We start from the raw sequence: 144,179 nt of genomic DNA, 5'->3' as shown, positions 1-144,179 counted from the left end.
TTTTCTATAGGTTCTGCCCAAACCCCTGATATCTCTACTCAACACAACACATCAAATGTAACTTCCTGTTTTCTACAGGTTCTGCACACCCCCCAGCTCCCCATCGACATCTACACCCCCCAGCTCCCATCACTGTCTACATAAACAGACAATCTGAGAGGAGAACGTTGTTACCCGTACCCGTCTAAAGACCACACCCCCGTTGTTACCCGTACCCGTCTAAAGGCCCCCACCTCTGTTGCTACCCGTCTAAAGGCCCCCACCTCTGTTGCTACCCGTCTAAAGGCCCCCACCTCTGTTGCTACCCGTCTAAAGGCCCCCACCTCTGTTGCTACCCGTCTAAAGGCCCCCACCTCTGTTGCTACCCGTCTAAAGGCCCCCACCTCTGTTGCTACCCGTCTAAAGGCCCCCACCTCTGTTGCTACCCGTCTAAAGGCCCCCACCTCTGTTGCTACCCGTCTAAAGGCCCCCACCTCTGTTGCTACCCGTCTAAAGGCCCCCACCTCTGTTGCTACCCGTCTAAAGGCCCCCACCTCTGTTGCTACCCGTCTAAAGGCCCCCACCTCTGTTGCTACCCGTCTAAAGGCCCCCACCTCTGTTGTTACCTGTACATGTTTGAAGGCTCTCTTGGCAGAGGGCTTGGAGTAGTCAAACAGTTTGAGGGTGTAGTCACGTGACCCAGACGCCAGGATCTGTTCCGTGGGGTGGAATGCCAGACACGTGACCTCATCCACGTGGTCGTACAGTGTTCTGATCACAGGGTGGTTCTCCATGTTCTGCTGGGCTGTCTCATTCATCATCACCTAGAACACACAGGAACATTAATGTTCTGATCACCTAGGTCTTATTACAGCACACCGTTCTTAGTAGACAAATACAGGTAGGTCTCTATCATAGTGTTGCATGGTATACCAAAACCTCTGTACCCTCCCGTGATACAAAAAACAAAAGTTTCGGTGCCAGAATTTGTTACATTCGGTCTGTCAAATGTCTCGAGAGGCTCAAGTCTGTCTATCAGAGTAGCCCCTTTATAAAACGAAGTGCAGAGCCTTCTCCACTTCCTCATTCATCACCATCTGTCTGGCTGCATTATCTCCCCACTCATGTTGCACACAAGTTAACCTACTTGAATAATGTAACACGGCAGGTAAAGATGTTCAAACTGTTCGCAAAACAATGTCCATACAGGCTACAACACTTTACAATTCAAGAACATACCACTATCTCCCAAGTTTAAATGTAGGCTAACTTTCCTTGCTAGTTGACAGCTGAATTCACCACCCTAGTACACCGTTTGTGATATGAAACCATAAGGCAATATATGCTGATTTCATTATATGTTCTCAGATTTACCATTCAAATAAATTATTACCATTGTTGTTTTGTGGTTAGATTGGTAAAAACAAAATCAAATTGATTGTATAATTGATTCAACTAATGCATACATGGCTGTCTAAAATGTTTTTCATACAAATGTAATGATATTGAAGTCAAAAGATGGCCACTGATTGATCAGAGCAGTAGCTGAGTTTCGGTCTGGATCAAGTGCCATTCTGTGACTTTGGCTAATAGGCCTTTTTTTGTGGCATCGCGTATTGTGATACTCAACCTGGCATTGCGTATTGTGATACTCAACCTGGCATCGTGTATTGTGATACTCAACCTGGCATCGCGTATTGTGATACTCAACCTGGCATCGCGTATTGTGATACTCAACCTGGCATCGCGTATTGTGATACTCAACCTGGCATTGCGTATTGTGATACTCAACCTGGCATCGCGTATTGTGATACTCAACCTGGCATCGCGTATTGTGATACTCAACCTGGCATCGCGTATTGTGATACTCAACCTGGCATCGCGTATTGTGATACTCAACCTGGCATCGCGTATTGTGATACTCAACCTGGCATCGCGTATTGTGATACTCAACCTGGCATCGCGTATTGTGATACTCAACCTGGTATCGCGACAACACTACCCTCTCGGTTTCATCCTCGATCACTTCTGTTTAGTTACTAGTGAATACAACCAAGGCTCTGGTCAAAAGTAGTGCACTACACAGGGAATAAGCTACAATGTCAGCCCTCTGTCTCACCTCTATGGGCATGGCACTCTTGGCCAGCATACGTTCTGTGTCCAGGACTTTGATGGAGGCGTCTGCAGAGCCCGTAGCAATGAGCTGCCCGTCCCGGCTGTAGGTGGCCACGCGACAGGGACCCTTATGAGACGTCACGTAACAAGTCTCGTACTCAGACGCCTCGGGGGACATGGACTGGACGTCAGCGTCAAACTCCAGGTCGATGCCAACGCCTGGTGCCACTGTGTCAGACCGCCCGATGGCATACTGCACCGCACTGTCATCATTCTCCATGCCTGGAGAGAGGAGGTTGGATGGAGAGATACAGTTTTACAACCGATCAAACTGCAGACATTGAGCTATCTTGTGCACCACAGTCATCATTCTCCTTGCCTGGGGGTGAATGGAGCAATACAGTTGATTAAAACAGTGACAACACTACAGACATTTAGCCAGCAAACTACACTGTCGCCATTCGCTATGTCTTGGGAGGACGGGATGGATGAAACAGTGGAGCAGTATAGTTCCAAAACAACCACACTGCAGACATGTAGTTAGTATTCTCCTACGAGCTAGTCCACTACCCACTCACCTATCTTGGCCAGCTGCATGAGGTTCTCAGAGGGCGACACGACGCTCTGTGGCTTCACCTCCGTGATGAGGTTGTTGGCGATGTTGGTGTAACCGTCATACAGCAACTGGCTGATGATCAGCCGGTACAGGTGCTGTCGGTCCCGCAGCGTCGGTTTGGGACGGTACATCTCCGCTCAGGCTTCTTCAACGAACTTGGCTGAAATCGATCAAAACATGGTCATCATTATTTGCTACAAATCAAAAACGATTTTATTATGGACTTTTAACTTCTATAACTTCAACTAGCTAGCAAAGAAAGCTCAACTATCATGCGAATAGTATGAAAGCCCACTGGCTGGTTAAGTAACTAACGTTAGCATACCAACGGGACCTACAATGCAAGATAGCTGCTGTAGCTAGCTACGACAAAACCATTCGTAACATTCACATTACAAACATAAATCGTAGACCGTACAAACTGTTAACAAGCACCTTATGTTTGCAATAATAACCAACCGAGTTTAGGGAAGTAAAATCAAATAACGTTAAATGAAAATGCATTGATTGAACTTATCTACTGCTAGCTAGCTAGCCCAACATTGTGCAAGCAACGACTGCACCAAACGGGTTAAAAACTTGGTTTAATTGGTTGCGATCATGTATAACACAACAAGAATATCAAGAAAATGTATCAAACTTAAAGAAACGTTAGCTACATACATAAAACCTTTCAAATGTTGCAAAAATACCTTTGCCTTGGTTCAAGGGACGCTTGGGGTTACAAAGCATGCGCTGCGTAACTGCGTCACTTGCATCACGTGTCACATCTTTGCGTCGGTACGTAACGGGGCGTGGGTTTTGACCACAGAATTGACAATGAATAGAACGTACTTAGAAGCTCTTACCCTGGCTGGTAAACAAACGGGTACACTCAAAATGGCTGCCTGGTAATGTGTCGCAATCATTTCCATGGTATGGTTTGGAATGTTCTCTCAACTGATGTTGGATTTACCTGGTAATGTAGAATGTTCATTCAAAGGATGCTAACTGATGGCTCATGCAATGACATTTTTGTTTTATTTAATATAAATTGTGTTAACTCAACAAATCACACAGCACAGATTGAAGAGTGCATTTCCTGCTTTTACTTTCTGGCATGGGTACACTCAAAATGGCTGCCAGTCCACCCATTATGCCATCACTGACTTGAATGGAGATGGCCTTTCTATTCATTCTTATTTCTGTTTTTGCTGTGCTCCAAACAACTGGCAAAAAAAACAAAAAAACATCAGCCATTCATCAGCCATCTCCAACTGGGAAAAATAGTTTTGAACTGTCATCCAACTTGGAGTTCCAAGTCAGAAACTCTGGCATCTTTCTAGCGCACCGACTTTCCGACCTGAAGTTCACTGACGTCATGATTTGACCTCAGGTTTCTTTCAGAGTTCCCAGTTGTCTTGAAAGCACCATTTGTTCCCGAGCTTCCCCAGGTAACACGAATGTCTGGCCCACATTTGGCCTGATTCCGGCATGCCAGATCTAAATCTGCTGGCCTGGGTCTGGCAGCCGGATCCGGCCCGAGTCCGAAATGAATGACGGTACAGACTAGGCCCGATCTGGCAGCCTAAACGGAGACAGAATTGGCCCAGCAATGGCCCAAATTCACTCGATTCTACCACTAAAAAAAGATTTATATTAAATGTAAGTAGTAATATTTCTATTAAATGTAAGTAGTAATATTTTATTAAATGTAAGTAGTAATATTTATATTAAATGTAAGTAGTAATATTTTATTAAATGTAAGTAGTAATATTTATATTACATGCAAGTAGTAATATTTTATTAAATGTAAATAGTAATATTTTTAAATGTAAGTAGTAATATTTATATTAAATGTAAGTAGTAATATTTTATTACATTTAAGTAGTAATATTTTATTAAATGTAAATAGTAATATTTTATTAAATGTAAGTAGTAATATTTGTATTAAATGTAGGTAGTAATATTGCAGCTATCAACTGAACTATAAATGAACATAAACATAAAAAATAAATTCTCATTTTAAAACTTTTACTTAAATAGATGGAATTGACTTTGTGTGGGTGTCATCCCTCCACAGGCAACATCTGTGTACAGTAGCATGGATGTATCCAAATAAATGTCACTAGAAAACAGCTCAATCAAATGCAAATGCAGCTACTTAGAATAAAATCAATATGCAGAGTTGACACGACTATGTTAGCCATAGTTGACTAGATATCTAGCAAGGGATCAGAACATTGCCAGCCTGCCTAGCAATCAAATAAATAGAATGAACAACAAGTCCACTTCTCTAGCAACTTAACCGATACAACTAACAACGAGGTATAGTGGAATGATGAAATAGTATACACATTTACTGGTAAAAATGTGTGATTGTTTTCTTTGGAAAAGGTGGTATAAGTTGGATAAACCCCTCCGTTCTGTACATTATCTTGAACTAATAAACACGGCACCAAGTACAAAGTCGTCCATTATTTCCAGATAATGTACAAAGCGTCAGTGTTTATCTCTTACATGTATGTGTGTATGTAAATGCATCTACAGTTGAAGTCAGAAGTTTACATACACTTAGGTTGGAGTCATTAAATCTCGTTTTTCAACCACTCCACATATTTCTTGTTAATAACAAACTATAGTTTTGGCAAGTCGGTTTGGACATCTACTTTGTGCATGACACAAGTAATATACCCCGAAAATGTTTACAGACAGATTATTTAATTTATAATTCACTGTATCACAATTCCAGTGGGTCAGAAGTTTACGTACACTAAGTTGACTGTGCCTTTAAACAGCTTGGAAAATTCCATAAAATTATGTCAGAGGCACTGAGTTTGAAGGTAGGCCTTGAAAAACATTCACAGGTACACCTCCAATTGACTCAAATTATGTCAATTAGCCTATCAGATGCTTCTAAAGCCATGACATAATTTTATGGAATTTTCCAAGCTGTTTAAAGGCACAGTCAACTCATGGGAAAATCAAAAGACCTCAGAAAAAATTGTAGACCTCCACAAGTCTGGTTCATCCTTGGGAGCATTTTCCAAACGCCTAAAGGAACCATGTTCATCTGTACAAACAATAGTATGCAAGTATAAACACCATGGGACCACGCAGCCGTCATACTGCTCAGGAGGGAGACGTGTTCTGTCTCCTAGAGATTAACGTACTTTGGTGCGGAAAGTGCAAATCAATCACAGAACAGCAGCAAAGGACCTTGTGAAGATGCTGAATGAAACCGGTACAAAAGTATCTAAATCCACAGTAAAACGAGTCCTATATCGACATAACCTGAAAGGCTGCTCAGCAAGGAAGAAGCCACTGCTCCAAAACCGCCATATAAAAGCCAGACTACGGTTTGCAACTGCACATGGGGACAAAGATAGTACTTTTTGGAGAAATGTATTCTGGTCTGATGAAACAAAAATAGAACTGTTTGGCCATATTGACCATTGTTATGTTTGGAGGAAAAAGGGGGAGGCTTGCAAGCCAAAGAACACCATCCCAATCGTGAAGCACGGGGGTGGCAGCATCATGTTGTGGGGGTGCTTTTTTAACCGATGTGAAATGGCTAGCTAGTTAGCGGTGGTGCGCGCTAATAGCTTTTCAATCGGTGACGTCACTTGCTCTGAGACCTTGAAGTAGTAGTTCCCCTTGCTCTGCAAGGGCTGCGGCTTTTGTGGAGTGATGGGTAGCGATACTTCGTGGGTACCTGGTTCGTGCCCAGGTAGGGGCAAGGAGAGGGACAGAAGTTATACTGTTACATTGATGCTGTTGACCCGGATCACTGGTTGCTGTGGAAAAGGAGGAGGTCAAAAGGGGGGTGAGTGTAACCGATGTGAAATGGCTAGCTAGTTAGCGGTGGTGCACGCTAATAGCGTTTCAATCGGTGACGTCACGATGCTTCCAGGGTGGCTGTTGTTTAACAACTACTTCAAGGTCTCAGAGCAAGTGACATCACCGATTGAAACACTATTAGCGCGCACCACCGCTAAGTAGCTAGCCATTTCACATCGTTTACAAAAGCCCCCCCAACAGAAGCACAGCTGGTTCGAGCCAGGGTCGGTGCGAGGGAACGGAAGGTATACTGTTATGCTTTTCTGCAGAAGGGACTGGTGCACTTCACAAAACAGTGGCATCATGAGGCAGGAAAATTATGTGGATATATTGAAGCAACATCTCAAGACATCAGTCAGGAAGTTAAAGCTTGGTCGCAAATGGGTCTTCCAAGTGGACAATGACCCCAAGCATACTTCCAAAGTTGTGGCAAAATGTCTTAAAGACAACAATGTCAAGGTATTGGAGTGGCCATCACAAAGCCCTGGCCTCAATCCTATAGAACATTTGTGGGCAGAACTGAAAAAGCGTGTGAGAGCAAGGAGGCCTACAAACCTGACTCAGTTACACCAGCTCTGTCAGGAGGAATGGGCCAAAATTCACCCAATTTATTGTGGGAAGCTTGTGGAAGCCTACCCAAAACGTTTGACCCAAGTTAAACAATCTAAAGGCAATTCTACTAAATACTAATTGAGTGTATGTAAACCTCTGACCCACTGGGAATGTGATGAAAGAAATGAAAGCTGAAATAAATCATTCTCTCTACTATTATGACATTTCACATTCTTAAAATAAAGTGGTGATCCTAACTGGCCTAAAACAGGGAATTTTTACTAGGATTAAATGTCAGGAATTGTGAAAAACTGAGTTTAAATGTATTTGGCTAAGATATGTAAACTTCGGACTTCAACTGTATGTAAATAAGGTATTTCTGTTTTTAACTTGTATTTCATTTGCAAAAATGTATAAAAACATGTTTTCGCTTCGTTATTATTGTGTATTGTGTGTAGATTGATGAGAACATTTTATTTATTTATTCCATTTCAGAATAAGGCTGTAACGTAACAAAATGTGCAAAAAGTGAAGGGGTCTGAACACTTTTGAAATGAACTGTAAATATGTGCCTGTTGTAGTGCCACCATGTGGTCAATCTGAATGTGTTTGAATATGTTGAGTCTTGACAGGGTTTGGAACACGTGTACCAAGTCTGGTTACAATACAAATACCAGTGTCTGGTTTATATGCATTTATGTACCACACCCACATGAATGTTTATTGGTCAGTTGTTTGGCATACTAGTCTGGGTAAATATTGCATTGAAAGACCTTGGTCCAAAGATGCCGTAGATGCCATAAATAAAGTTTAATCCGAATAGGGCAAATAGAAATAATGTGGTGACCCTAACTGACCTAACACAGGGAATTGTTGTGAGGATTAAATGTCAGGAATTGTGATAAACTGAGTTTAAATGTATTTGGCTAAGGTATGTAAACTTCCGACTTCAACTGTATACTGTACATATGAAAGTGGCCAATGATATCAAGTCTGTAGGTAGGCAGCCGCCTCTCTGTGCTAGTGGTGGCTGTTTAACAATCTGATAGCCTTGAGATAGAAAAACAGCTTCCATCTCTCTGTCCCTGCTTTGATGCACCTGTACAGTCTTCACCTTATGGATGGTAGTGGGGTGAACAGACAGTGGCTCGGGTGGTTATTGTCCTTGATGATCTTGTTTGCCTTTGTGACATCGGGAGCTGTAGGTTTCCTGGAGGGCAGGTAGTTTGCCCCCTGGTTGTGCAGACCGCACCACCCTCTGGAGAGCACTGCGGTTGTGGGTGGTGCAGTTGCCGTACTAGGTGGGGATACAGCCCGACAGGATGCTCTCGATTATGCATCTGTAAAAGTTAGTGGGGATTTTAGGAGCCAAGCAAAATGTATTCAGCCTCCTGAGGTTAAATACTCTTGCGCTTTCTTAACCACACTGTCTGTGTGAGTGGACCATTTCAGTTTGTCTGTGATATGTACGCAGAGGAACTTGTGGGACCCCAGTGTTGAGGATCAGCGGAGTGGAGATGTTGTTTCCTACCTTCACCACCTGGGGGCGGCCCGTCAGCAATTCCAAGATCCAGTTGCCCAAGGTGGGGTCGAGACCCAGGGACTCAAGCTTAATGATGAGTTTGGAGGGTACTATGGTGTTGAATGCTGAGCTGTAGTCAATGAACAGCATTCTTTCATAGGTATTACTTTTGTCCAGATGGGTTAGAGCAGTGTAATTGCGATTGCATTGTCTGTGGACCTATTGGGGTGGTAAGCAAATGGGAGTGGGTTTAGGGTGTCAGGTAGGGTGGAGGTGAGATGATCCTTGACTAGTCTCTCAAAGCACTTCATGATGACAGAAGTGAGTGCTACGTGGCCGTAGTCAATTAGTTAAGTTACCTTTGCCTTCTTGGGAACAGGAACAATGGTGGACATGTTGAAGCAAGTGGGGACAGCAGACTGGGATAGGGATTGATTGAATATGTTCGTAAACACACCAGCCAGCTGGTCTGTGTATGCTCTGAGGACGCGGCTAGGGATGCTGTCTGAGCCAGCAGCCTTGAGACGGTTAACACGTTTAAATGTTTTACTCACATCTGCCACGAAGAAGGAGAGACCACAGTCTTTGTTAGCGGGCCATGTCAGTGGCACTGTATTGTCCTCAAAGCGCAGAAAGAAGTTGTTACATTTGTCTGGGAGCAAGACGACGATGTCCGCGACGGGGCTGGTTTTCTTTTTGTAATCCGTGATTGCCTGTATCCCCTGCCACATACGTCTTGTGTCTGAGCTGTTGAATTGCGACTCCACTTTGTCTCTGTACATGACTTTTTCCCTGTTTGATTGATTTACGGAAGGAATAACTACACTGTTTGTATTCGGTCATGTTTCCAGTTGCCTTGCCATGATTAAATGTGGTGGTACGTGCTTTCAGTTTCAATCCATGGTTTCTGGTTAGGGAAGGTTTTAATAGTCACAGTGGGTATAACATCTCCTATACACTTCCTTATAAACTTGCTCCCCGAGACAGCGTATACGTCAATGTAATTCTCTGAGGCTACCCGGAACATATCCCAGTCCACGTGATCAAAACAATCTTGAAGCGTGGAATCCGATTGGTCAGACCAGCGTTGGATAGACCTAAGCACAGGCGCTTCCTGTTTTTGTTTTTGCCTGTAGGAGGGGAGCAACAAGATGGAGTCATGGTTGGAGTTGCCAAAAGGAAGGCGGGGGAGGGCCTTGTATGTATTGCGGAAGTTAGAGTAGCAATAGTCGAGTGTGTTACTCGCTCGTGTACTGCAATCAGTATGCTGATAGAATTTAGGTAACCTTATTCTCAAATGAGCTTAGTTAAAATCTCCAGCTACAATAAATGCAGCCTCAGGATATATGGTTTCCAGTTTGCATAAAGTCCTGTGAAGTTCCTTGATGGCCGTCTTAGTATCCGCTTGCAGGGGGATATACACAGCTGTGACGATAACCGAGGAGAGGTCTCTTGGGAGATAATACGGTCGGCATTTGATTGTGAGGAATTCTAGGTCAGGTGAACAAAAGGACTTGAGTTCTTATATGTTTTTACAATTACACCATGAGTCATTAATCATGAAACATACACCCCTATCCTTCATATTACCAGAGAGATGTTTATTCCTGTCGGCACGATGCACTGAAAATCCCGTTGGCTGTACTGACTCCGACAGCATGTCCCCAGCTAGCCATGTTTCCGTGAAACAGAGTATGTTACAATCCTGGATATCTCTTTGGAAAGAGACAGGAAATAGTAGCCTATTGTTGACTTGGTGATATGAGGTCTCAATCTTCAATTAAACTTTGTCTATGTTCGAGTTCGGCAAAAATGTGGCATGCAACCTTCGATTATGACACAGAAAAAACTTTGGCAAAGTTACAGCTTCGGCGATACAATTCATAACCTACCTGTGTGCTTCCAACACACTCTCAAACACATAGATCCCCTGAACGCAGCTCACTCTCCAGCCCACTTTCCAGCTCACACTCTCAAACACATAGATCCCAATCACCTGAATTCTAATCACCTGTTCACACACCTGTGTGTCATTATCACACACTATTTAGTTCAGTTCTTTGCATTCCATCACTGTGAGGTAGTGTTTGTTTTGTGACACACGTCTATTCAGAGCGCTGGTTTGCATGTCATTTGATCCTCCCGTGTATGATAGTTTTTGCTTGCCTAACTAATGATGCCTATTCCCTATTCCCTGCCTGTATTTTAGCCTATTGGTGTTATTATAGTGATTAATAGTCACATGTACAGGGTTGCAGGTGTTATTACAGTGTTTTATAGTCACATGTACAGGGTTACAGGTGTTATTACAGTGTTTAATAGTCACATGTACAGGGTTACAGGTGTTATTACAGGGTACAGTGTTTAATAGTCACATGTACAGGGTTACAGGTGTTATTACAGGGTACAGTGTTTAATAGTCACATGTACAGGGTTGCAGGTGTTATTACAGTGTTTAATAGTCACATGTACAGGGTTACAGGTGTTATTACAGTGTTTAATAGTCACATGTACAGGGTTACAGGTGTTATTACAGTGTTTTATAGTCACATGTACAGGGTTACAGGTGTTATTACAGTGTTTAATAGTCACATGTACAGGGTTGCAGGTGTTATTACAGTGTATAATAGTCACATGTACAGGTTTACAGGTGTTATTACAGGGTACAGTGTTTAATAGTCACATGTACAGGGTTACAGGTGTTATTACAGGGTACAGTGTTTAATAGTCACATGTACAGGGTTGCAGGTGTTATTACAGTGTTTAATAGTCACATGTACAGGTGTTATTACAGTGTTTAATAGTCACATGTACAGGGTTACAGGTGTTATTACAGTGTTTAATAGTCACATGTACAGGGTTACAGGTGTTATTACAGTGTTTAATAGTCACATGTACAGGGTTACAGGTGTTATTACAGGGTACAGTGTTTAATAGTCACATGTACAGGGTTTCAGGTGTTATTACAGTGTTTAATAGTCACATGTACAGGGTTACATGTGTTATTACAGGGTACAGTGTTTAATAGTCACATGTACAGGGTTACAGGTGTTATTACAGTGTTTAATAGTCGCATGTACAGGGTTACAGGTGTTATTACAGGGTACAGTGTTTAATAGTCACATGTACAGGGTTACAGGTGTTATTACAGTGTTTAATAGTCAAATGTACAGGGTTACAGGTGTTATTACAGGGTACAGTGTTTAATAGTCACATGTACAGGGTTACAGGTGTTATTACAGTGTTTAATAGTCACATGTACAGGGTTACAGGTGTTATTACAGGGTACAGTGTTTAATAGTCACATGTACAGGGTAGCAGGCGTTATTAGTGTTTTATAGTCACATGTACAGGGTTACAGGTGTTATTACAGGGTGCAGTGTTTAATAGTCACATGTACAGGGTTACAGGTGTTATTACAGGGTACAGTGTTTAATAGTCACATGTACAGGGTTGCAGGTGTTATTACAGTGTTTAATAGTCACATGTACAGGGTTACAGGTGTTATTACAGTGTTTAATAGTCACATGTACAGGGTTGTAGGTGTTATTACAGTGTTTAATAGTCACATGTACAGGTTTACAGGTTTTATTACAGTGTTTTATAGTCACATGTACAGGGTTACAGGTGTTATTACAGTGTTTAATAGTCACATGTACAGGGTTACAGGTGTTATTACAGGGTACAGTGTTTAATAGTCACATGTACAGGGTTACAGGTGTTATTACAGGGTACAGTGTTTAATAGTCACATGTACAGGGTACAGTGTTTAATAGTCACATGTACAGGGTTGCAGGTGTTATTACAGTGTTTAATAGTCACATGTACAGGGTTACAGGTGTTATTACAGTGTTTAATAGTCACATGTACAGGGTTACAGGTGTTATTACAGTGTTTAATAGTCACATGTACAGGGTTGTAGGTGTTATTACAGTGTTTAATAGTCACATGTACAGGTTTACAGGTGTTATTACAGTGTTTTATTGTCACATGTACAGGGTTACAGGTGTTATTACAGTGTTTAATAGTCACATGTACAGGGTTACAGGTGTTATTACAGGGTACAGTGTTTAATAGTCACATGTACAGGGTTACAGGTGTTATTACAGTGTTTTATAGTCACATGTACAGGGTTACAGGTGTTATTACAGTGTTTAATAGTCACATGTACAGGGTTGCAGGTTTTATTACAGTGTTTAATAGTAATGTACAGGGTTACAGGTGTTATTACAGTGTTTAATAGTCACATGTACAGGGTTACAGGTGTTATTACAGTGTTTAATAGTCACATGTACAGGGTTACAGGTGTTATTACAGGGTAATAGTCACATGTACAGGGTTGCAGGTGTTATTACAGGGTTTAATAGTCACATGTACAGGGTTACAGGTGTTATTACAGGGTACAGTGTTTAATAGTCAAATGTACAGGGTTACAGGTGTTATTACAGGGTACAGTGTTTTATAGTCACATGTACAGGGTTACAGGTGTTATTACAGGGTACAGTGTTTAATAGTCAAATGTACAGGGTTACAGGTGTTATTACAGGGTACAGTGTTTAATAGTCATGTACAGGGTTACAGGTGTTATTACAGGGTAATAGTCACATGTACAGGGTTACAGGTGTTATTACAGTGTTTAATAGTCACATGTAAAGGGTTGCAGGTGTTATTACAGGGTACAGTGTTTAATAGTCTCATGTACAAGGTTACAGGTGTTATTACAGTGTTTAATAGTCACATGTACAGGGTTGTAGGTGTTATTACAGTGTTTAATAGTCACATGTACAGGGTTGTAGGTGTTATTACAGTGTTTAATAGTCACATGTACAGGGTTGCAGGTGTTATTACAGTGTTTTATAGTCACATGTACAGGGTTACAGGTGTTATTACAGTGTTTAATAGTCACATGTACAGGGTTACAGGTGGTATTACAGTGTTTAATAGTCACATGTACAGGGTTAAAGGTGTTATTACAGTGTTTAATAGTCACATGTACAGGTTACAGGTGTTATTACAGTCACATGTACAGGTGTTATTACAGTGTTTAATAGTCACATGTACAGGGTTACAGGTGTTATTACAGTGTTTAATAGTCACATGTACAGGGTTACAGGTGTTATTGCAGTGTTTAATAGTCACATGTACAGGGTTACAGGTGTTATTACAGTGTTTAATAGTCACATGTACAGGTTTACAGGTGTTATTACAGGGTACAGTGTTTAATAGTCACATGTACATGGTTACAGGTGTTATTACAGGGTACAGTGTTTAATAGTCACATGTACATGGTTACAGGTGTTATTACAGTGTTTAATAGTCACATGTACAGGGTTACAGGTGTTATTACAGTGTTTAATAGTCACATGTACAGGGTTACAGGTGTTATTACAGTGTTTAATAGTCACATGTACAGGGTTGCAGGTGTTATTACAGGGTACAGTGTTTAATAGTCACATGTACAGGGTTGCAGGTGTTATTACAGTGTTTAATAGTCACATGTACAGGGTTACAGGTGTTATTACAGTGTTTAATAGTCACATGTACAGGGTTGTAGGTGTTATTACAGTGTTTAATAGTCACATGTACAGGGTTACAGGTGTTATTACAGTGTTTAATAGTCACATTTACAGGGTTACAGGTGTTATTACAGTGTACAGTGTTTAATAGTCACATGTACTGGGTTACAGGTGTTATTACAGGGTTTAATAGTCACATGTACAGGGTTACAGGTGTTATTACAGTGTAATAGTCACATGTACATGGTTACAGGTGTTATTACAGTGTAATAGTCACATGTACAGGGTTACAGGTGTTATTACAGGGTACAGTGTTTAATAGTCACATGTACAGGTTTACAGGTGTTATTACAGTGTTATATAGTCACATGTACAGGGTAGCAGGTGTTATTACAGTGTTTAATAGTCACATGTACAGGGTTGCAGGTGTTATTACAGTGTTTAATAGTCACATGTACAGGGTTACAGGTGTTATTACAGGGTACAGTGTTTAATAGTCACATGTACAGGGTTACAGGTGTTATTACAGGGTACAGTGTTTAATAGTCACATGTACAGGGTTGCAGGTGTTACTACAGTGTTTAATAGTCACATGTACAGGGTTACAGGTGTTATTAGAGGGTACAGTGTTTAATAGTCACATGTACAGGGTTACAGGTGTTATTACAGTGTTTAATAGTCACATGTACAGGGTTACAGGTGGTATTACAGTGTTTAATAGTCACATGTACAGGGTTAAAGGTGTTATTACAGTGTTTAATAGTCACATGTACAGGTTACAGGTGTTATTACAGTCACATGTACAGGTGTTATTACAGTGTTTAATAGTCACATGTACAGGGTTACAGGTGTTATTACAGTGTTTAATAGTCACATGCACATGGTTACAGGTGTTATTACAGGGTACAGTGTTTAATAGTCACATGTACATGGTTACAGGTGTTATTACAGTGTTTAATAGTCACATTTACAGGGTTACAGGTGTTATTACAATGTACAGTGTTTAATAGTCACATGTACTGGGTTACAGGTGTTATTACAGGGTTTAATAGTCACATGTACAGGGTTACAGGTGTTATTACAGTGTAATAGTCACATGTACATGGTTACAGGTGTTATTACAGTGTAATAGTCACATGTACAGGGTTACAGGTGTTATTACAGGGTACAGTGTTTAATAGTCACATGTACAGGTTTACAGGTGTTATTACAGTGTTATATAGTCACATGTACAGGGTAGCAGGTGTTATTACAGTGTTTAATAGTCACATGTACAGGGTTGCAGGTGTTATTACAGTGTTTAATAGTCACATGTACAGGGTTACAGGTGTTATTACAGGGTACAGTGTTTAATAGTCACATGTACAGGGTTACAGGTGTTATTACAGGGTACAGTGTTTAATAGTCACATGTACAGGGTTGCAGGTGTTACTACAGTGTTTAATAGTCACATGTACAGGGTTACAGGTGTTATTAGAGGGTACAGTGTTTAATAGTCACATGTACAGGGTTACAGGTGTTATTACAGTGTAATAGTCACATGTACAGGGTTACAGGTGTTATTACAGTGTAATTGTCACATGTACAGGGTTACAGGTGTTATTACAGTGTAATAGTCACATGTACAGGGTTACAGGTGTTATTACAGTGTAATAGTCACATGTACAGGGTTACAGGTGTTATTACAGTGTTTAATAGTCACATGTACAGGGTTGCAGGTGTTATTACAGTGTTTAATAGTCACATGTACAGGGTTACAGGTGTTATTACAGTGTTTAATAGTCACATGTAGAGGGTTACAGGTGTTATTACAGTGTTTAATAGTCACATGTACAGGGTTGTAGGTGTTATTACAGTGTTTAATAGTCACATGTACAGGGTTACAGGTGTTATTACAGTGTTTAATAGTCACATGTACAGGGTTACAGGTGTTATTACAGTGTTTAATAGTCACATGTACAGGGTTGTAGGTGTTATTACAGTGTTTAATAGTCATGTACAGGGTTACAGGTGTTATTACAGGGTACAGTGTTTAATAGTCACATGTACAGGGTTACAGGTGTTATTACAGTGTTTAATAGTCACATGTACAGGGTTACAGGTGTTATTACAGTGTTTAATAGTCACATGTACAGGGTTGTAGGTGTTATTACAGTGTTTAATAGTCACATGTACAGGGTTGCAGGTGTTATTACAGTGTTTAATAGTCACATGTACAGGGTTGCAGGTGTTATTACAGTGTTTAATAGTCACATGTACAGGGTTGCAGGTGTTATTACAGGGTACAGTGTTTTTTAGTCACATGTACAGGGTTGCAGGTTTTATTACAGTGTTTAAGGATTGACCCCCTTTTTTTTACATTGTCACCTTAAATGAATTAATAATCCCAAGTCTAACTGCCTGAATCAATAATATGCATATTTTTTGTACCATTGGAAAGGAAACCCTTTTAAGTTTGTGGAAATGTGAATGGAATGTAGGAGAATATAACACAATAGATCTGGGAGAAGATAATACAAAAAATTAAAATTATCATCTTTGAAATGCAGGAGAATGGCCATAATATATTTGTCCAGCCCCGGTGCCATTTAGAATTTTGCCACTAGATGGCAGCAGTGTATGTGCAAAGTTTTAGACTGCTCCAATGAGCCATTGAATTTCTGTTAAAAATGTAGTATCAAGACTGCCAAAATGTGCCTTATTTGTTTATTAATAAGTTTTCATGTTCAAAACTGCACCCTCCTCAAACAATAGCATGGTATTATTTCACTGTAATAGCTACTTTAAATTGGACAGTGCATTTAGATTAACAAGAACTTAAGCTTTCTGCCAATATCAGATATGTTTATGTCCTGGGAAATGTTCTTGTTACTGACAACCTCATGCTAATCACATTAGCCTACGTTAGCTCAAACGTCCTGCAGGGGGACACACCTATATTTTAGACGTCAAATCAAATCAAATCAAATATTTATATAGCCCTTCGTACATCAGCTGATATCTCAAAGTGCTGTACAGAAACCCAGCCTAAAACCCCAAACAGCAAGCAATGCAGGTGTAGAAGTGGAGTCTGATTAGATAGCTATATTTCTGATGTGTGTAGTCTGATTACTACATTATTGACTAATGATCTATACCGTATAGAATCACTACGGCTACATTATATGCTAATCGCATGCCTCGCCTACACTCTAGTCTAGTGGTTAGAGTGTAGAGGCGGCATGTAGCCTAGCGGTTAGAGTGTAGGGACGGCAGGTAGCCTAGCGGTTAGAGTGTAGAGGCGGCATGTAGCCTAACGGTTAGAGTGTAGGGACGGCAGGTAGCCTAGTGGTTAGAGTGTAGGGGCGGCAGGTAGCCTAGTGGTTAGAGTGTAGGTGCGGCAGGTAGCCTTGTGGTTAGAGTGTAGGGACGGCAGAAAGCCTAGTGGTTAGAGTGTAGGGGCGGCAGGTAGCCTAGTGGTTAGAGTGTAGGGGCGGCAGGTAGCCTTGTGGTTAGACTGTAGGGGCGGCAGGTAGCCTTGTGGTTAGAGTGTAGGGGCGGCAGGTAGCCTAGTGGTTAGAGTGTAGGTGCGGCAGGTAGCCTAGTGGTTAGAGTGTAGGGGCGGCAGGTAGCCTAGTGGTTAGAGTGTAGGGGCGGCAGGTAGCCTAGTGGTTAGGTAGCCTAGTGGTAGCCTAGTGGTTAGAGTGTATAGGCGGCAGGTAGCCCGGTGGTTAGAGTGTAGGTGCGGCAGGTAGCCTAGTGGTTAGAGTGTAGGGACGGCCGGTAACCTAGTGGTTAGAGTGTCGGGGCTGCAGGTAGCCTAGTGGTTAGAGTGTAGAGGAGGCAGGTAGCCTAGTGGTTAGAGTGTAGGGGCGGCAGGTAGCCTAGTGGTTAGAGTGTGGAACGGCAGGTAGCCTAGTGGTTAGAGTGTAGGGTCGGCAGGTAGCCTAGTGGTTAGAGTGTAGGGTCGGCAAGTAGCCTAGTGGTTAGAGTGTAGGGACGGCAGGTAGCCTAGTGGTTAGAGCATAGGGGCAGCAGGTAGCCTAGTGGTTAGGTAGCCTAGTGGTATCCTAGTGGTTAGAGTGTAGAGGCAGTTAGCCTAGTGGTTAGAGTGTAGAGGCAGTTAGCCTAGTGGTTAGAGTGTAGGGGCGGCAGGTAGCCTAGTGGTTAGAGTGTAGGGTCGGCAGGTAGCCTGGTGGTTAGAGTGTAGAGTCGGCAGGTAGCCTAGTGGTTAGAGTGTAGGGGCGGCAGGTATTCTAGTGGTTAGAGTATAGGGGCAGCAGGTAGCCTAGTGGTTAGGTAGCCTAGTGGTATCCTAGTGGTTAGAGTGTAGGGGCGGCAGGTAGCCTAGTGGTTAGAGTGTAGGGGCGGCAGGTAGCCTAGTGGTTAGAGTGTAGGGGCGGCAGGTAGCCTAGTACTTAGAGTGTAGGGGCGGCAGGTAGCCTAGTGGTTAGGTAGCATAATGGTAGCCAAGTGGTTAGAGTGTAGAGGCAGGTAGCCTAGTGGTTAGAGTGTAGGGGCGGCAGGTAGCCTAGTGGTAGCCTAGTGGTTAGAGTGTAGAGGCGGCAGGTAGCCTAGTGGTTAGAGTGTAGGGCCAGCAGGTAGCCTAGTGGTTAGAGTGTAGGGGCGGCAGGTAGCCTAGTGGTAGCCAAGTGGTTAGAGTGTAGGGGTGGCAGGTAGCCTAGTGGTTAGAGTGTAGGGCCGGCAGGTAGCCTAGTGGTTAGAGTGTAGGGGCGGCAGGTAGCCTAGTTGTTAGAGTGTAGGGGCGGCAGGTAGCCTAGTGGTTAGAGTGTAGGGCCGGCAGGTAGCCTAGTGGTTAGAGTGTAGGGCCAGCAGGTAGCCTAGTGGTTAGAGTGTAGGGCCAGCAGGTAGCCTAGTGGTTAGAGTGTAGGGGCGGCAGGTAGCCTAGTGGTTAGAGTGTAGAGGAGGCAGGTAGCCTAGTGGTTAGAGTGTAGGGCCAGCAGGTAGCCTAGTGGTTAGAGTGTAGAAGCGGCAGGTAGCCTAGTGGTTAGAGCGTTGTGCCAGTATCCGAAAGGTTGCTAGATCAAATCCCGGAGCTGACAAGGTAAAAATCTGTTGTTCTGCCCCTGAACAAGTTAGTTAATACCATTTTTCCTAGGCCGCCATTGAAAATAGGTATTTGTTCTTAACTGACTTGTCTAGTTAAATAAAATAAATGTGGTGAAAATGAGAGCCTGGTAAGTGAGAACATTCAGTATAATCTTCATCCCAAATGAGAACTATTCCTAATCCCTCTATATATTGCTACCAGAAACGTATATGGGTCAAAAGTTATTTAGTTTACAAACGTTAGACTGAATGCTCATTTAAATTGATCATTTAAACCGAACATTATTCACTTTGTCAAATCAAAATCAAATGTATTTGTCACATGCACTGAATACAAGAGGTGTGGACTTTACAGTGAAATTGTATTTATAATTATGAGCCCCTAACCAACAATGCAGAGCTTAAAAGTAAGAACAATTAGCAAATAAATAAAATAAAATAGTAACAATAAAATAACAATACAGTACCGACACCAAGTCAGTGCAGAGGTACGAGTCAGGATAGATAATAAACAGAGTAGTAGCAGTGAGTGGGAAGAGTGTGAAGAGTGTGAAGGTGTGTCTGTGTGAGTGTGTGCGCTGTGTGTGGTGTCAATAATGCATGTGTGTGTGTTTTGTGCCAGCGTACATTATTAGGTGTGTATAGAGCCAGTCAGTGTGTATAGAGCCAGTCAGTGTGTATAGAGCCAATCAGTGTGGATAGAGCCAGTCAGTGTGGATAGAGCCAGTCAGTGTGGATAGAGCCAGTCAGTGTGGATAGAGCCAGTCAGTGTGTAAAGGGGGTCAATGTAAATGCTCTGGTTGGCCATTTAAATACCTGTCTTGGGGGTAGAAGCGGTTTAGAAGCCTTTAGGACCTAGACTTGGCCCTCCGGTACTGTTTCCCGTGCGGTAGCAGAGAGAACAGTCTATGACTTGGGTGGCTGGAGTCTTTGAAAATGTTTAGGGCCTTCCTCTGACACCGCCTAGTATATAGGTCCAGGATTGCTAGAAGCTTGGCCCCAGTGATATACTTGGCCTTGCAGTCGAATGCCGAGCAGTTGCCATACCAGGCGCTGATGCAACCGGCCAGGATGCTCTCGATGTTGCAGCTGTAGAACCTTTTGAGGATATGATATCTCAAAGTGCTGTACAGAAACCCAGCCTAAAACCCCAAACAGCAAGCAATGCAGGTGTAGAAGCACAGTGGCTAGGAAAAACTCCCTAGGAAGGCCAAAACCTAGGAAGAAACCTAGAGAGGAACCAGGCTATGTGGGGTGGCCAGTCCTCTTCTGGCTGTGCCGGGTGATTATAACAGAACATGGCCAAGATGTTCAAATGTTCATAAATGACCAGCATGGTCCAATAATAATAAGGCAGAACAGTTGAAACTGGAGCAGCAGCACGGCCAGGTGGACTGGGGACAGCAAGGAGTCATCATGTCAGGTGGTCCTGAGGCATGATCCTAGGGCTCAGGTCCTCCGAGAGAGAGAAAGAAAGAGAGAAATAGAGAATTAGAGAGAGCACACTTAAATTCACACAGGACACCGAATAGGACAGGAGAAGTACTCCAGATATAACAAACTGACCCTAGCCCCCCGACACATAAACTACTGCAGCATAAATACTGGAGGCTGAGATAGGAGGTGTCAGGAGACACTGTGGCCCCATCCGAGGACACCCCCGGACTGGGCCAAACAGGGAGGATATATCCCCACCCACTTTGCCAAAGCACAGCCCCCACACCACTAGAGGGATATCTTCAACCACCAACTTACCATCCTGAGACAAGGCCGAGTATAGCCCACAAAGATCTCCGCCACAGCACAACCCAAGGGGGGGCGCCAACCCAGACAGGAAGATCACATCAGTGAGTCAACCCACTCAAGTGACGCACCCCTCCTAGGGACGGTATGAAAGAGCCCCAGTAAGCCAGTGACTCAGCCCCTGTAATAGGGTTAGAGGCAGCGTCTTGTGACCGTAGCGTACGTGTAGGTATGTACGGCAGGACCAAATCAGAGAGATAGGTAGGAGCAAGCCCATGTAATGCTTTGTAGGTTAGCAGTAAAACCTTGAAATCAGCCTTTGCCTTGACAGGAAGCCAGTGTAGGAAGGCTAGCACTGGAGTAATATGATCAAATTTGTTGGTTCTAGTCAGGATTCTAGCAGCCGTATTTAGCACTAACTGAATTTTATTTAGTGCTTTATCCAGGTAGCCGGAAAGTAGAGCATTGCAGTAGTCTAACCTAGAAGTGACAAAAGCATGGACTCATTTTTCTGCATCATTTTTGGACAGAAAGTTTCTGATTTTTGCAATGTTACGTAGATGGAAAAAAGCTGTCCTTGAAATGGTCTTGATATGTTCTTCAAAAGAGAGATCAGGGTCCAGAGTAACGCCGAGGTCCTTCACAGTTTTATTTGAGATGACTGTACAACCATTAAGATTAATTGTCAGATTCAACAGAAGATCTCTTTGTTTCTTGGGACCTAGAACAAGCATCTCTGTTTTGTCCGAGTTTAAAAGTAGAACGTTTGCAGCCATCCACTTCCTTATGTCTGAAACACATGCTTCTAGCGAGGGCAATTTTGGAGCTTCACCATGTTTCATTGAAATGTACAGCTGTGTGTCATCCGCATAGCAGTGAAAGTTAACATTATGTTTTCGAATGACATCCCCAAGAGGTAAAATATATAGTGAAAACAATAGTGGTCCTAAAACGGAATCTTGAGGAACACCGAAATTTACAGTTGATTTGTCAGAGGACAAACCATTCACAGAGACAAACTGATATCTTTCCGACAGATAAGATCTAAACCAGGCCAGAACTTGTCCGTGAAGACCAATTTGGGTTTCCAATCTCTCCAAAAGAATGTGGTGATCGATGGTATCAAAAGCAGCACTAAGGTCTAGGAGCACGAGGACAGATGCAGAGCCTCGGTCTGATGCCATTAAAAGGTAATTTACCACCTTCACAAGTGCAGTCTCAGTGCAATGATGGGGTCTAAAACCAGACTGAAGCATTTCGTATACATTGTTTGTCTTCAGGAAGGCAGTGAGTTGCTGCGCAACAGCCTTTTCTAAACATTTTGAGAGGAATGGAAGATTCGATATAGGCCGATAAATGTGTATATTTTCTGGGTCAAGGTTTGGCTTTTTCAAGAGAGGCTTTATTACTGCCACTTTTAGTAAGTTTGTTACACATCCGGTGGATAGAGAGCCGTTTATTATGTTCAACATAGGAGGGCCAAGCACAGGAAGCAGCTCTTTCAGTAGTTTAGTTGGAATAGGGTCCAGTATGCAGCTTGAAGGTTTAGAGGCCATGATTATTTTCATCATTGTGTCAAGAGATATAGTACCTAAACACTTGAACAGTTAACTGATTTTTGTCCTCTGGCGTCCTTGGGTAGACAGAGGGAATCTGGAAGGACATCAAGGAATCTTTGTGTTGTCTGTGAATTTATAGCACGACTTTTGATGTTCCTTGGTTGGGGTCTGAGCAGATTATTTGTTGCAATTGCAAACATAATAAAATCAGTTTGGCCCCGCGGCCTTGTGAATGTTGACCTGTTTAAAGGTCTTACTCACATTGCCTACAGAGAGCGTCTTCACACAGTTGTCCGGAACTTCTAAACAGCATCTACCCCTAAGCCATAAGACTGCTGAACAGTTAATCAAATCGCCACCGGACTATTTACATTGACAACCCTCCCAGATGTTTGTACACTGCTGCTACTCGCTGTTAATTATCTATGCATAGTCACTTCACCCCTACCTATATGTACAAATTACCTTATTAACTAACCTGTATCCTCTCACGTTGACTCGGTACCAGTACGCCCTGTATACAGCCTTGTTATTGTTATTTTATTGTGCTACTTTTTATTTACATTTTTACTTTAGTTTATTTAGTAAATATTTAATATAAAAACTCTATTTCTTGAACTGCATTGTTGGTTAAGGGCTTGTAAGTAAGCATATCACTGTTGTATTCGGCGAATGTGACAAATAAACTTAATTTGATTATGCCTGGCGAAAACCAAACTGCGCAATGTCCACAATGTCATAACGCAGGAGGTGTGTGGTAAAGATTTTGATGTCAATTTTAATATGATAGTTGGGACTTGAATTCACACCCGATTCAAATATTATTTAGAGTTTTTCTTTAAAGAGTTAATTCAAACAGGATTTAAAGACCCTTTAAGTGTTGTTTTTAAAGTTTGATCTTTCTGATAGCTTGTTGTTGCACCATGTGCAGCTTGCAACACCCACACATCTGAGCTCTCACTTCCTGCATGTGGCTTCCCACATGATTTACAGCAGAATCTCTGCCAACTGCCATTGCATAGAACACAGTCTAATACACAGCACAACTAGGCAGTTTGACGTAATTTACCTATCTATCACTGTAGCCACTGCAAGAAAGCGTTTCCAACTAACGGCTCTGCTTGTAAGAGATACAGGATAATCTTTGGAAAAGTAAGAAAATAAATACTATTTAATATATGAAGTGTGCCAAAATAGGTTGTATATTTGTTCATATAATTTGATGTGCCACTTTACTAGAAAGTGTGGTTCTTAACTACAGTACTACATTATAATTGCAGTGGTTGTAAAGAAATTACAGTATAATCTTTGACAAAATGCAAATAAATGCTGTGTAATATATGAAGTTCGCTTGAAATCCATGTGTTCATGATTCCATCTTCTGCCCAAACTCCAGAGCGGACGGAGATTGTTGGTTACCATGCCAACACTAACCGTGGTTCCTCGGAGCAGCAGGCTGTTGTCGTGGAGACCAGAATCTAACAAGAGGCTTCAACCACCCAGGGAGAATAATATGAAAAGTAACTGTCCTGTATGTCTCTCTCTGTCTCTCTCCATCTCTCTCTGTCTTTCTCCATCTCTCTCTCTCCTCATCTCTCTCTGTCTTTCTCCATCTCTCTGTGTCTCTCTGTGTCTCTCTCTCTCCTCATCTCTCTCTGTCTTTCTCCATCTCTCTGTGTCTCTCTCTCTCTCCATCTCTCTCTGTCTTTCTCCATCTCTCTGTGTCTCTCTGTGTCTCTCTCTCTCCCTCTCCATCTCTCTCTGTCTTTCTCCATCTCTCTGTGTCTCTCTGTGTCTCTCTCTCTCCTCATCTCTCTCTGTCTTTCTCCATCTCTCTGTCTCTCTCTCTCTCTCTCTCTCCATCTCTCTCTGTCTTTCTTCATCTCTCTGTGTCTTTCTCCATCTCTCTGTGTCTCTCTCTGTCTTTCTCCATCTCTCTGTCTCTCTCTGTCCCCCTATGTCTCTCTCTGTCTTTCTCCATCTCTCTGTCTCTCTCTGTCCCCCTATGTCTCTCTCTTTCTCTCCCCACCTCTCTGTCTCTCTCCATCTCTCTGTGTCTCTCTCCATCTCTGTGTCTCTCTCCACCTCTCTGTCTCTCCCCATCTCTCTGTGTCTCTCAATTCAATTCAAGGGGCTTTATTGGCATGGTAAACATGTGTTAACATTGCCAAAGCAAGTGAGGTAGATAATATACAAAAGTGAAATAAACAATACAAATTAACAGTAAACATTACACATACAGAAGTTTCAAAACAATAAAGACATTACAAATGTCATATTATATATATACAGTGTTTTAACAATGTACAAATGGTTAAAGGACACAAGATAAACTAAATAAGCATAAATATGGGTTGTATTTACAATGGTGTTTGTTCTTCACTGGTTGCCCTTTTCTCGTGGCAACAGGTCACAAATCTTGCTGCTGTGATGGCACACTGTGGAATTTCACCCAGTAGATATGGGAGTTTATCAAAATTGGATTTGTTTTCGAATTCTTTGTGGATCTGTGTAATCAGAGGGAAATATGTCTCTCTAATATGGCCATACATTAGGCAGGAGGTTAGGAAGTGCAGCTCAGTTTCCACCTCATTTTGTGGGCAGTGAGCACATAGCCTGTCTTCTCTTGAGAGTCATGTCTGCCTACGGCAGCCTTTCTCAATAGCAAGGCTATGCTCACTGAGTCTGTACATAGTCAAAGCTTTCCTTAAGTTTGGGTCAGTCATAGTGGTCAGGTATTCTGCTGCTGTGTACTCTCTGTTTAGGGCCAAATAGCATTCAATTTTGCTCTGTTTTTTGTTAATTCTTTCCAATGTGTCAAGTAATTATCGTTTTGTTTTCTCATGATTTGGTTGGGTCTAATTGTGCTGCTGTCCTGGGGCTCTGTGGGGTGTGTTTGTGTTTGTGAACAGAGCCCCAGGACCAGCTTGCTTAGGGGACTCTTCTCCAGGTTCATCTCTCTGTAGGTGATGGCTTTGTTATGGAAGGTTTGGGAATCGCTTCCTTTTAGGTGGTTGCAGAATTTAACGGCTCTTTTCTGGATTTTGATAATTAGTGGGTATCGGCCTAATTCTGCTCTGCATGCAATATTTGGTGTTGTATCTTGTACACTGAGGATATTTTTGCAGAATTCTGCATGCAGAGTCTCAATTTGGTGTTCGTCCCATTTTGTGAAGTCTTGGTTGGTGAGCGGACCCCAGACCTCACAACCATAATGGGCTCTATGACTGATTCAAGTATTTTTAGCCAAATCCTAATTGGTATGTTGAAATTTATGTTCCTTTTGATGGCATAGAATGCCCTTCTTGCCTTGTCTCTCAGATCGTTCACAGCTTTGTGGAAGTTACCTATGGCGCTGATGTTTAGGCCAAGGTATGTATAGTTTTTTGTGTGCTCTAGGGCAACAGTGTCTAGATGGAATTTGTATTTGTGGTCCTGGTGACTGGACCTTTTTTGGAACACCATTATTTTGGTCTTACTGAGATTTTCTATCAGGGCCCAGGTCTGACAGAATCTGTGCAGAAGATCTAGGTGCTGCTGTAGGCCCTCCTTGGTTGGTGACAGAAGCACCAGATCATCAGCAAACAATAGACATTTGACTTCGGATTCTAGTAGGGTGAGGTCGGGTGCTGCAGACTTTTCTAGTGCCCGCGCCAATTCGTTGATATATATGTTGAAGAGGGTGGGGCTTAAGCTGCATCCCTGTCTCACCCCATGACCCTGTGTGAAGAAATGTGTGTGTTTTTTGCCAATTTTAACCGCACACTTGTTGTTTGTGTACATGGATTTTATAATGTCGTATGTTTTACCCCCAACACCACTTTCCATCAATTTGTATAGCAGACCCTCATGCCAAATTGAGTCGAAGGCTTTTTTGAAATCAACAAAGCATGAGAAGACTTTGCCTTTGTTTTGGTTTGTTTGGTTGTCAATTAGGGTGTGCAGGGTGAATACATGGTCTGTTGTACGGTAATTTGGTAAAAAGCCAATTTGACATTTGCTCAGTACATTGTTTTCATTGAGGAAATGTACGAGTCTGCTGTTAATGATAATGCAGAGGATTTTCCCAAGGTTACTGTTGACGCATATTCCCCGGTAGTTATTGGGGTCAAATTTGTCTCCACTTTTGTGGATTGTGGTGATCAGTCCTTGGTTCCAAATATTGGGGAAGATGCCAGAGCTAAGGATGATGTTAAAGAGTTTTAGTATAGCCAATTGGAATTTGTTGTCTGTATGTTTGATCATTTTATTGAGGATACCATCAACACCACAGGCCTTTTTGGGTTGGAGGGTTTTTATTTTGTCCTGTAACTCATTCAAGGTAATTGGAGAATCCAGTGGGTTCTGGTAGTCTTTAATAGTTGATTCTAAGATCTGTATTTGATCATGTATATGTTTTTGCTGTTTATTATTTGTTATAGAGCCAAAAATATTGGAGAAGTGGTTTAACCATACATCTCCATTTTGGATGTCTGGATGTCTCTCTCCATCTCTTTGTGTCTCTCTCCATCTCTCTGTGTCTCTCCCCGTCTCTCTGTGTCTCTCTCCATCTCTCTGTGTCTCTCTCCATCTATCTGTGTCTCTCTCCATCTCTCTCTCTTCTAAAAAGATAACAATGAGTCATCCAATGGTCAAATGTAATGTAGTAGTCTAGGATGGGTCATAAAATAACATGAAAATTAAATGGATCATCATTAGACAGTTGGTTCCTGTGGACAGACAAGGACAGAGAGAGAGAGCGAGTTAACATGTAGAATCATTAGACAGTTGGTTCCTGTGGACAGACAAGGACAGAGAGAGAGAAAGGGAGAGAGAAAAAGTTAGAGACAGTTAACATGTAGGCTCATTCGGGCGGCAGGTAGGCTCATGGTTAGAGCTTTGGGCCAGTAACCGCAAAGTTGCTAGATTGAATCACCAAGCTGACAAGGTAAATTGTTTTCATTCTGCCCCAAACAAGGCAGTTAACCCACTGTTCCTAGGCTGTCATTGAAAATAAGAAATTGTTTTTAACTGACTTGCCTAGTTACATAATGGTTAAATACAATTATACAGTTGGGGGGGGGGTTGAAGAGGGAGGGGAGGAAGAATTATACTGAGTAACTATATAAACATGTAAAGTGTTGGTCTTATGTTTCATGAGCTGAAATAAAAGATCCCAGAAATGTTCCATATACACAAAAAGCTTATTTCACTCAAATTTTGTGCACAAATTTGTTTACAACCCTGTTAGTGAGCATTTCTCCTTTGCCAAGATCATCCATCCACCTGACAGGTACGGCATATCAAGAAGCTGATTAAACAGCATGATCATTCCCCAGGTGCACCTTGTGCTGGGGACAACATGTGCTGGGGACAACATCTAACATGTGCAGTTTTGTCACACAACCCAATGCCACGGATGTCTCAAGTTGAGGGAGCGTACAACTGGCACTTTGACTACAGGAATGTCCACCAGAGCTGTTGCCAGAGAATTTAATGTTCATTTCTCTGCCATAAGCCGCCTCCAAATTCCTTTTTGAGAATTTGGCAATATGTCCAACCGGCCTCAAAACTGCATATCACGTGTAAACACACCAGCTCAGGACCTCTACATCCGGCTTCTTCACCTGCGGGATCATCTGAGACCAGCCACTTGGACAGCTGATGAAACTGTGAAACACATACACAACCGAAGAATTTCTGCACAAACTGTCAAAAACCGCCTCAGAGAAGCTCATCTGCGTGCTCGTTGTCCTAACCAGAATATTAACCTGACTGCAGTTTGGTGTCTTAACCGACTTCAGTGGGCTTTGGTGGCTGGAGTCTTTGACAATTTTTAGAGCCTTTCTCTGACACCGCCTGGTATAGAGGTCCTGGATGGCAGGAAGCTTGGCCCCAGTGATGTACTGGACCGTACGCACTACCCTCTGTAGAGCCTTGCGGTCGGAGACCGAGCAGCTGCCATACCAGGCAGTGATGCAACCCGTCAGGATGCTCTCGATGGTGCAGCTGTAAAACCTTTTGAGGATTTGAGGACCCATGCCAAATCTTTTCAGTCTCCTGAGGGGGAATAGATTTTGTCACGACTGTCTTGGTGTTCTTGGACCATGTTAGTTTGTTGTTGGTGTGGACGCCAAGGAACTTGAAGCTCTCAACCTGCTCCACTACAGCCCCGTCTGGCACGTTCGTCGTAACGAGGAGAGCAAGGCGCAGCGTGATTGGAATACATTCTTCTTTTCTTAACCTCTCTGAACCACCCATCCCGGATCCGGTATAATTGTCATCAGCAACGCTGAATAGCATAGCGCCACAGTCAAATAATATTCATATTCATGAAATCAGAAGTGCAATATTGCAAAACACAGCTTAGCCTTTTGTTAAAACGAAGAACACTAAAAAACTAACAAAACAACAAAACGAATGTGAAGCTATAAACAACTAGTGCTGACATGCAACTACAGATAGACAATAACCCACAAAACCCAAATGGAAAATGGCAACCTAAATAGGATCCCAAATCAGAGACAACGATAAACAGCTGTCTCTGATTGGGAACCAATTCAGGCCACCTTAGACCTACATTTACCTAGACTATACCAAAACCCCATACATATACAAAAAACCCTAGACAAGACAAAAACATACATACCACCCTCGTCACACCCTGACCTAACCAAAAATAATAAAGAAAACATAGATAACTTAGGCCCCGGGGTGGGGACCCTCGCTGCGTGGATCATTGCCGGATGTTCTGGACTGGGGACCTTCGCTGGAGACCCCGGACTGGGGACCGTCGCTGGAGACCCCGGACTGGGGACCGTCGCTGGAGACCCTGGACTGGGGACCATCGCTGGAGACCCCGGACTGGGGACCGTCGCTGGAGACCCCGGACTGGGGACCGTCGCTGGAGACCCTGGACTGGAGACTGTCGCTGGAGACCCCGGACTGGGGACCGTCATTGGAGGCCAAACTGTTGGAGGTTCTGGACTGTGGCCCATCGTTGGAGCTTCTGGACTGTGGCCCGTCGTTCTGGTGTGTGAACTGTCGCCGGACGCTCTGGACTGGGTACTGTCACCAGATGCTCTGGACTGGGTACTGTTGCCGGACGTTCTGGACTGCTGAGGCGCAGTGTAGGCCTGGTGTGTGATGCCGGAACTGGTGGTACCAGGCTGGGGACACGTACCTCAGGGCGAGTGCCGGGAGGAGGAACAGGATACACTGGACCGTGGAGACGCACGCATTGGAGATCCAGAACATAGAGCTGGCTCAATTCGTCCTGGCTGGATGCCCATGCCTTTTTTTCTTGGGGCTGCCTCTCGGACTTCCGTGCTAGCTGTGTACCCTCATATCATCGCCGTTCCTCTATTCTCCGGTATTTCTCCTCCTTAGAACGGCGATACTCCCCAGGCTGCGTCCAGGGTCCTGCTCCATCTAGTATTTCCTCTCATGTCCAGGATTCTTTCCTTCCAAAATCTCTTCCCAAGTCCATAACGTCTGCTCCTCCTTTACTCGCTGCTTGGTCCTGTTAAGGTGGGTTATTTTGTCACGTTCGTCATATTGATGAGACGCAGCGTGATAAGCATACATGCTTATTTTAATGAAGGAAAAAACACTAAACAAACTAACAAAGAAACAAAATGAACGTGAAGCTATATAACAACGAGTGCTGACATGCAACTACACATAGACACTCACAAAACTGCTGTTTATCATTGTCTCTGATTGGGGATCCTATTTAGGTTGCCATTTTCCATTTTGGTTTTGTGGGTTATTGTCTATGTGTAGTTGCATGTCAGCACTTGTTGTTATATAGCTTCACGTTTGTTTTGTTTCTTTCAATGTGGATAGGGGGGTGTTCCCTCTGCTGTTTCCTGAAGTCCACAATCATCTCCTTTGTTTTGTTGACGTTGAGTGAGAGGTTGTTTTCCTGACACCACTCTCCCAGTGCCCTCACCTCCTTTCTGTAGGCTGTCTTGTCGTTGTTGGTGATCAGGCCCACTACTGTTGTGTCGTCTGCAAACTTGATGATTGAGTTGGAGGCGTGCATGGCCACACAGTCGTGGGTGAACAGGGAGTACAGGAGAGGGCTGAGCACACACCCTTGTGGGGCCCCAGTGTTGAGGGTCAGCGAAGTGGAGATGTTGTTTCCTATCTTCACCACCTGGGGGGCGGCCCGTCAGGAAGTCCAGGATCCAGTTGCACAGGGCGGGGTTGAGACCCAGGGCCTCCAGCTTGATGATGAGCTTGGAGGGTACTATGGTGTTGAATGCTGAGTTGTAGTCAGTGAACAGCATTCTTACATAGGTATTATTTTTGTCCAGATGGGATAGGGCAGTGCAATGGCGATTGCGTCATCTGTAGACCTGTTGGGGCAGTAAACAAACTGAAGTGGGATTAGGGTGGCTGGTAAAGTGGCGGTGATATGATCCTTGATTAGCCTCTCAAAGTACTGTACAAAGTCATGATGACAGAAGTGAGTTCTACGGGGCAGTAGTCATTTAGTTCAGTTATCTTTGCCTTCTGGGGTACAGGAACAATGGTATCCATCTTGAAGCATATGGGGACAAGATACTGGGATAGGGAGAGATTAAATATGTCTGTTAACATACCAGACAGCTGGTCTGCATGCTCTGAGGATGCGGCTAGGGATGTAGTCCGGGCCAGCAGCCTTGCGAGGGTTAACACGTTTAAATGTTTTACCCACATCAGCCACTGAGAAGGAGAGGGGGAGGGGCCGCAGACTTTGTTAGCGATCCGCGACGGTGGCACTGTATTATCCTCAAAGCGGGGCAAAGAAGGTGTTTAGTTTGTCTGTAAGCGTGACATCGGTGTCCGTAATGTGCCTGTTTTTGTTTTTATAGTCCATGATTTCCTGTAGACCCTGCCACATACGTCTCGTGTCTGAGCCTTTGAATTGCGACTCCACCTTGTCCCTGTACTGGCATTTTGCTTGTTTGATTGCCTTGCTTGTTTGATTACCTTGGAGGGAATAACTACACGTTATATTCAGCCGCATCTCCAGACCTCTTTCCATGGTTAAATGCGATGGTTCACACTTTCAGTTTTGCGCGAATGCCGCCATCCATCCACAGTTTCTGGTTAGGGTAAGTTTTAAGTCACAGTGGGTACAACATCTCTAATGCAATTTATAAACTCACAGAGTCAGCGTATAGATCAATGTCGTTCTCTGAGACTGCTTGATCAAAACAATCTTGGAGTGTGGCAGCCGATTGGTCAGACCAGCGTTCATTGGCCACTGGTACATCCTGTTTGAGTTTCTGCCTATAGGACGGTAGGAGCAAGATGGCGTCGTGGTCAGATTTGCCGAAGAGAGGGCGGGGGAGGGCTTTGTATGCATCACTTAAGTTAGAGTAGTAGCGGTTGAGAGTATTAGCCCTATATGCTGATAGAATTTAGGTAACATTCATCTGCAATTTGCTTTGTTAAAATCCCCAGCTACAATAAATGCAGCCTCCGGGTATATATTTTCCAGTTTACGTAGAGTCCAGTGAAGTTCCTTGAGGGCCGTCTTGGTGTTCGCTTGATGGGGGATGTACTCAGTGGTGACTATAACTGATGAGAATTCTCTTGGTAGGTAGAATGGCCGGCATTTGATTGTAAGGAATTCTAGTTCGGGAGCAGAAGGACTTGAGTTCCTGTATGTTATGATTAAACCACGAGTCTTTAATCATGAAGCATAAGCCCCCACCTTTCCTCTTCCCAGAGAGGTGTTTATCTCTGTCGGCACAATGCATGGAGAAGCCCGGTGGCTGAACCGATTCCGACAACATATCGCGAGAGAGCCATGTTTCCATGAAACAGAGAATGTTACAATCTCGGAAGTCTCTCTGGAAGGCAACCCTTGCTCGTCTACCTTGTTGTCAAGAGACTGGATATTGGTGAGTAGTATACTTGGGAGTGGTGAGCAATGTGCCCGTTTTCGAAGCCAGACCAGAAGACCGCTCCGCCTGCCCCTTCTGCATCACCGTTGTTTTCAGTCAGCTGCTGGGATTAGATCCATTGTCCTGGGTGTTGGTCCGAACAGAGGATCCGCTTCGGGAAAGTCGTATTCCTTGTGGTAATGTTGGTAAGTTGACGTTGCTCTTATATCCAATAGTTCCTCCCGGCTGAATGTAATAAGACTTCAGATTTCCTGGGGTAACAATGTAAGAAATAGTACATAAAAAACAAAAATACTGCATAGTTTCCTAGGAACTCGATAGAACGCTGATAGAAATGAGGTAAAACTGATTCAAGTTTCCCTGTATTAAAGTCCCCGGCCACTCGGAGCGCCGGCTCTGAATGAGCATTTTCCTGTTTGTTTATGACCGTTTACAGCTCATTGAGTGTGGTTTAAGTGATATCGTGCACCATTTGTGGTTTACAAATATACATAGGCCACCGCCCCGTGTCTTACCAGAGGCTGCTGTTCTATCCTGCCGATAGAGTGTATAACCCGCCAGCCGACAGCTTTTAATGTCCCATTGCTATACGTGCTTTCAGTTTGTCCCATTTGTTTCCAGTGATTGAACGTTGGCTAACAGTACAGATGGCAAAGGCAGATTAGCCACTCGTCGCCTGATCCTCACAAGGCACCCCGATCTCTTTCCGCAAAATCTCAGTTTCTTTCTCCAGCGAATGACGTGGATGAGGGCCTGTTTGGGTGTTTGGAGTAAATCCTTCTCGTCCGACTCATTAAAGAAAAATGATTTGTCCAATTCGAGGTGAGTAATTGCTGTTCTGATGTCCAGAAGCTCCTTTCGGTCATAAGAGACAGTAGCAGAAACATTATGTACAAAATGAGTTACAAACAATGCGAAAAACAAACAAAATAGTATTTTTGGTTATTTATAGGCAGCAGAGAGGTCAGATGATAGGCAGGGGAGAGGTCAGATGATAGGCAGGGGAGAGGTCAGGTGATAGGCAGGGGAGAGGTCAGGTGATAGGCAGCAGATAGGTCAGATGATAGGCAGGGGAGAGGTCAGGTGATAGGCAGCAGAGAGGTCAGATGATAGGCAGGGGAGAGGTCAGGTGATAGGCAGGGGAGAGGTCAGGTGATAGGCAGTGGAGAGGTCAGGTGATAAGCAGTGGAGAGGTCAGGTGATGGTCAGGTGATAGGCAGTGGAGAGCTCAGGTGATAGACAGTGGAGAGGTCAGGTGATAAGCAGTGGAGAGGTCAGGTGATGGTCAGGTGATAGGCAGAGGAGAGGTCAGGTGATAGGCAGTGGAGAGGTCAGGTGATAGGCAGTGGAGAGGTCAGGTGATAAGCAGTGGAGAGGTCAGGTGATGGTCAGGTGATAGGCAGGGGAGAGGTCAGGTGATAGGCAGTGGAGAGGTCAGGTGATAGGCAGTGGAGAGGTCAAGTGATAAGCAGTGGAGAGGTCAGGTGATGGTCAGGTGATAGGCAGTGGAGAGATCAGGTGATAGACAGTGGAGAGATCAGGTGATAAGCAGTGGAGAGGTCAGGTGATGGTCAGGCGATAGGCAGTGGAGAGGTCAGGTGACAGGCAGTGGAGAGGTCAGGTGATGGTCAGGTGATAGGCAGGGGAGAGGTCAGGTGATAGGTAGCATAGAGGTCAGGTGATAGACAGTGGAGATGTCAGGTGATAAGCAGGGGAGAGGTCAGGTGATGGTCAGGTGATAGGCAGTGGAGAGGTCAGGTGTTAGGCAGTGGAGAGGTCAGGTGATGGACAGGGGAGAGGTCAGGTGATAGACAGGGGAGAGGTCAGGTGTTAGGCAGGGGAGAGTTAAGGTGACAGGCAGTGGAGAGGTCAGGTGATGGTCAGGTGATGGTCAGGTGATGGTCAGGTGATAGACAGGGGAGAGGTCAGGTGATAGACAGGGGAGAGGTCAGGTGATAGACAGGGGAGAGGTCAGGTGATAGACAGGGGAGAGGTCAGGTGTTAGGCAGGGGAGAGGTCAGGTGACAGGCAGTGGAGAGGTCAGGTGATGGTCAGGTGATGGTCAGGTGATAGGCAGGGGAGAGGTCAGGTGATAGGCAGCAGATAGGTCAGATGATAGGCAGGGGAGAGGTCAGGTGATAGGCAGCGGAGAGGTCAGATGATAGGCAGGGGAGAGGTCAGGTGATAGGCAGGGGAGAGGTCAGGTGATAGGCAGTGGAGAGGTCAGGTGATAGGCAGTGGAGAGGTCAGGTGATAGGCAGTGGAGAGGTCAGGTGATGGTCAGGTGATGGTCAGGTGATAGGCAGTGGAGAGATCAGGTGATAGACAGTGGAGAGGTCAGGTGATAAGCAGTGGAGAGGTCAGGTGATGGTCAGGTGATAGGCAGAGGAGAGGTCAGGTGATAGGCAGTGGAGAGGTCAGGTGATAGGCAGTGGAGAGGTCAGGTGATAAGCAGTGGAGAGGTCAGGTGATGGTCAGGTGATGGTCAGGTGATAGGCAGAGGAGAGGTCAGGTGATAGGCAGTGGAGAGGTCAGGTGATAGGCAGTGGAGAGGTCAGGTGATAAGCAGTGGAGAGGTCAGGTGATGGTCAGGTGATGGTCAGGTGATAGGCAGGGGAGAGGTCAGGTGATAGGCAGTGGAGAGGTCAGGTGATAGGCAGTGGAGAGGTCAGGTGATAGGCAGTGGAGAGGTCAGGTGATAAGCAGTGGAGAGGTCAGGTAATGGTCAGGTGATAGGCAGGGGAGAGGTCAGGTGATAGGCAGTGGAGAGGTCAGGTAATAGGCAGTGGAGAGGTCAGGTGATAAGCAGTGGAGAGGTCAGGTGATGGTCAGGTGATAGGCAGTGGAGAGATCAGGTGATAGACAGTGGAGAGGTCAGGTGATAAGCAGTGGAGAGGTCAGGTGATGGTCAGGCGATTGGCAGTGGAGAGGTCAGGTGACAGGCAGTGGAGAGGTCAGGTGATGGTCAGGTGATGGTCAGGTGATGGTCAGGTGATAGGCAGGGGAGAGGTCAGGTGATAGGCAGCAGAGAGGTCAGGTGATAGACAGCGGAGAGGTCAGGTGATAGACAGTGGAGAGGTCAGGTGATAGACAGGGGAGAGGTCAGGTGATAGGTAGCATAGAGGTCAGGTGATAGACAGTGGAGATGTCAGGTGATAAGCAGGGGAGAGGTCAGGTGATGGTCAGGTGATAGGCAGTGGAGAGGTCAGGTGTTAGGCAGTGGAGAGGTCAGGTGATGGACAGGGGAGAGGTCAGGTGATAGACAGGGGAGAGGTCAGGTGTTAGGCAGGGGAGAGTTAAGGTGACAGGCAGTGGAGAGGTCAGGTGATGGTCAGGTGATGGTCAGGTGATGGTCAGGTGATGGTCAGGTGATAGACAGGGGAGAGGTCAGGTGATAGACAGGGGAGAGGTCAGGTGATAGACAGGGGAGAGGTCAGGTGTTAGGCAGGGGAGAGGTCAGGTGACAGGCAGTGGAGAGGTCAGGTGATGGTCAAGTGATAGACAGTGGAGAGGTCAGGTGATAGGAAGTGGAGAGGTCAGGTGATAGACAGCAGATAGCACTGTTTTCAAGTGAGTACAAAATCCTAATCGAGGCTGTAAACAGCCCTGAATGTTGGGCATCTGTTCAACAATGTTGAACGTTTCATTCCATTTGGATCAGTAGTGGGTATACTCTGGACATTTTATAAGGTTTAGAAAGACACAGAAGCAGGCCAGTCTGGCTGTATTTTATCTTCTGATATTGAGATGTGCTGCCTGTTGCAGATCATCATGCTCTCAAGTCCTCCTATAATAATATGGCCACATACAGTCGGAAGTTTAAATTTAAACTCAGTTTTTCACAATTCCTGACATTTAATCCTAGTAAAAATTCCCTGTCTTAGGTCAGTTAGGATCACCAATTCATTTTAAGAATGTGAAATGTAGAGAGAAATAGTAGAGAGAATGATTTATTTCAGCTTTTATTTATTTCGTCACATTCCCAGTGGTTCAGAAGTTTACATACACTCAATTAGTATTTGGTAGCATTGCCTTAAAATTGTTTAACTTGGGTCAAACGTTTTGTTTAGTTTTTTTCTGAAGTCTTGGCTGATTTCTTTTGATTTTCCCATGATGTCAGGCAAAGATGCACTGAGTTTAAAGGTAGGCCTTGAAATACATCCACAGGTACACCTCCAATTGACTCAAATGATGTCAATTAGCCTATCAGAAGCTTCTAAAGCCATGGAGTGGTTGAAGTGGATTGGTTGAAAAACTAGTTTTAATGACTCCAACCTAAGTGTACGTAAACTTCCCACTTCAACTGTAGGTCTATGATCCCAGCAGGCCCAGTTATTCAGGAAAGCTTATGCTCCCAGCAGGCCCAGTTATTCAGGAAAGGTTATGCTCCCAGCAGGCCCAGTTATTCAGGAAAGCTTATGCTCCCAACAGGCCCAGTTATTCAGGAAAGCTTATGCTCCCAACAGGCCCAGTTATTCAGGAAAGCTTATGCTCCCAACAGGCCCAGTTATTCAGGAAATATTATGCTCCCAACAGGCCCAGTTATTCAGGAAAGCTTATGCTCCCAGCAGGCCCAGTTATTCAGGAAAGCTTATGTTCCCAGAAGGCCCAGTTATTCAGGAAAGATTATGCTCTCAGCAGGCCAAGTTATTCAGGAAAGCTTATGCTCCCAGCAGAACCAGTTATTCAGGAAAGATTATGCTCCCAGCAGGCCCAGTTATTCAGGAAAGCTTATGCTCCCAGCAGAACCAGTTATTCAGGAAATCTTATGTTCCCAGCAGGCCCAGTTATTCAGGAAAGATTATGCTCTCAGCAGGCCCAGTTATTCAGGAAAGCTTATGCTCCCAGCAGAACCAGTTATTCAGGAAAGCTTATGCTCCCAGCAGGCCCAGTTATTCAGGAAAGCTTATGCTCCCAGCAGGCCCAGTTATTCAGGAAATCTTATGTTCCCAGCAGGCCCAGTTATTCAGGAAAGATTATGCTCCCAGCAGGCCCAGTTATTCAGGAAAGCTTATGTTCCCAGCAGGCCCAGTTATTCAGGAAAGCTTATGCTCCCAGCAGAACCAGTTATTCAGGAATTATTATGCTCCCAGCAGGCCCAGTTATTCAGGAAATCTTATGCTCCCAGCAGGCCCAGTTATTCAGGAAAGCTTATGCTCCCAGCAGGCCCAGTTATTCAGGAAAGATTATGCTCCCAGCAGGCCCAGTTATTCAGGAAAGCTTATGCTCCCAGCAGGCCCAGTTATTCAGGAAATCTTATGTTCCCAGCAGGCCCAGTTATTCAGGAAAGATTATGCTCCCAGCAGGCCCAGTTATTCAGGAAAGCTTATGCTCCCAGCAGGCCCAGTTATTCAGGAAAGCTTATGCTCCCAGCAGGCCCAGTTATTCAGGAAAGCTTATGTTCCCAGCAGGCCCAGTTATTCAGGAAAGATTATGCTCTCAGCAGGCCCAGTTATTCAGGAAAGCTTATGCTCCCAGCAGAACCAGTTATTCAGGAAAGCTTATGCTCCCAGCAGGCCCAGTTATTCAGGAAAGCTTATGCTCCCAGCAGGCCCAGTTATTCAGGAAATCTTATGTTCCCAGCAGGCCCAGTTATTCAGGAAAGATTATGCTCCCAGCAGGCCCAGTTATTCAGGAAAGCTTATGTTCCCAGCAGGCCCAGTTATTCAGGAAAGCTTATGCTCCCAGCAGAACCAGTTATTCAGGAAATCTTATGCTCCCAGCAGGCCCAGTTATTCAGGAAAGCTTATGCTCCCTGCAGGCCCAGTTATTCAGGAAAGATTATGCTCCCAGCAGGCCCAGTTATTCAGGAAAGCTTACGCTCCCAGCAGGCCCAGTTATTCAGGAAATCTTATGTTCCCAGCAGGCCCAGTTATTCAGGAAAGATTATGCTCCCAGCAGGCCCATTTATTCAGGAAAGCTTATGCTCCCAGCAGGCCCAGTTATTCAGGAAAGCTTATGCTCCCAGCAGGCCCAGTTATTCAGGAAATCGTATGCTCCCAAAAGGCCCAGTTTTCAGGAAAGCTTATGCTCCCAGCAGGCCCAGTTATTCAGGAAATCTTATGCTCCCAGCAGGCCCAGTTATTCAGGAAAGCTTATGCTCCCAGCAGGCCCAGTTATTCAGGAAATCTCATGCTCCCAGCAGGCCCAGTTATTCAGGAAATCGTATGCTCCCAAAAGGCCCAGTTTTCAGGAAAGCTTATGCTCCCAGCAGGCCCAGTTATTCAGGAAATCTTATGTTCCCAGCAGGCCCAGTTATTCAGGAAAGATTATGCTCGCAGCAGACCCAGTTATTCAGGAAAGCTTATGTTCCCAGCAGGCCCAGTTATTCAGGAAAGCTTATGCTCCCAGCAGGCCCAGTTATTCAGGAAATCTTATGCTCCCAGCAGGCCCAGTTATTCAGGAAAGCTTATGCTCCCAGCAGGCCCAGTTATTCAGGAAAGATTATGCTCCCAGCAGGCCCAGTTATTCAGGAAAGCTTATGTTCCCAGCAGGCCCAGTTATTCAGGAAAGCTTATGCTCCCAGCAGGCCCAGTTATTCAGGAAATCTTATGCTCCCAGCAGGCCCAGTTATTCAGGAAAGCTCATGCTCCCAGCAGGCCCAGTTATTCAGGAAATCGTATGCTCCCAAAAGGCCCAGTTTTCAGGAAAGCTTATGCTCCCAGCAGGCCCAGTTATTCAGGAAATCTTATGCTCCCAGCAGGCCCAGTTATTCAGGAAAGCTTATGCTCCCAGCAGGCCCAGTTATTCAGGCAATCTCATGCTCCCAGCAGGCCCAGTTATTCAGGAAATTGTATGCTCCCAAAAGGCCCAGTTTTCAGGAAAGCTTATGCTCCCAGCAGGCCCAGTTATTCAGGAAATCTTATGCTCCCAGCAGGCCCAGTTATTCAGGAAATCATATGCTCCCAGCAGGCCCAGTTATTCAGGAAAGCTTATGCTCCCAGCAGGCCCAGTTATTCAGGAAATCTCATGCTCCCAGCAGGCCCAGTTATTCAGGAAATCGTATGCTCCCAAAAGGCCCAGTTTTCAGGAAAGCTTATGCTCCCAGCAGGCCCAGTTATTCAGGAAATCTTATGCTCCCAGCAGGCCCAGTTATTCAGGAAATCTTATGCTCCCAGCAGGCCCAGTTTTTCAGGAAATCTTATGCTCCCAGCAGGCCCAGTTATTCAGGAAATCTTATGCTCCCAGCAGAACCAGTTATTCAGGAAATCTTATGCTCCCAGCAGGCCCAGTTATTCAGAAAATCTTATGCTCCCAGCAGGCCCAGTTATTCAGGAAAGCTTATGCTCCCAGCAGGCCCAGTTATTCAGGAAATCTCATGCTCCCAGCAGGTCCAGTTATTCAGGAAATCTTATGCTCCCAGCAGGCCCAGTTATTCAGGAAAGCTTATGCTCCCAGCAGGCCCAGTTATTCAGGAAAGATTATGCTCCCAGCAGGCCCAGTTATTCAGGAAATCTTATGCTCCCAGCAGGCCCAGTTATTCAGGAAAGCTTATGCTCCCAACAGGCCCAGTTATTCAGGAAAGATTATGCTCCCAGCAGGCCCAGTTATTCAGGAAATCTTATGCTCCCAGCAGGCCCAGTTATTCAGGAAAGCTTATGCTCCCAACAGGCCCAGTTATTCAGGAAAGCTTATGCTCCCAGCAGGCCCAGTTATTCAGGAAAGATTATGCTCCCAGCAGGCCCAGTTATTCAGGAAAGCTTATGCTCCCAGCAGGCCCAGTTATTCAGGAAAGATTGTGCGCTCTGCCGCCGATCCAAGTGGCTATTCCTCACTCACCTAGAACCATAATGCTTCAATATAGCCTAAATATTAGTCATTTTACTTTTAAAATGTATTACTTGTTATATGTGGCATAACCAGCCTCAACCAATCACAATGTTTTAATCTGATTATGCTACCTGAGCATGTTTGTCCACTCCACTCTGATATATTTCCAGCATCTGAACTGTGCGCAGGCCATTTGAGGAATGGAAAGAGAAAAGTTTAATGACATTCAGAGATGGTCAAGTACAGCCTTCGATACTGGGTACAGGGTAGGGAGGAATGTATTTTGTCTTTATCAAGATTGACATAGTCTATTTGATTGTGGTGTTGAAAACGCAAACTCTGATGGTGATGTTTCCGAAGTTGGTAATCCATATACAGTGTTGCTTATTGTTTGTGTGTGGTGCATTGGTACAGAAACCTGTTTGTGGAAAATTAGTTGCATATATTTTATATAATTACAAACATAGAATCAACATTTTTAAAATCGGTTGTCTCACTAGCTGATCATCATTGTCTTACAGCCCCCTCTGATTGTAGTGTAATGATATGGAAAAAAACATATTTAAATATACTTAAGTCATACTTCATTCATATATTTTAATATATTTAACTATGTTTGTGATAAATATACTTCATGATGACAGAAGTGAGTTCTATGGGGCGGTAGTCATTTAGTCCAGTTATCTTTGCATTCTTGGGTATAGGAACAATGGTGGCCATCTTGAAGCATGTGGGGACAGTAGACTGGGATAGGGAGAGATTGAATATGTCCCTAAACACACCAGTCAGCTGGTCTATGCATGCTATATTGAATGAATATAGTAAATTATAATGAAAGCATATGAAATTGAAATACACTTTTAAGGAGTGTGTTTAAGTGTAATGATAGTTAACATATAGTATACTTAAAAATTGAGAAACTATTAATTTAAAGGACACTTTTAATAATTGTGTTGATAGTATATTTATAGTATACTTAAGATATACTAGAAAAGTACAACTCATATTTGAAGTATATTATTTGAATTTGTCGTATATTTAAGTTTACTTTAGCATACTTGTTTTCCCTTGGGAAGGGTCGTCCTTGGAGGCCAGCGAACCCTCAACCTTTTGGCTCTGCTTTGCATCGAGTGGTGACGTCAATATTCCCCTTTATAATAATATTGCTTTACAGGGAAGGTACAGCTATTGTTATTTGTGGGGGAATGTGTGCTATTTGTTTACAGTGAAAAGGGATGATCAAAAATATGTTTTACATTGGGGAGGGGGGTGCATTCTCTATGACACTGTGAGTTGGACCCCCCAGATACATGCTGTCACTGTTACTCTAGCATGCAGATATTCCCTGTTTCTGCAGTGTCCTCCCGTCATATTTCTGTTTCTGCAGTGTCCTCCCGTCATATTTCTGTTTCTGCAGTGTCCTCCCTTCATATTTCTGTTTCTGCAGTGTCCTCCCGTCATATTTCCTGTTTCTGCAGTGTCCTCCCATCATATTTCCTGTTTCTGCAGTGTCCTCCCGTCATATTTCTGTTTCTGCAGTGTCCTCCCGTCATATTCCCTGTTTCTGCAGTGTCCTCCCGTAATATTCCCTGTTTCTGCAGTGTCCTCCCGTCATATTCCCTGTTTCTGCAGTGTCCTCCCGTAATATTCCCTGTTTCTGCAGTGTCCTCCCGTCATATTCCCTGTTTCTGCAGTGTCCTCCCGTCATATTCCCTGTTTCTGCAGTGTCCTCCCGTCATATTCCCTGTTTCTGCAGTGTCCTCCCGTCATATTTCCTGTTTCTGCAGTGTCCTCCCGTCATATTCCCTGTTTCTGCAGTGTCCTCCCGTCATATTCCCTGTTTCTGCAGTGTCCTCCCGTCATATTCCCTGTTTCTGCAGTGTCCTCCCGTCATATTCCCTGTTTCTGCAGTGTCCTCCCGTAATATTCCCTATTTCTGCAGTGTCCTCCAGTCATATTCCCTGTTTCTGCAGTGTCCTCCCGTCATATTCCCTGTTTCTGCAGTGTCCACCCATCATTTTCCCTGTTTCTGCAGTGTCCACCCATCATATTCCCTGTTTCTGCAGTGTCCACCCATCATATTCCCTGTTTCTGCAGTGTCCTCCCGTCATATTCCCTGTTTCTGCAGTGTCCTCCTGTCATATTTCCTGTTTCTGCAGTGTCCACCCATCATATTCCCTATTTCTGCAGTGTCCTCCCGTCATATTCCCTGTTTCTGCAGTGTCCTCCCGTCATATTCCCTGTTTCTGCAGTGTCCTCCCGTCATATTCCCTGTTTCTGCAGTGTCCTCCCGTCATATTCCCTGTTTCTGCAGTGTCCTCCCGTCATATTCCCTGTTTCTGCAGTGTCCTCCCGTCATATTTCTGTTTCTGCAGTGTCCTCCCGTCATATTTCTGTTTCTGCAGTGTCCTCCCATCATATTCCCTGTTTCTGCAGTGTCCTCCCGTCATATTCCCTGTTTCTGCAGTGTCCTCCCGTCATATTCCCTGTTTCTGCAGTGTCCTCCCGTCATATTCCCTGTTTCTGCAGTGTCCTCCCGTCATATTCCCTGTTTCTGCAGTGTCCTCCCGTCATATTTCCTGTTTCTGCAGTGTCCTCCCGTCATATTCCCTGTTTCTGCAGTGTCCTCCCGTCATATTCCCTTTTTCTGCAGTGTCCTCCCGTCATATTCCCTGTTTCTGCAGTGTCCTCCCGTCATATTCCCTGTTTCTGCAGTGTCCTCCCGTAATATTCCCTATTTCTGCAGTGTCCTCCAGTCATATTCCCTGTTTCTGCAGTGTCCTCCCGTCATATTCCCTGTTTCTGCAGTGTCCTCCCATCATTTTCCCTGTTTCTGCAGTGTCCTCCCGTCATATTCCCTGTTTCTGCAGTGTCCTCCCGTCATATTCCCTGTTTCTGCAGTGTCCTCCCGTCATATTCCCTGTTTCTGCAGTGTCCTCCCGTCATATTTCTGTTTCTGCAGTGTCCTCCCGTCATATTTCTGTTTCTGCAGTGTCCTCCCATCATATTTCCTGTTTCTGCAGTGTCCTCCCGTCATATTCCCTGTTTCTGCAGTGTCCTCCCGTCATATTCCCTGCAATGTGAAAAGGAATAGTGATGTTTCAGAGAGAACTGTTGTTTATCAGAGAGAGAGGGGGCAGCAGATTGCTCTGCCCACTCAGTCACACACACACACACACACACACACACACATACACACACACACACAGACTGCCTCCTGCCCACAAAGTCACACATCAGCCGGCCAGGCAGATGGAGGTTTGCACGCGTTGGACAACGTGGTGCACGGTGTGTGCGTGTCACTTCAAGCTTAATAACTTACATTTTGAGCTATTGTTCTTTTTGTCTGGAATGGCATAACATTAGGGAGCAGAGGTATTCCTCATAGCCTTGACGACACACCACAGGATGCTGCTAAAGGGAGGACGGCTCACACCATGTGTTTGATGTATTTGATACCATTCCACTATTCTGCTCCATCTATTACCACGAGATTATCCTCCCCAAGAGAGGGAGAGAGGGAGAGAGGGAGAGAGGGAGGAGGGAGAGATGCAGAGGGAGAGATGGAGAGAGGGAGGAGGGAGAGAGGGAGGAGGGAGAGAGGGAGGAGGGAGAGTGCAAGAGAGGGCGAGAGAGGGATAGTGGGTGTGTGAGAGAGGGAGAGGGAGGAGGTAGAGAGGGAGAGGGCGAGAAAGGGAGAGTGAGAGGGAGAATGTATTATGGAGGTAGAGCAGGCTGGAACAGGACAGGTACTGAGTCATTGTAGAGTTATATAGAGGTAGATACTGTAGAATGAGGTAGAGGTAGAGTTATATAGAGGTAGATACTGTAGAATGAGGTAGAGTTATATAGAGGTAGATACTGTAGAATGAGTTAGAGGTAGAGTTATATAGAGGTAAATACTGTAGAATGAGTTAGAGGTAGAGTTATATAGAGGTAGATACTGTTGAATGAGGTAGAGTTATATAGAGGTAGATATTGTAGAATGAGGTAGAGTTGTATAGAGGTACCTACTGTAGAATGAGGTAGAGATGGAGTTATATAGAGGTAGATACTGTAGAATGAGTTAGAGGTAGAGCTATATAGAAGTAGATACTGTAGAATGAGGTAGAGGTAGATACTGTAGAATGAGGTAGATATAGAGTTATATAGAAGTAGATACTGTAGAATGAGGTAGAGGTAGATACTGTAGAATGAGTTGGCTACAGTTAAAGGTAAGCCGAGGTTGGCTGAGATGGCTGGGGGGGATGTAGCTACAGTTAAAGATAAGCCGAGGTTGGCTGAGATGGCTGGGGAGGATGTAGCTACAGTTAAAGGTAAGCCGAGGTTGGCTGGGAGGGATGTAGCTAAAGTTAAAGATAAGCCGAGGTTGGCTGAGATGGCTGGGGAGGATGTAGCTACAGTTAAAGGTAAGCCGAGGTTGGCTGGGAGGGATGTAGCTAAAGTTAAAGATAAGCCGAGGTTGGCTGAGATGGCTGGGAGGGATGTAGCTACAGTTAAAGGTAAACATACCCCAGAGCCTGTCACTTTACTCTACTCTGCACTTCCTCATTTTGTCAGGGTTGTTGTTGACATTTTCACTTTTGCAATCTTTCTGTCTTTTAAAATCTCTTCTGCCTTTCATACTCTACCTGTCTATCTATGTTTCACGCTACTAGACTGTTTCTCCTCTCCTGATTCTCAGCATATTGTCAACTTCTGCTCTGAAACTCTTTATCGAACAGTGCTATCATACTATCCCCCCACCCTTCCGCTCTCTCTTTTTCTGCCTCTCTCTCTCTCTCTCTCTCTCTTGCACACTGCCTACTCCTCTCTCTCTCTCTCTCTCTCTCTCTCCTTGTTCTCTAATTTGCATTAGCACTGCTGGCTACAGGCTGTGTGTTTCCTCATCTCAGTAGCAGTTCCTCAGTTAGACCTGATCAAACAGACTACAGAGAGGAGCACAACAGAACCAGTTTGTCTCTAATACCTGTTCTAACAAACTACAGAGATGTGCAGAACAGAACAGCACAGAACAGATCAGCTCCTCTGAAAAGCACCATCACTGGAGAGAGAGAGCTAGCTCTGGAGGAAGATCTGTTGATACAGAACCCTGGACTGATACCTTCACCTAGCTCTGGAGGAAGATCTGTTGATACAGAACCCTGGTGACTGATACCTTAACCTAGCTCTGGAGGAAGATCTGTTGATACAGAACCCTGGACTGATACCTTCACCTAGCTCTGGAGGAAGATCTGTTGATACAGAACCCAGGTGACTGATACCTTCACCTAGCTCTGGAGGAAGATCTGTTGATACAGAACCCTGGACTGATACCTTCACCTAGCTCTGGAGGAAGATCTGTTGATACAGAACCCTGGTGACTGATACCTTCACCTAGCTCTGGAGGAAGATCTGTTGATACAGAACCCTGGACTGATACCTTCACCTAGCTCTGGAAGAAGATCTGTTGATACAGAACCCTGGACTGATACCTTCACCTAGCTCTGGAGGAAGATCTGTTGATACAGAACCCTGGTGACTGATACCTTCACCTAGCTCTGGAGGAAGATCTGTTGATACAGAACCCTGGACTGATACCTTCACCTAGCTCTGGAGGAAGATCTGTTGATACAGAACCCTGGTGACTGATACCTTCACCTAGCTCTGGAGGAAGATCTGTTGATACAGAACCTTGGTGACTGATACCTTCACCTAGCTCTGGAGGAAGATCTGTTGATACAGAACCCTGGACTGATACCTTCACCTAGCTCTGGAGGAAGATCTGTTGATACAGAACCCTGGTGACTGATACCTTCACCTAGCTCTGGAGGAAGATCTGTTGATACAGAACCCTGGACTGATACCTTAACCTAGCTCTGGAGGAAGATCTGTTGATACAGAACCCTGGTGACTGATACCTTCACCTAGCTCTGGAGGAAGATCTGTTGATACAGAACCCTGGTGACTGATACCTTAACCTAGCTCTGGAGGAAGATCTGTTGATACAGAACCCTGGTGACTGATACCTTCACCTAGCTCTGGAGGAAGATCTGTTGATACAGAACCCTGACTCTGTTCTGCTGAGCGTCTACAGGACCTGGAATGTGAACAGAGGCAAAGACAGTAACAGCAACGTGGACAGAGGCAGAAGACAGAGACAGTAACAGCAACGTGGACAGAGGCAGAAGACAGAGACAGTAACAGCAACAAGAACAGAGGGATAACTATAGTAGAACTGCAGCCCAGAGAACCTCAGTGGATAGGTGAGTGATCTTATATGGCTACATGACCTCTGTCCAGCGTTACTCATGAGGTCTGTGATGTTTAGCATGATTGTGATCGTATTTCTCTGAGAACCTAGTATTTACAATGTCATCTGAACAGTTTCAACAGTCTTAAACTTCAGCACTGTAATGCCTGATTGACTGGACAGTAATATCAAGAAAACACAACTGATTAGACTTCACCCAGTCAGTAACATATCTGCCCAAAGACACTTCACCCAGTCAGTAACATATCTGCCCAAAGACACTACCCAGTCAGTAACATATCTGCCCAAAGACACTACCCAGTCAGTAACATATCTGCCCAAAGACACTACCCAGTCAGTAACATATCTGCCCAAAGACACTACCCAGTCAGTAACATATCTGACCAAAGACACTACCCAGTCAGTAACATATCTGCCCAAAAACACTTTACCCAGTTAGTAACATATCTGCCCAAAGACACTTCACCCAGTCAGTAACATATCTGCCCAAAGACACTTTACCCAGTCAGTAACATTTCTGCCCAAAGACACTTTACCCAATCAGTAACATATCTGCCCAAAGACACTTCACCCATTCAGTAACATATCTGCCCAAAGACACTTTACCCAGTCAGTAACATATCTGCCCAAAGACACTACCCAGTCAGTAAAATATCTGACCAAAGACACTACCCAATCAGTAACATATCTGCCCAAAGACACTACCCAGTCAGTAACATATCTGCCCAAAGACACTACCCAATCAGTAACATATCTGCCCAAAGACACTTTACCCAGTCAGTAACATATCTGCCCAAAGACACTTTACCCAATCAGTAACATATCTGCCCAAAGACACTTCACTCAGTCAGTAACATATCTGCCCAAAGACACTTTACCCAGTCAGTAACATATCTGCCCAAAGACACTTTACCCAGTCAGTAACATATCTGCCCAAAGACACTACCCAGTCAGTAACATATCTGCCCAAAGACACTACCCAGTCAGTAACATATCTGCCCAAAGACACTTTACCCAGTCAGCTGTTAGCAGTTGAGACAGTGAACTCCGGTACCTGGGTGTATGAAAAGTCACTAGACCAGACATAGTACCTCTGACCATGGCATTGATAGGGATGCCCATTGAATAGGGATGCCCATTGAATAGGGATGCCCATTGAATAGGGATGCCCATTGATAGGGATGCCCATTGATAGGAATGCCCATTGATTACATGTCTGTGGTTGAAACCTACTGATGGGAAATTAAAATAGATTACAGATTAAAGGAACACCATGACAACATTATTATGTATGTTCTGTCTCTATGGGAACACTGTGGGAACACTGCTCTGTCTCTATGGGAACACTGCTCTGTCTCTATGAGAACACTGTACTGTTCTATGGGAACTCTGTTCTGTCTGTATGGGAACACTGTTCTGTCTCTATGGGAACACTGTTCTGTCTCTATGGGAACACTGTTCTGTCTCTATGGGAACACTGCTCTGTCTCTATGGGAACACTGTGGGAACACTGTTCTGTCTCTATGGGAACACTGTTCTGTACAATGGGAACACTGTTCTGTCTCTATGGGAACACTGCTCTGTCTCTATAGGAACACTGCTCTGTCTCTATGGGAACACTGTTCTGTACTATGGGAACACTGTTCTGTCTCTATGGGAACACTGTTCTGTTCTATGGGAACACTGTTCTGTCTCTATGGGAACACTGTTCTGTTCTATGGGAACACTGTTCTGTTCTATGGGAACACTGTTCTGTTCTATGGGAACACTGTTCTGTCTCTATGGGAACACTGTGGGAACACTGTTCTGTCTCTATGGGAACAAATCAAATCAAATCAAATTGATTTATATAGCCCTTCGTACATCAGCTGATATCTCAAAGTGCTGTACAGAAACCCAGCCTAAAACCCCAAACAGCAAGCAATGCAGGTGTTGAAGCACGGTGGCTAGGAAAAACTCCCTAGAAAGGCAAAAACCTAGGAAGAAACCTAGAGAGGAACCAGGCTATGTGGGGTGGCCAGTCCTCTTCTGGCTGTGCCGGGTGGAGATTATAACAGAACATGGCCAAGATGTTCAAATGTTCATAAATTACCAGCATGGTCGAATAATAATAAGGCAGAACAGTTGAAACTGGAGCAGCAGCATGGTCAGGTGGACTGGGGACAGCAAGGAGTCATCATGTCAGGTAGTCCTGGGGCATGGTCCTAGGGCTCAGGTCCTCCGAGAGAGAGAAAGAAAGAGAGAAGGAGAGAATTAGAGAACGCACACTTAGATTCACACAGGACACCGAATAGGACAGGAGAAGTACTCCAGATATAACAAACTGACCCTAGCCCCCCGACACATAAACTACTGCAGCATAAATACTGGAGGCTGAGACAGGAGGGGTCAGGAGACACTGTGGTCCCATCCGAGGACACCCCCGGACAGGGCCAAACAATGGGAACACTGTACAATGGGAACACTGTTCTGTCTCTATGGGAACACTGGTCTGTTCTATGGGAGCACTGTTCTGTCTCTATGGGAACACTGTGGGAACACTGTTCTGTCTCTATGGGAACACTGTTCTGTTTCTATGGGAACACTGTGGGAACAGTGTTATGTCTCCATGGGAACACTTTTCTGTCTCTATGGGAACATTGTTCTGTCTCTATGGGAACACTGCTCTGTCTCTATAGGAACACTGCTCTGTCTCTATGGGAACACTGTTCTGTACTATGGGAACGCTGTTCTGTCTCTATGGGAACACTGTTCTGTTCTATGTCAACACTGTTCTGTCTCTATGGGAACACTGCTCTGTCTCTATGGAAACACTCCAGCGTCTATACCTCCATACCAGTAGTAGTCATGTCTCAAGAGTCTATACATTCATACTAGTAGTAATGGTTCCAGAGTCTATACATCCATACTAGTAGTAGTCATAGCTCCTGAGTCGATACATCCATACTAGTAGTAGTCATGGCTCCAGAGTCTATAAATCCATACTAGTAGAAGTCATGGCTCCAGAGTCTACACATTCATACTAGTAGTAGTCATGGCTCCAGAGTCTATACATACATACTAGTATTAGTCATGGCTCCAGATTATATACATCCATACTGACGGTAGTCATGGCTCCAGAGTCTATAAATCCATGCTAGTAGTAGTCATGGCTCCTGCTCCAGAGTCTATACCTCCATACTATTAGTAGTCATGGTTCCTGCTCCAGAGTTTACACATCCATACTAATAGTAGTCATGGTTCCAGAGTCTATTCATCCATACTAATAGTAGTCATGGCTCCAGAGTATAAACATCAATACTGGTAGTAGTCATGACTCCAGAGTCTATACATCCTTATAGGTAGTAAGTAGTCATGTCTCCAGAGTCAAGTCATCCATACTAGTAGTAGTCATGGCTCCAGAGTCTATACATCCATACTAGTAGTAGTCATGGCTCCAGAGTCTATACATAGATACTGGTAGTAGTCATGGCTCCGCAGTGTATACATCCATACTAGTAGTAGTCATGGCTCCAGATTCTATACATCCATACTGAAGGTAGTCATGGCTCCAGAGTCTATAAATCCATACTAGTAGTAGTCATGGCTCCAGAGTCAATACATCCATACTAGTAGTAGTCATGGCTCCAGAGTCTATACATAGATACTGGTAGTAGTCATGATCCAGATTCTATACATCCATACTGAAGGTAGTCATGGCTCCAGAGTCTATACATCCATACTAGTAGTAGTCATGTCTCCTGCTCCAGAGTCTATACATCCATACTAGTAGTAGTCATGGCTCCTGAGTTTATACGTCCATACTAGTAGTAGTCATGGTTCCAGAGTCTATACATCCATACTAGTAGTTGTCATGGCTCCAGAGTCTATACATCCATACTAGTAGTAGTCATGGCTCCAGAGTCTATACACCCATACTGGTAGTAGTGATGGCTCCAGAGTCTATACATCAATACTCGAGGTAGTCAAGGCTCCAGAGTCTATACATCCATACAGGTAGTAGTCATGGCTCCAGAGTCTATACATCCATACTAGTAGTAGTGATGGCTCCAGAGTCTATACATCCATACTAGTAGTAGTCATGGCTCCAGAGTCTATGCATCAATACGGTTAGTACTCATGGCTCCAGAGTCTATACATCCATACTGGTAGTAGTCATGGCTCCAGAGTCTATACATCCATACTAGTAGTAGTGAAGGTTCCAGAGTCTATACATCCATACTAGTAGTAGTCATGGCTCCAGAATCTATACATCCATACTGACGGTAGTCATGGCTCCAGAGTTTATAAATCCATGCTAGTAGTAGTCATGGCTCCTGCTCCAGAGTCTATACCTCCATACTATTAGTAGTCATGGTTCCTGCTCCAGAGTTTACACATCCATACTAATAGTAGTCATGGTTCCAGAGTCTATTCATCCATACTAATAGTAGTCATGGCTCCAGAGTATAAACATCAATACTGGTAGTAGTCATGACTCCAGAGTCTATACATCCTTATAGGTAGTAAGTAGTCATGTCTCCAGAGTCAAGTCATCCATACTAGTAGTAGTCATGGCTCCAGAGTCTATACATCCATACTAGTAGTAGTCATGGCTCCAGAGTCTATACATAGATACTGGTAGTAGTCATGGCTCCAGAGTGTATACATCCATACTAGTAGTAGTCATGGCTCCAGAGTCTATACATCCATACTGAAGGTAGTCATGGCTCCAGAGTCTATAAATCCATACTAGTAGTAGTCATGGCTCCAGAGTCAATACATCCATACTAGTAGTAGTCATGGCTCCAGAGTCTATACATAGATACTGGTAGTAGTCATGATCCAGATTATATACATCCATACTGAAGGTAGTCATGGCTCCAGAGTCTATACATCCATACTAGTAGTAGTCATGTCTCCTGCTCCAGAGTCTATACATCCATACTAGTAGTAGTCATGGCTCCTGAGTTTATACGTCCATACTAGTAGTAGTCATGGTTCCAGAGTCTATACATCCATACTAGTAGTTGTCATGGCTCCAGAGTCTATACATCCATACTAGTAGTAGTCATGGCTCCAGAGTCTATACACCCATACTGGTAGTAGTGATGGCTCCAGAGTCTATACATCAATACTCGAGGTAGTCAAGGCTCCAGAGTCTATACATCCATACAGGTAGTAGTCATGGCTCCAGAGTCTATACATCCATACTAGTAGTAGTGATGGCTCCAGAGTCTATACATCCATACTAGTAGTAGTCATGGCTCCAGAGTCTATGCATCAATACGGTTAGTACTCATGGCTCCAGAGTCTATACATCCATACTGGTAGTAGTCATGGCTCCAGAGTCTATACATCCATACTAGTAGTAGTGAAGGTTCCAGAGTCTATACATCCATACTAGTAGTAGTCATGGCTCCAGAATCTATACATCCATACTGACGGTAGTCATGGCTCCAGAGTTTATAAATCCATGCTAGTAGTAGTCATGGCTCCTGCTCCAGAGTCTATACCTCCATACTATTAGTAGTCATGGTTCCTGCTGCAGAGTTTACACATCCATACTAATAGTAGTCATGGCTCCAGAGTATAAACATCAATACTGTTAGTAGTCATGACTCCAGAGTCTATACATCCTTACAGGTAGGGTAGTAGTCATGGCTCCAGAGTCTATACATCCATACTAGTAGTAGTCATGGCTCCAGAATCTATACATCCATACTGGTAGTAGTCATGGCTCCAGATTATATACATCCATACTGACGGTAGTCATGGCTCCAGAGTTTATAAATCCATGCTAGTAGTAGTCATGGCTCCTGCTCCAGAGTCTATACCTCCATACTAGTAGTAGTCATGGTTCCTGCTGCAGAGTTTACACATCCATACTAATAGTAGTCATGGCTCCAGAGTATAAACATCAATACTGGTAGTAGTCATGACTCCAGAGTCTATACATCCTTACAGGTAGGGTAGTAGTCATGGCTCCAGAGTCATTACATCCATACTAGCAGTAGTCATGGCTCCAGAGTCTATACATCCATACTAGTAGTAGTGATGGCTCCAGAATTTATACATCCATACTATTAGTAGTCATGGCTCCAGAGTCTATACATCCATACTAGTAGTAGTGATGGCTCCAGAGTCTATACATCCATACTATTAGTAGTCATATCTCCAGTGTCTATACAGCCATACTGGTTGTAGTCATGGCTCCAGAGTATAAACATCTATACTGGTAGTAGTCATGACTCCAGAGTCTATGCATCCATACCGGTAGTAGTCATGGTTCCTGAGTCTACACATCCATACTAGTAGTAGTCATGGCTCCTGCTCCAGAGTCTATACATCCATACTGGTAGTAGTCATGGCTCCAGATTATATACATCCATACTGACGGTAGTCATAGCACCAGAGTCTATAAATCCATGCTAGTAGTAGTCATGACTCCTGCTCCAGAGTGTATACCTCCGTACTAGTAGTACTCATGGTTCCTGCTCCAGAGTTTACACATCCATACTAATAGTAGTCATGGTTCCAGAGTATAAACATCAATACTGGTAGTAGTCATGACTCCAGAGCCTATACATCCTTACAGGTAGGGTAGTAGTCATGGCTCCAGAGTGTATACATCCATACTAGTAGTAGTCATGGCTCCAGATTCTATACATCCATACTGAAGGTAGTCATGGCTCCAGAGTCTATAAATCCATACTAGTAGTAGTCATGGCTCCAGAGTCAATACATCCATACTAGTAGTAGTCATGGCTCCAGAGTCTATACATCCATACTGAAGGTAGTCATGGCTCCAGAGTCTATACATCCATACTAGTAGTAGTCATGGCTCCTGAGTTTATACGTCCATACTAGTAGTTGTCATGGCTCCAGAGTCTATACATCCTTACTAGTAGTAGTCATGGCTCCAGAGTCTATACATCCATACTGTTAGTAGTGATGGCTCCAGAGTCTATACATCCATACTAGTAGCAGTCATGGCTCCAGAGTCTATGCATCCATACGGGTAGTACTCATGGCTCCAGAGTCTATACATCCATACTAGTAGTAGTGATGGTTCGAGAGTCTATACATCCATACAAGTAGTAGTCATGGCTCCAGAATCTATACATCCATACAAGTAGTAGTCATGGCTCCAGAATCTATACATCCATACTGGTAGTAGTCATGGCTCCAGATTATATACATCCATACTAATAGTAGTCATGGTTCCAGAGTCTATTCATCCATACTAATAGTAGTCATGGCTCCAGAGTATAAACATCAATACTGGTAGTAGTCATGACTCCAGAGTCTATACATCCTTACAGGTAGGGTAGTAGTCATGGCTCCAGAGTCAATACATCCATACTAGTAGTAGTCATGGCTCCAGAGTCTATACATCCATACTAGTAGTAGTCATGGCTCCAGAGTCTATGCATCCATACGGGTAGTACTCATGGCTCCAGAGTCTATACATCCATACTAGTAGCAGTGATGGCTCCAGAGTCTATACATCCATACTATTAGTCGTCATATCTCCAGTGTCTATACATCCATACTGGTTGTAGTCATGGCTCCAGAGTCTATGCATCCATATCGGTAGTAGTCATGGTTCCTGAGTCTACACATCCATACTAGTAGTAGTCATGGCTCCTGCTCCAGAGTCTATACATCCATACTAGTAGTAGTAATGGCTCCTGCTCCAGAATCTATACATCCACACTAGTAGTAGTCATGGTTCCAGAGTCTATAAATCCATACAAGTAGTAGTCACGGCTCCAGAGTCTATTCATCCATACTAGTAGTAGTCCTGGCTCCAGATTATATACATCCATACTGACGGTAGTCATGGCTCCAGAGTCTATAAATCCATGCTAGTAGTAGTCATGACTCCTGCTCCAGAGTGTATACCTCCATACTAGTAGTACTCATGGTTCCTGCTTCAGAGTTTACACATCCATACTAATAGTAGTCATGGTTCCAGAGTCTGTTCATCCATACTAATAGTAGTCATGGCTCCAGAGTATAAACATCAATACTGGTAGTAGTCATGACTCCAGAGTCTATACATCCTTACAGGTAGTAGTCATGGCTCCAGAGTCAATACATCCATACTAGTAGTAGTCATGGCTCCAGAGTCTATTCATCCATACTAGTATTAGTCATGGCTCCAGAGTCTATACATCCATACAAATAGAAGTCATGGCTCCAGAGTCTATACATCCATACTAGTAGTAGTCATGGCTCCAGAGTCTATACATCCATACTAGTAGTAGTCATGGCTCCAGAGTCTATACATCCATACTAGTAGTAGTCATTTTTCCAGAGTCTATACATCCATACTAGTAGTAGTCATGGTTCCAGAGTCTATACATCCATACTAGTAGTTGTCATGGCTCCAGAGTCTATACATCCTTACTAGTAGTAGTCATGGCTCCAGAGTCTATACATCCATACTGGTAGTAGTGATGGCTCCAGAGTCTATACATCCATACTAGTAGTAGTCATGGCTCCAGAGTCTATGCATCCATACGGGTAGTACTCATGGCTCCAGAGTCTATACATCCATACTGGTAGTAGTCATGGCTCCAGAGTCTATACATCCATACTGGTAGTAGTCATGGCTCCAGAGTCTATACATCCATACTAGTAGTAGTGATGGTTCCAGAGTCTATACATCCATACAAGTAGTAGTCATGGCTCCAGAATCTATACATCCATACTGGTAGTAGTCATGGCTCCAGATTATATACATCCATACTGACGGTAGTCATGGCTCCAGAGTTTATAATTCCATGCTAGTAGTAGTCATGGCTCCTGCTCCAGAGTCTATACCTCCATCCTAGTAGTAGTCATGGTTCCTGCTGCAGAGTTTACACATCCATACTAATAGTAGTCATGGTTCCAGAGTCTATTCATCCATACTAATAGTAGTCATGGCTCCAGAGTATAAACATCAATACTGGTAGTAGTCATGACTCCAGAGTCTATACATCCTTACAGGTAGGGTAGTAGTCATGGCTCCAGAGTCAATACATCCATACTAGTAGTAGTCATGGCTCCAGAGTCTATACATCCATACTAGTAGTAGTGATGGCTCCAGAGTCTATACATCCATACTATTAGTAGTCATGGCTCCAGAGTCTATAAATCCATACTAGTAGCAGTGATGGCTCCAGAGTCTATACATCCATACTATTAGTCGTCATATCTCCAGTGTCTATACATCCATACTGGTTGTAGTCATGGCTCCAGAGTCTATACATCCATACTAGTAGTAGTCATGGCTCCAGAGTCTATACATCCATACTAGTAGTAGTCATGGCTCCAGAGTCTATACATCCATACTAGTAGTAGTCATTTTTCCAGAGTCTATACATCCATACTAGTAGTAGTCATGGTTCCAGAGTCTATACATCCATACTAGTAGTTGTCATGGCTCCAGAGTCTATACATCCTTACTAGTAGTAGTCATGGCTCCAGAGTCTATACATCCATACTGGTAGTAGTGATGGCTCCAGAGTCTATACATCCATACTAGTAGTAGTCATGGCTCCAGAGTCTATGCATCCATACGGGTAGTACTCATGGCTCCAGAGTCTATACATCCATACTGGTAGTAGTCATGGCTCCAGAGTCTATACATCCATACTGGTAGTAGTCATGGCTCCAGAGTCTATACATCCATACTAGTAGTAGTGATGGTTCCAGAGTCTATACATCCATACAAGTAGTAGTCATGGCTCCAGAATCTATACATCCATACTGGTAGTAGTCATGGCTCCAGATTATATACATCCATACTGACGGTAGTCATGGCTCCAGAGTTTATAATTCCATGCTAGTAGTAGTCATGGCTCCTGCTCCAGAGTCTATACCTCCATCCTAGTAGTAGTCATGGTTCCTGCTGCAGAGTTTACACATCCATACTAATAGTAGTCATGGTTCCAGAGTCTATTCATCCATACTAATAGTAGTCATGGCTCCAGAGTATAAACATCAATACTGGTAGTAGTCATGACTCCAGAGTCTATACATCCTTACAGGTAGGGTAGTAGTCATGGCTCCAGAGTCAATACATCCATACTAGTAGTAGTCATGGCTCCAGAGTCTATACATCCATACTAGTAGTAGTGATGGCTCCAGAGTCTATACATCCATACTATTAGTAGTCATGGCTCCAGAGTCTATAAATCCATACTAGTAGCAGTGATGGCTCCAGAGTCTATACATCCATACTATTAGTCGTCATATCTCCAGTGTCTATACATCCATACTGGTTGTAGTCATGGCTCCAGAGTCTATGCATCCATACCGGTAGTAGTCATGGTTCCTGAGTCTACACATCCATACTAGTAGTAGTCATGGCTCCTGCTCCAGAGTCTATACATCCATACTAGTAGTAGTAATGGCTCCTGCTCCAGAATCTATACATCCACACTAGTAGTAGTCATGGTTCCAGAGTCTATAAATCCATACAAGTAGTAGTCACGGCTCCAGAGTCTATTCATCCATACTAGTAGTAGTCCTGGCTCCAGATTATATACATCCATACTGACAGTAGTCATGGCTCCAGAGTCTATAAATCCATGCTAGTAGTAGTCATGACTCCTGCTCCAGAGTGTATACCTCCATACTAGTAGTACTCATGGTTCCTGCTCCAGAGTTTACACATCCATACTAATAGTAGTCATGGTTCCAGAGTCTGTTCATCCATACTAATAGTAGTCATGGCTCCAGAGTATAAACATCAATACTGGTAGTAGTCATGACTCCAGAGTCTATACATCCTTACAGGTAGTAGTCATGGCTCCAGAGTCAATACATCCATACTAGTAGTAGTCATGGCTCCAGAGTCTATTCATCCATACTAGTAGTAGTCATGGCTCCAGAGTCTATACATCCATACTAGTAGAAGTCATGGCTCCAGAGTCTATACATCCATACTAGTAGTAGTCATGGCTCCAGAGTCTATGCATCCATACGGGTAGTACTCATGGCTCCAGAGTCTATACATCCATACTAGTAGCAGTGATGGCTCCAGAGTCTATACATCCATACTATTAGTCGTCATATCTCCAGTGTCTATACATCCATACTGGTTGTAGTCATGGCTCCAGAGTCTATGCATCCATATCGGTAGTAGTCATGGTTCCTGAGTCTACACATCCATACTAGTAGTAGTCATGGCTCCTGCTCCAGAGTCTATACATCCATACTAGTAGTAGTAATGGCTCCTGCTCCAGAATCTATACATCCACACTAGTAGTAGTCATGGTTCCAGAGTCTATAAATCCATACAAGTAGTAGTCACGGCTCCAGAGTCTATTCATCCATACTAGTAGTAGTCCTGGCTCCAGATTATATACATCCATACTGACGGTAGTCATGGCTCCAGAGTCTATAAATCCATGCTAGTAGTAGTCATGACTCCTGCTCCAGAGTGTATACCTCCATACTAGTAGTACTCATGGTTCCTGCTTCAGAGTTTACACATCCATACTAATAGTAGTCATGGTTCCAGAGTCTGTTCATCCATACTAATAGTAGTCATGGCTCCAGAGTATAAACATCAATACTGGTAGTAGTCATGACTCCAGAGTCTATACATCCTTACAGGTAGTAGTCATGGCTCCAGAGTCAATACATCCATACTAGTAGTAGTCATGGCTCCAGAGTCTATTCATCCATACTAGTATTAGTCATGGCTCCAGAGTCTATACATCCATACAAATAGAAGTCATGGCTCCAGAGTCTATACATCCATACTAGTAGTAGTCATGGCTCCAGAGTCTATACATCCATACTAGTAGTAGTCATGGCTCCAGAGTCTATACATCCATACTAGTAGTAGTCATGGTTCCAGAGTCTATACATCCATACTAGTAGTAGTCATGGTTCCAGAGTCTATACATCCATACTAGTAGTTGTCATGGCTCCAGAGTCTATACATCCTTACTAGTAGTAGTCATGGCTCCAGAGTCTATACATCCATACTGGTAGTAGTGATGGCTCCAGAGTCTATACATCCATACTAGTAGTAGTCATGGCTCCAGAGTCTATGCATCCATACGGGTAGTACTCATGGCTCCAGAGTCTATACATCCATACTGGTAGTAGTCATGGCTCCAGAGTCTATACATCCATACTGGTAGTAGTCATGGCTCCAGAGTCTATACATCCATACTAGTAGTAGTGATGGTTCCAGAGTCTATACATCCATACAAGTAGTAGTCATGGCTCCAGAATCTATACATCCATACTGGTAGTAGTCATGGCTCCAGATTATATACATCCATACTGACGGTAGTCATGGCTCCAGAGTTTATAATTCCATGCTAGTAGTAGTCATGGCTCCTGCTCCAGAGTCTATACCTCCATCCTAGTAGTAGTCATGGTTCCTGCTGCAGAGTTTACACATCCATACTAATAGTAGTCATGGTTCCAGAGTCTATTCATCCATACTAATAGTAGTCATGGCTCCAGAGTATAAACATCAATACTGGTAGTAGTCATGACTCCAGAGTCTATACATCCTTACAGGTAGGGTAGTAGTCATGGCTCCAGAGTCAATACATCCATACTAGTAGTAGTCATGGCTCCAGAGTCTATACATCCATACTAGTAGTAGTGATGGCTCCAGAGTCTATACATCCATACTATTAGTAGTCATGGCTCCAGAGTCTATAAATCCATACTAGTAGCAGTGATGGCTCCAGAGTCTATACATCCATACTATTAGTCGTCATATCTCCAGTGTCTATACATCCATACTGGTTGTAGTCATGGCTCCAGAGTCTATGCATCCATACCGGTAGTAGTCATGGTTCCTGAGTCTACACATCCATACTAGTAGTAGTCATGGCTCCTGCTCCAGAGTCTATACATCCATACTAGTAGTAGTAATGGCTCCTGCTCCAGAATCTATACATCCACACTAGTAGTAGTCATGGTTCCAGAGTCTATAAATCCATACAAGTAGTAGTCACGGCTCCAGAGTCTATTCATCCATACTAGTAGTAGTCCTGGCTCCAGATTATATACATCCATACTGACAGTAGTCATGGCTCCAGAGTCTATAAATCCATGCTAGTAGTAGTCATGACTCCTGCTCCAGAGTGTATACCTCCATACTAGTAGTACTCATGGTTCCTGCTCCAGAGTTTACACATCCATACTAATAGTAGTCATGGTTCCAGAGTCTGTTCATCCATACTAATAGTAGTCATGGCTCCAGAGTATAAACATCAATACTGGTAGTAGTCATGACTCCAGAGTCTATACATCCTTACAGGTAGTAGTCATGGCTCCAGAGTCAATACATCCATACTAGTAGTAGTCATGGCTCCAGAGTCTATTCATCCATACTAGTAGTAGTCATGGCTCCAGAGTCTATACATCCATACTAGTAGAAGTCATGGCTCCAGAGTCTATACATCCATACTAGTAGTAGTCATGGCTCCAGAGTCTATACATCCATACTAGTAGTAGTCATGGCTCCAGAGTCTATACATCCATACTAGTAGTAGTCATGGTTCCAGAGTCTATACATCCATACTAGTAGTAGTCATGGTTCCAGAGTCTATACATCCATACTAGTAGTAGTCATGGTTCCAGAGTCTATACATCCATACTGGTAGTAGTCATGGCTCCAGATTATATACATCCATACTGACGGTAGTCATGGCTCCAGAGTTTATAATTCCATGCTAGTAGTAGTCATGGCTCCTGTTCCAGAGTCTATACCTCCATACTAGTAGTAGTCATGGTTCCTGCTGCAGAGTTTACACATCCATACTAATAGTAGTCATGGTTCCAGAGTCTATTCATCCATACTAATAGTAGTCATGGCTCCAGAGTATAAACATCAATACTGGTAGTAGTCATGACTCCAGAGTCCATACATCCTTACAGGTAGGGTAGTAGTCATGGCTCCAGAGTCAATACATCCATACTAGTAGTAGTCATGGCTCCAGAGTCTATACATCCATACTAGTAGTAGTGATGGCTCCAGAGTCTATACATCCATACTATTAGTAGTCATGGCTCCAGAGTCTATAAATCCATACTAGTAGCAGTGATGGCTCCAGAGTCTATACATCCATACTATTAGTCGTCATATCTCCAGTGTCTATACATCCATACTGGTTGTAGTCATGGCTCCAGAGTCTATGCATCCATACCGGTAGTAGTCATGGTTCCTGAGTCTACACATCCATACTAGTAGTAGTCATGGCTCCTGCTCCAGAGTCTATACATCCATACTAGTAGTTGTAATGGCTCCTGCTCCAGAATCTATACATCCACACTAGTAGTAGTCATGGTTCCAGAGTCTATAAATCCATACAAGTAGTAGTCACGGCTCCAGAGTCTATTCATCCATACTAGTAGTAGTCCTGGCTCCAGATTATATACATCCATACTGACAGTAGTCATGGCTCCAGAGTCTATAAATCCATGCTAGTAGTAGTCATGACTCCTGCTCCAGAGTGTATACCTCCATACTAGTAGTACTCATGGTTCCTGCTCCAGAGTTTACACATCCATACTAATAGTAGTCATGGTTCCAGAGTCTGTTCATCCATACTAATAGTAGTCATGGCTCCAGAGTATAAACATCAATACTGGTAGTAGTCATGACTCCAGAGTCTATACATCCTTACAGGTAGTAGTCATGGCTCCAGAGTCAATACATCCATACTAGTAGTAGTCATGGCTCCAGAGTCTATTCATCCATACTAGTAGTAGTCATGGCTCCAGAGTCTATACATCCATACTAGTAGAAGTCATGGCTCCAGAGTCTATACATCCATACTAGTAGTAGTCATGGCTCCAGAGTCTATACATCCATACTAGTAGTAGTCATGGCTCCAGAGTCTATACATCCATACTAGTAGTAGTCATGGTTCCAGAGTCTATACATCCATACTAGTAGTAGTCATGGTTCCAGAGTCTATACATCCATACTAGTAGTAGTCATGGTTCCAAAGTCTATACATCCATACTAGTAGTAGTCATGGTTCCAGAGTCTATACATCCATACTAGTAGTAGTCATGGCTCCAGAGTCTATACATCCATACTAGTAGTAGTCAAATCAAATCAAATTGTATTTGTAACGTGCGCTGAATACAGCAGTGAAATGCTGAATACAACAGGTGTGGACCTTACAGTGAAATGCTTACTTACAAGCCCATAACCAACAATGCAGTTTTAAGAAAAATAACTACTAATTAAGTCGTTTTTTGCGGTAACTGTTCTTTACCTTACGATTTATGTTTTGGGCAACTTATCCTTTTACTTCACCTAATTCCAAAATGAAAATAATATACATTTTCCTGGACACCTAAACCCTTACCCCCCCCCCCCCCCTTCAAAAAAACCAAACCCCTAAACACCCTAAACCCCCTAAATCCCCAAAACACCATAAACACCCTAAACCCCCCAAAACCCCTAAACCCCCTAAACCCCCTAAACGTACTTGTTAAATTTTTATGCTTAGCAGAACAGGATAATCATCCAATTCGCACACTTATCAAGATAACATCCCAGTCATCTATTGCCTCTGATCTGGAGGACTCACTAAACACAAATGTATTGTTTGTAAATTATTTCTGAGTGTTGGAGTATGCCCCTGACTATCTGTACATTTTCAAAACAAGAAAATGATGGCGTCTGCTTTGCTTAATATAAGGAATTTGAAATTATTTATACTTTCACTTTTGATACTTAAGTATATTTTAGCAATTCCATTAACATTTTATACCTAAATATATTTAGAACTAAATACTTTTAGACTTTTACTCAAGTAGTATTTTAGTGTATGACTTCCACTTTTTCTTGAGTAACTTTCTATTACTCAAGTATGACAGTTGGGTTCTTTTTCACTTTTGATGCGAGTGTGTTTTGTTGGCTTCATTTTGTAGCAAAGGAGTAGAAGCCACCCTGCATTTGCTTCGATGGCTAGCAAATTGTCTAGCAAATTGTCTAGCAACTTGGGAATCTCAGAAATAGAGACAGGCTTAGAGAGACAGTACTATATTGTCTGGTGGAAGGATGAAAACATTAATATGTTTTCAATATGTTGGCAACCGTTTTATAAAAGCAATAAGACTGTGGAACCTGGATTATGGTGAATAACACACTGCTATGGGCTGTTTCCCCGGTCTTCTCATTTCCCTCGGGTCTAAGAACAACCCTTAGTCAGGTGTCAGCCTATTCAGGATTATCCCCAGGTTCTCATGCCTTATTGCTTAAATGGACGGGGAGGACCTGATCCTCGATCAGCACTCCTAATCTGAGACGCTTGCTACATACAAACCGCTCCAAAGCCCAGTATCAGAAAAGCATAGAGGGATGGAGAATTGAACAGAAAAACATAAGAACAAGAAAAAGCTCAGGCAGGTTCATAGCGTCAGAGAAACAGAGTAGAACAGTATAGTAGTGGTGTAGTAACAGTAGTGTAGTAGACAGGTAGCAGTATAGTAGTGGTCTAGTAACAGTAGTGCTGCTATGGTAGTGCTGCTATGGTGACCAGTGAGCTGAGATAAGGCGGGACTTTACCTAGCAAAGACTTATAGATGACCTGGAGCCTGTGGGTTTGGCGACGAATATGAAGCGATTGCCAGCCAACGAGAGCATACAGGTCGCAGTGGTGGGTAGTGTATGGGGCTTTGGTTACAAAATGGATGGCACTGTGATAGACTGCATCCAATTTGCTGAGTAGAGTGTTGGAGGCTATTTTGTAAATGACATCGCCGAAGTCAAGGATCAGCAGGATAGTTAGTTTTAGGAGGGTATGTTTGGCATCATGAGAGAAGGATGCTTTGTTGCAAAATAGGAAGTCGATTCTAGATATAATTTTGGATTGGAGATGCATAATGCGAGTCTGGAAGGAGAGTTTACAGTCAAGCCAGACACCTAGGTATTTGTAGTTATCCACGTATTTTAAGTCAGAGCCGTCCAGAATAGTGATGCTGGATTGAGGGGCAGGTGCGGGCAATGATCGATTGAATAGCATGCATTTAGTTTTATTTGCGTTTAAGAGCAGTTGGAGGCCACGGAAGGAGTGGTGTATGGCATTGAAGATCGTCTGGAGGTTAGTTAACACAGTGTCCAAAGAAGGGCCAGAAGTATACAGAATGGTGTCGTCTGCGTAGATGTGGATCAGAGAATCACCAGCAGCAACATCATTGATGTATACAGAGAAGAGAGCGGCCCGAGAATTGAACCCTTGTGGCACCCCCATAGAGACTGCCAGAGGTCTGGACAACAGGCCCTCCGACTTGACACACTGAGCTCCATCAGAGAAGTAGTTGGTGAACCAGGCGAGTTAATCATTTGAGAAACCAAGGCTGTTGAGTCTGCCAGTAAGAATGTGGTGATTGACAGAGTCGAAAGCCTTGGCCAGGTCGATGAATACAGCTGCACAGTAATGTCTCTTATCGATGGCGGTTATGATATCGTTAAGGACCTTGAGTGTGGCTGAGGTAAACCCATGACCAGCTCGGGAACCAGATTGCATAGCAGAGAAGGTATGGTGGGATTCAAAATGGTCGGTAATCTGTTTGTTAACTTGGCTTTTCGAAGACCTTAGAAAGGCAGGGTAGGATAGATATAGGTCTGTAGCAGTTTGGGTCTAAAGTGTCTCCCCCTTTAGAAAGAGAGGGTACAGATTGTCTACCCCGGCTGATTTGTAGGGGTCCAGATTTTGCCGCTCTTTCAGAACATCAGCTATCTGGATATGGGTGAAGGAGAAATGGTGGGGGCTTGGGTGGGTTGCTGTGGAGGGTACCGGGCAGTTGAACGGGTTAGGGGTAGCCAGGTGGAAAGCATGGCCAGCCGTAGAGAAATGCTTATTGAAATTCTCAATTATAGTGGATTTGTCGGTTGTAACAGTGTTTCCTAGCCTCAGAGCAGTGGGTAGCTGGGATGAGGTGCTCTAATTCTCCATGGACTTTACAGTGTCCCAGAACTTTTTTGAGTTTGTACTGCAGGATGCAAATTTCTGTTTGAAAAAGCTAGCCTTAGCTTTCCTAACTGCCTGTGTATATTGGTTCCTAACTTCCCTGAAAAGTTGCATATCACGGGGGCTATTCGATGCTAATGCAGAACGCCACAGGATGTTTTTGTGCTGGTCAAGGGCAGACAGGTCTGGAGTGAACCAAGGGCTATATCTATTCCTGGTTCTACATTTTTTGAATGGGGCATGCCTATTTAAGATGGTGAGGAAGGCACTTTTAAAGAATAACCTGGCATCCTCTATTGTCGGGATGAGGTCAATGTCATTCCAGGTCGATTAGAAAAGGCCTGCTCGCAGAAGCGTTTTAGGGAGCGTTTGACAGTGATGAGGGGTGGTCGTTTGCTCGCAGACCCCTTACAGATGCAGGCAATGAGGCAGTGATCGCTGAGATCTTGGTTGAAAACAGCAGAGGTGTATTTGGAGGGTGAGTTAGTTAGGATGATATCTATGAGGGTGCCCGTGTTTATGGATTTGGGGTTATATCTGATAGGTTCATTGATAAATTGTGTGAGATTGAGGGCATCAAGCTTAGATTGTAGGATGGCCGGGGTGTTAAGCATGTCCCAGTTTAGGTCAAGATAGATAGGGGGCAATCAGATCACATACGGTGTCGAGGGCACAGCTGGGGGCAGAGGGTGGTCAATAGCAAGCGCCAATGGTGAGAGACTTGTTTCTGGAACGGTTAATTTTTAGAAGTAGAAGCTTAAATGGTTTGGGTACAGACCTGGATAGTAAGACAGAACTCTGCAGGTTATCTTTGCAGTAAATTGCAACACCGCCCCCGTTGGCAGTCCTATCTTGTCGGAAAATGTTATAGTTAGGAATGGACATTTCAAGGTTTTTGGTGGTCTTCCTAAACCAGGATTCAGACACGGCTGGGACATCCGGATTGGTGGAGTGTGCTAGGGCAGTGATTAAAACAAACTTAGGGAGGAGGCTTCTAATGTTAACATGCATGAAACCAAGGCTTTTACAGTTGCAGAAGTCAACAAATGAGAGAGCCTGGGGGATGGGAGTGGAGGTAGACACTGCAGGGCCTGGATTAACCTCTACATCACCAGAGGAACAGAGGAGGAGTAGGATAAGGGTACGGCTAAAGGCTAACAGAACTGGACGCCTAGTATGTTCAGAACAGAGTAAAAGGAGCAGGTTTCTGGGCACGGTAGAATATATTCAAGGCTTAATGTACAGACAAATAATAGTAGGATGTGAATACAGTGGGGGTAAACCTGTGCATATAGTGATAATGAAAGAGATATTGTCTCTAGAAATAGCATTTAAACCAGGTGATGTCACTGCGTGTGTGGGAGGTGGAACTAAATTGTTAGCCGAGGCGTGTTGAGCAGTGCTAGAGGCTCTACTGTGAAATAAAACAGTAGTTACAAACCAGAACAGCAATCGACACGGCATGGTGACGTTAGGGAAAGGCATGCGTAGCCGGGTGATCATACAAGTCCAGTGCGAGGCTTCAGGCAGCGGCTCGGGGATAGCAGGCTAACAGAAAGGCCTTAGAGGGATGACGCGACAGGGGGGAAGTCTGTTGTGCCCCCCTCGTACAGTTACATCAGCGGACAGATCAGCAGGGCTCCGTGTGGTAAACCAGGCCAATTGGCAAAATATGTATAGTGGCCGAAGAAATATGTCCGCAGTGCCTCTTAAGCCAGCAGTCCAATGTGCTTTAGATAGCTAGCAGGCCGCAGATTAGCGACTGTGCGTTCAGGGGTCGCTGCTATAATTCCAGTGGCATAAAAAACAAAAAAAATCATAATAAAAAATAGAAATAGGTTCAGAGCTTGCGGTAGGAATCCGGAGATATGGAGAAGAATAAGTCCGACTAGCTCTGGTTTGAGTCGCGCTGTATAGACTGGCGAGAGTTGTCCGGGATAAAGGTAGCTGATGACTTGGCTTCGGGAATGCATTCGATGGGCCTCGTAAGCCAACAGTTTGTTGTGCTCTAGACAGCTAGCATTCAGGGGACTTTAGCTGCGATGGTCGGAAGGTTCTAGGTTCAGAGCTTGCGATAGGAATCCGGGGATATGGAGAGAAAAAGAGGTCCGGTATGCTCTGGTTGAATCGCGTTGTTCAAACTGGCGAGAGCTTTCCGAGCTAGAGGTTAGCTGATGACCGTTAGCTGACTAGTTAGCTGGCTAGTTGATGTTGGAGAGATTACAGTAATAGAGGCAAAGAAAAGTAATTTAGAGAAAAAGCAGGTCCACACCACATTGGCTGAGGCGGGTTGCAGGAGAGTATTTTGAAGTAAGTAAGTAAGTATATAAAAAGATATGCAAAGAAAAATATAGAAAAATATATATACATGGGACACGACAAGACGAAGGACAAATACGTCTGACTGCTACGCCATCTTGGATAGTAAGGCGTCCATCTATGAGGCGTCCACCCTTCCATCTATAAGTCTTTGCTAGGTAAAGCCCCACCTTATCTCAGCTCACTGGTCACCATAGCAGCACCCAGCCGTAGCATGCGCTCCAGCAGGTATATCTCACCGGTCACCCCCAAAACCAATTCTTACTTTTGCCGCATTTCCTTCCAGTTCTCTGCTACCAGTGACTGGAACAAATTGCAAAAATCACTGAAGCTGGAGACCCATATCTCCCTCACTAACTTTAAGCATCAGCTTAAAGTTAGTGACGGATCACTGCACATGTACATAGCCCATCTGTAAACAGCCCATCCAAATACCTCATCCTCATACTGTTATTTATTTTCTTGTTCCTTTGCAACCCAGTGTCTCTACTTGCACACTCATCTTCTGCACATCTATCTCTCCAGTGTTTAATTGTTAAATTGTAATCACTTCGCCACCATAGGCTATTTATTGCCTTACCTCCCAAATCTCACTACATTTGCACACACTGTATATAGATACTAGATTCTATTGTATTATTGACTGTATGTTTGTTAACTCCATGTGTAACTCTGTGCTGTTGTTTGTGTCGCACTGCTTTGCTTATCTTGGCCAGGTCACAGTTGTAAATGAGAACTTGTTCTCAACTAGCCTACCTGGTTAAATAAAGGTGAAATAAAATAAAATTAAAACCTCTTAAGGATCCACCCCTTTTTTTCAATTTTCTCCTAAAATGACATACCCAAATCTAACTGCCTGTAGCTCAGGACCTAAAATGACATACCCAAATCTAACTGCCTGTAGCTCAGGACCTAAAATGACATACCCAAATCTAACTGCCTGTAGCTCAGGACCTAAAATGGCATACCCAAATCTAATTGCCTGTAGCTCAGGCCCTGAAGCAAGGGTATGCATATTCTTGGTACCATTTGAAAGGAAACACTTTGAAATTTATGGAAATGAGAAATGAATGCAGGAGAGTATAACACATGATATCTGGTAAAATATAATAGAAAGACTGCCCAAAGGTGCCTAGTTGGTTTATTCATGCATTTTCAAGTTCATAACTGCACTCTCCTCAAGTAATTACGTAGTATTCTTTCACTGTAATAGCTAATGTATATTGGACAGTGCAGTTACATTAACAAGAATTTAAGCTTTCTGCCAATATCAGATATGTCTATGTCCTGGGAAATGTTCTTGTTACTTACAACCTCATGATAATCTCATTAGCCTACATAAACTCAACCATCCCGCGGGAGCCACACCAATCCTTTAACAGTATATGATGGTGAGTTGAGAATACAATCAAAAATCCTTTTAGAATAATTTGCAATTGACAGCCCCAATTAAAAAATTAAACATTGTCAGTTCGTTACTTAATTTGTCGCAAGAATTCTCAGATATCAAAATGGGGTCATGAACCCCTGCTCTAGGGTGAGTCTAGCTCTTATTGATCGCTCTCTCTCTCTAGGGTGAGTCAAGCTCTTATTGATCTCTCTCTCTATCCCGTGGTAGATGGAGCCTCATCTGCACAAAAGCCCACCATTCGGTCCCATGGAATCTGTTTTTCATCAATATAGCCACGCAGCACACTGAACATCCCCTGTCTCTCTCTTTCTCTCTCTCTCTTTCTCTTTAGGGTGAGTCACACTTTTACCTCTCTCTCTTTTTCTCTCTCTTTCTCCGTCTCTTTCTCTCTTTCTCTTTCTCTCTCTCTCTCTCTCTCTCTCTCTCTCTCTCTCTCTCTCTCTCTCTCTCTCTTTAGGGTGAGTCACGCTTTTACCTCTCTCTCTCATTCTCTCTCTCACTCTCTTCTCTCTCTCTCTCTCTCTCTCTCTCTCTCTCTCTCTTTCTCTTTCTCTTTAGGGTGAGTCATGCTCTCTCTCTCTCTTTCTCTTTCTCTTTAGGGTGAGTCACACTCCTACCTCTCTCTCCCTCTCTCTCTCTCTCTCTCTCTCTCTCTCTCTCTCTCTCTCTCTCTCTCTCTCTCTTTCTCTTTCTCTCTAGGGTGAGTCACGCTTTTACCTCTCTCTCTCTCTCTATCTCTCTCTCTCTCTCTCTCTCTCTCTCTCTCTGTCTCTCTCTCTCTCTACGGTGAGTCACGTTCTTATCGCTCTCTCTATCGCTCTCTCTCTGTCTCTCTCAATTCAACTCAATTCAAGGGGTTTTATTGGAATGGTAAACATGTGTTAACATTGCCAAAGCAAGTGAAGTAGATAATATACAAAAGTGAAATAAGCAATAAAAATGAACAGTAAACATTACACTCACTGAAGTTCCAAAATAATAAAGACACATTTCAAATTTCATATTATGTAATACAGTGTTGTAAAGATGTACAAAAGATGTAAAGATGTACAAATGGTTAAAGTACAAAAGGGAAAATAAATAACATAAATATGGGTTGTATTTACACGGCTGTTTGTTCTTCACTGGTTGCCCTTTTCTTGTGGCAACAGGTCACATCTTGCTGCTGTGATGGCACACTGTGGAATTTCACCCAGTAGATATGGGAGTTTATCAAAATTGGGTTTGTTTCAGAATTATTTTGCGCTCTGTGTAATCTGAGGGAAATATGTATCTCGAATATGGTCATACATTTGGCAGAAGGTTAGGAAGTGCAGCTCAGTTTCCACCTCATTTTGTGGACAGTGTGTACATAGCCTGTCTTCTCTTGAGAGTCATGTCTGCCTACGGCAGCCTTTCTCAATAGCAAGGCTCTGCTCACTGAGTCTGTACATAGTCAAAGCTTTCCTTAAGTTTGGGTTAGTCACAGTGGTCAGGTATTCTGCCACTTTGTACTCTCTGTTTAGGGCCAAATAGCATTCTAGTTCGCTCTGTTTTTTGTTAATTCCTTCCAATGTGTCAAGTAATTCTCTTTTTGTTTTCTCATGATTTGGTTTGGGTCTAATTGTGCTGCTGTCCTGCTGTGTTTGTGAACAGAGCCCCAGGACCAGCTTGCTTAGGGGACTATTATCCAGGTTCATCTCTCTGTAGGTGATGGCTTTGTTATGGAAGGTTTGGGAATCGCTTACTTTTAGGTAGTTGTAGAATTTAACGGCTCTTTTCTGGATTTGGATAATTAGTGGGTATCGGCTCTGTATGCATTATTTGGTGTTTTACGTTGTACACGGAGGATATTTTTGCAGAACTCTGCATGCAGAGTCTCAATTTGGTGTTTGTCCCATTTTGTGAAGTCTTGGTTTGTGAGCGGACCCCAGACCTCACAACCATAAAGGGCAATGGGTTCTATAACTGATTCAAGTATTTTTTGCCAGATCCTAATTGGTATGTCGATTTTTATGTTACTTTTGATGGCATAGAATGTCCTTCATGCCTTGTCTCTCAGATCGTTCACAGCTTTGTGGAAGTTACCTGTGGCGCTGATGTTTAGGCCAAGGTATGTATAGTTTTTTGTGTGCTCTTGGGCAACGGTGTCTAGTTGGAATTTGTATTTGTGGTCCTGGAGACTGGACCTTTTTTGGAACACCATTATTTTATTTTTTATCTTACTGAGGTTTACTGTCAGGGCCCAGGTCTGACAGAATCTGTGCAGAAGATCTAGGTGGTGCTGTAGGCCCTCCTTGGTTTTTTTAACCTTTATTTAAGTAGGCAAGTCAGTTAAGAACAAATTCTTACTTACAATGACAGCCTAGGAACAGTGGGTTAACTGCCTTGTTCCGGGTCAGAACGACACATTTGTACCTTGTCAGCCCTGGGATTTGATCATGCAACCTTTCAGTTACTCGCCCAATGCTCAAACCACTAGGCTACCCTGCCGCCCGAAATGATTGATTTCCCCCTCCAGGATGGAGAAGCTGTCTTCATTAAAGTATGGGGATTCTAGTGGGGGGATGTAGGTAGCACACAGGAGGACATTTTCCTCTGTTAAGATCATTTCGTTTTGAATTTCTAGTCAAAAAATGTCCTATTTTTATTAATTTAATAGAGTGCGTTAGGGCTGCTCTATACCAAATTAGCATAATTTCTTCCCTGTTTCACACTTGGTAGTTTTGTGGATGGTACTACCAGCTCTCTGTAACCTAGAGGACAAGCAGTGGGTCCATCTCCTCTATACCATGTTTCTTGTAGGATGACAATGTCTGTATTTCCGATTTCTTTGATGAAGTCCAGGTTCCTGCTCTTTAGGCAAAGAGGAGCAGTGGTGGGCACTGCTGCTTTGTAGAGGTGGACCTGGTCATAGAGGCTGTTGTAGTCCAGGGTGGAGTGGTGGGCACTGCTGTCTTGTATAGGTGGACCTGGTCATAGAGGCTGTTCAAGTCCAGGGTGGAGTGGAGGGCACTGCTGTCTTGTATAGGTGGACCTGGTCATAGAGGCTGTTCTAGTCCAGGATGGAGTAGTGGGCACTGCTGTCTTGTATAGGTGGACCTGGCCATAGTGGCTGTTCAGGTCCAGGGTGGAGTGTTGGGCACTGCTGCTTTGTAGAGGTCATTCAGTCCAGGGTGGAGTGGTGGGCACTGCTGTCTTGTATAGGTGGACCTGGTCATAGAGGCTGTTCAAGTCCAGGGTGGAGTGGTGGGCACTGCTGTCTTGTATAGGTGGACCTGGTCATAGAGGCTGTTCTAGTCCAGGGTGGAGTGGTCGGCACTGCTGTCTTGTATAGGTGGACCTGGTCATAGAGGCTGTTCTAGTCCAGGGTGGAGTGGTGGGCACTGCTGCCTTGTATAGGTGGACCTTGTCGTAAAGTCCAGGATGGAGTGGTGGGCACTGCTGTCTTGTATAGGTGGACCTGGTCATAGAGGCTGTTCAAGTCCAGGGTGGAGTGGTGGGCACTGCTGCCTTGTAGAGGTGGACCTGGTCATAGAGGCTGTTCTAGTCCAGGGTGGAGTGGTGGGCACTGCTGTCTTGTATAGGTGGACCTGGTCATAGAGGCTGTTCAGGTCCAGGGTGGAGTGGTGGGCACTGCTGTCTTGTATAGGTGGACCTGGTCATAGAGGCTGTTCAGGTCCAGGGTGGAGTGTTGGGCACTGCTGCTTTGTATAGGTGGACCTGGTCATAAAGTCCAGGGTGGAGTGGTGGGCACTGCTGCTTTGTATAGGTGGACCTGGTCATAAAGTCCAGGGTGGAGTGGTGGGCACTGCTGTCTTGTATAGGTGGACCTGATCATAGAGGCTGTTCAAGTCCAGGGTGGAGTGGTGGGCACTGCTGTCTTGTATAGGTGGACCTGGCCATAGTGGCTGTTCAGGTCCAGGGTGGAGTGTTGGGCACTGCTGTCTTGTATAGGTGGACCTGGTCATAGTGGCTGTTCAGGTCCAGGGTGGAGTGTTGGGCACTGCTGCTTTGTAGAGGTGGACCTTGTCGTAAAGTCCAGGGTGGAGTGGTGGGCACTGCTGTCTTGTATAGGTGGACCTGGTCATAGTGGCTGTTCAGGTCCAGGGTGGAGTGGTGGGCACTGCTGTCTTGTAGAGTTGGATCTGGTCGTTAAGGCTGTTCTAGTCCAGGATGGAGTGGTTGGCCAGGAAAACATTTGGTTTTGAGGCACAGTCACAGGAAATACTTGCTTTTTATGGTAGCAGGGTGGAGATAACCACTTGTGCATTGGGGAAAGTAGAAGAAGCTTTTTCAATCACTCCCTTCAGTGCTGTGCTCTCAGGTCATTTGTGCCTGTGTGTATTATTATGTTGCTGGGTGACCCTAGTTGGTCCTCAGACAGAAAGAAGGTCTAGGGCACGCTGGGCGTTTGGACACACTGAGTTTGGACACACGTTTTCTTGTATATATTTCCAGTTTGAGTCCATAAGGAGTACAATCTGTGTCTTGTGTTTGTCCCCAGTGGGTGTGTGTGTGTGGGGGGGGGGGGGGGGCTGGCTATCAGGGTGGTTGACTCTCTGTGTCTTGGGTGAGTCATGCTCTTACCTCGCTCTCTCTCTCTGTCTCAAACTCTCTCTCTCATTCTCTTTCTTTCTCTTTCTCTCTCACTCTCATTCTCTCTCTCGTTCTTTTTCTTTCTCTCTCTTTCATTCTCTCATTCTCTCTCTCTAGTGCTCTGTTCTTCTCCCCTTTCTCTCTCTCTCTCTCTCTCTCTCTCTCTCTCTCTCATTCTCATTCTCTCTCTCTCTCTCGTTCTCTTTCTTTCTCTCTCACTCACATTCTCTCTCTCTCACTCTCATTCTCTTCTCTCTCTCTGCTCTGCATGGGATTTCATCTCCATCTATCTGTATATTCCACACCACTCTCTTCAGAAAATGATGTCCCCTTTAATCGTTGACATAGTAAGCTAGCAGCTAGCCAGTTGCAGCACTCCTTTTCAGACACCTAAGAGTTGATCCTGGTTAGCCAATGCATCTTGTTATCCTGGCTACAGGGTTACGCTGCGACTCTGGACAGCATGAGTGTAGTTATTCTAACATGCTGGTTGGTCAGTCAGCCAGCCAACCAGTAAGCCAGTTATGCTGTGATCTTGGTAATCATCCGTAGAATGCTGAGTAGATCCTGTGATCCTGAAAACTGTTTCTTTTCCAGGTAATTAAACAACAGACCTTGTGTCAGAAAATTGGCAGTGCTGTTACCATGGAGACTGGCAAGCGAGGCTTGGTGAATGTGATAGCGCCTGGCAGCAGCTCCGTGTCAGAGCAGAGAGAGAACAGCATCAACAACAGCATGCCACTCCGGGCTCCTCTAACCACCTTGTTCCTCCACACAGTGCCAGGCCTTTCTTCACACCCCCAGGCTCAGCCAGCTGCCTCGCTGGACTCCACGACCCTTCGTCTGTCCATCCCTCAGCAGGGCTCCACAGACTCCCCACCCTTCCTGACTCTCCACCTACCAGCCAGGCTGCAGCTGCACCAGCAGGCCCCACAATCAGGCCTGGGGGCGCATGTGTCCCTGAGGGCCTCTGTGTCTGCAGCCAGACCCTCTAGGTCCGCTGGGAAGCACCTGTGTCCTCACTGTGGCCGGGACTGCATGAAGCCCAGTGTCCTGGAGAAACACCTGCGCTGCCACACCGGGGAGCGGCCCTACCCCTGCACCACCTGCGGCATCTCTTTCAAGACCCAGAGCAACCTCTACAAGCACCGCCGCACACAGGCCCACGCACGCCTCAGCTCCGGGTCAGGGCAGAGGTCGCTCGGATCTCTGGGCAGTTTACAAGGTCACTCCTCCCTGAGCAGCATGGACACTCTGCAGGGACACCAAGCAAGTCTGCAAGGTCACTCATCCCTGGGATCGATGGACAGTCTGGGCAGTCTACAGGGCCATTCCTCAGTGAGCAGCTTGGACAGTCTACAGGGCTATTCCTCCCTGGGCAGCCAGGACAGTCTGCAGGGACATCGTCTGCAAGGTCACCAGGACAGTCTATTCAGTTTACAGGGTTCCAGGGATACCCTCACCTCCAGCCCCTCTCTAGATACCCTCAGCCAGGACCCAGGTAGTCTGGAGAATGGCAGCTCTCTCTCTGCTACCACCACCACCCTCTCCCCCAGCCCTGGCCAGAGGAGTGGGACAGAAACAGGTAGAGACACAGACAGAGACACAGGCTGGGCCCTGCAGCAGGCTGGGTTAGAGGGTCTCCTCCTGGCTGCTGGGGGGAACCAGAATATAGAGTTATCTAAGAGGAGGAGAGAAGCAGAGGATACGAGGGATGAACTGAGAGAGAGCAGGAAGGATAAAGATAGAGAGAAGTCAGTGTTGACCCTGTCCCGCCACCTCCCGCTGCGGAGACAGCAGGCTGCCATCTTGTCTCAGTGGGAGGGTTCTCTGGCTAGGGGGATGGCCCAGAACCAAGACAACTTCCTGTCTAGAGGGAAGTCCCAGAGCCACGACAGCACAGACTCCGGCTACAGCGAGACCTCCAGCCCTGGGTCTGGACCATACAACCCTGGGTCTGGCTTACACAACCACAACCCTGGGTCTGGACCACACAACCCTGGGTCTGGACTACACAACCACAATCCTGTGTCTGGACTACACAACCCTGGGTCTGGACCACACAACCCTGGGTCTGGACCACACAACCACAACCCTGGGTCTGGACCACACAACCACAACCCTGGGTCTGGACCCCACAACCCTGGGTCTGGACTACACAACCACAACCCTGGGTCTGGACCACAAAGCCACAACCCTGGGTCTGGACCCCACAACTCTGGGTCTGGACCACACAACCCTGGGTCTGGACCACACAACCCTGGGTCTGGACCACACAAAAACAACCCTGGGTCTGGACCACACAGCCCTGGGTCTGGACCACACAACCCTGGGTCTGGACCACACAACCACAGCATGGAGTCAGTGGCAGAGTCTAGTATGGAGATACACGACCAGCAGGACACCTTCCACACACAGCCTGACCAAACTAACACCACACACACACATACACTCACACAGCCTTCACACACACCCACACAGCTAAACGCCACACACACACCCACACAGCCAGAACTCACCGTGTCTCAGCCCAGGAGCACAGTTTCAGTCCAGGCCCAGCAGAGTCTTGAAGAGAGAATCTCCAAGCTGATCTCAGAGAACGATGCAGTGGTGGAGGACAAACACCTGAACACAGTCCGACCCAGGAAGACCCTCCTGTCCAAACAGGGCAGCATCGACCTGCCAATGCCCTACACCTACAAAGATTCCTTCCACTTTGATATGAAGACCAGCCACAGGCCTCCTACAGCCAGCGCTGGGATGGCCTGGCAGAGAGGGGACAGGGGAGGAGGGTGGCCAGGTCTGTATAGTTCGGTACCTACCCAGACCTCCACCAGCCTGGAGCAGGGGCATCATGCCCCCCTGACCCGCAGTAGCTCCCTGCCCCACTGTGTGGGCCTTCAGGGTACAGTCAGAGCCAGCTCGGCCTCTCCGCACAACCCCCATCCTCACCAAAGAGACTGGCTATACCTGGGCCGTAAGGGCAGCTCTGGACTACTTTACCCAGTAGGCTTTGCCACCAAGTCTGTTGACCGTCGCGCATCAGGCCACCGCATGCTGGTCAGACAGGCGGCCGTGGACAACCTCCCGACGGACGGACCATTGACGATAGCAGCCGGCGACAATGTCATTCCCTGCGGTCTTGGCTCAGATGGATACGGAGGCGTGGATGGAGAGCTGAGTAGAAAGAGTCGTAGGAAGAAGTCCCAGAAGTTTGCCTACAGTAAGTGGTACAAGTATGGAGGAGGAGGAGGGACGTTCACAAAGCTCTACAGCCCAGAGAAGGCAGCTGATCCTGGTATGTTGAAGGCTAAAAGGTCATTAGCTGGTCTGGAGCCAGAGAGGGTCCTGGGGGTTCAGAGAGGCCCAGCAGTAAGCAGAGACCTGGTGACATCACTGGTCTCAAGTAGTGCCACTGTGTGTCTTCCATCCTGTCTCCAAGAAAACCTTTCACCTGTCAATCATGTCCACTCATATCGAATACCCAGTCATCTCCATACTACACCCACTTCCTGTCTCACACCCAGTCATCTCCATACCACACACACATCCTGTCTCACACCGAGCCATCTCCATACCACACACACTTCCTGTCTCACACTGAGTCATCTCCATACCACACCCACTTCCTGTCTCACACCCAGTCATCTCCATACCACACCCACTTCCTGTCTCAAACCCAGTCATCTCCATACCACACCCACTTCCTGTCTCACACCTAGTCATCTTCATACCAGACCCACTTCCTCTCTCAAACATCCCCTCCAGAGAACCCAGTCAGTCTCAAAAGAATCGTTTTCTAACAGGACTGACTGTGTGTCTATGACAGTGACCCACCAGGAGAAACACACCAACTGTGTGTCTCAACGATGTGGAAGCCATGTTCCCTCAGAGAGGAAGAAGCAGAAGATTGAGAATAACGTCTGTTTTCTGGAGGGAGGAGGAGGCCTACACAGCAGCAGTAAACTGAACCAACTCCCATCCTCAGTCAGAGGTGGGATAGCCAAGCCCTCCTCCTCCTCTGATTCAGCCAAGACCAGTTTCCTCCCTAAGTACCAGTTGAGGCTTCCTACAGACTCAGGGCCTACGGGCCTCACCCAAACACAACCTAGAGGCCCTGTCAGGGTTTCATCAGTCACAGGCGTAGGACAGGGTCAGGGCAGGTTTGCTACACCTGTGACAGATCTAGATCAAAGCCAGTCTGCTACACCTGTGACAGCTTTAGTTCAAAGCCAGTTTGCTACACCTGTGACAGCTCTAGATCAAAGCCAGTCTGCTTCACCTGTGACAGCTCTAGATCAAAGCCAGTCTGCTACACCTGTGACAGCTCTAGTTCAAAGCCAGTCTGCTACACCTGTGAGAGCTCTAGATCAAAGCCAGTCTGCTACACCTGTGACAGCTCTAGATCAAAGCCAGTTTGCTACCCTCACAGCCACAGCGGAGAAGCAATCTGCCACACCACCCACAGCCTTAGTACAGAGCATGCCCTGGAAAACATCAGTACATGGTCAGTGCCCTACAGCCAACACCACTTCCACAACAACCCTCCACCCTGCTCTCACAGTAGCAGACCATGTCAACCCTCTAACTTATGTTACAACAGAGGTCAACCCTCCGTGTGATACGATAGCAGCTTTAGCATGCCATACCATACCATTCACTAAAACACAGTCATCACCATACCATACATCAGTAGCATACCCTGCTATTCCATTCACTGTTAGTCACAGCAGCCAGTCAGAGGGTCAGAAAGTGTTCCACGTGAGGACAGCGGACCTCCACATCTGTCTCCAGCTCATCTCAGACGAACAGCTGGCGCTCATACAGCCTCAGATAGAACGACAGGATACGACATCAGAGCCTCAGATAGAGAAACAGGATATGACATCAGAGACAGGGCCTTCTCATGGTGGCGTCCATGGAGCGGTGGATCCAGTAGGAACCACAATGAAAAAGGAAGCGCTCCAAACCAGCTCATGTATTCTACCTGACGCTGAAACACAGGGGGGGACAGTGAAGGATGTAACACACAGGAGGACAGCAAAGCATGTGACACAGGAAGTCACTGGAACTTTGGATCCAGTAGAACCTTCTTCATCACAACATGAGAACAACAGAGGTTTCTCTGGCGATAAAGAGTGGCAGCATTCAGCAGCAGTATGTTGTCATGACCTGGACCATCCCTCAACAGACACCCTCTGTAGTCCTGGAACTCCTCTCACTCAGACGGACAGATCAGACATGACGGAAGCTGCTCCTCTAACCAACACAGAGCAGCAACTGTCTCGTAATGGCTATGTTTCACTTGAACCACCTGACCCAGGACTATCTTTCCAGAACCACCCAGACACCAACACCGTCCTAGAGACTACAGGACTATTTTTCCAGAACCACCCAGACACCAACACCGTCCTAGAGACTACAGGAGTATTTCCTCAGAACCACCCAGACTCCAACACCTTCCTAGATACTACAGGGCTATATCCTCAGAACCACCCAGATTCTGTCAACATGACTCCAGCTCTGCCTCACAACCAGGGTGCCCAGTCTAGAACTCTCCAGAACCACCCAGACACCAACACGGTCACAATGCTTCTTCAGAACCACATAGACACTAGCAACGTGACTCCAGCTCTGCCTCACAACCGGGGTGCCCAGTCTAGAACTCTCCAGAACCACCCAAACACCAACACAGTTACAATGCTTCTTCAGAACCACATAGACACTAGCAATGTGGCTCCAGTCAGTCTATCTCTGCCTCTATTTCTCCCGCCGAGGACATCAGGTGGTGTAGCTTCTGCCTCTCTGGGAGGTGTGGAATCAGCCAGGAGTCAGACAGACAGAGGAGAAGAACAAGGCCTTCCTCTGCACCTCCTCCTTTCTTCAGACAGGACAGTCAGTGAAGTGGTCAGCCCCTCTCATCAAGGCTGGTCTGAACAGGGCATCAGTGAAGTAGTCAGCACCTCTCATCAGGTCTGGTCTGAACAGGGCCTTGATACCACTGAGAACAATGTTGTCATCCTCCCTAGCAGCGCTGTTTCGTCTCTCTACAATCATGTCTGGGACAGTCCTGGGGAACCCAACTCAGCTGGAACACTGGTCTGTACTGGGCTGCTAGCTGGAGAACCCAACTCAGCTGGACCACTGGTCTGTACTGGGCTGCCAGCTGGAGAACCCAACTCAGCTGGAACACTGGTCTGTACTGGGCTGCCAGCTGGAGAACCCAACTCAGCTGGAACACTGGTCTGTACTGGACTGCTAGCTGGAGAACCCAACTCAGCTGGACCACTGGTCTGTACTGGGCTGCCAGCTGGAGAACCCAATTCACCTGGACCACTGGTCTGTACTGGGCTGCCAGCTGGGGAAGCCAACTCACCTGCAGTCAACCACAGCCTCACAGCAGGTAGGAACACCTCTTATTCATTAGTATGTTCTAATGTAACACTGATTCCTGGTCAAGTCTAATATTAATTTTGTAAATGTAATATTATTGTCAATACTATTGTGAACTGTGAAGACATTTCTGAAATCTTTGTTTGTGCCACAAGGTGTCAGTAAGATATCGTGGTTCCTTTCAGATCCTCTCTAGATGTTATCACATGTTCTCAGATGGGCATTTCCATGTAAAAGGTCCCATCAGAATCAACAAAACACAACCATGTTAAAGTAAAGACCCCTGCCAATTCATATAAAACCTTATTAGATTTGGATAAATGTTTTACCTTCTGTAAGTTTAAGAAAATTTGCTGTGTTCCTTGTCATTCCATTAACAAAAACCCCCATATCTTTAAGATATTGCCTCGTTGCTCTCCCTCATGAGGTGGGAGGATAATGAAAATGTACAGAAGGTGCAGGCAATGGTAGACCTACCAATTAGTTAAAGTGATTTTACTGATATACATTTTGTTTATGAATTATTAAATTATTAAAACTCGTAATTCCATTATCTCATTGGTAACAGAGATACCAAAAAATCTGCAACAGAATCACTGCAACTGAATTGGCTACAAAAGGAAATCACAGTAGTCACAAACCACAGTTGGGTCTCCTGCTACTGTCCTCTCTTCCACTAACATACTGCTACTGTCCTCTCTTCCACTGACTGTTATGTTCAGCTCATAGTGTCTCCTGCTACTGTCCTCTCTTCCACTAACATACTGTTACTGTCCTCTCTTCCACTGACTGTTATGTTCAGCTCATAGTGTCTCCTGTTACTGTCCTCTCTTCCACTGACATACTGTTACTGTCCTCTCTTCCACTAACATACTGTTACTGTCCTCTCTTCCACTAACATACTGTTACTGTCCTCTCTTCCACCAACATACTGTTACTGTCCTCTCTTCCACTAACATACTGTTACTGTCCTCTCTTCCACTGACTGTTATGTTCAGCTCATAGTGTCTCCTGCTACTGTCCTCTCTTCCACTAACATACTGTTACTGTCCTCTCTTCCACTGACTGTTATGTTCAGCTCATAGCGTCTCCTGTTTACTGTCCTCTCTTCCACTGACTGTTGTGTTCAGCTCATAGTGTCTCCTGCTACTGTCCTCTCTTCCACTGACATACTGTTACTGTCCTCTCTTCCACTGACTGTTATGTTCAGCTCATAGTGTCTCCTGTTATGTTCAGCTCATAGTGTCTCCTGTTAATGTCCTCTCTCCCACTGACTGTTATGTTCAGCTCATAGTGTCTCCTGTTACTGTCCTCTCTCCCACTGACTGTTATGTTCAGCTCATAGCTGTTTTGCGGCAAGCTCATATTTTCACTTGCAAATTAGTTTTGTGGCAAACAATTCTGGTGGTGAGCATTCTGTTTGCTGCAAACTCAGCATGAACATGCAAATTAGATCAGGTTTTTGGTTATTGTGTGTGAAACAACATTGAAATGTATCTATAAACCAAATCACATAACTTTAAATGAACTGACTTCACAGAGAAAGAAAGTAAACATACTAAATGTAGTAAATATACTAAACAACTTGTTTTAAATGTCTTTAACAGATATAAATAAATACAACTTGAAATGATCCGCATGGTAATGAAGAAAATACCAGATATTCTCAACTAACTGGTCTTTTTATGTCGCTACAACATTTACATGACAGGAATTTGAACACTATGGGGATGTTGACCGTTAGGATGTTAAAAGGGAAACTACAGAATTATTTACCTGAGCCAAGTGATAACTTGGTTAGATCGTTGGGCCAGTAACCGAAAGGTGACTAGGTAAAAATAGGTTAACCCACTGTTACTCAGTAGGATGTCATTGTAAATAAGAATTTGTTCTTAACTGATTAGTTAAATAAAGGTTACATAACATAATTAAAAATAAAATATATATCAATGGAAGTTTAAAAGATAATTAACAAAATTACAAAATAAAAACTAAATAAAACCCAGTTCAGGACTATTGCCTTTTTGAGTGAACTTTGTAGATTTGTTTTATTTATTTAACCTTGATTTAACCAGGTAGGCTAGTTGAGAACAAGTTCTCACTTAAAACTACAACCTGGCCAAGATAAAGCAAAGCAGTGCGGCACAAACAACAACACAGAGTTACACATGAAATTAACAAAACATACAGTCAATAACAATATATAAAAATCTATATACAGTGTGTGCAAATGGAGTAAGGAGGTAAGGCGAGAGCATACAGGTCGCAGTGGTGGGTGGTATGTGGGGCTTTGGTGACTAAACGGATGGCACTGTGATAGACTGCATTCAGTTTGCTGAGTAGAGTATTGAGGGCTATTTTGTAAATGACATCGCCAAAGCCAAGGGTCAGCAGGATAGTCAGTTTTACGAGGGTATGTTTGACAGCGTGAGTGAAGGAGGCTTTGTTGCGAAATAGGAAGCCGATTCTAGATGTAATTTTGGATTGGAGATGCTGAATAGGGGTCTGGAAGGAGAGTTTACAGTCTAACCAGACACCTAGGTATTTGTAGTTGTCCACATATTCTAAGTCAGAACCGTCCAGAGCAGTGATGCTAGTCGGGCGGGCGGGTGCGGGCAGCGATCGGTTGAAGAGCATGCATTTGGCTTTACTAGCATTTAAGAGCAGTTGGATGCCACGGAAGGAGTGGTGTATGGCATTGAAGCTAGTTTGGAGGTTTGTTAACACAGTGTCCAAAGAAGGGCCAGAAGTATACAGAATGGTTTTGTCTGTGTAGAGGTGGATCAAGAAATCACCCACAGCAGGAGCGACATTATTGATCTACACAGAGAAAAGAGTCGGCCCGAGAATTTAACCCTGTGGCACCCCCATAGAGACTGCCAGAGGTTCAGACAACAGGCCCTCCGATTTGACACACTGAACTCTATCTGAGAAGCAGTTGGTGAACCAGGCGAGGCAGTCATTTGAGAAACCAAGGCTGTTGAGTCTGCCGATAAGAATGCGGTGATTGACAGAGTCGAAGGCCTTGACCAGGATTGCACAGCGGAGAAAGTACGGTGGGATTCGAAATAATCAGTGACCGGTTTGTTAACTTGGCTTTCAAAGACTTTAGAAAGGCAGGGCAGAATGGATATAGGTCTATAACAGTTTGGGTCTAGAGTGTCACCCGCTTTGAAGAGGGGGATGACCGCGGCAGCTTTCCAATCTTTAGGAATCACGGATGATATGAAAGAGAGGTTGAAGAGGCTGGTAATAGGGGTTGCAACAATGGCGACGGATAGTTTTAGAAAGAGAGGGTCCAGATTGTCTAGCCCAGCTGATTTGTACGGGTCCAGGTTTTGCAGCTCTTTCAGAACATCAGCTATCTGGATTTAGGTGAAGGTGAAGGCGAAGCTGGCGAGGCTTGGGCATGTAGCTTTAGGGGGTGCAGAGCTGTTGGTTGGGGTTGGGGTAGCCAGGAGGAAAGCATGGCCAGCCGTAGAGAAATGCTTGTTGAAATTCTTGATTATTGTGGATTTATCGGTGGTGACCGTGTTTCCTAGCCTCAGTGCAGTGGGCAGCTGGTAGGAAGTGCTCTTATTCTCCATGGACTTTACAGGTTAGGTCCTACTAGTGGACTTGATTGTCCCAGAACTTTTAGGAGTTTGTGGAGATATGGAAGTCCTTCGTCCAAAGCTTGTTTATTTTGTATTTGTTATGGAACGCCATTAGTTCCTGCCAAAGCAGCAGCTACTTTTCCTGGGGTCCAGCAAAACTAAGGCCGTTTATACAATTTTAACAACATTACAATACCTGCAGACTGGGTTCCCTCAGACCCCTTCTCCACTACCACAAATGTACAATTCAAAATCCATGTGCACGTGTGTGTCTTTGTGTTTGTTCGTGTGTCTCTTCACAGTCCCCGCTGTTCCATAAGGTGTATTTTTATCTGTTTTTTAAATCTAAATCTACTGCTGCATCAGTTACCTGATGTGGAATAGAGTTCCATGTTGTCATGGCTCTATGTAGTACTGTGTGCCTCCATAGTCTGTTCTGGACTTGGGACTGTGAAGAGACCTCTGGTGGCGTGTCTTGTGGGGTATGTTGGGTGTCTGAGCTGTGTGCCAGTAGTTTAAACAGACAGCTCGGTGCATTCAACGTGTCACTACCTCTCATAAACACAAACAGGGAGGAAATCAATCTCTCCTCCACTTTGAGCCAGGAGAGATTTACATGCATATTATTAATATTAGCTCACAGTGTACATCCAAGGTCCAGCTGTGCTGCCCTGTTCTGAAGGTGTGTGCTTTCCAATCTGCCTCACGATGACTTTCTGTTCCAGCTGCTCTCTGCAGAGCTGGACTCCGCCCCTCTCACGCCCATACATCACCACGGCAACAATGCTCATCACCGGTGTTGCAGAACATCAAATCAAATTGAATTTGTCACATGCGCAGAATACAAAAGGTGCAGACCTTACGGCAAAATGCTTACTTACAAGCCCTTAACCAACAATGCTTTAAGAAGTATTAAGAAAAAATAAGTGTTAAATAAAATGTAAAAGTAACAAATAATTAAGCAGCAGCAGTAAAATAACAATAGCGATGCTATGTACAGGGGGAACCAGTATAGAGTCAATGTGCGGGGGCACCGGTTAGTCGAGGTAATTAAGGTAATATGTAGGTAGAGTTAAAGTGACTATGTATAGATAATAAACAGAGAGTTGCAGCAATGTAAAAGAGGGGTCTGTGTACCCATTTGATTAGCTGTTCAGTAGTCTTATGTCTTGGTGGTAGAAGCTGTCAAGAAACCTTTTGGACCTAGACTTGGCGCTCCGGTACCGCTTTCTGTGTGGTAGCAGAGAGAACAGTCTATGACTGGGGTGGCTGGAGTCTTTGACATTTTTTAGGGCCTTCCTCTGACACCGCCTGGTATAGAGGTCCTGGATGGCAGGCAGCTTAGCCCCAGTGATGTACTGGGCCATACGCACTACCGTCTGTAGTGCCTTGCGGTCAGAGGCCGAGCAATTGCCATACCAGGCAGTGATGCAACCAGCCAGGATGCTCTCGATGTTGCAGCTGTATAACCTTTTGAGGATCTCAGGACCAATGCCAAATCTTTTCAGTTTCCTGAGGGGGAATAGGCTTTGTCGTGCCCTCTTCATAACTGTCTAGATGTGTTTGGACCATTCTAGTTTGCTGTTGATGTGGACACCAAGGAACTTGAAGCTCTCAACCTGCTCCACTACAGCCCCGTCGATGAGAATGGGGGCGTGCTCGGTCCTCCTTTTCCTGTAGCCCACAATCATCTCCTTAGTCTTGGTTACGTTGAGGGACAGGATGGTATTCTGACACCACTCGGCCAGGTCTCTGACCTCCTCCCTATAGGCTGTCTCGTCGTTGTCAGTGATCAGGCCTACCACTGTTGTGTCATCTGCAAACTTAAGGATGGTGTTGGAGTCGTGCCTGGCCATGCAGCACGCAACCCGGTGGAGCTCCAGTGTTGAGGATCAGCGAGGCAGATGTGTTGTTACCTACCCTCACCACCTGGGGGCGGCCCGTCAGGAAGTCCAGGATCCAGTTGCAGAGGGAGGTGTTTAGTCCCAGGATCCTTAGCTTAGTGATGAGCTTTGAGGGTACTATGGTGTTGAACTCTGAGCTGTAGTCAATGAATAGCATTCTCACATAAGTGTTCCTTTTGTCCAGGTGGGAAAGGGAAGTGTGGAGTACAATAGAGATTGCATCATCTGTGGATCTGTTTGGGCGGTATGCAAATTGGAGTGGGTTTAGGGTTTCTGGGATAATGGTGTTGATGTGAGCCATTACCAGCCTTTCAAAGCACTTCATGGCTACGGACGTGAGTGCTACGGGTCGGGAGTCATTTAGGCAGGTTGCCTTTGTGTTCTTGGGCATAGGGACTATGGTGGTCTGCTTGAAACATGTTGGTATTACAGACTCAATCAGGGACATGTTGAAAATGTCAGTGAAGACACCTGCCAGTTGGTCAGCACATGCCCGGAGCACACATCCTTGTAATCAGTCTGGCCCCGCAGCCTTGTGTATGTTGACCTGTTTAAAGGTCATACTCACGTCGGCCAAGGAGAGCGTGATCACACAGTCGTCCTGATGCTCTCATGCATGCCTCAGTATTGTTAGCCTTGAAGCGAGCATAGAAGTGATTTAGCTCGTCTGGTAGGCTCGTGCCACTGGGCAGCTCGTGGGCTGTGCTTCCCTTTGTAGTCTGTAATAGTTTGCAAGCCCTGCCACATAAGACGGGCATTGGAGCCGGTGTAGTATGATTCAATCTTAGCCCTGTATTGACGCTTTGCCTGTTTGAAGGTTCGTCGCAGGGCATAGCAGGATTTCTAGTAAGCTTCTAGGTTAGAGTCCCGCTCCTTGAAAGAGGCAGCTCTACCCTTTAGCTCAATGCGAATGTTGCCTGTAATCCATGGCTTCTGGTTGGGGTATGTACGTACAGTCACTGTGGGGACGACATCCTCAATGCACTTATTGATAAAGCCAGTGACTGACGTGGTGTACTCCTCAATGCCATCGGAAGAATCCCGGAACATATTCCAATCTGTGATAGCAAAACAGTCCTGTAGTTTAGTATCTGCTTCATCTGACCACTTTTTTATAGATCGAGTCACTGGTACTTCCTGCTTTAGTTTTTGCTTGTAAGCAGGAATCAGTGTATATGTGTATATGTTAGTCTGTGTGTCTGTGTATATGTTAGTCTGTATATATGTTAGTCTGTGTATATGTTAGTCTGTATATGTTAGTCTGTATATGTATATGTTTAGTCTGTGTATATGTTTAGTCTGTGTATATGTTAGTCTGTGTATATGTTAGTCTGTGTATATGTTAGTCTGTGTATATATTAGTCTGTGTGTCTGTGTATATGTTAGTCTGTGTGTCTGTGTATATGTTAGTGTGTGCGTCTGTGTATATGTTAGTGTGTGTGTCTGTGTATATGTTAGTGTGTGTGTCTGTGTGTCTGTGTATATGTTAGTTTGTGTGGGTGAGCGTTCAGCCTCGGCAGGAAGGTGTCATGGCCTGGCTGAGGGTATGTCCCAAATGACACGCTATTCCCTGTATTGTGCACTAGTTTTGACCCTGTGTGCCCTGGTAAATAAGGAATAGTGTGCCTAAAGGTTTGTGGGCATACTGTAGCAGTCTGTAGCAGTCTGTAGCTGTCTACTGCTGTCTGTAGCTGTCTACTGCTGTCTGTAGCTGTCTGCTGCTGTCTGCAGCTGTCTGTAGCTGTCTGTAGCAGTCTGTAGCAGTCTGTAGTTGTCAACTTCTGCCTGTAGCAGTCTGTAGCAGTCTGTAGCTGTCTACTGCTGTCTGTAGCAGTCTGTAGCTGTCTACTGCTGTCTGTAGCAGTCTGTAGCTATCTACTGCTGTCTGCAGCTGTCTACTGCAGTCTGAAGCTGTCTGTAGCAGTCTGTAGCTGTCTGTAGCAGTCAGCAGCTGTCTGTAGCAGTCTGTAGCAGCCTGTAGCTGTCTACTGCTGTCTGCAGCTGTCTGTAGCAGTCTGTAGCAGTCTGTAGCTGTCTGTAGCTGTCTGTAGCTACTGCTGTCTGTAGCAGTCTGTAGCTATCTACTGCTGTATGCAGCTGTATACTGCAGTCTGAAGATGTCTGTAGCAGTCTGTAGCTGTCTGTAGCAGTCAGCAGCTGTCTACTGCTGTCTGTAGCAGCCTGTAGCTGTCTACTGCTGTCTGTAGCAGTCTGTAGCTGTCTGTAGCTGTCTACTGCTGTCTGCAGCTGTCTGTAGCAGTCTGTAGCTGTCTGTAGCTGTCTACTGCTGTCTGCAGCTGTCTGTAGCTGTCTGTAGCTGTCTGTAGCTGTCTGCAGCTGTCTGTAGCAGTCTGTAGTTGTCTACTGCTGTCTGTAGCAGTCTGTAGCTGTCTACAGCTGTCTGTAGCAGTCTGTAGCTGTCTACAGCTGTCTGTAGCAGTCTGTAGCTATCTACTGCTGTCTGCAGCTGTCTGTAGCTGTCTGTAGCTGTCTGTAGCAGTCTGTAGCTGTCTATAGCTGTCTGTAGCAGTCTGTATCTGTCTACTGCTGTCTGTAGCAGTCTACTGCAGTCTGTAGCGGTCTGTAGCGGTCTGTAGCGGTCTGTTGCTGTCTGTAGCAGTCTGTAGCTGTCTGTAGCTGTCTGTAGCTGTCTGTAGCTGTCTGTAGCCATCTGTAGCAGTCTGTAGCTGTCTGCAGCTGTCTGTAGCAGTCTGCAGCAGTCTGCAGCTGTCTGTAGCTGTCTGTAGCTGTCTGTAGCTGTCTGTAGCAGTCTGTAGCAGTCTGTAGCTGTCTGCAGCTGTCTGTAGCTGTCTGTAGCATTCTGTAGCTGTCTACTGTCTGTAGCAGTCTGTAGCTGTCTGCAGCTGTCTGTAGATGTCTGTAGCAGTCTGTAGCTGTCTGTAGCAGTCTGTAGCTGTCTGTAGCTGTCTGCAGCTGTCTGTAGATGTATGTAGCAGTCTGTAGCAGTCTGTAGCTGTCTACTGCTGTCTGCAGCTGTCTGTAGCAGTCTGTAGCATACTGTAGCTGTCTACTGCTGTCTGTAGCTGTCTACTGCTGTCTGCAGCTGTCTGTAGCAGTCTGTAGCAGTCTTTAGCTGTCTACTGCTGTCTGTAGAAGTCTGTAGCAGTCTGTAGCTGTCTACTGCTGTCTGTAGCAGTCTGTAGCAGTCTACAGCTGTCTGTAGATGTCTGTAGCAGTCTGTAGTTGTCTGCAGCTGTCTGTAGATGTATGTAGTAGTCTGTAGCAGTCTGTAGCTGTCTACTGCTGTCTGCAGCTGTCTGTAGCAGTCTGTAGCATACTGTAGCTGTCTACTGCTGTCTGTAGCTGTTTACTGCTTTCTGCAGCTGTCTGTAGCAGTCTGTAGCAGTCTTTAGCTGTCTACTGCTGTCTGTAGAAGTCTGTAGCAGTCTGTAGCTGTCTACTAATGTCTGTAGCAGTCTGTAGCAGTCTGTAGCTGTCTACTGCTGTCTGTAGCTGTCTGTAGCAGTCTGTAGCTGTCTACTGCTGTCTGCAGCTGTCTGTAGCAGTCTGTAGCAGTCTGTAGCTGTCTACTGCTGTCTGTAGCAGTCTGTAGCAGTCTGTAGCTGTCTACTGCTGTCTGCAGCTGTCTGTAGCAGTCTGTAGCTTTCTACTGCTGTCTAGCAGTCTGTAGCTGTCTGTAGCTGTCTACTGCTATCTGCAGCTGTCTGTAGCAGTCTGTAGCAGTCTGTAGTTGTCTACTGCTGTCTGCAGCTGTCTGTAGCAGCCTGTAGCTGTCTGTAGCAGTCTGTAGCAGTCTGTAGCAGTCTGGAGTAGTCTGTAGTTGTCTACTGCTGTCTGCAGCTATCTGTAGCTGTCTACTGCAGTCTGCAGCTGTCTGTAGCAGTCTGTAGCAGTCTGCAGCTGTCTGTAGCAGTCTGTAGTTGTCTACTGCTGTCTGCAGCTGTCTGTAGCAGCCTGTAGCTGTCTGTAGCAGTCTGTAGCAGTCTGTAGCAGTCTGGAGCAGTCTGTAGTTGTCTACTGCAGTCTGCAGCTGTCTGTAGCTGTCTACTGCAGTCTGCAGCTGTCTGTAGCTGTCTACTGCAGTCTGCAGCTGTCTGTAGCAGTCTGTAGCAGTCTGTAGTTGTCTACTGCTGTCTGTAGCAGTCTGTAGCAGTCTGTAGCAGTCTGTAGCAGTCTGTAGCTGTCTGCAGCTGTCTGTAGCAGTCTGTAGCTGTATGTAGCAGTCTGTAGCTGTCTGCAGCTGTCTGTAGCAGTCTGTAGCAGTCTGTAGTTTATACTGCTGTCTGTAGCTGTCTGTAGCAGTCTGTAGCAGTCTGTAGCTGTCTACTGCTGTCTGTAGCTGTCTGTAGCAGTCTGCAGCTGTCTGTAGCAGTCTGTAGCTTTCTACTGCTGTCTACTGCTGTCTGCAGCTGTCTCTAGTAGTCTGTAGTTGTCTGCAGCTGTCTGTAGTTGTCTACTGCTGTCTGAGCAGTCTGTAGCAGTCTGTAGCTGTCTACTAATGTCTGTAGCAGTCTGTAGCTGTCTACTGCTGTCTGTAGCAGTCTGTAGCTGTCTACTGCTGTCTGTAGCAGTCTGTAGCTATCTACTGCAGTCTGCAGGTGTCTACTGCAGTCTGTAGCTGTCTGTAGCTGTCTGTAGCTGTCTGCTGCTGTCTGCAGCTGTCTGTAGCTGTCTGTAGCAGTCTGTAGCAGTCTGTAGTTGTCTACTGCTGTCTGAGCAGTCTGTAGCAGTCTGTAGCTGTCTACTAATGTCTGTAGCAGTCTGTAGCTGTCTACTGCTGTCTGTAGCAGTCTGTAGCTGTCTACTGCTGTCTGTAGCAGTCTGTAGCTATCTACTGCAGTCTGCAGGTGTCTACTGCAGTCTGTAGCTGTCTGTAGCTGTCTGTAGCTGTCTGCAGCTGTCTACTGCTGTCTGTAGCTGTCTACTGCTGTCTGTAGCAGTCTGTAGCTCTCTGTAGCTGTCTGTAGCTGTATACTGCTGTCTGTAGCAGTCTGTAGCTGTCTGCAGCTGTCTGTAGCAGTCTGTAGCAGTCTGTAGCTGTCTACTGCTGTCTGTAGCAGTCTTTAGCAGTCTACAGCTGTCTGTAGCAGTCTGCAGCTGTCTGCAGCAATCTGTAGCATTCTGTAGCAGTCTACAGCAGTCTAGCAGTCTGTAGCAGTCTGTAGCTGTCTGTAGCAGTCTGTAGCTGTCTGTAGCTGTCTGTAGCTGTCTACTGCTGTCTGGAGCAGTCTGTAGCAGTCTACAGCTGTCTACTGCTGTCTGTAGCAGTCTTTAGCAGTCTGTAGCTGTCTGTAGCTGTCTACTGCTGTCTCTAGCAGTCTGTAGCAGTCTACTGCTGTCTGTAGCAGTCTGTAACAGTCTGTAGCGGTTTGCAGCTGTCTGTAGCAGTCTGTAGTAGTATGTAGCTGTCTGTAGCGGTCTGCAGCTGTCTGTAGCAGTCTGTAACAGTCTGTAGCGGTCTGCAGCAGTCTGTAGCAGTCTTTAGCTGTCTACTGCTGTCTGTAGAAGTCTGTAGCAGTCTGTAGCTGTCTACTAATGTCTGTAGCAGTCTGTAGCAGTCTGTAGCTGTCTACTGCTGTCTGTAGCTGTCTGTAGCAGTCTGTAGCTGTCTACTGCTGTCTGCAGCTGTCTGTAGCAGTCTGTAGCAGTCTGTAGCTGTCTACTGCTGTCTGTAGCAGTCTGTAGCAGTCTGTAGCTGTCTACTGCTGTCTGCAGCTGTCTGTAGCAGTCTGTAGCTTTCTACTGCTGTCTAGCAGTCTGTAGCTGTCTGTAGCTGTCTACTGCTATCTGCAGCTGTCTGTAGCAGTCTGTAGCAGTCTGTAGTTGTCTACTGCTGTCTGCAGCTGTCTGTAGCAGCCTGTAGCTGTCTGTAGCAGTCTGTAGCAGTCTGTAGCAGTCTGGAGTAGTCTGTAGTTGTCTACTGCTGTCTGCAGCTATCTGTAGCTGTCTACTGCAGTCTGCAGCTGTCTGTAGCAGTCTGTAGCAGTCTGCAGCTGTCTGTAGCAGTCTGTAGTTGTCTACTGCTGTCTGCAGCTGTCTGTAGCAGCCTGTAGCTGTCTGTAGCAGTCTGTAGCAGTCTGTAGCAGTCTGGAGCAGTCTGTAGTTGTCTACTGCAGTCTGCAGCTGTCTGTAGCTGTCTACTGCAGTCTGCAGCTGTCTGTAGCTGTCTACTGCAGTCTGCAGCTGTCTGTAGCAGTCTGTAGCAGTCTGTAGTTGTATACTGCTGTCTGTAGCAGTCTGTAGCAGTCTGTAGCAGTCTGTAGCAGTCTTTAGCTGTCTGCAGCTGTCTGTAGCAGTCTGTAGCTGTCTGTAGCAGTCTGTAGCTATCTGCAGCTGTCTGTAGCAGTCTGTAGCAGTCTGTAGTTTATACTGCTGTCTGTAGCTGTCTGTAGCAGTCTGTAGCTGTCTACTGCTGTCTGTAGCTGTCTGTAGCAGTCTGCAGCTGTCTGTAGCAGTCTGTAGCTGTCTGTAGCAGTCTGTAGCTTTCTACTGCTGTCTACTGCTGTCTGCAGCTGTCTCTAGTAGTCTGTAGTTGTCTGCAGCTGTCTGTAGCAGTCTGTAGCAGTCTGTAGTTGTCTACTGCTGTCTGAGCAGTCTGTAGCAGTCTGTAGCTGTCTACTAATGTCTGTAGCAGTCTGTAGCTGTCTACTGCTGTCTGTAGCAGTCTGTAGCTGTCTACTGCTGTCTGTAGCAGTCTGTAGCTATCTACTGCAGTCTGCAGGTGTCTACTGCAGTCTGTAGCTGTCTGTAGCTGTCTGTAGCTGTCTGCAGCTGTCTACTGCTGTCTGTAGCTGTCTACTGCTGTCTGTAGCAGTCTGTAGCTCTCTGTAGCTGTCTGTAGCTGTATACTGCTGTCTGTAGCAGTCTGTAGCTGTCTGCAGCTGTCTGTAGCAGTCTGTAGCAGTCTGTAGCTGTCTACTGCTGTCTGTAGCAGTCTTTAGCAGTCTACAGCTGTCTGTAGCAATCTGCAGCTGTCTGCAGCAATCTGTAGCATTCTGTAGCAGTCTACAGCAGTCTAGCAGTCTGTAGCAGTCTGTAGCTGTCTGTAGCAGTCTGTAGCTGTCTGTAGCTGTCTGTAGCTGTCTACTGCTGTCTGGAGCAGTCTGTAGCAGTCTACAGCTGTCTACTGCTGTCTGTAGCAGTCTTTAGCAGTCTGTAGCTGTCTGTAGCTGTCTACTGCTGTCTCTAGCAGTCTGTAGCAGTCTACTGCTGTCTGTAGCAGTCTGTAACAGTCTGTAGCGGTTTGCAGCTGTCTGTAGCAGTCTGTAGCTGTCTGTAGCGGTCTGCAGCTGTCTGTAGCAGTCTGTAACAGTCTGTAGCGGTCTGCAGCAGTCTGTAGCTGTCTGTAGGTGTCTGTAGCAGTCTGTAGCTGTCTGTAGCTGTCTGTAGCCATCTGTAGCAGTCTGTAGCTGTCTGCAGCTGTCTGCAGCTGTATATAGCAGTCTGCAGCAGTCTGCAGCTGTCTGTAGCTGTCTGTAGCTGTCTGTAGCAGTCTGTAGCAGTCTGTAGCAGTCTGTAGCTGTCTGCAGCTGTCTGTAGCTGTCTGTAGCTGTCTACTGCTGTCTGCAGCTGTCTGTAGCAGTCTGTAGCATACTGTAGCTGTCTACTGCTGTCTGTAGCTGTCTACTGCTGTCTGCAGCTGTCTGTAGCAGTCTGTAGCAGTCTTTAGCTGTCTACTGCTGTCTGTAGAAGTCTGTAGCAGTCTGTAGCTGTCGACTGCTGTCTGTAGCAGTCTGTAGCAGTCTGTAGCTGTCTACTGCTGTCTGTAGCAGCCTGTAGCTGTCTACTGCTGTCTGCAGCTGTCTGTAGCAGTATGTAGCAGTCTGTAGCTGTCTACTGCTGTCTGTAGCAGTCTGTAGCAGTCTGTAGCTGTCTACTGCTGTCTGCAGCTGTCTGTAGCAGTCTGTAGCTTTCTACTGCTGTCTAGCAGTCTGTAGCTGTCTGTAGCTGTCTACTGCTGTCTGCAGCTGTCTGTAGCAGTCTGTAGCAGTCTGCAGCTGTCTGTAGCAGTCTGTAGTTGTCTACTGCTGTCTGCTGCTGTCTGTAGCTGTCTGTAGCAGTCTGTAGCAGCCTGTAGCTGTCTGTAGCAGTCTGTAGCAGTCTGTAGCAGTCTGGAGCAGTCTGTAGTTGTCTACTGCTGTCTGTAGCTGTCTGTAGCTGTCTACTGCAGTCTGCAGCTGTCTGTAGCAGTCTGTAGCAGTCTGTAGCAGTCTGTAGCTGTCTACTGCTGTCTGCAGCTGTCTGTAGCAGTCTGTACCTTTCTGTAGCAGTCTGTAGCTGTCTGCAGCTGTCTGTAGCAGTCTGTAGCAGTCTGTAGTTGTCTACTGCTGTCTGTAGCAGTCTGTAGCAGTCTGTAGCAGTCTGTAGCTGTCTACTGCTGTCTGCAGCTGTCTGTAGCAGTCTGTAGCAGTCTGTAGCTGTCTTCTTCTGTCTGTAGCAGTCTGTAGCTGTCTACTGCTGTCTGTAGCAGTCTGTAGCTGTCTACTGCAGTCTGCAGCTGTCTACTGCAGTCTGTAGCTGTCTGTAGCTGTCTATAGCAGTCTACTGCTGTCTGTAGTTGTCTACTGCTGTCTGTAGCAGTCTGTAGCTGTCTGTAGCTGTCTGTAGCAGTCTACTGCTGTCTGTAGCTGTCTACTGCTGTCTGTAGCAGTCTGTAGCTCTCTGTAGCTGTCTGTAGCTGTATACTGCTGTCTCTAGCAGTCTGTAGCTGTCTGCAGCTGTCTGTAGCAGTCTGTAGCAGTCTGTAGCTGTTTACTGCTGTATGTAGCAGTCTGTAGCAGTCTACAGCTGTCTGTAGCACTCTGTAGCAGTCTGCAGCTGTCTGTAGCTGTCTGTAGCTGTCTGTAGCTGTCTGTAGCAGTCTGTAGTAGTCTGTAGCAGTCTGTAGCTGTCTGCAGCTGTCTGTTGCTGTCTGTAGCATTCTGTAGCTGTCTACTGCTGTCTGTAGCAGTCTGTAGCTGTCTACTGCTGTCTGTAGCAGTCTGTAGCTGTCTACTGCAGTCTGCAGCTGTCTACTGCAGTCTGCAGCTGTCTACTGCAGTCTGTAGCTGTCTGTAGCTGTCTGCAGCTGTCTGTAGCAGTCTACTGCTGTCTGTAGTTGTCTACTGCTGTCTGTAGTTGTCTACTGCTGTCTGTAGCAGTCTGTAGCTGTCTGTAGCTGTCTGTAGCAGTCTACTGATGTCTGTAGCTGTCTACTGCTGTCTGTAGCAGTCTGTAGCTCTCTGTAGCTGTCTGTAGCTGTATACTGCTGTCTGTAGCAGTCTGTAGCTGTCTGCAGCTGTCTGTAGCAGTCTGTAGCAGTCTGTAGCTGTTTACTGCTGTCTGTAGCAGTCTGTAGCAGTCTGTAGCTGTCTGCAGCAGTCTGTAGCAGTCTGTAGCTGTCTGCAGCTGTCTGTTGCTGTCTGTAGCATTATGTAGCTGTCTACTGCTGTCTGTAGCAGTCTGTAGCTGTCTACTGCTGTCTGTAGCAGTCTGTAGCTGTCTACTGCAGTCTGCAGCTGTCTACTGCAGTCTGCAGCTGTCTACTGCAGTCTGTAGCTGTCTGTAGCTGTCTGCAGCTGTCTGTAGCAGTCTACTGCTGTCTGTAGTTGTCTACTGCTGTCTGTAGTTGTCTACTGCTGTCTGTAGCAGTCTGTAGCTGTCTGTAGCTGTCTGTAGCAGTCTACTGATGTCTGTAGCTGTCTACTGCTGTCTGTAGCAGTCTGTAGCTCTCTGTAGCTGTCTGTAGCTGTATACTGCTGTCTGTAGCAGTCTGTAGCTGTCTGCAGCTGTCTGTAGCAGTCTGTAGCAGTCTGTAGCTGTTTACTGCTGTCTGTAGCAGTCTGTAGCAGTCTGTAGCTGTCTGCAGCAGTCTGTAGCAGTCTGTAGCTGTCTGCAGCTGTCTGTTGCTGTCTGTAGCATTATGTAGCTGTCTACTGCTGTCTGTAGTTGTCTACTGCTGTCTGTAGCAGTCTGTAACTCTCTGTAGCTGTCTGTAGCTGTATACTGCTGTCTGTAGCAGTCTGTAGCTGTCTGCAGCTGTCTGTAGCAGTCTGTAGCAGTCTGTAGCTGTTTACTGCTGTCTGTAGCAGTCTGTAGCAGTCTACAGCTGTCTGTAGCACTCTGTAGCAGTCTGCAGCTGTCTGTAGCTGTCTGTAGCTGTCTGTAGCTGTCTGTAGCAGTCTGTAGCTGTCTGCAGCTGTCTGTTGCTGTCTGTAGCATTCTGTAGCTGTCTACTGCTGTCTGTAGCTGTCTGTAGCTGTCTGCAGCTGTCTGTAGCAGTCTACTGCTGTCTGTAGTTGTCTACTGCTGTCTGTAGCAGTCTGTAGCTGTCTGTAGCTGTCTGTAGCAGTCTGCAGCTGTCTGTAGCAGTCTACTGATGTCTGTAGCTGTCTACTGCTGTCTGTAGCAGTCTGTAGCTCTCTGTAGCTGTCTGTAGCTGTATACTGCTGTCTGTAGCAGTCTTTAGCTGTCTGCTGCTGTCTGTAGCAGTCTGTAGCTGTTTACTGCTTTCTGTAGCAGTCTGTAGCAGTCTGCAGCTGTCTGTGGCAGTCTGTAGCAGTCTGCAGCTGTCTGTAGCTGTCTGTAGCTGTCTGTAGCTGTCTGTAGCAGTCTGTAGCTGTCTGCAGCTGTCTGCAGCTGTCTGTAGCAGTCTGTAGCAGTCTGTAGCTGTCTACTGCCGTCTGCAGCTGTCTGTAGCAGTCTGTTGCATACTGTAGATGTCTACTGCTGTCTATAGCAGTCTGTAGCAGTCTTTAGCTGTCTGCAGCTGTCTGTAGCAGTCTGTAGCAGTCTGTAGCTGTTTACTGCTTTCTGTAGCAGTCTGCAGCTGTCTGTGGCAGTCTGTAGCAGTCTGCAGCTGTCTGTAGCTGTCTGTAGCTGTCTGTAGCAGTCTGTAGCTGTCTGCAGCTGTCTGCAGCTGTCTGTAGCAGTCTGTAGCAGTCTGTAGCTGTCTACTGCCGTCTGCAGCTGTCTGTAGCAGTCTGTTGCATACTGTAGATGTCTACTGCTGTCTGTAGCAGTCTGTAGCAGTCTTTAGCTGTCTACTGCTGTCTGTAGAAGTCTTTAGCAGTCTGTAGCTGTCTACTGCTGTCTGTAGCAGTCTGTAGCAGTCTGTAGCTGTCTACTGCTGTCTGTAGCAGTCTGTAGCAGTCTGTAGCTGTCTACTGCTGTCTGCAGCTGTCTGTAGCAGTCTGTAGCAGTCTGTAGCTGTCTACTGCTGTCTGTAGCAGTCTGTAGCAGTCTGTAGCTGTCTACTGCTGTCTGTAGCAGTCTGTAGCAGTCTGTAGCTTTCTACTGCTGTCTAGCAGTCTGTAGCTGTCTGTAGCTGTCTACTGCTGTCTGCAGCTGTCTTTCGCAGTCTGTAGCAGTCTGCAGCTGTCTGTAGCAGTCTGTAGTTGTCTACTGCTGTCTGCAGCTGTCTGTAGCAGCCTGTAGCTGTCTGTAGCAGTCTGTAGCAGTCTGGAGCAGTCTGGAGCAGTCTGTAGTTGTCTATTGCTGTCTGCAGCTGTCTGTAGCTGTCTACTGCAGTCTGCAGCTGTCTGTAGCAGTCTGTAGCAGTCTGTAGCAGTCTGTAGTTGTCTACTGCTGTCTGTAGCAGTCTGTAGCAGTCTGTAGCAGTCTGTAGCGGTCTGCAGCAGTCTGTAGCTGTCTGCAGCTGTCTGTAGCAGTCTGTAGTTGTCTACAGCTGTCTGTAGCTGTCTACAGCTGTCTGTAGATGTCTTTCGCAGTCTGTAGCTGTCTGTAGCTGTCTCTAGCCGTCTGTAGCAGTAGTTGTCTGTGAATCTACGTGTTGAGACAGGAGATGGCTGATAATATCAGTATAGCCAAGTCCATAGGGCTCTTTCAAACTAATATGAAATACAAGACTAATCATACTATCTCTATTGTCTTATTTATATTTTGCTAATGTCTTATTAAACTGTCTCTGTCTAATCCTGCTGTTTCTAATGTCTTATTATACTGTCTCTAATGTCTTATTAAACTGTCTCTAATGTCTTATTTATATTTGTCTAATGTCTTATTAAACTGTCTCTATTGTCTTATTTATATTTTTCTAATGTCTTATTAAACTGTCTCTAATGTCTAATCCTACTGTTTCTAATGTCTTATTAAACTGTCTCTAATGTCTTATTAAACTGTCTCTAATGTCTTATTAAACTGTCTCTAATGTGTTATTAAACTGTCTCCAATGTATTATTAAACTGTCTCTAATGTCTTACTAAACTGTCTCTAATGTATTATTAAAATGTCTCTAATGTGTTATTAAACTGTCTCCAATGTATTATTAAACTGTCTCTAATGTCTTACTAAACTGTCTCTAATGTATTATTAAACTGTCTCTAATGTCTTATTAAACTGTCTCTAATGTCTTACTAAACTGTCTGTCTTATTAAACTGTCTCTAATGTATTATTAAACTGTCTCTAATGTCTTATTAAACTGTCTCTATTGTCTTATTTATATTTTTCTAATGTCTTATTAAACTGTCTCTAATGTCTAATCCTACTGTTTCTAATGTCTTATTAAACTGTCTCTAATCCTACTGTCTCTAATGTCTTACTAAACTGGTTTGTCCTAAAGGAACCAAGAAGAGCTGTGACAGAGGAGGAGATGAGGTGGAGAAGAGAGGAGGAGATGAGGAGGAGGAAGACTCCAGAAGAACGAGTCTGAAAGATGAAGAGGTGTTAGAGGAGAGGGACGAGGTGTTGGAAGAGAGTGAGGAGAAGGAGGAGAGGGAGGAGTGGGAGGAGAGGGTGGAGAGGGATGAGAGGGAGGAGAGTGAAGAGGTGTTGGAAGAGGTGTTGGAAGAGGAGTTGGAAGAGAGGGAGGAGAGAGATGAGAGAGAAGAAAGGGATGAGAGGGAGAAGAGGAAAGAGGTGTTCGAAGAGGGGTTGGAAGAGAGGGAGGAGAGAGATGAGAGAGAAGAGAGGGAGGAGAGGGAGAAGAGGGAACAGGTGTTTGAAAAGAGGGAGGACAGGGAGGTGTTCAAGGAGAGGGAGGAGAGAGAAGAGGGGGAAGAGGTGTTGGAAGAGAGGGAAGAGAGAGAAGAGAGGGAGGAGAGGGAGGAGAGAGAAGAGGGGGAAGAGGTGTTGGAAGAGAGGGAAGAGAGAGAAGAGAGGGAGGAGAGGGAAGAGAGAGAAGAGGGGGAAGAGGTGTTGGAAGAGAGCGAAGAGAGGGAGGAGAGGGAGGAGAGAGAAGAGGTTTTGGAAGAGACGGAGGAGAGTGAGGAGACAACGGAAACACCTGGCCATACCTCTGATGGGTTTAGAGGAGAGGTAAGTCAAGCGATGTGTCTATCTGTCTATGCATCTATCAATCAAGAATACTTTCACTAGAACCAGACCTTAATCCTGCTGACAATTGTATGAAACTGTTATGAGAATTTTGTTCTCAGTGTTCATAAACGGAACTTCATTTAAATTACTTTGTCTGTTACTAAGAATTTGTAAGGTTCTTATTGAAATGAAATATTCAGAGGCCAGTTTACAATAGTCAGTAAGGTTTATTTACGAGAGCGCTGCTGTGCATATATAAAGACATTCCTTTCATAACTTTCTCTTACCCTACACACATACACACCAACATAGGGATTTTCTCATGAGTCTCACCACAGTTTATTACCACTCAGCTGACAGTTCCAGTCTTCCCCAGATACAAGAGCTCTGGAGGGGCCCTCCCTGTCCTACCTTATCTCCCCAGAGTTACAGCCAGGTTGGTTCAAACATAGGTTAATGCGTCTCTTTGTTCTCTTCCGACACACACATACATTCCTTTCTTCCTAGGTCTATGCTACATAACCCCTTCCTAATGAACAAACATTATTTATCACTAATAGAAAGACAGAGTAGAATTCTGTTAGTTATAATTCTATTTTAAATGTATACATTATTCATAATAAATCCCATAACAGAAACAAAAGCAACATCCTCCCACACAGACACACAGTATTATCAACAGACATCTCTCTCACACAGACACACAGTATTATCCACAGACATCTCCCCCACACAGACAACTCACAGACACAGAGTTAAAGGTTCCATTACAACATGGGGCCTGGCTGGTCTAGAGTTAAAGATTCTATGATTTTCTCTATCTACAGAAACCCAGCCTAAAACCCCAAACAGCAAGCAATGCAGGTGTAGAAGCACGGTGGCTAGGAAAAACTTCCTAGAAAGGCCAGAACCTAGGAAGAAACCTAGAGAGGAACCAGGTTATAAGGGGTGGCCAGTCCTCTTCTGGCTGTGCCAGGTAGAGATTATAACAGAACATTGCCAAGATGTTCAAATGTTCATAAATGTCCAGCATGGTCAAATAATAATAATCACAGTAGTTGTCGAGGGTGCAACAAGTCAGCACCTCAGGAGTAAATGTCAATTGGCTTTTCATAGATGATCATTAAGAGTATCTCTACCACTCCTGCTGTCTCTAGAGACAGCAGGTCTGGGACAGGTAGAATGTCCGGTGAACAGGTCAGGGTTCCATAGCCACAGGCAGAACAGTTGAAACTGGAGCAGCAGCAAGGCCAGGTGGACTGGGGACAGCAAGGAGTCATCATGCCAGGTAGTCCTGAGGCATGGTCCTAGGGCTCAGGTCCTCCGAGAGAGAGAAAGAGACAATTAGAGAGAGCATACTTAAATTCACACAGGACACCAGATATACTCCAGATATAACAGACTGACCCCAGCCCCCCGACTCTACTCGTTCTGATATTTCTTTATTTTCATTTTTGGATTACAGTGGGGCAAAAAAGTATTTAGTCAGCCACCAATTGTGCAAGTTCTCCCACTTAAAAAGATGAGAGGCTTTTTAATGAATTTATTTGCAAATTATGGTGGAAAATAAGTATTTGGTCACCTACAAACAAGCAAGATTTCTCGCTCTCACAGACCCTGTGAGAGGATCCTCTGTCCTCCACTCGTTACCTGTATTAATGGCACCTGTTTGAACTTGTTATCAGTATAAAAGACACTTGTCCACAACCTCAAACAGTCACACTCCAAACTCCACTATGGCCAAGACCAAAGAGCTGTCAAAGGACACCAGAAACAAAATTGTAGACCTGCACCAGGCTAGGAAGACTGAATCTGCAATAGGTAAGCAGCTTGGTTTGAAGAAATCAACTGTGGGAGCAATTATTAGGAAATGGAAGACATACAAGACCACAGATAATCTCCCTCGATCTGGGGCTCCACGCAAGATCTCACCCTGTGGGGTCAAAATGATTACAAGAACGGTGAGCAAAAATCCCAGAACCACACGGGGGGACCTAGTGAATGACCTGCAGAGAGCTGGGACCAAAGTAACAAAGCCTACCATCAATAACACACTACGCCGCCAGGGACTCAAATCCTGCAGTGCCAGACGTGTCCCCCTGCTTAAGCCAGTACATGTCCAGGCCCGTCTGAAGTTTGCTAGAGAGCATTTGGATGATCCAGAAGAAGATTGGGAGAATGTCATATGGTCAGATGAAACCAAAATATAACTTTTTGGTAAAAACTGAACTCGTCGTGTTTGGAGGACAAAGAATGCTGAGTTGCATCCAAAGAACACCATACCTACTGTGAAGCATGGGGGTGGAAACATCATGCTTTGGGGCTGTTTTTCTGCAAAGGGACCAGGACGACTGATCCGTGCAAAGGAAAGAATGAATGTATTGTGAGATTTTGAATGAAAACCTCCTTCCATCAGCAAGGGCATTGAAGATGAAACGTGGCTGGGTCTTTCAGCATGACAATGATCCCAAACACCCCGCTCGGGCAACGAAGGAGTGGCTTCGTAAGAAGCATTTCAAGGTCCTGGAGTGGCCTAGCCAGTCTCCAGATCTCAACCCCATAGAAAATCTTTGGAGGGAGTTGAAAGTCCGTGTTGCCCAGCAACAGCCCCAAAACATCACTGCTCTAGAGGAGATCTGCATGGAGGAATGGGCCAAAATACCAGCAACAGTGTGTGAAAACCTTGTGAAGACTGACAGAAAACGTTTGACCTCTGTCATTGCCAACAAAGGGTATATAACAAAGTATTGAGATAAACTTTTGTTATTGACCAAATACTTATTTTCCACCATAATTTGCAAATAAATTCATTCAAAATCCTACAATGTGATTTTCTGGATTTTATTTCTCATTTTGTCTGTCATATTTGAAGTGTATCTATGATGAAAATTACAGGCCTCTCATCTTTTTAAGTGGGAGAACTTGCACAATTGGTGGCTGACTAAATGCTTTTTTGCCCCACTATATGTTACTATAGTTTTGTATTGTTTTCTTGGTATTATTCCTGCAGTGTTGAAGCTAGAAACACAAGCATTTCATTGCACCTGCGATAACATCTGCAAATATGTGTACATGACCAACAAACTTTGACGTGATTTTGATAAAGAGAAATGTTTGCTATTTGGGACACAGCTCTGGGTCAGTCTGGGTTAGTAGACTATCTATGTGGCTGTCTGATGGTCTGTCTGTTCGGGCTGCTGGCATTCCTTCTTAAACTATCCAAGACATTGTGGAGCTACTAGAATGACCTGGAACTGTTGCCCTTCCTCCCCATGCTTACATACTAACTCTAAAACTCTGATACTTCTCTCTATGGCAGGATGAAGCAGATTCCCGTCACAGCATCTGGACATCGCTGCCACTTTACAGTCATCTATATCAGACACCAACCAATGTGTCTCACAACCTTTCAAAGGCCCCTCAGCAGCAGATCAACTTAACTTCAAAAAAAGACCCGTCGTATAACCAACAGACCAGCTCTTCAAATGACCCTGACCCCACCACCTTGACCCCACCACGGACCAGCTCTTCAAATGACCCTGACCCCACCACCCTGACCCCACCACGGACCAGCTCTTCAAATGACCCTGACCCCACCACCTTGACACCACTACGGACCAGCTCTTCAAATGACCCTGACCCCACCACCCTGACACCACTACGGACCAGCTCTTCAAATGACCCTGACCCCACCACCCTGACACCACCACGGACCAGCTCTTCAAATGACCCTGACCCCACCACCCTGACACCACCACGGACCAGCTCTTCAAATGACCCTGACCCCACCACCCTGACCCCACCACGGACCAGCTCTTCAAATGACCCTGACCCCACCACCCTGACCCCACCACGGACCAGCTCTTCAAATGACCCTGACCCCACCACCCTGACCCCACCACGGACCAGCTCTTCAAATGACCCTGACCCCACCACCCTGACCCCACCACGGACCAGCTCTTCAAATGACCCTGACCCCACCACCCTGACCCCACCACGGACCAGCTCTTCAAATGACCCTGACCCCACCACCCTGACCCCACCACGGACCAGCTCTTCAAATGACCCTGAACCCACTGTATGCCACAGCACCCCAGTCTTTAGTGATACCAGCAGGGCAGGACAGACACACCCCTTCCCTACAGCACAGTGTGTGAGCAGGTTTAGGGTCCCTACAGCACAGTGTGTGAGCAGGTTTAGGGCCCCTACAACAGAGTGTGTGAGCAGGTTTAGGGCCCCTACAGTAGACTGTTTGAGCAGGGTTAGGGCCCATACAGCAGACTGTGTGAGCAGGGTTAGGGCCCATACAGCATACTGTGTGAGCAGGGTTGGGGGAGTGCAGAGTAGTAGCCTGGAGGACCAAGAGGACAGTAGCAGTAGTGATGATGAAGGGAAACTGATTATTGAGCTTTAGACAGGAGTTAGATTTTCTACATGGAATACAGACAGACTGGAAGAGGGGAGGAGGGGAGGAGGAGAGAAGGGGTGGAGGGAGGAGAGGGAGGACAGGAGAGGAGGGAGGGAGGAGAGAAGGGGAGGGTAGAGGGTGAAGGGAGGAGAGGAATGGAAGAGGGGAGGAGGAGAGAAGGGGTGGAGGGAGGACAGGAGAGGAGGGAAGGAGGGAGGAGAGAAGGGGAGGGTGAAGAGAGGGTGAAGGGAGGAGAGGAATGGAGGAGGGGAAGAGGGGAGGAGGAGAGAAGTGGTGGAGGGGGGAGGAAAAGAGGGGAGGGTAGAGGGTGAAGAGAGGAGAGGAATGGAGGAGGGGAAGAGGAAGGGTGGGAGGAGAAGAGGAATAACCTACAGGAATTTGACCTCTATCCGAGCTTGTTTAAAGGAAGTGAATCCCTCTGGCAGACCAAGGGAGGATGGAGGTGGATGGGAATGGGGAGGAGGAGAGGAACATGGAGAGGGAAGAAGAGGGGAGGAGAAGAAGAGGAGCTGGCCTGAGGAACACTGACTAGCGTGGGGGAACGCATGGAGATTAACAGGATATTGGCTGGGGTGGGGAAGGCATGGAGATTAGCAGGATATTGGCTGGGGAGCAAGACCCTAACTCAGCACTCACACACACTCACATAGACACACACATAGACACACACATTGACACAAACATAGACACACACATAGACACACACATAGACACATACATAGACACATACATAGACACATACATAGACACACATAGACACTACACACCACATAGACACACACAGCCTAACCCTAACTCAGCACCAACTCGATACTCGATTGCTTCCAGCCAGCCATGCAGTGGGTCAGCTAAATATCCAGGAGGGCATGAGGATGACTCTCCTAACCAAGGGGATAAGGTTTTTTCTGGGTCATAAACAGGACCATGGGTCATAAACAGGACCATGGGTCATATACAGGACCATGGGTCATTTACAGGACCATGGGTCATATATAGGACCATGGGTCATATATAGGACCATGGGTCATATGCAGGACCATGGGTCATATACAGGACCATGGGTCATAAACAGGACCATGGGTCATATACAGGACCATGGGTCATATATAGGACCATGGGTCCTATATAGGACCATGGGTCATATGCAGGACCATGGGTCATATACAGGACCATGGGTCATAAACAGGACCATGGGTCATATACAGGACCATGGGTCATATACAGGACCATGGGTCATAAACAGGACCATGGGTCATATACAGGACCATGGGTCATATACAGGACCATGTTGGTTACCAAGCTGTCAGGATACTCACCCTCTTTCCATCAGTGTCTCTGCCTCTCCTGCTAGCTGATGACTCGACTGTTTGACAGGAGAAACTGATACAGGATCCAACTTTACATTAATACACTTCTGATTGTTTTTGTTTTATGGGACTCAAATTAACCTGGAGTGACATATGTTGTATATAAGTGACAGGAAAACATTTGGTTTAATCAATATAGTGTACATTGTTTAATGTTGTTTTTCAGATGTTTTTCAGGTGTTTTATAAAAATAAAAGTTGGATAAAATTGTATCTGAAACCACGTTCAGCTAATCTAGACATTCATTTATTGTGTTTATTTATTTTAATGATTTTTTTATTTCACTTTTATTTAGCCAGGCAGGCTAGTTGAGACCAAGTTCTCATTTACAACTGTGTGTCAAGAAGTCTATGTGTAGCTGGTGTATAGGAGTCAGGCGCAGGACTGCAGATATGAGTAAATAAACATATTTTACTCAACATAATATAAATGCAATACAAAACAGAGCACGCAATAACGGACCTTCTTACATAGAAACAATCACTCACAAACAAACATGGGAGAACAGAGGGTTAAATAATGAACAGGTAATTGGGGGATTGAAACCAGGCGTGTAAGACAAAGACAAAACAAATAGAAAATGAAAAGTGGATTGGCGATGGCTAGAAGGCCGGTGACGTCGACCGCCGAACGCCACCCGAACAAGGAGAGGGACCGACTTCGGCGGAAGTCGTGACACTGCGACCTGGCCAAGGTAAAGCAAAGCAGTTCGACACAAACAACAACACAAAGTTACACATGGAATAAAAAAACATACACAGTCAATAATTGTAACGGAGTGTGTAACTGGCTGCAGGAGAGCAGAAATGGGGAGCCAACGGAGCCCTTTATTGAGGCGAACAAAACACGGCACTCAGAAAACTAAACACACACGGGTTACAATAACCCGGCGCAAACCAGCCTGGAGTACACATACATTTGCATATAACAATTCCACACACAGACATGGGGGGAAACAGAGGGTTATATGCAAGATGAGTAATGAGGGAACGCAAATCAGGTGTGCGGGAAAACAAGACAAAACAAATGGAAAATGAAAGGTGGATCGGCGACGGCTAGAAGACCGGTGACGTCGACCGCCGAACGTCGCCCGAACAAGGAAAGGGACCGACCTCGGCGGAAGTCGTGACAATAATACAATAGAAAATAAAGAAAGTCTATATACCTTATATATATCTCTAGACTGCTTTACATGAATCGTTTATATTATATTACATATTAAGTTGCATATTATTATTTATGTTAAATAATGACTGGCCCTTCAAGATTAGTGTACTGACACATCCACAGTCTTCAGTTCTGAAGTCACTGCAGTTAATAACCGGAAGTTCTCTAAGTCCCACACACACAAATAAGATTTGGTCACATGTAACTTGCTGTTTGTACAGTCAGCATTCCAATCACGGCTAGAGTGCAAAATGTACTATTAATATTTCAAAATGTGAATTGATTTAGACAAATTAACCACAGGTATTTTCACTAAACTGTCTTAGTGATTCCATCTCCATAGCTCATTGAGCAATTCCCTGCAGGCGCCGTCCTCTACCCATAACAGCTGGCATTGCCACAGACAGACAGAGTGCTTGCTTTGGTCTAGCAGGGTGGTGTTCTGTGTGTGTAAGAATATCCCATTTGCTGCTGTCGGTCTACATGAAGAGCGTGTACACTGAGGGGGAGAGACATCACCTTTCAGCTACACAGAGGGACACAGAGATATCAGCTCTCAGGTACACAGAGGGACACAGAGATATCAGCTCTCAGCTACACAGAGGGAGCGAGATATCAGCTCTCAGCAACACAGAGGGAGACAGAGATATCAGCTCTCAGCTACACAGAGGGAGAGAGATATCAGCTCTCAGCAACACAGAGGGAGACAGAGATATCAGCTCTCAGCTACACAGAGGGAGAGAGATATCAGCTCTCAGCTACACAGAGGGAGAGAGATATCAGCTCTCAGCAACACAGTGGGAGAGAGATATCAGCTCTCAGCAACACAGAGGAGAGAGATATCAGCACTCAGCAACACATAGGAGAGAGATATCAGCTCTCAGCAACACAGTGGGAGAGAGATATCAGCTCTCAGCAACACAGAGGAGAGAGGTATCAGCTCTCAGCAACACAGAGGAGAGAGGTATCAGCTCTCAGCAACACATAGGGAGAGATATCAGCTGTCAGCTACACAGAGGGAGAGAGATATCAGCTCTCATCTACAAAGAGGGACACAGAGATATCAGCTTTCAGCAACACAGAGGGACACAGAGGTATCAGCTCTCAGCAACAAAGAGGGACACCAAGATATCAGCTCTCATCAACACAGAGGGAGAGAGATATCAGCTCTCAGCTACACAGAGGGACACAGAGATATCAGCTCTCAGCTACACAGAGGGACACAGAGATATCAGCTCTCAGCTACACAGAGGGAGACAGAGATATCAGCTCTCAGCTACACAGAGGGACACAGAGATATCAGCTCTCAGCTACACAGAGGGAGACAGATATATCAGCTCTCACCTACACAGAGGGACACAGAGATATCAGCTCTCAGCTACACAGAGGGAAACAGAGATATCAGCTCTCGGCAACACAGAGGGACAAAGAGATATTAGCTCTCAGGGACACAGAGATATCAGCTCTCAGCTACAACGAGGGACACAGAGATATCAGCTCTCAGCAACACAGAGGGACACAGAGATATCAGCTCTCAGCTACACATAGGGACACAGAGATATCAGCTCTCAGCTGCACAGAGGGACACAGAGATATCAGCTCTCAGCAACACAGAGGGAGACAGAGATATCAGCTCTCAGCTACACAGAGGGAGAGAGATATCAGCTCTCAGCTACACAGAGGGAGAGAGATATCAGCTCTCAGCAACACAGTGGGAGAGAGATATCAGCTCTCAGCAACACATAGGGAGAGAGATATCAGCTCTCAGCAACACAGAGGAGAGAGATATCAGCTCTCAGCAACACAGTGGGAGAGAGATATCAGCTCTCAGCAACACATAGGGAGAGATATCAGCTCTCAGCTACACAGAGGGAGAGAGATATCAGCTCTCAGCAACACAGTGGGAGAGAGATATCAGCTCTCAGCAACACAGAGGAGAGAGATATCAGCACTCAGCAACACATAGGGAGAGAGATATCAGCTCTCAGCAACACAGAGGAGAGGGATATCAGCTCTCAGCAACACAGAGGAGAGAGATATCAGCTCTCAGCAACACAGTGGGAGAGAGATATCAGCTCTCAGCAACACAGAGGAGAGAGGTATCAGCTCTCAGCAACACAGAGGAGAGAGGTATCAGCTCTCAGCAACACATAGGGAGAGATATCAGCTGTCAGCTACACAGAGGGAGAGAGATATCAGCTCTCATCTACAAAGAGGGACACAGAGATATCAGCTTTCAGCAACACAGAGGGACACAGAGGTATCAGCTCTCAGCAACAAAGAGGGACACAAAGATATCAGCTCTCATCAACACAGAGGGAGAGAGATATCAGCTCTCAGCAACACAGAGGGAGACAGAGAAATCAGCTCTCAGCTACACAGAGGGACACAGAGATATCAGCTCTCAGCTACACAGAGGGACACAGAGATATCAGCTCTCAGCTACACAGAGGGAGACAGAGATATCAGCTCTCAGCTACACAGAGGGACACAGAGATATCAGCTCTCAGCTACACAGAGGGAGACAGATATATCAGCTCTCACCTACACAGAGGGACACAGAGATATCAGCTCTCAGCTACACAGAGGGAAACAGAGATATCAGCTCTCGGCAACACAGAGGGACAAAGAGATATTAGCTCTCAGGGACACAGAGATATCAGCTCTCAGCTACAACGAGGGACACAGAGATATCAGCTCTCAGCAACACAGAGGGACACAGAGATATCAGCTCTCAGCTACACATAGGGACACAGAGATATCAGCTCTCAGCTGCACAGAGGGACACAGAGATATCAGCTCTCAGCAACACAGAGGGAGACAGAGATATCAGCTCTCAGCTACACAGAGGGAGAGAGATATCAGCTCTCAGCTACACAGAGGGAGAGAGATATCAGCTCTCAGCAACACAGTGGGAGAGCGATATCAGCTCTCAGCAACACATAGGGAGAGAGATATCAGCTCTCAGCAACACAGAGGAGAGAGATATCAGCTCTCAGCAACACAGTGGGAGAGAGATATCAGCTCTCAGCAACACATAGGGAGAGATATCAGCTGTCAGCTACACAGAGGGAGAGAGATATCAGCTCTCATCTACAAAGAGGGACACAGAGATATCAGCTTTCAGCAACACAGAGGGACACAGAGGTATCAGCTCTCAGCAACAAAGAGGGACACAAAGATATCAGCTCTCATCAACACAGAGGGAGAGAGATATCAGCTCTCAGCAACACAGAGGGAGACAGAGAAATCAGCTCTCAGCTACACAGAGGGACACAGAGATATCAGCTCTCAGCTACACAGAGGGACACAGAGATATCAGCTCTCAGCTACACAGAGGGACACAGAGATATCAGCTCTCAGCTACACAGAGGGACACAGAGATATCAGCTCTCAGCTACACAGAGGGAGACAGATATATCAGCTCTCACCTACACAGAGGGACACAGAGATATCAGCTCTCAGCTACACAGAGGGACACAGAGATATCAGCTCTCAGCTACACAGAGGGACACAGAGATATCAGCTCTCAGCAACAAAGAGGGACACAGAGATATCAGCTCTCAGCTACACATAGGGACACAGAGATATCAGCTCTCAGCTGCACAGAGGGACACAGAGATATCAGCTCTCAGCTACACAGAGGGAAACAGAGATATCAGCTCTCGGCAACACAGAGGGACACAGAGATATCAGCTCTCAGCTGCACAGAGGGACACAGAGATATCAGCTCTCAGCTACACATAGGGACACAGAGATATCAGCTCTCAGCTGCACAGAGGGACACAGAGATATCAGCTCTCAGCTACACAGAGGGAAACAGAGATATCAGCTCTCGGCAACACAGAGGGACAAAGAGATATTAGCTCTCAGGGACACAGAGATATCAGCTCTCAGCTACAACGAGGGACACAGAGATATCAGCTCTCAGCAACACAGAGGGACACAGAGATATCAGCTCTCAGCTACACATAGGGACACAGAGATATCAGCTCTCAGCTGCACAGAGGGACACAGAGATATCAGCTCTCAGCTACACAGAGGGAAACAGAGATATCAGCTCTCGGCAACACAGAGGGACAAAGAGATATTAGCTCTCAGGGACACATAGATATCAGCTCTCAGCTACAACAAGGGACACAGAGATATCAGCTCTCAGCAACACAGAGGGACACAGAGATATCAGCTCTCAGCAACAAAGAGGGACACAGAGATATCAGCTCTCAGCTTCACAGAGGGACACGGAGATATCAGCTCTCAGCAACACAGAGGGACAAAGAGATATCAGCTCTCATTCAAATCTGCATCAATGACAGTAGAGGAGAGAAGAGAGACTAAGGTGCTCTATCGCCAGCTGAACATCTTTCAACAGACTTTCAGCAGGCAGCTACAATACCCTTCTCTGCTGGAACATTAGTCTGGAACTGGAGGGTTATGTCACGTCTGGAACTGGAGGGATCTGTGAGGTCTGGAACTGGAGGGTTCTGTCAGGTCTGGAACTGGAGGATTCTGTCAGGTCTGGAACAGGAGGGTTCTGTCAGGTCTGGAACAGGAGGGTTCTGTCAGGTCTGGAACAGGAGTGTTCTGTCAGGTCTGGAACAGGAGGGTTCTGTCAGGTCTGGAACAGGAGGGTTCTGTCAGGTCTGGAACAGGAGGGTTCTGTCAGGTATGGAACAGGAGGGTTCTGTCAGGTCTGGAACAGGAGGGTTCTGTCAGGTATGGAACAGGAGGGTTCTGTCAGGTATGGAACAGGAGGGTTCTGTCAGGTCTGGAACAGGAGGGTTCTGTCAGGTCTGGAACAGGAGGGTTCTGTCAGGTCTGGAACAGGAGGGTTCTGTCAGGTCTGGAACTGGAGGAATCTGTCAGGTATGAAACCCAGCAGGGTAATGTCAGGTATGGAAATTGAGGGTTCTGTCAGGTCTGGAACAGGAGGGTTCTGTCAGGTATGGAAATGGAGGGTTCTGTCAGGTCTGGAACAGGAGGGTTCTGTCAGGTCTGAAACAGGAGTGTTCTGTCAGGTATGGAAATGGAGGGTTCTATCAGGTCTGGAACAGGAGGGTTCTGTCAGGTATGGAAATGGAGGATTCTGTCAGGTCTGGAACAGGAGGGTTCTGTCAGGTCTGGAACTGGAGGGTTCTGTCAGGTCTGGAACTGGAGGGTTCTGTCAGGTATGGAACAGGAGGGTTCTGTCAGGTATGGAAATGGAGGGTTCTGTCAGGTATGGAAATGGAGGGTTCTGTCAGGTCTGAAACAGGAGGGTTCTGTCAGGTATGGAAATGGAGGGTTCTGTCAGGTCTGGAACAGGAGGGTTCTGTCAGGTCTGGAACAGGAGGGTTCTGTCAGGTCTGGAAATGGAGGGTTCTGTCAGGTCTGGAAATGGAGGGTTCTGTCAGGTCTGGAACTGAAGGGTTCTGTCAGGTCTGGAACAGGAGGGTTCTGTCAGGTCTGATACCCAGGAGGGTTCTGTCAGGTTTGAAAACAAGGAGGGTTCTGTCAGGTCTGATACCCAGGAGGGTTCTGTCAGGTTTGAAACCCAGCAGGGTACTGTCAGGTCTGGAACTGAAGGATTCTGTCAGGTCTGGAACTAGACATTTCTGTCAGTTCTGAAACCCATGAGGGTTCTGTCAGGTCTGAAACCCAGGAGGGTTCTGTCAGTTTTGAAACCCAGCAGGGTTCTGTCAGGTATGGAACCCAGGAGGGTTCTGTCAGGTCTGAAACCCAGGAGGGTGTTGTCAGGTTTGAAACCCAGCAGGGTACTGTCAGGTATTGAAATGGAGGGTTCTGTCAGGTTTGGAACAGGAGTGTTCTGTCAGGTCTGAAACCCAGGAGGGTTCTGTCAGGTTTGAAACCCAGCAGGGTACTTTCAGGTGTGGAGATGGAGGTTTCTGTCAAGTCTGAAACCCAGTAGGGTTATGTCAGGTTTGAGACCCAGCAGGGTACTGTCAGGTATGGAGATGGAGGGTTCTGTCAGGTCTGAAACCCAGGAAGGCTCTGTCAGGTCGGAAACCCAGCAGGTTTCTGTCAGGTATGGAACCCAGGAGGTTTCTGTCAGTTCTGAAACCCAGGAGGGTTCTGTCAGGTTTGAAACCCAGCAGGGTTCTGTCAGGTATGGAAATGGAGGGTTCTGTCAGGTCGGAAACCCAGCAGGGTTCTGTCAGGTCTGGAACAGGAGGGGTCTGTCAGGTCTGGAACCCAGGAGGTTTCTGTCAGGTCTGAAACCCAGGAGGGTTCTGTCAGGTCTGAAACCCAGCAGGGTTCTGTCAGGTCTGAAACCCAGCAGGTTTCTGTCAGGTATGGAACCCAGCAGGTTTCTGTCAGGTTCTTGTTCTTGATGATCCAATAAATGGTTGATTTAGGTGCAATCTTACTGGCAGCAATATCCTTGCCTGTGAAGCCCTTTTTGTGCAAAGCAATGATGATGGCACATGTTTCCTTGCAAGTAACCATGGTTGGCAGAGGAAGAACAATGATTCCAAGCACCACCCTCCCTTTGAAGCTTCCAGTCTGTAATTCGAACTCAACCCACATGACAGAGTGATCTCCAGCCTTGTCCTCGTCAACATGATGTCAGCTGGTCCTTTTGTAGCAGGGCTGAAATGCAGTGGAAATGTTTTTGGGGGATTCAGTTCATTTGCATGGCAAAGAGGGACTTTGCAATTATTTGCAATTCATCTGATCACTCTTCATAACATTCTGGAGTATATGCAAATTTCCATCAAACAAACTGAGGCAGCAGACTTTGTGAAAATTAATATTCGTGTCATTCTCAAAACCTTTGGCCACGACTGTACTTTTGCATGTCAGGGAAAATGCATGGAGTAAAAAGTACATAATTTCCTTCAGGAATGTACTGAAGTAAAAGTAAACGTTGTCAAATACAAATAGTAAAGTAAAGAACAGATACAGAAAAAACAAACTCAAGTAGTCATCAACCAATTTGACAGAGCTTGAAGATTATTTAAAGTATTTTTACTCAAGTACTTTACACTGCTGATGTTTTGGAATATGTTTATTCTGTACTGACTTCCTTCTTTTCACTCTGTCATTTAGGTTAGTGTTATGGAGTAACAACAATTTCATTGATCCATTCTCAGTTTTTGCATGGCATTGGAAAACCTTCCAGGTCTGTGTGGTTGAATCTGTGTTTGAAATTCACTGCTCGACTTAGGGAATTTACATATAATTGTATGTGTGGGGTATTATCCCAAGCTGTACCAAACTAAATGCTAGACTTATATTATACCCCGCTGTACCAAACTAAATGCTAGATTTATATTATTCCCCGCTGTACCAAACTTCATGCTGGATTTATATTATCCTCCGCTGTACCAAACTAAATGCTATATTTATATTATCCCCCGCTGTACCAAACTTCATGCTGGATTTATATTATCCCCCGCTGTACCAAACTAAATGCTAGATTTATATTATCCCCCGCTGTACCAAACTTCATGCTGGATTTATATTATCCCCCGCTGTACCAAACTTGCTATGCTGTACCAAACTTCATGATTTATATTATCCCCCGCTGTACCAAACTAAATGCTATGCTGTACCAAACTTCATGCTGGATTTATATTATCCCCCGCTGTACCAAACTTCATGCTAGATCCCCCGCTGTACCAAACTTCATGCTAGATTTATATTATCCCCCGCTGTACCAAACTAAATGCTAGACTTATATTATCCCCCGCTGTACCAAACTTCATGCTGGATTTATATTATCCCCCGCTGTACCAAACTAAATGCTAGATTTATATTATACCCTGCTGTACCAAACTTCATGCTGGATTTATATTATCCCCCTCTGTACCAAACTTCATGCTAGGCTGATATTATCCCCTGTTGTACCAAACTAAATACTAGATTTATAATATCCCCGCTGTACCAAACTTCATGTTAGATTTATATTATCCCCCGCTGTACCAAACTTCATGCTGGATTTATATTATCCCCCGCTGTACCAAACTAAATGCTAGATTTATATTATACCCTGCTGTACCAAACTTCATGCTGGATTTATATTATCCCCCTCTGTACCAAACTTCATGCTAGGCTGATATTATCCCCTGTTGTACCAAACTAAATACTAGATTTATAATATCCCCGCTGTACCAAACTTCATGTTAGATTTATATTATCCCCCGCTGTACCAAACTTCATGCTGGATTTATATTATCCCCCGCTGTACCAAACTTCATGCTGGATTTATATTATCCCCCTCTGTACCAAACTAAATGCTAGATTTATATTATCCCCCGCTGTACCAAACTAAATGCTAGATTTATATTATACCCCGCTGTACCAAACTTCATGCTGGATTTATATTATCCCCCGCTGTACCAAACTTCATGCTAGGCTGATATTATCCCCCACTGTACCAAACTAAATGCTAGACTTATATTATCCCCCGCTGTACCAAACTTCATGCTGGATTTATATTATCCCCCGCTGTACCAAACTAAATGCTAGACTTATATTATCCCCCGCTGTACCAAACTTCATGCTGGATTTATATTATCCCCCGCTGTACCAAACTAAATGCTAGATTTATATTATCCCCCGCTGTACCAAACTTCATGCTGGATTTATATTATCCCCCGCTGTACCAAACTAAATGCTAGATTTATATTATCCCCGCTGTACCAAACTAAATGCTAGATTTATATTATCCCCCACTGTACCAAACTAAATGCTAGACTTATATTATCCCCCACTGTACCAAACTAAATGCTAGACTTATATTATCCCCGCAGTACCAAACTTAATGCTAGGCTGATATTATGCTCCGCTGTTCCAAATGTAATGCTAGGTTTGTATTATCCCCCGCTGTACCAAACTAAATGCTAGACTTATAATATCCCCCGCTGTACCAAACTTCATCCTGGATTTATATTATCCCCCGCTGTACCAAACTTCATGCTAGGCTGATATTATCCCCCACTGTACCAAACTAAATGCTAGACTTATATTATCCCCCGCCGTACCAAACTAAATGCTAGATTTATATTATCCCCCGCTGTACCAAACTAAATGCTATACTTATATTATCCCCCGCTGTACCAAACTAAATGCTAGACTTATATTATCCCCGCAGTACCAAACTTAATGCTAGGCTGATATTATCCCCCGCTGTTCCAAATGTAATGCTAGGTTTATATTATCCCCCGCTGTACCAAACTTAATGCTAGGCTTATATTATCCCCCGCTGTACCAAACTAAATGCTAGATTTATATTATCCCCCGCTGTACCAAACTAAATGCTAGATTTATATTATCCCCCGCTGTACCAAACTAAATGCTAGATTTATATTATCCCCCGCTGTACCAAACTAAATGCTAGACTCATATTATCCCCCGCTGTACCAAACTAAACGCTAGATTTATATTATCCCCTGCTGTACCAAACTAAATGCTAGATTTATATTATCCCCCGCTGTACCAAACCAAATGCTAGATTTATATTATCCCCCGCTGTCCCAAACTAAATGCTAGACTCATATTATCCCCCGCAGTACCAAACTTAATGCTAGACTTATATTATCCCCTGCTGTACCAAACTAAATGCTAGATTTATATTATCCCCCGCTGTTCCAAACTAAATGCTAGATTTATATTATCCCCCGCTGTACCAAACTTCATCCTGGATTTATTTTATCCCCCGCTGTACCAAACTAAATGCTGGATTTATATTATCCTGCGCTGTACCAAACTAAATGCTAGATTTATATTATCCCCCGCTGTACCAAACTAAATGCTGGACTTATATTATCCCCCGCTGTACCAAACTAAATGCTAGACTTATATTATCCCCCGCTGTACCAAACTAAATGCTAGATTTATATTATCCCCCGCTGTACCAAACTTCATGCTGGATTTATATTATCACCCGCTTGTACCAAACTAAATGCTAGACTTATATTATCCCCCGCTATACCAAACTTCATCCTGGATTTATTTTATCCCCCACTGTACCAAACTAAATGCTGGACTTATATTATCCCCCGCTGTACCAAACTAAATGCTAGACTTAAATTATCCCCCACTGTACCAAACTAAATGCTACACTTATATTATCCCCCACTGTACCAAACTAAATGCTAGATTTATATTATCCCCCGCTGTACCAAACTAAATGCTAGACTTATATTATCCCTGCAGTACCAAACTTAATGCTAGGCTGATATTATCCCCCGCTGTTCCAAATGTAATGCTAGGTTTGTATTATCCCCGCTGTACCAAACTAAATGCTATACTTATATTATCCCCCACTGTACCAAACTAAATGCTAGATTTATATTATCCCCCGCTGTACCAAACTTCATGCTGGATTTATATTATCCCCCGCTGTACCAAACTTAATGCTAGACTTATATTATCCCCGCTGTACCAAACTAAATGCTAGATTTATATTATCCCCCACTGTACCAAACTAAATGCTAGACTTATATTATCCCCCACTGTACCAAACTAAATGCTAGACTTATATTATCCCCGCAGTACCAAACTTAATGCTAGGCTGATATTATCCTCCGCTGTTCCAAATGTAATGCTAGGTTTGTATTATCCCCCGCTGTACCAAACTAAATGCTAGATTTATATTATCCCCCGCTGTACCAAACTTCATCCTGGATTTATATTATCCCCCGCTGTACCAAACTTCATGCTAGGCTGATATTATCCCCCACTGTACCAAACTAAATGCTAGACTTATATTATCCCCCGCTGTACCAAACTAAATGCTAGACTTATATTATCCCCGCAGTACCAAACTTAATGCTAGGCTGATATTATCCCCCGCTGTTCCAAATGTAATGCTAGGTTTATATTATCCCCCACTGTACCAAACTAAATGCTAGATTTATATTATCCCCCGCTGTACCAAACTTTATGCTGGATTTATATTATCCCCCGCTGTACCAAACTAAATCCTAGACTTATATTATACCCGCTGTACCAAACTTCATGCTGGATTTATATTATCCCTCGCTGTACCAAACTTCATGGTAGGCTGATATTATCCCCCGCTGTACCAAACTTAATGCTAGACTTATATTATCCCCGCTGTACCAAACTAAATGCTAGATTTATATTATCCCCCACTGTACCAAACTAAATGCTAGACTTATATTATCCCCCACTGTACCAAACTAAATGCTAGACTTATATATTCCCCGCAGTACCAAACTTAATGCTAGGCTGATATTATCCTCCGCTGTTCCAAATGTAATGCTAGGTTTGTATTATCCCCCGCTGTACCAAACTAAATGCTAGATTTATATTATCCCCCGCTGTACCAAACTTCATCCTGGATTTATATTATCCCCCGCTGTACCAAACTTCATGCTAGGCTGATATTATCCCCCACTGTACCAAACTAAATGCTAGACTTATATTATCCCCCGCTGTACCAAACTAAATGCTAGATTTATATTATCCCCCGCTGTACCAAACTAAATGCTAGATTTATATTATCCCCGCTGTACCAAACTAAATTCTATACTTATATTATCCCCCGCTGTACCAAACTAAATGCTAGACTTATATTATCCCCGCAGTACCAAACTTAATGCTAGGCTGATATTATCCCCCGCTGTTCCAAATGTAATGCTAGGTTTATATTATCCCCCGCTGTACCAAACTTAATGCTAGGCTTATATTATCCCCCGCTGTACCAAACTAAATGCTAGATTTATATTATCCCCCGCTGTACCAAACTAAATGCTAGATTTATATTATCCCCCGCTGTACCAAACTAAACGCTAGATTTATATTATCCCCTGCTGTACCAAACTAAATGCTAGATTTATATTATCCCCCGCTGTACCAAACCAAATGCTAGATTTATATTATCCCCCGCTGTCCCAAACTAAATGCTAGACTCATATTATCCCCCGCAGTACCAAACTTAATGCTAGATTTATATTATCCCCCTGCTGTACCAAACTAAATGCTAGATTTATATTATCCCCCGCTGTTCCAAACTAAATGCTAGATTTATATTATCCCCCGCTGTACCAAACTTCATCCTGGATTTATTTTATCCCCCGCTGTACCAAACTAAATGCTGGATTTATATTATCCTGCGCTGTACCAAACTAAATGCTAGATTTATATTATCCCCCGCTGTACCAAACTAAATGCTGGACTTATATTATCCCCCGCTGTACCAAACTAAATGCTAGACTTATATTATCCCCCGCTGTACCAAACTTCATGCTGGATTTATATTATCACCCGCTTGTACCAAACTAAATGCTAGACTTATATTATCCCCCGCTATACCAAACTTCATCCTGGATTTATTTTATCCCCCGCTGTACCAAACTAAATGCTGGACTTATATTATCCCCCGCTGTACCAAACTAAATGCTAGACTTAAATTATCCCCCACTGTACCAAACTAAATGCTACACTTATATTATCCCCCACTGTACCAAACTAAATGCTAGATTTATATTATCCCCCGCTGTACCAAACTTCATGCTGGATTTATATTATCCCCCGCTGTACCAAACTTCATGCTAGGCTGATATTATCCCCCACTGTACCAAACTAAATGCTAGACTTATATTATCCCCGCTGTACCAAACTAAATGCTAGATTTATATTATACCCCACTGTACCAAACTAAATGCTGGATTTATATTATCCCCCGCTGTACCAAACTAAATGCTAGATTTATATTATCCCCCGCTGTACCAAACTAAATGCTATTCTTATATTATCCCCCGCTGTACCAAACTAAATGCTAGACTTATATTATCCCCGCAGTACCAAACTTAATGCTAGGCTGATATTATCCCCCGCTGTTCCAAATGTAATGCTAGGTTTATATTATCCCCCGCTGTACCAAACTTAATGCTAGGCTTCTATTATCCTCCGCTGTATCAAACTAAATGCTAGACTTATATTATCCCCCGCTGTACCAAACTTCATGCTGGATTTATATTATCACCCGCTTGTACCAAACTAAATGCTAGACTTATATTATCCCCCGCTATACCAAACTTCATCCTGGATTTATTTTATCCCCCGCTGTACCAAACTAAATGCTGGACTTATATTATCCCCCGCTGTACCAAACTAAATGCTAGACTTAAATTATCCCCCACTGTACCAAACTAAATGCTACACTTATATTATCCCCCACTGTACCAAACTAAATGCTAGATTTATATTATCCCCCGCTGTACCAAACTAAATGCTAGACTTATATTATCCCCGCAGTACCAAACTTAATGCTAGGCTGATATTATCCCCCGCTGTTCCAAATGTAATGCTAGGTTTGTATTATCCCCCGATGTACCAAACTAAATGCTATACTTATATTATCCCCCGCTGTACCAACCTAAATGCTAGAGTTATATTATCCCCGCAGTACCAAATTTAATGCTCGGCTGATATTATCCCCCGCTGTTCCAAATGTAATGCTAGGTTTATATTATCCCCCGCTGTACCAAACTAAATGCTAGCTTTATATTATCCCCCGCTGTACCAAACTAAATGCTAGATTTATATTATCCCCGCTGTACCAAACTAAATGCTAGATTTATATTATCCCCGCTGTACCAAACTAAATGCTAGCTTTATATTATCCCCCGCTGTACCAAACCAAATGCTAGATTTATATTATCCCCCGCTGTTCCAAACTAAATGCTAGATTTATATTGTCCCCTGCTGTACCAAACTAAATGCAAGATTTATATTATCCCCGCTGTACCAAACTAAATGCTAGATTTATATTATCTCCTGCTGTACCAAACTAAATGCTAGATTTATATTATCCCCGCTGTACCAAACCAAATGCTAGATTTATATTATACCCCGCTGTACCAAACTAAATGCTAGACTCATATTATCCCCCGCAGTACCAAACTTAATGCTAGTCTTATATTATCCCCCACTGTACCAAACTTAATGCTAGATTTATATTATCCCCTGCTGTACCAAACTAAACGCTAGACTTATATTATACCCCGCTGTACCAAACTAAATGCTGGATTTATATTATCCCCGCTGTACCAAACTTCATGCTAGATTTATATTATCCCCCGCAGTACCAAACTTCATGCTGGATTTATATTATACCCCGCTGTACCAAACTAAATGCTAGATTTATATTATCCCCCGCTGTACCAAACTAAATGCTAGATTTATATTATCCCCTGCTGTACCAAACTAAATGCTAGACTTATATTATCCCCCGCTGTACCAAACTAAATGCTAGATTCATATTATCCCCCGCTGTACCAAACTTCATGCTAGATTTATATTATACCTGCTGTACCAAACTTCATGCTGGATTTATATTATCCCTCGCTGTACCAAACTTCATGCTAGGCTGATATTATCCCCCGCTGTACCAAATTAAATGCTAGATTTATATTATACCCAGCTGTACCAAACTTCATGCTGGATTTATATTATCCCTCGCTGTACCAAACTAAATGCTAGATTTAAATTATACCCCACTGTACCAAACTTCATGCTGGATTTATATTATCCCCCGCTGTACCAAACTTCATGCTAGGCTGATATTATCCCCCACTGTACCAAACTAAATGCTAGACTTATATTATCCCCGCTGTACCAAACTAAATGCTAGATTTATATTATACCCCACTGTACCAAACTAAATGCTGGATTTATATTATCCCCCGCTGTACCAAACTAAATGCTAGATTTATATTATCCCCCGCTGTACCAAACTAAATGCTATTCTTATATTATCCCCCGCTGTACCAAACTAAATGCTAGACTTATATTATCCCCGCAGTACCAAACTTAATGCTAGGCTGATATTATCCCCCGCTGTTCCAAATGTAATGCTAGGTTTATATTATCCCCCGCTGTACCAAACTTAATGCTAGGCTTCTATTATCCTCCGCTGTATCAAACTAAATGCTAGATTTATATTATCCCCCGCTGTACCAAACTAAATGCTAGATTTATATTATCCCCCGCTGTACCAAACTAAATGCTAGATTTATATTATCCCCCGCTGTACCAAACTAAATGCTAGATTTATATTATCCCCCGCTGTACCAAACTAAATGCTAGGCTGATATTATCCTCCGCTGTAACAAACTAAACGCTAGACTTATATTATCCCCCGCTGTACCAAACTAAATGCTGGATTTATATTATCCCCGCTGTACCAAACTTCATGCTAGATTTATATTATCCCCCGCAGTACCAAACTTCATGCTGGATTTATATTATACCCCGCTGTACCAAACTAAATGCTAGATTTATATTATCCCCCGCTGTACCAAACTAAATGCTAGATTTATATTATCCCCTGCTGTACCAAACTAAATGCTAGACTTATATTATCCCCCGCTGTACCAAACTAAATGCTAGATTCATATTATCCCCCGCTGTACCAAACTTCATGCTAGATTTATATTATACCTGCTGTACCAAACTTCATGCTGGATTTATATTATCCCTCGCTGTACCAAACTTCATGCTAGGCTGATATTATCCCCCGCTGTACCAAATTAAATGCTAGATTTATATTATACCCAGCTGTACCAAACTTCATGCTGGATTTATATTATCCCTCGCTGTACCAAACTAAATGCTAGATTTAAATTATACCCCACTGTACCAAACTTCATGCTGGATTTATATTATCCCCCGCTGTACCAAACTTCATGCTAGGCTGATATTATCCCCCACTGTACCAAACTAAATGCTAGACTTATATTATCCCCGCTGTACCAAACTAAATGCTAGATTTATATTATACCCCACTGTACCAAACTAAATGCTGGATTTATATTATCCCCCGCTGTACCAAACTAAATGCTAGATTTATATTATCCCCCGCTGTACCAAACTAAATGCTATTCTTATATTATCCCCCGCTGTACCAAACTAAATGCTAGACTTATATTATCCCCGCAGTACCAAACTTAATGCTAGGCTGATATTATCCCCCGCTGTTCCAAATGTAATGCTAGGTTTATATTATCCCCCGCTGTACCAAACTTAATGCTAGGCTTCTATTATCCTCCGCTGTATCAAACTAAATGCTAGATTTATATTATCCCCCGCTGTACCAAACTAAATGCTAGATTTATATTATCCCCCGCTGTACCAAACTAAATGCTAGATTTATATTATCCCCCGCTGTACCAAACTAAATGCTAGATTTATATTATCCCCCGCTGTACCAAACTAAATGCTAGGCTGATATTATCCTCCGCTGTTCCAAATGTAATGCTAGGTTTGTATTATCCCCCGCTGTACCAAACTAAATGCTAGATTTATATTATCCCCCGCTGTACCAAACTTCATCCTGGATTTATATTATCCCCCGCTGTACCAAACTTCATGCTAGGCTGATATTATCCCCCACTGTACCAAACTAAATGCTAGACTTATATTATCCCCCGCTGTACCAAACTAAATGATAGACTTATATTATCCCCGCAGTACCAAACTTAATGCTAGGCTGATATTATCCCCCGCTGTTCCAAATGTAATGCTAGGTTTATATTATCCCCCACTGTACCAAACTAAATGCTAGATTTATATTATCCCCCGCTGTACCAAACTTCATGCTAGGCTGATATTATACCCCACTGTACCAAACTAAATGCTGGATTTATATTATCCCCCGCTGTACCAAACTAAATGCTAGATTTATATTATCCCCCGCTGTTCCAAATGTAATGCTAGGTTTATATTATCCCCCGCTGTACCAAACTTAATGCTAGGCTTCTATTATCCTCCGCTGTATCAAACTAAATGCTAGATTTATATTATCCCCCGCTGTACCAAACTAAATGCTAGATTTATATTATCCCCCGCTGTACCAAACTAAATGCTAGATTTATATTATCCCCCGCTGTACCAAACTAAATGCTAGATTTATATTATCCCCCGCTGTACCAAACTAAATGCTAGATTTATATTATCCCCCTCTGTACCAAACCAAATGCTAGACTTATATTATCCCCACAGTACCAAACTTAATGCTAGGCTGATATTATCCCCCGCTGTTCCAAATGTAATGCTAGGTTTATATTATCCCCCACTGTACCAAACTAAATGCTAGATTTATATTATCCCCCGCTGTACCAAACTTTATGCTGGATTTATATTATCCCCCGCTGTACCAAACTAAATCCTAGACTTATATTATACCCGCTGTACCAAACTTCATGCTGGATTTATATTATCCCTCGCTGTACCAAACTTCATGGTAGGCTGATATTATCCCCCGCTGTACCAAACTTAATGCTAGACTTATATTATCCCCGCTGTACCAAACTAAATGCTAGATTTATATTATCCCCCACTGTACCAAACTAAATGCTAGACTTATATTATCCCCCACTGTACCAAACTAAATGCTAGACTTATATATTCCCCGCAGTACCAAACTTAATGCTAGGCTGATATTATCCTCTGCTGTTCCAAATGTAATGCTAGGTTTGTATTATCCCCCGCTGTACCAAACTAAATGCTAGATTTATATTATCCCCCGCTGTACCAAACTTCATCCTGGATTTATATTATCCCCCGCTGTACCAAACTTCATGCTAGGCTGATATTATCCCCCACTGTACCAAACTAAATGCTAGACTTATATTATCCCCCGCTGTACCAAACTAAATGCTAGATTTATATTATCCCCCGCTGTACCAAACTAAATGCTAGATTTATATTATCCCCGCTGTACCAAACTAAATTCTATACTTATATTATCCCCCGCTGTACCAAACTAAATGCTAGACTTATATTATCCCCGCAGTACCAAACTTAATGCTAGGCTGATATTATCCCCCGCTGTTCCAAATGTAATGCTAGGTTTATATTATCCCCCGCTGTACCAAACTTAATGCTAGGCTTATATTATCCCCCGCTGTACCAAACTAAATGCTAGATTTATATTATCCCCCGCTGTACCAAACTAAATGCTAGATTTATATTATCCCCCGCTGTACCAAACTAAACGCTAGATTTATATTATCCCCTGCTGTACCAAACTAAATGCTAGATTTATATTATCCCCCGCTGTACCAAACCAAATGCTAGATTTATATTATCCCCCGCTGTCCCAAACTAAATGCTAGACTCATATTATCCCCCGCAGTACCAAACTTAATGCTAGATTTATATTATCCCCCTGCTGTACCAAACTAAATGCTAGATTTATATTATCCCCCGCTGTTCCAAACTAAATGCTAGATTTATATTATCCCCCGCTGTACCAAACTTCATCCTGGATTTATTTTATCCCCCGCTGTACCAAACTAAATGCTGGATTTATATTATCCTGCGCTGTACCAAACTAAATGCTAGATTTATATTATCCCCCGCTGTACCAAACTAAATGCTGGATTTATATTATCCCCCGCTGTACCAAACTAAATGCTAGACTTATATTATCCCCCGCTGTACCAAACTTCATGCTGGATTTATATTATCACCCGCTTGTACCAAACTAAATGCTAGACTTATATTATCCCCCGCTATACCAAACTTCATCCTGGATTTATTTTATCCCCCGCTGTACCAAACTAAATGCTGGACTTATATTATCCCCCGCTGTACCAAACTAAATGCTAGACTTAAATTATCCCCCACTGTACCAAACTAAATGCTACACTTATATTATCCCCCACTGTACCAAACTAAATGCTAGATTTATATTATCCCCCGCTGTACCAAACTAAATGCTAGACTTATATTATCCCCGCAGTACCAAACTTAATGCTAGGCTGATATTATCCCCCGCTGTTCCAAATGTAATGCTAGGTTTGTATTATCCCCGCTGTACCAAACTAAATGCTATACTTATATTATCCCCCACTGTACCAAACTAAATGCTAGATTTATATTATCCCCCGCTGTACCAAACTAAATCCTAGACTTATATTATCCCCCGCTGTACCAAACTTCATGCTAGATTTATATTATACCCGCTGTACCAAACTTCATGCTGGATTTATATTATCCCTCGCTGTACCAAACTTCATGCTAGGCTGATATTATCCCCCGCTGTACCAAACTAAATGCTAGACTTATATTATCCCCGAAGTACCAAACTTAATGCTAGGCTGATATTATCCCCCGCTGTTCCAAATGTAATGCTAGGTTTGTATTATCCCCCGATGTACCAAACTAAATGCTATACTTATATTATCCCCCGCTGTACCAACCTAAATGCTAGAGTTATATTATCCCCGCAGTACCAAATTTAATGCTCGGCTGATATTATCCCCCGCTGTTCCAAATGTAATGCTAGGTTTATATTATCCCCCGCTGTACCAAACTAAATGCTAGCTTTATATTATCCCCCGCTGTACCAAACTAAATGCTAGATTTATATTATCCCCGCTGTACCAAACTAAATGCTAGATTTATATTATCCCCGCTGTACCAAACTAAATGCTAGCTTTATATTATCCCCCGCTGTACCAAACCAAATGCTAGATTTATATTATCCCCCGCTGTTCCAAACTAAATGCTAGATTTATATTGTCCCCTGCTGTACCAAACTAAATGCAAGATTTATATTATCCCCGCTGTACCAAACTAAATGCTAGATTTATATTATCTCCTGCTGTACCAAACTAAATGCTAGATTTATATTATCCCCGCTGTACCAAACCAAATGCTAGATTTATATTATCCCCCGCTGTACCAAACTAAATGCTAGACTCATATTATCCCCCGCAGTACCAAACTTAATGCTAGTCTTATATTATCCCCCACTGTACCAAACTTAATGCTAGATTTATATTATCCCCTGCTGTACCAAACTAAACGCTAGACTTATATTATCCCCCGCTGTACCAAACTAAATGCTGGATTTATATTATCCCCGCTGTACCAAACTTCATGCTAGATTTATATTATCCCCCGCAGTACCAAACTTCATGCTGGATTTATATTATACCCCGCTGTACCAAACTAAATGCTAGATTTATATTATCCCCCGCTGTACCAAACTAAATGCTAGATTTATATTATCCCCTGCTGTACCAAACTAAATGCTAGACTTATATTATCCCCCGCTGTACCAAACTAAATGCTAGATTCATATTATCCCCCGCTGTACCAAACTTCATGCTAGATTTATATTATACCTGCTGTACCAAACTTCATGCTGGATTTATATTATCCCTCGCTGTACCAAACTTCATGCTAGGCTGATATTATCCCCCGCTGTACCAAATTAAATGCTAGATTTATATTATACCCAGCTGTACCAAACTTCATGCTGGATTTATATTATCCCTCGCTGTACCAAACTAAATGCTAGATTTAAATTATACCCCACTGTACCAAACTTCATGCTGGATTTATATTATCCCCCGCTGTACCAAACTTCATGCTAGGCTGATATTATCCCCCACTGTACCAAACTAAATGCTAGACTTATATTATCCCCGCTGTACCAAACTAAATGCTAGATTTATATTATACCCCACTGTACCAAACTAAATGCGGGATTTATATTATCCCCCGCTGTACCAAACTAAATGCTAGATTTATATTATCCCCCGCTGTACCAAACTAAATGCTATTCTTATATTATCCCCCGCTGTACCAAACTAAATGCTAGACTTATATTATCCCCGCAGTACCAAACTTAATGCTAGGCTGATATTATCCCCCACTGTTCCAAATGTAATGCTAGGTTTATATTATCCCCCGCTGTACCAAACTTAATGCTAGGCTTCTATTATCCTCCGCTGTATCAAACTAAATGCTAGATTTATATTATCCCCCGCTGTACCAAACTAAATGCTAGATTTATATTATCCCCCGCTGTACCAAACTAAATGCTAGATTTATATTATCCCCCGCTGTACCAAACTAAATGCTAGATTTATATTATCCCCCGCTGTACCAAACTAAATGCTAGCTTTATATTATCCCCCGCTGTACCAAACCAAATGCTAGATTTATATTATCCCCCGCTGTTCCAAACTAAATGCTAGATTTATATTGTCCCCTGCTGTACCAAACTAAATGCAAGATTTATATTATCCCCGCTGTACCAAACTAAATGCTAGATTTATATTATCTCCTGCTGTACCAAACTAAATGCTAGATTTATATTATCCCCGCTGTACCAAACCAAATGCTAGATTTATATTATCCCCCGCTGTACCAAACTAAATGCTAGACTCATATTATCCCCCGCAGTACCAAACTTAATGCTAGTCTTATATTATCCCCCACTGTACCAAACTTAATGCTAGATTTATATTATCCCCTGCTGTACCAAACTAAACGCTAGACTTATATTATCCCCCGCTGTACCAAACTAAATGCTGGATTTATATTATCCCCGCTGTACCAAACTTCATGCTAGATTTATATTATCCCCCGCAGTACCAAACTTCATGCTGGATTTATATTATACCCCGCTGTACCAAACTAAATGCTAGATTTATATTATCCCCCGCTGTACCAAACTAAATGCTAGATTTATATTATCCCCTGCTGTACCAAACTAAATGCTAGACTTATATTATCCCCCGCTGTACCAAACTAAATGCTAGATTCATATTATCCCCCGCTGTACCAAACTTCATGCTAGATTTATATTATACCTGCTGTACCAAACTTCATGCTGGATTTATATTATCCCTCGCTGTACCAAACTTCATGCTAGGCTGATATTATCCCCCGCTGTACCAAATTAAATGCTAGATTTATATTATACCCAGCTGTACCAAACTTCATGCTGGATTTATATTATCCCTCGCTGTACCAAACTAAATGCTAGATTTAAATTATACCCCACTGTACCAAACTTCATGCTGGATTTATATTATCCCCCGCTGTACCAAACTTCATGCTAGGCTGATATTATCCCCCACTGTACCAAACTAAATGCTAGACTTATATTATCCCCGCTGTACCAAACTAAATGCTAGATTTATATTATACCCCACTGTACCAAACTAAATGCGGGATTTATATTATCCCCCGCTGTACCAAACTAAATGCTAGATTTATATTATCCCCCGCTGTACCAAACTAAATGCTATTCTTATATTATCCCCCGCTGTACCAAACTAAATGCTAGACTTATATTATCCCCGCAGTACCAAACTTAATGCTAGGCTGATATTATCCCCCACTGTTCCAAATGTAATGCTAGGTTTATATTATCCCCCGCTGTACCAAACTTAATGCTAGGCTTCTATTATCCTCCGCTGTATCAAACTAAATGCTAGATTTATATTATCCCCCGCTGTACCAAACTAAATGCTAGATTTATATTATCCCCCGCTGTACCAAACTAAATGCTAGATTTATATTATCCCCCGCTGTACCAAACTAAATGCTAGATTTATATTATCCCCCGCTGTACCAAACTAAATGCTAGGCTGATATTATCCTCCGCTGTTCCAAATGTAATGCTAGGTTTGTATTATCCCCCGCTGTACCAAACTAAATGCTAGATTTATATTATCCCCCGCTGTACCAAACTTCATCATGGATTTATATTATCCCCCGCTGTACCAAACTTCATGCTAGGCTGATATTATCCCCCACTGTACCAAACTAAATGCTAGACTTATATTATCCCCCGCTGTACCAAACTAAATGCTAGACTTATATTATCCCCGCAGTACCAAACTTAATGCTAGGCTGATATTATCCCCCGCTGTTCCAAATGTAATGCTAGGTTTATATTATCCCCCACTGTACCAAACTAAATGCTAGATTTATATTATCCCCCGCTGTACCAAACTTTATGCTGGATTTATATTATCCCCCGCTGTACCAAACTAAATCCTAGACTTATATTATACCCGCTGTACCAAACTTCATGCTGGATTTATATTATCCCTCGCTGTACCAAACTTCATGGTAGGCTGATATTATCCCCCGCTGTACCAAACTTAATGCTAGACTTATATTATTCCCGCTGTACCAAACTAAATGCTAGATTTATATTATCCCCCACTGTACCAAACTAAATGCTAGACTTATATTATCCCCCACTGTACCAAACTAAATGCTAGACTTATATATTCCCCGCAGTACCAAACTTAATGCTAGGCTGATATTATCCTCCGCTGTTCCAAATGTAATGCTAGGTTTGTATTATCCCCCGCTGTACCAAACTAAATGCTAGATTTATATTATCCCCCGCTGTACCAAACTTCATCCTGGATTTATATTATCCCCCGCTGTACCAAACTTCATGCTAGGCTGATATTATCCCCCACTGTACCAAACTAAATGCTAGACTTATATTATCCCCCGCTGTACCAAACTAAATGCTAGATTTATATTATCCCCTGCTGTACCAAACTAAATGCTAGATTTATATTATCCCCGCTGTACCAAACTAAATTCTATACTTATATTATCCCCCGCTGTACCAAACTAAATGCTAGACTTATATTATCCCCCACTGTACCAAACTAAATGCTAGACTTATATATTCCCCGCAGTACCAAACTTAATGCTAGGCTGATATTATCCTCCGCTGTTCCAAATGTAATGCTAGGTTTGTATTATCCCCCGCTGTACCAAACTAAATGCTAGATTTATATTATCCCCCGCTGTACCAAACTTCATCCTGGATTTATATTATCCCCCGCTGTACCAAACTTCATGCTAGGCTGATATTATACCCCACTGTACCAAACTAAATGCTGGATTTATATTATCCCCCGCTGTACCAAACTAAATGCTAGATTTATATTATCCCCCGCTGTACCAAACTAAATGCTATTCTTATATTATCCCCCGCTGTACCAAACTAAATGCTAGACTTATATTATCCCCGCAGTACCAAACTTAATGCTAGGCTGATATTATCCCCCGCTGTTCCAAATGTAATGCTAGGTTTATATTATCCCCCGCTGTACCAAACTTAATGCTAGGCTTCTATTATCCTCCGCTGTATCAAACTAAATGCTAGATATCACCAAACTAAATGCTAGATTTATATTATCCCCCGCTGTACCAAACTAAATGCTAGATTTATATTATCCCCCGCTGTACCAAACTAAATGCTAGCTTACCAAACTTAATGCTAGACTTATATTATCCCCCGCTGTATATTATCCCCCGCTGTACCAAACTAAATGCTAGATTTATATTATCCCCGCTGTACCAAACTAAATGCTAGATTTATATTATCCCCCGCTGTACCAAACTAAATGCTAGATTTATATTATCCCCCACTGTACCAAACTAAATGCTAGATTTATATTATCCCCCGCTGTACCAAACTAAATGCTAGATTTGTATTATCCCCCGCTGTACCAAACTAAATGCTAGATTTATATTGTCCCCTGCTGTACCAAACTAAATGCTAGATTTATATTGTCCCCTGCTGTACCAAACTAAATGCTAGATTTATATTGTCCCCTGCTGTACCAAACTAAATGCTAGATTTATATTATCCCCCGCTGTACCAAACTTCATGCTAGGGAGGAAGGGAGGGCAGTAACAGGAGACACTGTGATCTGAACATAACAGGAGACACTATGAGCTGAACATAACAGGAGACACTATGAGCTGAACATAACAGGAGACACTATGAGCTGAACATAACAGGAGACACTATGAGCTGAACATAACAGTCAGTGGAAGAGAGGACAGTAACAGGAGACACCATGAGCTGAACATAACAGTCAGTGGAAGGGAGGACAGTAACAGGAGACACAATGAGCTGAACATAACAGGAGACACTATGAGCTGAACATAACAGGAGACACTATGAGCTGAACATAACAGTCAGTGGGAGGGAGGACAGTAACAGGAGACACTATGAGCTGAACATAACAGTCAGTGGAAGAGAGGACAGTAACAGGAGACACTATGAGCTGAACATAACAGTCAGTGGAAGGGAGGACAGTAACAGGAGACACTATGAGCTGAACAAAACAGGAGACACTATGAGCTGAACATAACAGGAGACACTATGATGTGAACATAACAGTCAGTGGAAGAGAGGACAGTAACAGGAGACACTATGAGCTGAACATAACAGGAGACACTGTTACTGATACAAGTATCCTGTGTGTGTATCCTGTGTGTGTGTTTCTTTTCTCTCCTTCTCCCCTCACAGGTGAAAATCATCACTCCCCAATCAGTCACCAATCATCAATCAGAAGACACACCTCCTCCTGTTTCCTACCCAATCACCGTTCCTTTCCCTTTGTTTAAAAACCCTGTCAGTTTGCTGTGGAGCTCAATCTCTCTGTAAATGCCATGTCTGTAGGTCTCTTTGTTTCACTCTCTCTTTATGTATTGACCTCTCTTTTGTTTGAGCACCTCCATATCACTTTGTCCTCACCTGTGAGTATTGTTTTTGGTTATGGTGTTTGTTTGCTGGTGGAAAAGGGGGAACCAAGACAAGTCGCCCATGGGCATACACTACCCATAGGTGAACTTTGTTAAATACCCTAGTTAGAACTGGGCGGACCACCCACTGTATGTTTGGTTAGTTAGTTAGCGGTTGTTAAAGTAGGCTAGTCTAGCTTAGGGGTGTTTTTGAATACTTATTATTTATTTCCTTGGGTCCAGCTCAGCCCCTTTTCCTGCTCCCCCCCATTACCGTGTGTTTATTAATACACCCTGAGTTTGACGGTAGATTTCAGTTGTCGTAGTTATTTCGTTCTCACTTTTACTTTGTCACTATTAGTATTTGTATGAGTTATGTTACGGGTCTCATTACCATCCCCCCTAGACTGTCGGGCCAAAAGGGATTCGTAACAGACACTATGATCTGAACATAACAGGAGACACTATGCGCTGAACATAACAGTCAGTGGAAGGGAGGACAGTTACAGGAGACACTATGATCTGAACATAACAGTCAGTGGAAGAGAGGACAGAAACAGTATGTTAGTGGAAGAGAGGACAGTAACAGGAGACACTATGATGTGCACATAACAGGAGACACTATGAGTTGAACATAACAGTCAGTGGAAGAGAGGACAGTAACAGTATGTCAGTGGAAGAGAGGACAGTAACAGTATGTCAGTGGAAGGGAGGACAGTAACAGAAGACACTATGAGCTGAACATAACAGTCAGTGGAAGATAGGACAGTAGCAGGAGACCCTATGAGCTGAACATAACAGTCAGTGGAAGAGAGGACAGTAACAGTATGTTAGTGGAAGAGAGGACAGTAACAGTATGTTAGTGGAAGAGAGGACAGTAAGCAGGAGACACTATGAGCTGAACATAACAGTCAGTGGAAGAGAGGACAGAAACAGTATGTTAGTGGAAGAGAGGACAGTAGCAGTATGTTAGTGGAAGAGAGGACAGTAACAGTATGTTAGTGGAAGAGAGGACAGTAGCAGGAGACACTATGAGCTGAACATAACAGTCAGTGGAAGAGAGGACAGTAGCAGTATGTTAGTGGAAGAGAGGACAGTAGCAGGAGACCCAACTGTGGTTTGTGACTACTGTAATTTCCTTTTGTAGCCAATTCAGTTGCAGTGATTCTGTTGCAGATTTTTTGGTAACTCTGTTACCAATGAGATAATGGAATTACGAGTTAAAAATCACGTAGCAGTAAGATCACTATAACTAATTGGTAGGTCTACCATTACCTGTTGCTCATGAACTTTCATTATCCTCCCTCATCACGAGTGAGAAAATGAGAAAATACAGAATCTTAAAGGTTTTTGGTAACAGAATTACCAGGGACAAGGCAATATTTCCAAAACTTACATAAGGTAAACAATTTCTCAAAAACAACTTATATGAGTTGATATGAGTTGACATAGGTCTTTACTTAAACATGGTTGTGTTTTGATGTATTTCTGATATATTTAAGACTGATGTATTTCTGATATATTTAAGACTGTTTTGATGTATTTCTGATATTTAAGACAGGTTTTCAATCTGTTTATCCATTAATCAAAGTCTATGTTTATGTCACATTTTTTTAAATGGAAAATGGCTGAAAAATGTATCTATGCCTTCATGTCCCAAATACTGTATACAGACTCGTAGCTGTCATTTGACACTCAATTTGATATGCTCCTATGAACATCACATATTGGTGATGATGGGACCTTTTTGATTCCAGCGAACATTTGGTCAAATTAAAAACAATTTAATTATCCCGCTATAGTAACCGTTTTCGTATAAAATATATTCAAATATTCCACATTACCTGCTGTTTGTTTACAACAACATCCTCTGTAGCATCTTCAACTGATTTTTTTTTTTACTGCAACAATAATATACAAATATATCAATTAGGCCACTTGGGTACATTTGGGCAAATCGTGACGGACACCTGGGTGACTTCATACTAAAGGTCATGTCGCATTCTTGACGTTATCAGTCTGGAACTTTGCACGTACACTGTCTGCAAATCAGCTTCCTAGCTGAATGTGTGACCTTTCTCTTGCATTTCAAAGATGATGGAACAAATTGTAATTTTATTTTAAAAAAGGTTGGTTTTTCTTTGTATTTTCTTTTACCAGCTGTGTTATATTCTCATAAAGAAAATAACTTTTCACAAAAGTAGCAGACTGATATAGACCTCCATAGTGCACTGGGCCTTTACTAGTAATAGCAGACTGATATAGACCTCCATAGTGCACTGGGCCTTTACTAGTAATATCAGACTGATATAGACCTCCATAGGGCACTGGGCCTTTACTAGTAATATCAGACTGATACAGACCTCCATAGTGCACTGGGCCTTTACTAGTAATATCAGACTGATATAGACCTCCATAGTGCACTGGGCCTTTACTAGTAATATCAGACTGATATAGACCTCCATAGTGCACTGGGCCTTTACTAGTAATAGCAGACTGATATAGACCTCCATAGTGCACTGGGCCTTTACTAGTAATATCAGACTGATATAGACCTCCATAGTGCACTGGGCCTTTACTAGTAATAGCAGACTGATATAGACCTCCATAGTGCACTGGGCCTTTACTAGTAATAGCAGACTGATATAGACCTCCATAGTGCACTGGGCCTTTACTAGTAATAGCAGACTGATATAGACCTCCATAGTGCACTGGGCCTTTACTAGTAATAGCAGACTGATATAGACCTCCATAGTGCACTGGGCCTTTACTAGTAATAGCAGACTGATATAGACCTCCATAGTGCACTGGGCCTTTACTAGTATTATCAGACTGATACAGACCTCCATAGGGCACTGGGCCTTTACTAGTAATATCAGACTGATATAGACCTCCATAGTGCACTGGGCCTTTACTAGTAATAGCAGACTGATATAGACCTCCATAGTGCACTGGGCCTTTACTAGTAATAGCAGACTGATATAGACCTCCATAGTGCACTGGGCCTTTACTAGTAATAGCAGACTGATATAGACCTCCATAGTGCACTGGGCCTTTACTAGTAATAGCAGACTGATATAGACCTCCATAGTGCACTGGGCCTTGACTAGTATTAGCAGACTGATATAGACCTCCATAGTGCACTGGGCCTTGACTAGTATTAGCAGACTGATACAGACCTCCATAGTGCACTGGGCCTTTACTAGTAATAGCAGACTGATATAGACCTCCATAGCACTGGGCCTTTACTAGTAATAGCAGACTGATATAGACCTCCATAGTGCACTGGGCCTTGACTAGTATTAGCAGACTGATATAGACCTCCATAGTGCACTGGGCCTTGACTAGTATTAGCAGACTGATATAGACCTCCATAGTGCACTGGGCCTTGACTAGTATTAGCAGACTGATATAGACCTCCATAGTGCACTGGGCCTTGACTAGTATTAGCAGACTGATATAGACCTCCATAGTGCACTGGGCCTTGACTAGTATTAGCAGACTGATATAGACCTCCGTAGGGCTGGGGCTTGACTAGTATTAGCAGACTGATATAGACCTCCGTAGGGCTGGGGCTTGACTAGTATTAGCAGACTGATATAGACCTCCGTAGCGCTGGGCCTTGACTAGTATTAGCAGACTGATATAGACCTTCGTAGGGCTGGGCCTTGACTAGTATTAGCAGACTGATATAGACCTTCGTAGGGCTGGGCCTTGACTAGTATTAGCAGACTGATATAGACCTCCGTAGGGCTGGGGCTTGACTAGTATTAGCAGACTGATATAGACCTCCGTAGCGCTGGGCCTTGACTAGTAATAGCAGACTGATATAGACCTCCGTAGGGCTGGGCCTTGACTAGTATTAGCAGACTGATATAGACCTCCGTAGCGCTGGGCCTTGACTAGTAATAGCAGACTGATATAGACCTCCGTAGGGCTGGGCCTTGACTAGTATTAGCAGACTGATATAGACCTCCGTAGGGCTGGGCCTTGACTAGTATTAGCAGACTGATATAGACCTCCGTAGGGCTGGGCCTTGACTAGTATTAGCAGACTGATACAGACCTCCGTAGCGCTGGGCCTTGACTAGTAATAGCAGACTGATACAGACCTCCGTAGGGCTGGGCCTTGACTAGTAATAGCAGACTGATACAGACCTCCGTAGCGCTGGGCCTTGACTAGTAATAGCAGACTGATACAGACCTCCGTAGGGCTGGGCCTTGACTAGTAATTGCAGACTGATACAGACCTCCGTAGGGCTGGGCCTTGACTAGTAATAGCAGACTGATAAGGCCTCCGTAGGGCTGGGCCTTGACTAGTAATAGCAGACTGATATAGATGTCTGTAGCGCTGGGCCTTGACTAGTAATAGCAGACTGATATAGACCTCCGTAGCGCTGGGCCTTGACTAGTAATAGCAGACTGATACAGACCTCCGTAGCGCTGGGCCTTGACTAGTAATAGCAGACTGATACAGACCTCCGTAGCGCTGGGCCTTGACTAGTAATAGCAGACTGATACAGACCTCCGTAGCGCTGGGCAAAAATGTTTTTGCAGAATCTATGGACAAAGACACAAAACAGCCACATCAACATGGAAAACAACCACTTTTTGTGCTGTATTAATTTACCATCCTTACAAACCACTTAATGTAAATGAACATTACAGTATTGTACATCAAATCAAATTTGATTTGTCACATACACATGGTTAGCAGATGTTAATGCGAGTGTAGCGAAATGCTTGTGCTTCTAGTTCCGACTAGAAGCACAAGTCATCTAGGGTTGGTCATCTAGGGTTGTACCTGTAGACTTTCTATCACCATGAAGAAATACAAAGAAAACAGTCCACAATACAGTTAATGAGTGCGTTGTGACATCAAGCGGTTTGTGATGATGTGGCTCAGTTGGTAGAGCATTGTGCTTGCAATGCCAGGGTTGTGGGTCTGATTCCCACAGGGGACTAGTATGAATATGTATGCTCTCACTACTGCAAGTTTCTCTGTATACAAGTGTCCTACAGGCCCTAGTTCTGTCGCACCTGGACTGCTGTTCAGTCGTGTGGTCAGGTGCCACAAACAAGGACTTAGGAAAATTGTAATACGGCTGGCCCGTAAATGTACACAGAGAGCTAACATTAATAATATGCATGTCACTCTCCAGGCTGAAAGTGGAGTAGAGATTGACTTCATCACTACATGTATTTATGAGAGGTATTGACATGTTGAATGCACCGAGCGGTCTGTCTAAACCACTTGCACACAGCTTGGACACCCATGCATACCCCAGAAGACATCCCACAAGAGGTCTCGTCACAGTCCCCAAGTCCAGAACATACTATGGGAGGCACACAGTGCAACATAGAACCATGACTACAAGGAAGTCTATTCCACATCAAGTAACTGATGCAGCAGTAGAATCATTTTTAAAAAACTGATAAAAAACAACTTATGGAACAGTGGGGAATGTGAAGCAACACAAACATAGACACAGACACACGCATACACACACACACACACAATAACATACGCACTATACATACACATGGATTTAGTACTGTAGGTATGTGGTAGTGGTGGAGACGGGGCCTGGGGACACATAGTGTGTTGTGAAACATGTGAATGGATTGTAATGTTTTAAAAATTGTATAAACTGCCTACATTTTGCTGGACCCCAGGAAGAGTAGCTGCTGCCTTGGCAGGAACTAATGGGGATCCATAATAAACCCCAGGAAGAATAGCTGCTGCCTTGGCAGGAACAAATGGGGATCCATAATAATCCCCAGGAAGAGTAGCTGCTGCCTTGGCAGGAACTAATGGGGATCTATAATAAACCCCAGGAAGAATAGCTGCTGCCTTGGCAGGAACTAATGGGATCCATAACAAACCCCAGGAAGAGTAGCTGTGGCCTTGGCAGGAACTAATGGGGATCCATAATAAACCTCAGGAAGAATAGCTGCTGCCTTGGCAGGAACTAATGGGATCCATAACAAACCCCAGGAAGAGTAGCTGTGGCCTTGGCAGGAACTAATGGGGTTCCATAATAAACCCCAGGAAGAGTAGAAGCTACATTGGCAGGAACTAATGGGAATTCATAATAAACCCCAGGAAGAGTATTTGCTGCCTTGGCAGGAACTAATGGGGATCTATAATAAACCCCAGGAAGAGTAGAAGCTACATTGACAGGAACTAATGGAGATTTATAATAAACCCCAAGAAGAGTAGCTGCTGCCTTGGCAGGAACTAATGGGGATCTATAATAAACCCCAGGAAGAGTAGAAGCTACATTGGCAGGAACTAATGGGGATCCATAGTAAACCCCAGGAAGAGTAGCTGCTGCCTTGGCAGGAACTAATGGGGATCCGTAATAAACCCCAGGAAGAGTAGCTGCTGCCTTAGCAAGAACTAATGGGGTTCCATAATAAACCCCAGGAAGAGTATCTGTGGCCTTGGCAGGAACTAATGGGGATCCATAATAAACCCCAGGAAGAGTAGCTGCTGCCTTGGCAGGAACTAATGGGGATCCATAATAAACCCCAGGAAGAGTAGTTGCTGCCTTGGCAGGAACTAATGGCGATCCATAATAAACCCCAGGAAGAGTAGCTGCTGTAAATGAAATTAAACATTTGAGTTTTTGCATTTTAAGAAACTGGAAAACATATCAAGCAAGTATTTTTAGATTCCACAGGTATTATCAGATGAACTGTTTTGTACAGATAATTAAATCAGACTCAAGTTACAAATGCTGGTGAACACTCAAATACATTTAGTAAAAAACATGTCACCAAAGTAGTGCCAGAAGTCACAGCATTTACCAGTCCTGTACTAGCAAACCATTAGTCTCTAGCGAGGGGAAAAACCTGCAGCACCCCGACCCCCCCAAACCATTAGTCTCTAGTGAGGGGAAAAACCTGCAGCACCCCGACCCCCCCCCAAACCATTAGTCTCTAGTGAGGGGAAAAACCTGCAGCACCCCGACACCCCCCCAAACCATTAGTCTCTAGTGAGGGGGAAAAACCTGCAGCACCCCGACCCCCCCAAACCATTAGTCTCTAGTGAGGGGAAAAACCTGCAGCACCCCGACCCCCCCAAACCATTAGTCTCTAGCGAGGGGAAAAACCTGCAGCACCCCGACCCCCCCAAACCATTAGTCTCTAGCGAGGGGAAAAACCTGCAGCACCCCGACCCCCCAAACCATTAGTCTCTAGTGAGGGGAAAAACCTGCAGCACCCCGACCCCCCCAAACCATTAGTCTCTAGTGAGGGGAAAAACCTGCAGCACCCCGACCCCCCCCAAACCATTAGTCTCTAGTGAGGGGAAAAACCTGCAGCACCCCGACCCCCCCAAACCATTAGTCTCTAGTGAGGGGAAAAACCTGCAGCACCCCGACCCCCCCAAACCATTAGTCTCTAGTGAGGGGAAAAACCTGCAGCACCCCGACCCCCCCCCCAAACCATTAGTCTCTAGTGAGGGGAAAAACCTGCAGCACCCCGACCCCCCCCAAACCATTAGTCTCTAGTGAGGGGGAAAAACCTGCAGCACCCCGACCCCCCCAAACCATTAGTCTCTAGTGAGGGGAAAAACCTGCAGCACCCCGACCCCCCCCCAAACCATTAGTCTCTAGCGAGGGGAAAAACCTGCAGCACCCCGACACCCCCAAATCATTAGTCTCTAGCGAGGGGAAAAACCTGCAGCACCCCGACCCCCCCAAACCATTAGTCTCTAGTGAGGGGGAAAAACCTGCAGCACCCCGACCCCCCAAACCATTAGTCTCTAGTGAGGGGGAAAAACCTGCAGCACCCCGACCCCCCCCAAACCATTAGTCTCTAGTGAGGGGAAAAACCTGCAGCACCCCGACACCCCCCCAAACCATTAGTCTCTAGCGAGGGGAAAAACCTGCAGCACCCCGACCCCCCCAAACCATTAGTCTCTAGCGAGGGGAAAAACCTGCAGCACCCCGACCCCCCAAACCATTAGTCTCTAGCGAGGGGGAAAAACCTGCAGCACCCCGACCCCCCCCCAAACCATTAGTCTCTAGTGAGGGGGAAAAACCTGCAGCACCCCGACCCCCCCAAACCATTAGTCTCTAGTGAGGGGGAAAAACCTGCAGCACCCCGACCCCCCAAACCATTAGTCTCTAGTGAGGGGGAAAAACCTGCAGCACCCCGACCCCCCCAAACCATTAGTCTCTAGTGAGGGGGAAAAACCTGCAGCACCCCGACACCCCCCCAAACCATTAGTCTCTAGCGAGGGGGAAAAACCTGCAGCACCCCGACCCCCCCAAACCATTAGTCTCTAGTGAGGGGGAAAAACCTGCAGCACCCCGACACCCCCCCAAACCATTAGTCTCTAGTGAGGGGGAAAAACCTGCAGCACCCCGACCCCCCCAAACCATTAGTCTCTAGTGAGGGGGAAAAACCTGCAGCACCCCGACACCCCCCCAAACCATTAGTCTCTAGCGAGGGGGAAAAACCTGCAGCACCCCGACCCCCCCAAACCATTAGTCTCTAGTGAGGGGAAAAACCTGCAGCACCCCGACCCCCCAAACCATTAGTCTCTAGTGAGGGGGAAAAACCTGCAGCACCCCGACCCCCCCAAACCATTAGTCTCTAGTGAGGGGGAAAAACCTGCAGCACCCCGACCCCCCCAAACCATTAGTCTCTAGTGAGGGGGAAAAACCTGCAGCACCCCGACACCCCCCCAAACCATTAGTCTCTAGCGAGGGGGAAAAACCTGCAGCACCCCGACCCCCCCCAAACCATTAGTCTCTAGTGAGGGGGAAAAACCTGCAGCACCCCGACCCCCCCAAACCATTAGTCTCTAGTGAGGGGGAAAAACCTGCAGCACCCCGACACCCCCCCAAACCATTAGTCTCTAGCGAGGGGGAAAAACCTGCAGCACCCCGACCCCCCCAAACCATTAGTCTCTAGTGAGGGGAAAAACCTGCAGCACCCCGACCCCCCCCCCAAACCATTAGTCTCTAGTGAGGGGGAAAAACCTGCAGCACCCCGACCCCCCCCCCAAACCATTAGTCTCTAGTGAGGGGAAAAACCTGCAGCACCCCGACACCCCCAAACCATTAGTCTCTAGCGAGGGCAGCACCCCGACCCCCCCAAAACCATTAGTCTCTAGCGAGGGCAGCACCCCGACCCCCCCCAAACCATTAGTCTCTAGCGAGGGGAAAAACCTGCAGCACCCCGACCCCCCCAAAACCACTTTCCACGGTTATGTAAATAGCTACATTAATTAATTAATACATAAATAACTAAAGGATAAATACAGACAACTTGATGTAGTATTCAAAAGATATACTATATCTTTATAAAACAACTTATTGCCCCCGAACATGATAAACCTGTACTGTCTCTCTAGACGAAAGACATTTGGCAACTTACTCAGTCAGATCCACACACAAAAAAACATTAAAAAAGTGAAGAAACTTGTAGTATTGATCACACATTAGATACACAATCTGTAGATACATGCCAAAACTCATCACATCTTACTCAGGCAACAATAATCATTGAGATTTATCTGGTCTGTACAATATTTTAATGTGGATTCACACCCTTGCATACAGATGTTTGGTGCCATCTGAGTTGTGTGAGTTGCTACTTGGTATTAAATTCAACCTGTTTACCATTTATTGTCCTGATTGAAGTTGAGGTATTGGTCCGTGGAAGTGGGTGATCACTTATTGCAGTGGCACAGTCTGGTTGTACGGTGTAGGGTGGTGAAGTTGCCCCTAGATGCTGATATTGGGTCAGTTCTGGATTTTTGCCACTAGTAGTTAAAATTAGAATTGGGGGAGCTGATCCTAGATCTGTACTGAGGGGAAACTTCACCCTGTAGTCTGGTTGTACATCCTTGTCCTCAGACCAGAACACTGTCCTCTTCTCAGATCCACTTCTCCTCCTCCTCACCCTGGAGTCCACAGAGAAAGTAACACTAGAACCAGTCATCTCCCCAATCCCAGCCTCAGACCCAATCCCAGCCTCAGACCCAATCCCAGCCTCAGACCCAATCCCAGCCTCAGATCCAGCCCCTTCACAGACCACTGTCCTCTTTTCAGATCCACTTCTCCTCCTCCTCACCCTGGCCTGTCTGGGGTGCCTGACTACTGTCGATGCCCTTGGCCTGCTGGTGGGAATGAGGGGGCCAGGGTTACAGATGCTAGACCCTGTCCTCACGCTCTCTCCAGCCCTCTCCCTCACCCTCTCCCCAACCCTCTCCCCAGCCCCAGCCCCAACCCTCTCCCCAGCCCCAGCCCTCTCCCCAGCCCTCTCCCCAACCCTCTCCCCAACCCTCACCCCAGCCCCAACCCTCTCCCCAGCCCCAACCCTCTCCCTAGCCCCAACCCTCTCCCTAGCCCCAACCCTCTCCCTAGCCCCAACCCTCTCCCCAGCACCAGCCCCAACCCTCTCCCCAGCCCCAGCCCTCTCCCCAGCCCCAGCCCTCTCCCCAGCCCCAGCCCTCTCCCCAGCCCTCTTACTAGCCCTTGCCCCAGCCGCAGACCATGCCCAAGCCCCAGTCCCAGACCCAGACCCTGTCCAGTGCAGTCCCCTGCCAGTCCCAGACCCGATCCCAAAACCAGCCCTCTCCATAGCCCTTTCCCAAGCCTCACACCCAGTCCCTGATCCAGACCCAGTCCCTGATCCAAACCCAGTCCCTGTCCCTCTCCTTCGCTCAGATTCACTTCTCCCCCTCCTCCTTCTCACGCTACTGGAGACTTCATAGAGGGCACCACTAGATCCAGACCCAACACAATTACATACTCTGGGAGTCCCAGTCCCTGACCCAGTCCCTGACCCTGACCCAGACCCTGACCCAAAACTGGGGTTCCTGACTACAGACGATGACCTCTGCCTTCTGGTCGGACTAACGGCTACAGGGTTACGGATGTTCCCAAAAGCCTGCATCCGTTTCAGGTGGCCGATCCCCATGGCAGGGCTCCCACAAATCTGATGCCCAGAGGCCTTCTCAGCAGAGTGGACCCGACTCTCACTGTAGCTCCTCTTGGGGAGAGAGACACGGCCCTGATGGTCAGAGAAGGGGTTGAGGCAGGGGGAGGTGTGTGAGCGGCAGGCCCCAGTACAGGGCGGGTAGCGAGCGTGGTAATGTGAGCAGCCAGACAGCGGGGCAGAGGGAGACAGGGAGGAGAGGAGAGTAACAGGGAAAGCTCTCTGGCACTGGAGGATGCATTTGGGAGAGCTGAGTCTCCCATGGAGGGAGGGTGCACCATGGTGGGAACAGTAGCGACTGGTTGGAACAGAGGACACACTCCCACTCTCCTCCTGAACCGTCTGGATCCGGAGCCACTCCAGCAGCAGTAGCTGCTCCAGGTACCTGAATCCAGCCAAAGTGTATTTGTCATATGCACAGGATCCAGCATCGTGTACACAGTACAATGACATGCTTCCCCTCAAGCTCTCCTCTCAAAAAGCTACATATTCAATAAAGGTCTTTAAAAAAGCACGATAAGAACACTATGGGCCCGATTCAGACAAGTTGACTTATTTATTTTTATCCTTTATTTAACTAGGCAAATAGGTTAACAACAACTTCTTATTTATAATATCGGCCTAGGAACAGTGGATTAACTGCCTTGTTCAGGAGCAGAAAGACAGATTTTTACCTTGTCAGCTCGGGGATTCGATCTAGCAACCTAGCAACTTTTCGGTTACTGTCACCACTAGGCTACCTGAGTCCAAAAATGTTGACTTAAGTCCATGTTTTATTGACATAAGTCCATGTTAAATCAACTTATCTCAAGTCTGAATCGGGCCCTATGTCAATAAAAATAAGGAATAAATCATAAAAGAACACATCGGTATAAAAGTAATGTTTAGTAAAGTAAGTAGAGTACCTGTCCAGCGCCATGCCTGCAGGTCTGGAGCGGGGGGGGTGTCTTCCCTCTGGGTGGAGAAACACGGCCAGCTGCCGGAGGCTCCAGGAGTTGAAGGGTGGAGGGAGGAAATCTGGGTAGCTGAACAGACCAGGGGCGTGGCCTCGGGGTCCAGGGAGATCAGGTTGGAAGTCATGGGGAAAGATGACCTCTGGACGGAGGTCGAGGTTAGGGGGGGAGGATGGGGAGGAGGGGAGAGGGAGCCTCTCTGATTCAGACAGGTCTGTGTCTATGTCACTGTATATGTCCCCTTCTCCCTTCTCTTTCCCCCCTACATCCCCCTCTACACAACCCAACCCCCCAGACACCTGGGCTGTCCTCTGGCCCACAGGTACACCTCCAGGCAGGACCTGGGAGCTATGGCTGGAGCTGTGGTTGTGAGGAAGGGACACAGCTTGTCTACTCCTCCTGGAGACAGTCTGCTTCTGTTCCCTGTGATGGCTGCTCTGAGCCTCCCTCTCCTGATCCTCCCTCCTCTCCTTCTCCCTCTGCTCTCTCCTCTCCCTCCTCTCCTGCTGCTCTCTCCTCCTGCTCCTCTCTCTCCTCTCCTTCCCATCCAAAGCTGATAACAGGGGCAATGAAGGAGGATCCAACTGGCCTTGAGTGCTGAAGTAACAGACACAGTTAGAACATCTCAGACATGGTCATATAGAATGTTACAGGGTGATACAGGATGAGGTAGTATGAGAAACTAGCTCACCTGAGTTCAGAGGTGTTGGTGTTGTGTTTGACTGAAGGAATGTTTGGTTTGTGCTTCTGTCTTCTTTGCTGCTTCTAAGATCAAAAACACATTGAAGACCCAGGTCAGTACCCTATTCCCTATGGGCCCTGGTCAAACGTAGGTCATTAAAAAGGGAACAGGGGGCCATTTTGGATGCAGGCCTTGAGAATAAAACTGCAGCTTTTATGACAGTCATGCTGATATCTTTTCAAGCCTAAAAATAGCCAAACTACTGTACAATGGGGATTTACAGTATCTCTGGGCCCCAGCTCTCAGACAGTATCTCTGGGCCCCAGCTCTCAGACAGGATCTCTGGGCCCCAGCTCTCAGGCAGGATCTCTGGGCCCCAGCTCACAGGCAGGATCTCTGGGCCCCAGCTCTCAGGCAGGATCTCTGGGCCACAGCTCTCAGGCAGGATCTCTGGGCCCCAGCTCTTAGGCAGGATCTCTGGGCCCCAGCTCTCAGGCAGGATCTCTGGGCCCCAGCTCTCAGGCAGGATCTCTGGGCCCCAGCTCTCAGGCAGGATCTCTGGGCCCCAGCTCTCAGGCAGGATCTCTGGGCCCCAGCTCTCAGGCAGGATCTCTGGGCCCCAGCTCTCAGGCAGGATCTCTGAGCCCCAGCTCTCAGGCAGGATCTCTGGGCCCCAGCTCTCAGGCAGGATCTCTGGGCCCCAGCTCTCAGGCAGGATCTCTGGGCCCCAGCTCTCAGGCAGGATCTCTGGGCCCCAGCACTCAGGCAGGATCTCTGGGCCCCAGCACTCAGGCAGGATCTCTGGGCCCCAGCTCTCAGGCAGGATCTCTGGGCCCCAGCTCTCAGGCAGGATCTCTGGGCCCCAGCTCTCAGGCAGGATCTCTGGGCCCCAGCTCTCAGGCAGGATCTCTGGGCCCCAGCTCTCAGGCAGGATCATGTCAATAGAAATACTTTTTAATATATACATTGTTAATGTCATATTTTTCCTATGGACAGGAGGACCTACCTTGTCTGCTGACGGGGTGGGAATGTGAGTGTTGTCCACACTTGGGATCATCATCTGGGGATGCAAAGGCTTCTTTTGGGTCGTCATTCTGGTGCTATTCAATACATTGGATTTAGGCATAAAATAGTGTATATACGCTATGCTAGGGCAAAATGTATGAAAATAAAACTAAAACGACTACGCTAGAGGTTTGAATAGCCGAAGTATAAATAGGAAAGAAGCACAATACATTTGAATCTTATTTTTACATTGGTAATATGCTCGATGTATGTAGGTCCGGTCTTAACTGCTATTTAGAACAGAACAGATACTACTACCTCGTCACATGTTTGTCGGTCCATGAACTTTTGGCCCATTCCCGCTCCACCCTGCTAGGGAGCTTGTTGAGTCCAGTTGCAGCGCTTTGCTGCACAACAGTCCCCATCCTGGGTTACGACCGGAGTCCATCCAATAAACGAGAAATAATCTCAGAGATTAAAACTAGTTTAAAATAAAACATGGCCCAGTTTGAGAGAGATAGAAATTCAGCAGTGTATCAATAATGCACTAGATATAATATAGCCTACCATTAAT

General features: G+C 44.9%; 2 protein-coding genes across 2 annotated transcripts in view; one reads left to right on the top strand and one right to left on the bottom strand.

Moving 5' to 3' along the window:
• Positions 1-3,504, bottom strand: part of LOC139371474 (cleavage stimulation factor, 3' pre-RNA, subunit 1) — a 13,699-nt gene extending 10,195 nt beyond the window's left edge. Inside the window, exons 1-4 of the mRNA XM_071111918.1 lie at positions 3,403-3,504; positions 2,673-2,870; positions 2,099-2,376; positions 606-803 (exon numbers count right to left, since the gene is read on the bottom strand). Of these exons, the coding sequence (XP_070968019.1) occupies positions 606-803; positions 2,099-2,376; positions 2,673-2,841 (645 nt within the window). The 5' untranslated portion in view covers positions 2,842-2,870; positions 3,403-3,504. The remainder of the gene's footprint in view (positions 1-605; positions 804-2,098; positions 2,377-2,672; positions 2,871-3,402) is intronic.
• Positions 3,505-23,511: 20,007 nt separating this feature from the next.
• On the top strand, positions 23,512-102,226 carry LOC139369528 (zinc finger protein 831). The gene is made up of 8 exons (XM_071108769.1): positions 23,512-23,622; positions 23,867-23,990; positions 73,222-74,596; positions 75,062-79,027; positions 97,060-97,499; positions 97,644-97,754; positions 98,131-98,190; positions 101,074-102,226. Exons 3-8 carry the CDS (start codon positions 73,270-73,272, stop codon positions 102,166-102,168), a joined length of 6,999 nt encoding a protein of 2,332 aa, XP_070964870.1. The 5' UTR covers positions 23,512-23,622; positions 23,867-23,990; positions 73,222-73,269; the 3' UTR covers positions 102,169-102,226.
• Positions 102,227-144,179: the final 41,953 nt, after the last annotated feature.

The sequence above is a fragment of the Oncorhynchus clarkii genome, chromosome 17, assembly GCF_045791955.1.
Source record: "Oncorhynchus clarkii lewisi isolate Uvic-CL-2024 chromosome 17, UVic_Ocla_1.0, whole genome shotgun sequence".
In the NCBI taxonomy this organism is placed as follows: domain Eukaryota; kingdom Metazoa; phylum Chordata; class Actinopteri; order Salmoniformes; family Salmonidae; genus Oncorhynchus; species Oncorhynchus clarkii.
The sequence above is the reverse complement of the archived record's forward strand: the minus strand, read 5'-3'. Positions and strand labels throughout refer to the sequence as shown.

Bases quoted from the DNA above. Each gene is read 5' to 3' on its own strand.
- LOC139369528 (XM_071108769.1), top strand. From the start codon at position 73,270: ATGGAGACTGGCAAGCGAGGCTTGGTGAATGTGATAGCGCCTGGCAGC. The intron at 79,028-97,059 runs GTAGGAACACCT...TTTGTCCTAAAG, and splicing joins CAACCACAGCCTCACAGCAG to GAACCAAGAAGAGCTGTGAC. The intron at 98,191-101,073 runs GTTGGTTCAAAC...TCTCTATGGCAG, and splicing joins CTCCCCAGAGTTACAGCCAG to GATGAAGCAGATTCCCGTCA.